Raw genomic sequence first — 121896 nt, 5'->3', positions numbered from 1 at the left:
CCCAGGACTTCCTACCCTATAAACACTGGTTTATTCAAGACAGTTACCCTTGGGGACAGGGGGAGGGCAACATCACCTGCAATAAGTTTGGGTATGCTTGGTTGGTTCAGTAAACAAACCACCTTTTGGGATTGCTACTCCACATAGTTCCTACTATGTACATTACTTGGCAGCACCCCTGCCAGGAACCAAAACAGCTTCACAGGGGGAAAGGGGGAAAGCTACACACGCACCTATGGGATTGCTGCTCTTAAGTTAAGAATAAAGTGAAGGTTAATGTAACTTAGATCTCCGTGGGCTTGCTTGAATTATTTCTTTTCCGGGGTCTTCGTAAAAATCTACATTTCTATCTTCTGTCTCCTTTACTTTTCTCTACTGGTTTTCTTTGAACCTCAAGGGTATGTTGTCAAGTACCAGCTCTGACTGTGGTGGTGGTGGTGAGTTTAATCCAGTACTTAATAACTGCTGTGACCTCACTGCTGACTTCATAATGCTGGGCTTTGAGAGGATGGGATTATGTCACAAGAGAGTTAGGGTGCCAGTATTTAACACTCCTGCTGCAAAACACATTAAGGCTAGCAACACAATAAACCATGTCCCTGTTCAGTACTTCAGATCAGACCACCCGATCTAGACAAATGCCTCAAAACATCAAAAGGCCTCATTCTGCCATGCACAATCCGATTACAGCAGGGTGACTTCTTAAAACTAAAGAGAAATCCAGAGGTTTTAATTCAGTGCCATCTAGTGGAGATGCTGGAGAAGTGCATTATATCTATTCAGCCATTTAAATTCTTTGGTGACAACTATGGAAGGATGAACAGAACTGATAATGTGTTGGGTGTGTGTGCATAGCTCTGCTAGAGTGCTCTCATAATTTCCAGTAAGCCTCTCCATGTAGATACAATTTAAATCTTTTTAAAATGGAGGTTTATACCAAGAAAGAAAACCATCCCTGGTTCTCTCCAGATGTTTTGGACTTCCAACTACCAGCCTTCCTGACCATTGGCCATGCTGGCTGGGGCTGATGGGAGTTGATGTCCAAAACATATGGAGGGCTTCAGGTTGGGCAAGGCCCATCATAGGTGATAGGAGTGTTCACCACCAAGAATTTTTCTCTCATCACTTGTGATATATGAATCCATTCCTCTCCTTCTGTAATTATATTGTGGAGGAAAGTTTATTTCCCAGAGCAGAAGAGAAGGCAGTTGAATCAATAAGCTACTTTGCCACAAAGGGCACCAATGGAAAAGTACACATTCACAGCACTTGTTTTTAGTTCTTTTACATCCCATTCTTCTCCACAAGCTGCCAAACATTGTTTTAATCTAAAAATAAAATTAAAATTTTCACTCGATCAGTGAAAATCCATTGAATTCAGGAGTTTAGAATTCAGTTTGAGGGATTAGTTGGGGTGGAAAAGAAAGATGTTGCTAGGGGAATGCTGTGTATTCACAATCCAATATTAAAGTAAAACTATGCCTTTTCACTTCCCATTAAGGTCGGGCAGGAGTTAAATTTTCTCATAGCACAGAATTAGTGATGGGTGAATGGATCCCGTTACATAATTTCTTAACTTGAGTGCTGAATTACAAATCCAACATTCTAAACCTGACCAAAGTCTCCAATACTACTCAAGCTTTTGAAGTATCCTTGAATTTTTGCACGTGCATGTCACCGAAGTGCATCTTGGGAATGTAGTGTGTGTAATTTGGAGTTCCTTTCTTACCCAGTGGATCGGAACACCATTAATCATGACACATCTTTCTCCAGTTGGCTGTTATCACATGTGATCTGTTTACAAAAATAGATTGCTAGACAAATTCAGCAAATGACTGTACACACAGAAAAAAATGCTTTCCCCATATCCTTCCCAATGGCATCCAGCATCCAACACAAATCTTTTACTTACCGATGTCTGCTAATACTCATGAAAAACATTGGCCAAGAAATGAAAGTCCAGCCATGAGTGAGAAGGAATTCTTTTAAAAGGGATGGATCCAAAGACTGTTTCCCCCCCATAACTGATTAATATAAATTAACCAACCTCAGGTTGAATAACAAATGTATTAAAATTCATTGGATCTAAGACAGAACTTACTATACAGTTGACAATTACAAACATACTAGATCAGATTTACAGATTGACTAAGTGAGAGTTTTGATTGCATCCCTCCAGAGAATGGGGGCAAAGAGTCCTCCGGTTCTCTTAATTTTTCAGCTGTTGCTCTTACCTACCGAAGATGTGGGCACTTGCCCTGCAATATCCCACATTGCTCTGTCTCTCAGTTTGGTTCTTTCTTCCCCACTTTTGGGAAGCTATTTGCGGTCTTCTTGCAGTAATTATAGCTGAAGTTACTCAACTCCAGCATAGTTTTTTTATTATTATTTCCAACAGGTATTTTTATATGAACATCTGGCTTCCATTAAAAGATTATTGTCTAAAGTAGTTAGCAGCACCAGACTTTAGGCACCAGGAATACATAAAGTATTTATGCCTTGAGAAAGGATTAGGATTAACTGGGGCCTGAGGCAAGATACTGTCAGCATCATGTATGTTTCTTCCGGGTAAGAACACAGTATAGAATAACCAAAATCAGAAAAGCCTCAGGACATGCAACAAACAGAACAATCCCTGAGTTGGACTGTTTTAGTGTCTAATACATCACAACCAGACACATAAATGTGCCTCTCTGTTCCAACTGTGGAAGCCTAATAGCATTGTTTTAGTGCTTTGTCCAGGATATCTGCTGAGCCCAACACAGGCAGTTTTTTCAGTCAGCTCATGCCAACTTTCAGCAGCATTGGTCTTCGGTAAGGTAGTGATATCCATCCTGATTCATACCCACGATTTTGCCTGTACTAACAGTGAGTCAGTTGGAAATGGAATAGTCACCTCCACCCTTAATGGATCTTGTATTAGATTTCTCTCTTCATAGAAAGGGGATACACCTACTGCCATCTTTTGGCTCTTCCCCCCACCCCCATGTTTCTCGCCTGCCCAAGGATCTCCACTTCCCTTACTCGGCTTCGTCCTTTTTCTTCTGCTGCCCCTTACGCCTGGAACGCTCTTCCAGAACACTTGAGAACTACTAACTCAATCACAGCTTTTAAAACTCAGCTAAAAACTTTTCTTTTCCCTATAGCTTTTAAATATTGAGTTTGTTCTGACTCTATACTGTTAGCTTCACCCCACCCGGTGCCTGTTTACACTTCCCTGTGCCTGTCTGCATTCTCTTTCCCTCCTTATTGTTTACTACAACTTTATTAGATTGTAAGCCTATGCGGCAGGGTCTTGCTATTTACTGTGTAATCTGTACAGCACCATGTACATTGATGGTGCTATATAAATAAATAAATAATAATAATAATAAAATGTCTCTCTGTGCCCATAAACATCTATGTTTGTGAGACCATACATATGCTAGGTTTTAGCCCATGGAAAAATATTCCATAATACATGTGTACAAGAGGAACTTTTCATTGGTTGTAGCCAACATGACAAAGCTACCCTCTGGAATGTGTCACTTGGAAATGTCACTTTTTAAGCAGCCACTGTTGTAGGACAAAAAACCAATCTGAGAGCCAGCTCCTGTGTGCACAAGCACATTCATGCTTACCTTAACACAGATGGATGGGGCTGTAAAACAGCACAGGCTGGCTGACAAAACTGGCTGCTTGGACTAAGAAGCCAAGCCAGCTCCAAGTTTGAGGGGGGCTCTCAGCAAAGCATCTTCTGTTGGGCCTCCTCCTATGTCAGTGGTTCCCTGGCAGTGGCAGAGAGCCATATAAATTTCCCCACAATGCCCTGGAATCATGCTGTCAGGGTCATTGTTAAAAATGGCTGCCTATGTTTGCCACCTCCAGGTAATCCCGTAGAGCAAGTGTCAGGAGTGTTGGACTCCCACAAGGTTCTGAGGCCCTGGCATCTACTGAAGCTGGACCTGTGAGAATACAAGTCAGCCAGCCAAACGACAAATATTTGGAACTCCGGTGTGAGAACCAAGTAAGTAGGCAGGTTTTCAAGAGAGCGTGAAGCAAAAGCAGTGACAACCCCGAAAGACAACATTGTCGTGGCTCATTGATGCCTGATCTCAAGAGACAGTGTCTCAAGACTTCCACTTGATTTGCAGTCTCTGGCTTATTTCACTTGGTGTCCCCAACCTGCAGAGGAAGATGATTGGGGCTCCAAGACCATGGGACAGTATGGGTGCATGGAGGCTAAGTTGTAAGCTAGTACAACGTCTGAGATTCTCAAAAGTGCTAACTTCTACACTACGTAAACATTAAGGAAAGGCGATGTTTCATGAATGTTGAAAATGATGCCAGCAACTCCAGTACATTGTGGGAATTGTTGGAAACTCTACTCAGGGAGAATGACTTACCTGCCGAAGATAATCTATCAACAGGAATTACCACATGAAAACATAAGTCATCCACTGAATGGCTGGGTGAGAAAAAGAGGTCCTTTATCTTAGGACTTCAGATATGTAAACTTGCACAGTTTGGTCATAGTTGGGTTATGGCGAAGGCAAATGTATCTGTGGGGGGGGGGGGAAGCTGTTTAGTTCAGCAACAACCACACTGTTGGTGCTAAACAAATGGTAATATAAAAATGCTAATATCAAAACAATAGAATTACATTAAGAGATACAATGGGAGTTGATGGGAAGTGCAGCTCTTCCTCTCTACCAAATAGTGTCACTCTTTAGCTATTGTTGGATGTCCATCAGCAGAGAATTAAAACAGCTCCAAGGGGTTGCAGTTCGCTTCAAGAATTAATAGTTTATTACCAACACATTTCAATACAGATGTTCTCAAATGAAACAATATATATGTTAAGAAGTGTTTGTTTGGTTCAGAGCCCAAAAGCTGTTGATTGGGATGCTTTAAATTCTAAGAAGCAGGATTCTGGTATCAAATTCCATTATATCAAAGCCATGTTTTCTGTACAAATACAAGTCAAGTCAGCACTGCTGACCTAAAGCCATATGCAACAGTTACACAGAGTTTTGGACACACATGCAGGGAGTCACTGTGGTACTGTTATTAGATTATTTACACCATAGTGGTTACCCAAAAAAGAAAACCTTTTAGAAAAAGAAGATTTTAGAAACCCTTACTTAAGTGCTCTCCATGAAAAAACCATCACTTTACCTCAACAAACAAAAGTTGGTTGGTTTTATTTAGCTTAGAGAATAGTTACTTGAAAAAGGGCAAGTGAAACTTCCTTGCCTTAAAAGTGTGTGTGGGGGTGGGGGTCCTTGAAACACTGTATGAGGTAAATATTGCACCTTTTTGAAGTTACAGCACCTCTTGATAGCAGCTAAGGCCAGACTGGCAAAGAAAGACAGACGCCCAAACCCTCAACCTAAATCATTATCAAGTATGATTTGATTTCTTGGCTAAGAGATGGAACAGGCATGTGTGTGCACAAAAACAGACAGATGAATATGTGCGACATAAAAGATATGAAGTGTCAACCCTTTACAACATAAATGTAGAATAGAAACTGCCTGTTAACATTTGGAAAAAAGTCTGGCTTTTCTTTGAATTCTGGGAACACAGCAATTTGCAGGCTTTGTTCCAGTTTCTCTTTCTCACACACATTATCTCAACACACAGAGATTTAAAATAGTACAGTAAGGGATTAAAGGGGCTTTCTGAATGCACATTTTCTAGACTTAAAAATCTCTAGAATCCAGAGTCCCTTAAAGAGACACTTTGGTAAGGCAGGATTCTGGTTCTGATACTTCTAATGCATTCTTGCACCTCACTCAATACTACACTGAGGCTGTAGCCTGCCAGCAGCCACGTATTTGCTGCACCTCCATTTTCTTTCCAGTAACTTAAACGTGAGCACAGAATTCATATCATCAGAAAGGGAACACAAAAGCACAGAGGGCAAAGAGCAATTGCTGGAAAGGTCCCGAGTTGTATACCAAAAGGAACATTGGGCCACGTTACCGCTGTAATGCATAGTGCCTTGAAAATGGCATTTGTGAACTGTTTGGTACGTCATTCAGCTATAGATACAAGTTAAGCATTTGCCACAAATGGCTGGCTGCCAAGATGGAAGGTTGTGTGAATTGTGCAAAGCAACAAAACAATAATACATATTTAATTGATGGGAAAATGCAAACGGCATTTTGATACATATATCAAAACAGGGCAGAAAAATCACACCTCTTTGGTTAAAAAACAGTCTTTGCAAGACTTAAGGACTGTGAAATGCTGAACAGCTTCAATATCTGAAAGACATAATATTCTGTTCTGCTACATGCGGCTCCTTTTATGTGGACCCTTCTGGCTTGTTGTGGAGCAATGGCAAAGACAAACAAAATGAATAAAAATATCGCAAAGCAGTTCTCAGGCGGCTGCTACTTCATGTAAAAATCATGTCTTCAAACCACAGCACACCCAGTAAGTTTAGCGGTAGTCAAAGAAATCCCAAAGCAGGCACTTTCTGTTATGTGAAAGTCACACACACACACACACACACACATAGCATAAGAAGGTGCTGAACAAAGTGCCTTCCACCTTACTTAGGCCAGCTGCTATCTTGCTGCCTCAGACATTTGCGCTTTTCTTGCTATTTGATTTATTGGAAGAGAAATCATTAGCTCTTGCCATAACCTGAGCAAAGGATTTTCCCCTACACCAATAATATTGGGGAATGAAATAAAGCTAGGAGAGAGAAAACTCTGTTTACCATCACAGGAAAAAGAAACCCATCTCATTACAGCTGAAGGGGAGAGCAATAAGCATCAAAATTTGTTGTGAAGAGCACAGAAAGAACTATCTGCCCCTTTCTAGATGGTAATGCCATGTCCCCAGCAGAAGACCAGGAGAGCTGGTCTTGGAAATTCTATACAACAGGCAAGATTGGGAAGCCATCACTTAACTGGCTGTCTCTTTGCTTTCCCCATCTCTTTAGGGTCTAAAATGAGTGGATTTTTGCTTATCCATTTAAAATTACTTGTTTGGAGAAAGGGTGCTAATCGAAAACCTCCCTAAATTGGTCAGCAATTTCCGCAGCCCAGAAGTACATGCAGGTTTCACAGTGGAGGAAATCCCCTCTCAAAGCCTCTGACACACTTATTTGTCAGCCCTGTACATGGGGCTGGTTTTGACTGAAACACTTCATTTCTATGTTTCAGGCTTTGGTGCCTCTATCCCACATTTGAAAAAGGACAGAAGCTGTCATGTCACCAGGAGGAGCTGGGTCCCTTCAAAACAAGCTAAGGAGCAGGTGCATTTCAAAGGGGAGGCCTAGAAGGAGGAGTCCTTTGTTTAATTGACGGAGATGGGGGCCACAAGAGCGGCAGGCATTTTTTTCATTGACTTCTGTAAAGCTGTCGTAACTGAACGTCTTGTGCTTGGTGGTGGCCAAGTGTCCAGCCATTATGGCAAAGGACATAATGTGACGTGAAACCACTGACTGATTACATTGGGCCTAACAGGACAGCTAGTTAGGAAAATTAAACAGGCAAGTGTAACAGCAGCACTTAAAAGCCACTGAACATCTCTTAGGTCCCTAACATTTATCCCTTCAGTAGGCAGTAAAAGAGAAAGCAAACGGAGTGGCTGGGCAATGGGTTCAGCAAGAAGCATGAATTTTACACATGGCCTCATTCGGTCTTCTTCTTGAAGCTCACTCACGGCTCCCTTGGTGCAACTGGTCAGTGCCCGCCAGGGCCACCTCAGTGTGAAATTGTCTCAACACCAATGGAGCAGATCTCAGGCCTCATTGGTTGCTTCGCACATGACTGAAGAGGAAACACTGACCAGAGTTGGCAAAGAAAGAAAGGGAGCCCTGGCAGTCCTTTGTGACTTTCCTCCAGTATTACTAGCACCTTGTCTGCTGATCCAAGGACTATGAAGCCTCCGCGGAGCTGAACGGGACAAATTTGGCAGGCTTGTTTGGTGATGCTGGAGACTGGCCGTCGGCTTCCTCACTGAGCTTGAAGAATATCTCCTGCTCTCGTTTCTTCTGATTCAGGTCGTCTTCCAATGCCTGAAGCACAAAGAGAGAAGAAGAGCAGCTCATTTAAAGGTAATGCTTCAAGCTGTAAAAAAATGGCTTCTCTTAGCCACCTGGATCTCAGCCAGCTTACATGCGGGGTGAGTGGGGGGAAAGCCAACCCAAATACTTAATTCAAACCTTAACTCAAACCCACTTGCAAAAACTCAGATACAGGTTTTCATAATTCAATCCCCTCTCCCCATTTCAAATTATGGATACTTTTGAAATTAGCCACTTATTAAAAAACACACAAGGTGTGGTACCATTCTTAATTTAGCAGATTGATCTGAAGTTCAAAATTAAATCTTGACACTTTGTCATATTTCAAAAGTGTGTGAAGTTTTATTTCAGCATTACTTGTCACCTTTTTTCGTGGCCTCAGTCTATCTCGCCAGTCCTTCAGGTTCAGATTGTGGTTTTCATCCAAGGCCTTCAGTTTCTGGGTCTCATGTTCAACCAAGAGATGACACTTTTCATTCTATATTGATTTAAAACAGCATGAGAGAGGGGGGGAGAGGGAGAGGGAGAGGGAGAGGGAGAGGGAGTGGTATGAGAAAGCTTTAGTAGGGAAAAAGGTCAATACCAAACCTACCATCCCAGCACGACTTTTCAGGACCAGGAAGGAACAAGATAGAGACTCATCTTTCAATCACAACAAAGCCCTTCTCTGTCTGCTTAATTCAGAGTTATTGAGTGCAGTGATTAGAATGTTGGACATGGACTAGGTGGATCAAGGTTCAAATCTTTGGTCAGCCATGCAGCTCACTGGCTGGCTTTGGGAAAGTCACTTCCCAAAGTGACTTTGGGAAAGTCACTTGGACTAACATGTCCCACAGGCTGGTTGGGGGTTATTCCATTTAATCTTCACATGCACACCATCTTTTGCTCCTTGGAGGAAGGATGAGTTACAAATATTATAAAAGATTATTTTCCATTTCTGTTCTAGGCTTTACTGTTGGACTATGTAACCCAGCTTTTCAGAATGGACAAAAAACCTCTATATAGGTCAAGCTAGGGGCATGCCATACTCTTCCCTCAGACTAAGAGACACAACTATAAAGTTACCTGTAATTGTTGGAGTTCATTCATGTTGCTCTCGCACTGGGCACACATATCCTTTGCCTGCATCTCATGTTTCTGCTGCTGTTGCAGCCGCTCAGCTTTCTGCCTCTTATCTTCCTGCTGTGCAAACTGTGATGAAAGGGAGCACCCGTCATTATCAGACTATGTTCTGAGGCGTTTAAAAATGGCTTCCTACAGGATATGTGTATTCGGTATTTATTTATGGTACTTCTTAATACGATTAAATAAAGATTTATTTATTTTTTAAAAACGGCTTCCTACCATTTTTATATACCAGAACATAGAGTACTGCATAGCAACACATGGAGGCACTGGTGTGGGGAATAATTTCTTTTCAATGGAAGCTGCCCTAAGGCAGCTTCTGCACTAACAGTCGGGCACTCAGGCCCATGGACTCCTTTGATATTTGTTTGTATGAACACCACTGACCTATCAATGTGGGCTGATTTCACTATACCTTGTTGCATTAGTTGCACTACAGGTGCCAGAGTGATGGAGAACCAGTGCTATGGTCTTCCCCACCCTTTCAGAAAAACATAAAAGATGTTATAGAAAGGTTGCTTGGGCCTCCCATGGTTGGAAAATCCCTGCTGGTACTAAATTGCACTTTATTTAGCACTGGAGCTTAAATGTCAGGGATATGAAACGGAGCTAAATAAATATATTTCAACAGCCTGGATTTAGTGGCTTCTGGCAGTGCAAGCTGTCAAGTTAAGGGACCATCTGAGTACATTTTATAGTTCTCCTTTCCATCAACTGTCACTCTCTTACTTTTATTTTATTTATTTATTACATTTTTATACTGCCCAATAGCCGAAGCTCTCTGGGCGGTTCACAAAAATTAAAACCACAGGGATCCTAGTCAATGCAATACAAGCTTTGCAGTCGAATCTCTTCAGCGAGATACGCTCCCTGCTCCCTTCAGAAAGCTTCACCTGTTTGATCTTCTCCCTTTGTTCCGAGGCACTTCCACTGGAGTTGATATGGAGACTCTTCTTATACATGGCCATGCGTGTTTTCCCTTCACTCCTCTGGATTTTGGGGAGACGGGCTCTCTCTTGCTGCTGCCGAATTTTCAGCTGCTCCATCATTCGCTGGTTGTACCGTTGCATTTGCTCGCGCTCCTGGAATGGCAATGGCCACAGGGAAAAAGATTTGTCAATAACAAGAGATGCTGTGTTACACTCAAAAGAGGATTCTGGTCGTTTGCCCAAGATATTATTCAACAGGCCACAAAAGTGGGGATGGAGAAATAGGTCAGAAGAACAGGAAAGGTAGAGAAAACTAGCATAGGCTTGTTTGAAGGAAACAAAGCCAATACAACCAATTATATGAAGGCTCCCCATATAATCACAGACAAAGCAATGACAACTAAGAGCAAATTCAAGCACAGGGGCCACTGTGGGAAATAACAGTTCCACAAGGTGGCAGCTCCACATGGAGGGAGGGGGTCATAATCTTCAAGCTACTTATTGACACAGATATTGACTCAATCATGTAGCGAGGCTCTACATCTATGTCAGTGGTGATTAGGAATGTGCAGTGATGGCTTCAAAACTGTGCACATAGGCCTGATAGTAATTTACACCAGGGAAAATCCCGCAACTTTACCACAGCTTTCTGCTTCCATTTCGTCCCACAATCATGATGTGCTCTCTTGTCCACACTCCCCTTCCCCACTCCCCTTTTCCCCCTTTAATCAGGAATTCTATATGTTTCATTTAAACAGCCAGAAAATGGCACTGTAGCCTGTCAGTTCTTATATTGTGATTTCCTCTATACATGCTGAAACATGTATAGAGGAAATGTATAAGGTTTTTTTCTGTTTCAAATTAAGCCTGGGAAATCCTTCCAAAATACAAGGGAGGCACTGGAGGTTTACAACGTCATATAGTTGACCCAGAAACTACCGAGAGCGGCCAGACAAAAGCATGCTATAATAAGCTCATTTAGAAAAGCCCAAAGATTGTCCTTTAGCAAACTTGGTCACTATTGCCTTCCTGGTGTTTCGGTCACTGTTGCCTTCCTGGTGTTTTGAGTTATTAAAGAAAAAGGTCTTACACACAATGTAGCTTCCCTCCAAAAATACTATGCTGGTTATTTTCTGGAAGAGACTAACTGTTCTAATTGCCTTAAGTACACATTATGCTTCCTATTAATGCAAAGCATACACACAGTACTGAGAAGGACCCTAAACGACAGCAGCAAAGCAACCTAATAATCCTTCATGGTATCCAAGATACAGATTTGAATGAGACCAACTATTTAAATCAGACTTTTCTTGCCTTGTGGCTTACTTGCAGCAAATCCATCCCTTTGTCTTTTAACAAATTCCATTTTGTCTCTAAGCATCTGTTTAGAATGCCACTAATGAAACCATTTTATTTTGGGGGCTCCTCACTTCAACAAATGTCAGTTTTGCCTCGTGCATTCTCAAATAATGGAATGGTACCCTTCCAAACCTTGTATCTTGTTACAAGATCATGGCCTGCTTCTCTTCTTTCTGCCCTCATATAGACCCTTTTCAGATGACATACTAAGCCATGGTGGTTAAGCACTTTGAGCTAAACATTATGGCTTAGTGTGTCATATTAACCATGACTTAGCATATGAACCTTTCCTAATCAGGGTGGTTATATAACCACAGTTTAAACACACTCACTAACCATTTGCTGCAGAAGGGTTAACAGCCTAACCAAGGTTGAGCATGTTGTCTGAACAGGCCCAAAAAGTTTGCATGCTGACCCTTGTTGCCTTTTTGTTTCCATGCACTGCTTCAGCCTAGAGCAGCCTTCTCCAATCTGGAGCCCTCCATATATTTTGGATTACAATTCACAGCATTCCTGATCATTAGGCTGGGTAGCTAGGACTGATGGGAAGTGGAGTTCAAAACAACTGGAGGGCACCAGCTTAGCCTAGAGAATTAATCTATTTCCCCCCCCCAAAAAAAATCGATACTAAGTCAATTACTATGTTTGTCTGCACAATATTTACCAAAGTATTTGGTCATTTGGGCTCTGAGGAACTACTCATTAGAATTTCAAGTCTTCACCATGTCCCAGTACCACATCAAACTAACATACATGAATACAAACAGACTACTTTGCATAGATCTGCTAACGTCAGTTATTTTGCAGCAATTCTGCACCCTCTGATCACTAGGAAGAATTATGATTCAGAAAAACTTAAGATCTGCTACCTTCTCATGTTTTCGGAGCAGCTCATGCCTCTGGAGAAAATACTGATCTTTTAGCTGCTGTTTAATAAGCTGGTGTTTCTCCTGTAGATGGTGCTCTTCTAGCTCCCAGATAGTGGCTTCCCGGTCTGTGGAAGACAAGACAGAAATGATACATGGTTATTAAACACCTCCAAAAAAGGCAGGTGGGGAAATAGGCAAAATGTTTTAATCTCAATATGCCAGGAGGAGAAAGATAAGAAGGCACAGAATAAATAGTGCTTGCCCTAAGGCTTACTTTCCTCTCTATGTCTCTTCTCTTGGTATCAGCTTGGGACTTCGATATTTGAGGGAGCGCCTGCATGAGATTGGAGATCTGTTGGAAGAGCCCTTCTCTGCGTTCCACCAATGCAAGACATACATTATGGTGGGATGTGGGAGAGGGCTTTCTCTGTTGTGGCACCCTGGTTGTGGAATGCCCTCCTCTTGGTTTTGTTTTAATTATTTTTATTGCTTGTGAGTTTTCCACTGGTTTTAGTTTGTTAATAGTTTAGTACGTTCTTAGCTGTGTACATTATTTATTGTTTTGTATGGTCTGAATTGATTTTACCTGTACGCTGCCCTGAGATCCCAAGGATATAGGGCAGGATACAAATGTTTTAATAAATAAATAATAAATAAAACTTTTGCAGTCATGACATTGTTAGTGTGTACTTAAGAGGTGAAATGATGAGAAGGGCAGGTGCTTTTTCTTGGGCAGGAGCTGTAGGAGGCAAGAAAGGAGAGCTAAGGGGCATCTAAGAAAGCAGATGGAAGAATCCTTTGCAGCTGGGGTGTCTTCTCTTCTCCAACTCAGAACAGCACCTGCCAGCATAGCCAACAGTCAGAGGTGGTTGTAGTTGTAGTTCAGCCATGGCTGGGGCACCACAGGTTCCCCACCCCTGAGTTACAGACCAGCTCTGAACCCGTTTTTGGTTTCAAGGCTGTATTGTGGGCCGCAAGCTGCTGGAAAATTTTAACTAAGGACTGCTTGGTTGCTATCCTGAAATCACTATCAAAATTAAAACATTGATCATTAATATTAGTAATACTGAACACTTGGACAAAACATGACACACTTTTCATCCCCATTAGGCATCTCATAATCTATTCACCTATAAGCATGCCAGTGCTCTCTTGGAGGGAAATTCGGGTTTTCAATGAAAGCAGGTTCTTCCATGTTGGCTTTCTCTCTGTCCACTTACTGCTAAATGAAAACAACCCCGCAACCTCTCACCTCTCATAAGCTGCTGTTTTTTGTTGAGGCACTCTCGTTCCTTGTCACAGATCTCCTTTCGATTTTGGGCTGTAATATTGTTTATGGCCTGTTCCATATCATCCGTCTGTTTGGCTAAAAACTCTTGCTCCTGGAAGGAGACAGTCGCAAAGTGAGTGCTCTTCTTGGTATATCATGCCCCGTGCCTCCTTTTGAGAGGAAGGGAATTGAAATGGTAAAATGAGTCTTTGCCATGCCATAGACTAATTATCTCTAGAGCTCACCATGACTTGCTTCTTTTGTGCAAACTCCTCCATCTTCACTTTCATGGTCCCCTTGCGCTGTTGTCGCGGGAGCTTTTCAGTGTCATTCTTTAGCTTAAAAAGAGTAATAGACAGAAGACTTTACTTTTCAGAAATTCAGTATGGTTTAATTTCTTGAAATGACTTGGCAAAAGAGACGTCTCACGTTGACTTCATCACCTAGTGGTTTGAAGGGCTATTCTAAGACTTAGAATACATTCACCATAAAATTGGAGAATACAGTCACTCCCTTCATTCTTTTCTGAGATCAATAACTGTTTATTGTTTTATTTCTTACTTATTCTTATTCTTTTATTTCTTGTTTGCCATTTTTTAAACTGTTATTAGCCACAACACCCTTCTCTTACAATGGGATCCTATACATGTTCACTCCATGCCCATCAAGGAGTGTTTTGGTGGCTTAGGCAAGATGGCATTTTGGAACCATGGTGGACATGCCATCACTCACTCTCTTCTCTCCTCACACACTCCCTAGGCATGCCCCTCTCTTCTCTCCTGCCACCTTCCTGGCCACCGCCACCACCTTCCTCCCTCTTGCTCCAACTTCCTCTCCTTCTCCAGTCACTGTCCTCCTCCTCCTCCTCCCCACCACCACTTGCCTCCCCTTCTATGCCATCCATTGAGGGTTACTTCCTCAAAGTTAGGCATTCTGAATGTGGTAGCCCTGGACACCATCTGGGCCATGGCAGCACAGGCAATCTTCATCGACATCTCACCCAGAATCCCTCACTTCAAAGTGCAATATTTGTGCCTAGTCAGCTTCTCAGAGTGCCCACCAGTTTGTTCTTGCTCAGAGTGAAAGATGTGGGGGAGCATGTGGACTCTTTGGGCAGCATGGATGGGTGGGTGTCCAGCATGGGCAAGTAGCTGAAGTGCTGCCACCCCCTTCAAGATTTGGCCCGCAGAATTTGCCCCTCCCCATAATTTGGTGCTCAGGTCAGTCACCCTGTTCACCTCCCCCACCCACCCCAGAAATGGCTGTGGTTCTTTCAGAAATAAATCCCACTGAGTTCCGTGGGGTCTACTCCCAGGTTGAGTGGGTATACGATTGTAGCCTTAATTTCCCTGTTTTTCTTATTTGTATTCCCTCTTTTCTATTCCTTATTCATCCTTACTGCTTCCTCCAGTCCTTCCGTATTATGCCCCTTTCCTCTTCCATATAGTCCTTCCCTTCTAATTTAACAACTGAATATTTGTGCCCGGAACAGAAAGTGACAACAGAAGGATAATTTTCAAATTGGCTGACTGTTTCATATATTTCCAAGTAGGTAGTGTGTCAACAAATGATCTCGGACTGCTTCTTGGTAACATGCGAAATGATTGTGGAATAGCAGAAGCTGTGCACTGGCCTGCCATTTTATGTTAACTTTTATTTTGCTTCTATGACATGAGCACTAAAGTAATTGCCTTTAAGTCACTATGGCTCAACAACAACTCAAACCCTCCATGGTCTGAAGTGCAGTGGCTGGAACCACAGGGGAGGGCTCTTTTCGGCTGTGGTGCCTAAACTGTGAAATGTCCTCTCCAGAGGGCCCCAGCTGGCTACTTCTGCCCTTGCTTTCAGCAACAAAGACATGGCTTTACAAGCAGTGCATTGGATTGAGGTAGCTGGCTGATCCCTCCTCACCTTCTTCTTGTTCCATGTTTGGCTGTATTTTGAATAATTTTATTATAATTATTTGTATTTTGGACAACCAGGCTGCCTTGTGGACCTCTGGATAAAAAGGCAGGATAGAAATGTTTTAATAAAAAAGAAATCATAAGTCACTAAGATATCGTTGAGATACTAAAGGCCTGAAGCTAGTATTGCAGAGCCGCATGTGACAAGGGAAGCAGAGGATGAGCAGATGCTCTAGAGATGGCAACTTTCATGCTGCGGCAAATGCCACAGTGAGAAAGTGGCTGCTGGGGCTTCCCAGAGCACCCACTGGAGATGGCAGGGGAATGGCGCAATTCACCGCTCCATCACCTGATGCAGGCGCCACATCCTGCTTCATGGGTGAGCTGGTCGTGGCTGCTACACTACACAAGCTCTTCTTACGTTTTCTTCTTGTCTTCCCTTCCCTTGATTTCTGTGCCCCTGCTAACACTTTTTCCTGTACTTCCTAACATTTCTGTTCCCAGTGGCTTTTCCTCCTTAAGCCCTCTTTCTCCTTTACCACAAGCTTCTGTTTCACTGTTCACTGTATGCTCTCTGCTCCTTTCTTCAGCAACCCTAAATCTGGACTCCCTTTCCTTAATGTGTTTATGACATAGCACGATCTCAGACAACAGAAGGTTTGATGGGATTTGTGATGGAATCGCTCCGTTTGACTCAGCGATTCCCCGGCCGGAGAAGGGGGGTCTGACTCAGCCAGCCCAGACTCACGCCCCTTCGCTGCCGCTTGTTAACCCTTTGTAGTCTAGATTCTCAAGGAAACAATGCCACACTCCAGAAATAGGGACCAAACACTTTTATTCTTTACACCACACACTCCCATAAGGGTCCACACATAAAGGTAAACACGTAAGAGGTTTTGGGGGAAAACACGGACAAAGGAATGACACACTTAGGACAGCAGGGACTAATACCTCCCCCTCCCTCTTTACACACTCAGGCCAATAGAATTCGCACACACTCCCCACTTTAATAACCCACCAGCCGTAACTCCAGCAAGGTCCCTTGCCCAATTGTACCCAAGCCTGGGCTTAAAACAAAACAAACACATAACTCTGTGACTCAATCTCTTGTTGCTCACTCCGACTTGACTTTACATCACTCGAATTAAGACTCTTTCCCTCGGTGGCCGCGGGGAGTCTCCTCCATCCAGCTGGCCTGGCCTGGATGCTCTGACTCACCACACACACGCTGGACTCCTAACACCCACAGGAAAGAGACCGGACCCTTAGGTGCCTAAGCCATTTATCCCTTTCTGGGACCCCTTGTCACCAGACCCACCCTTACCAATAGAAACCCCATAGCAACCCACACCTCTCCCAAAGGAAGGGGGAATGCTCCCAGACACTACACAGCTGCAACTTGTTACTCTCCCCCCCCCCCCCAGTACCAGCCCAGGGAAGCGTTATCAGATTCTCGCCCAGCGCAGCCTTGGCATTACACTTGCTACTCCCTTTTCAGACACAAAGAAACCTCTCTCCCTCTCCCTGGGATGAAAAAAAGATGTTCTCTTAAAGGAACCATGGGCTCAGCCCATGACAGGATTCAAATGTCAGAGCTCTAAATTAATCCCAGAATTTCACTGTGCAAGCATTTGGCCCACCCTCAGCCTTTACCTCCTTCTTCTTTTGCTTCAACTGCTCTTGAAATTTTACAAGATCTCGCTCTTGTTCAGCACGGATCCGCTTCGTCTCGTCACGCCGGCGCAGAGCGTGATCTTGCTCCATCTTTTCAATTTGCTGCTTCTGCTGACGTTCTAGATTTTCTATTTCTGTGTCATAGAATTTCTTCTTTGCCTATGAGCCAAAATGAACATTCAGACTTATTACACTAAGCTGAGAGCCTTAAATAAATTACAATTTATCATTCAGAAAAAAAGGAAGTTTGAAGAAACAATTTTAGGCACAACAAATTGGTTTGGCCATAAATCTTTCGTATATATCCAGACCTTAATCTGAAGTGCCCCTCTTATTCCATCTCTGAGCCATATTACCAGGGCCTGCTCTAGGTTAGGAGTACTTCTCATATGGACCCTCCTATCTATTACAGTAATCAGGTGGGATCCTACTTAGGAGCCCTAAAAAATATGAGGTAAGACTGGTGGGGATATATGACAGAGCTGTCTTAGTAGTGGCCTCTACCTTTGGAACTCACTGCCTCAGGAAACCTGCCTAGCTTCTTTGGAAGCAGTACTTTCCAAGCATTATGTAAAACTGGAAGAACGTCAGAGATGTTTTAAGAAATTATATTGTGATTTTTATTAAGCTTATACACTGAAATTTGTGTGAATGTTCTTATCTTTGCAAAATATTAATTTATGAAGAATTAATTGTATTTCTAATCAACATTGTTTATTTAGATAACACGCTTTTTGATGTATTTTATTCCATGTAAGCTGCTTCTGACAACCAGGTGGTAAAGTGGCTTAGAAATGGAAAAGATCAAAAAACAAGCTGGAATGGCCTTCTAGTTTCCCATACACAGGGCAGAAAGAAAGTAGATTGGGAAGTTTATGTGTGTCAGTAATTGCTTCCTGCTACACACCTGGTTTTCCAAACCAGCATTGCCTTCTTTCAGACACTTAACTACAGAGATGCCTGGAGGCTTTAGCTGGGATGATGCAAGCAGATGAGGTGGCTGCATCTGCTTTACATGTTAGGGCTAAAGGAACAGAATGGGATAAACTCTTGTGCTCTGGTCATGGCAGTGTACAATTTTTCTGCTGGCAGCACTGGAACCAGTATACAGAATTTGGGCAGAACTTTATTAGCACATTTGGTGGGGCTAAACCGATTCAGTGAACCACTGGCTGAAGGAACACCCAGTAATGGAACACTCTGCCTTTTAATAAATACTTCTACTGAAGTTATGTATTACTACTGGTTAAAAGAAATATTTTTCCTCTTCATACTACAGTGTCTATGTAGCTCTTTACACTTCCTACAGAACCATTCACACCTTCAGACAGCCTTCTTGCAAAGAGGGAAGAGCTAAACATGGAAAGATTTTTGAAACACCTTAAGTGCAATAGGGGTCAGTTAGCAGAATGAAAATGCATTGTATAGGTTGTGCACTGAATAGCAGCAGTTACTCACATACTGAACTCCACTCCAATAGCATGTTGGCTAGTGTCTGAAGTTCCCTTAAATAGAGTGCAATATGCAATGTTGTTAGGCATGCTTTTGAGTTGTGTCTGGGGTTTGGCAGGCACAGGCAATGCCAGGTTTATGAGATGTTGGCTGAAGTTAGGGATGTAAAATTTCCAGAAATTTTGAACCGCGGGGGGAGGGGGGGGAGGGGAGGTTTTTCCCCAGAAAAAAATGGAAAAATAAGCAATACTTTTTTTTACTGATCTTTACAGATCTAAACGAAATTTGTTGCTTTTAAACAGCCTTCCCCAATCTGGAACAGATATTTTGGACTTCAGCACCTATCAGCCTCAGGCAGCATGGCCAATGGTCAGGAATGCTGAACGCTGTAGTCCAAAACATCCAGAGGGCACCAGGTTGGGGAGGGCTGCTTTAGGAACATAAGCCTTTCTGTTCCTAAGTTATAACTTAGCTTGCTCATAAAATGATCATTATATTTTAAAACTTTTAGAAGTCAACTCACTACATTTGTAATTATTGTCTGAACAGATTAGAACCATATTAAATAACAGCTACACCAGAAACACAAGACAAAACAAAACAAAACCCAAACTTCAAAATGGTGACTCTACTCACATATTGGAAAACTGAACATAAATGTCTATCAGGAAAATATACTTTAGAGCAATAATTTTAATAAGGAAATAATTAACTATGCTGAGAATCTTACAGAGAGGATTAAAAAACATTTTTCTCCATGGCTTCATTATTTACAGACATTTTACATATCCAGTCTGTCTATAAAAGCGTTCTTATTACATCATTTTTAGAAATCAGTTCGGGAGGATTAAAGGCTAGGTAACAACATATACTTTGTCTTAAATTCTAAAAGAAAACATTTCATAATCCAAAGCTCTTCAATTTTTCAAATTTTTCAGAAAAGAAAAAAAAGGTCCTCAGAAAAAAATGGGGAAAATGGTTCCCCCCCTTAATTCAGGGTGAGTGGGTCTGCGCCTTCACATCTCTAGATGAGGTGCCTTATGTGTGGGGTGTGTGTGTCTGCTCACCTGGCCACCCCATTTTGTTTTTAGATTCTGCTGGGTGGCAGGCATGCTCTTCTCACTCACTCCTTTCCTGGTCACACGGATTTCCCAACACCCATGCCCCACCACAAAGAAGAGGCAGCCATTCTCTCAATATTCCTTCAGTGACACAAAGACAGATTCAGTTCTAGCTGTTAGTATTTTGCCAAGCCAGCTTTCCTCTTCCCACAGCCTCTGGCCATGTCCCTTTGAATTAAAGGGAGGGAAACTAGCTCAGCTCCTTTTCCCACCTACATTCATTTCCTGCTCAAAGCGCTTCAGCATTTGCTCCAGCTGCAGCTCATGCTTGGTGGTCAGCTGGGTCTGGTTCCGGTGCTCCTCTTTCTGCAGCAGGCGCAGCTCACGCAGCTCTTGGCGCCTATAGGGTTAAAGCAAAGCATAAGTTCAGGAATGCAGGACCAGCTTTCCTTCTGCAGCCCGGTCAAGCGACATCTAAAAGCAAAAAGCAGGAACAGGTGAAGCATAATCCAATGCTAAAGTAACGTTTGATTGATCAAATGTGGCTGCCTCTCATGTTCCAAGTGTCAGAATTCCAGTTCATATACATGTTTCATGAAATTTCTAGGGCCAGGGGCCCCAATCTAGAACAAGATTCTAGCCTGGAGGTTAGGGGGCTTTAACCCTTCCCCCCTCACTATGGCCCAGTGTTGATTGGGAGGGGCATACACCTGCAAATCTATCCCAAAATATTGATTCGTAAAGCAAATGGATTAGAAATTGCATTAGAAATTGCAGGCATTCTCCCATCTTGGGAAGGAATGGGTTAAAGTCCATCTGCCCCAAACTAGGTTCCCAATCTGGACTGAGCTCCCCGCACCTACTTTAGAATGAAAATGAAAAAAAGGCTTAGCTGCTAGCTACATTGTCTGTTGACCCTGATTCCTTATTTATAATTATATTTCTTCCTTTCAGTTTCCCACTGAATTTCTAATTTTCAGCTTCATGTTTGCCAGATCAGAGTTTCGTGCATAGCCTTGTCAATATGTAATCAAATTTAATTAACAAATTATCATTCTATGGGGATGGCATTGTTCCCCAGTTGGGTTCTTGTAATGTGGAATGGTAGCTTCAGTTTCAAAGACTACATGTATCTAATCCAGAAAACAGACCAATCTGGTGTTTGGGCCCAATACTCTGCCACTGACAGCCATCTATCCCCAAGGTAGTGGTGAAGTTAGAACTAGCCACAACATAGGATAATATACCATATCCATATTGCCTAATATGGATATGGTATATTATCTGTAATTATAGCTGTAATTTCCCAGCATTTTGGAGTTTGAGTGAACATGGAAAACCCTTAACACAGGTTAAACCACAAGGGTTTTTGTTAATTGAATGCCTTTCAGGCAGGATATTGGGAAGAGGCCATTTCCCTACCCTTTCTGGCCTGCGTATGTGCCTCTGGCCTTGAATTATTCGCCTTCCGTACACAGACACTTTCAATAAATAGAAGTCTAAAATGACCCCACAGTCAACTGCATGCGAGTGTGAACTAAAGCCTATCAGGCTCAGACAAATACAACAATCATTTCTCAGGCTTGTTTAAGCTGAATACCTGACAATAAGGTACCATTCTGAAGGGTATGCTTTTTGTATTTGTGGGAAGAAAAATACTTGAATTCAATGCCAGGCACTTTGGAGAACATGATCTACTCCTAGGGTGATATCCCCTTAAAAACCCTAATTGAGGAAGGGTAGATGTTTCCAGTCCATTCTAGATCCTGACATATATTTCCTCCTGCTATCCGAATGCATTCCTGCTCTTTCTAACTCTAACAGATATAGGATTTAATGTTGAAACATAGGCTACACGATTTGGAGAATCAGAGAATGTGATGTCTAAAGAGTGTTAACGTACTACAGTTTCCCTGGCCTTCAGCTGCTGAAGTCTTTGCTCCTGCAGCATGAAAGGAAAAACAAGGCACCTTTGCACATGACCCCTTGAGATAAGTTTTGATCTCTGATGAACAGAAAGGTCATGTATAGTCCTCTGTCCTCCCCATCCAAACAAAAGCTGAAGTTTTACCCTGCACCTTTTTACTTAGCTACCTCTTTTCATGTAATCTCCCACACCACACACACTTTCCAAAAAGAACAACAGTTGTCAAGTTTCCTCCCTTCTTTTGCTCATTCTTATGTGAGCTGGATGGAGGAGGTCAGGAAATAAGACATAGAAGAGTTAGGCCCTGTGAAAAGCCACCTCCATTGTCCTTTCAGAGGCACTATCTGGCCACCATTTGGTATAAGAAGATTGTCAACTCTGTCTAGGTGTACTGCAATGAAACTATTCTCATTTGGAGTAAGAGCTGTTTCATGTGCTATGTGAAAGTCCTGGTACACTGGTGTTTGGTGAGGTAAACTTATGAAATCTGAAAGGGAGACACATATCCTCAAAATTCTAGTGATATGTGTGGTAAAATGGAGGAGTGTTGGGTTTTATTAAGGATATATACTCATATACGTGTACACATTTGGAGAATTATAAAGTTACATGTTGGTAATTATGCAGGAAGAAGAGAAACAAATATACTGTTTGGATTGGCTTTGATGATGATAGAACTTCACTGCGATTGGGCTTTTTTCATGAGATGGGATCGGACAGTGGGGATGCACAGGCAGTTGACAGTTGAAGGGATTGAGCAGTTAGGGCGGTTAGAAACTAGGGCTTCAGGGGGTGGGGGGAAGGAGATGCCTGTCTATTCTGGTTAGAATATTTACTTGGCTTTGTGAGAATGATGAAAGTTGTTGTTGTTATGCAAAAGAAAATCAACACATTGTTACATATTCAGTGTGGCTTGCATTCAGTTCCCACATGATTAGAGTTGGCAGCTTTCACAGCAGCAACGAAATCCCCTTGGTATACTTGAGGTACAAGGGTAACAGAAGTTCTCAAGTGGAGGCAGAGGCTGGTAATACCAGCAAAAGTTGTTTAGCTCTGAGTCACCTCAGCACCTTGCCACATATCCACTTTACCCATTTACTGTGGTGAACCTTGGTGAAACACCAGTGGACTTGAAATGTTGCATAAACTGTGGAACAGCTGCAGCCCAAGCTAGAGCTACGGAGATCCCTCCATATCAGAAGAATGGGTTCAAATTATTTTTTTATGAATCCTTTACTTCACGAGCAATGATGGCTCAGAATGGTGTCATTCCTGTGAAGGGTCCTATATGCATAAAGGCTATAAAACTGTACGGTGGGTCATAAAGCTTTGAGCATGTCTCAGCACAATGAATGCAAATGTGGGACTCAAATTTTTACAATCCCACTATACAGAATTTGGTTGTTGTCATCAAAACTAACTGAGGAAATATATAAACAAAAGTGTTAGTTTGCAATAATGGAACTTAAAGATGTCAGAGCAACAAAAAGCTTATGGGAAAGAACACACATAGCAAGGACAGGGAGTGTCCCTCGTCCCCCGATGAATGCAAAATTCAGTCATGATTTTAGTTATCCATAACATGGTGATTCAGGCTCATATTGAGTGCACTCACCTTGGCCTCTACTGAATTCACAAGTACTACTGCCCACCAAGGCTATGGAGTGGCACAGTAATTATCATAACAGCAAGAAAAGACTAACAATGTCATACACCCATGAAAGCTTATGCCACAAGACTTTAGAAGTTCCACAAGAGTCTTTGTTATTTTTGCTGTAACTGACTAACACAGCTTCCCCTCTGGAAGTAACTGTCATGTTAGCCCTATACATGAGGGGTAGGTATCTGGAAGCTGGACAGCCAAATCCAGCCCACTGACAAGTATTTGTTGACCCAACTTATTCCTCTCTATTGTGGCTAAGAGACTCCTTTTGGCCTCACAAAGCACAAATTAACTTCTTCAGGGAGGGAGGGAGAATCTTTACCTGAATGAGATAGCGTTTTTACACATTTGTTTGGTGCATCCATACTTTACTTTTTTTAGGGGTATGTATGAAACAGAATGTGTGAAGAGGCCCTGGGTTAAACATAATTTCTTACATCTATTTGAAAACAGTTTTCTCTTGCAAAAAGGACCACAAAATTAATCTAGTCCAACTCCCTGCCAATGCAGGAAATCCATTACTACAGCATCACTAATAGGTGACTTTCCAGCCTCAGTTTGAAACCTCTAATGAACTTCTGAGGCAGTCTGGTCCATTGACAGCTAGCTCATGTAGAGGTTCTTCCTAATATTTAGTCCCTTTCACTAATCTTCTGAGAAAGCCAGGCACATTCCGATTCTCCCCACAAAACCAGATTTTCAGCTTGCCTGAGGAATCTCATCTCTTCATCTTTCTTCTCATCCTCACTGATGATTTTTGAGGTGGTGACACTCACTTCCACACCATCCACTACAAATCTCCTGGTCCGTTTCAGTGTCATCTTTTGCATTTTCGCATCCTATATTCATTAAAAGAAACCGGGATAAAAAGGAAGAGTTCTGGAGATGAAATCATCACATAATGTACACTGAACTATCGTAGGCTTGCTTTATAAAAAACATCAGCAGGGAGAGGCAGATACCACAGGAGAAAAGAAGAGGAAAGGAACTTCTCCATGAAAGAGACCCAGATTCCAAAATCTAACCAGAAAATACAAATTGTACTTTCCACAACTATGCTTCCCTTGCATAATTAGCTATATTTCTAAAATTTGAATTGTTGCAAATTTGATGTAGTTTTAGGAACAGTGGGGGTGGGTCAATCTGGTTTCTGTGATATATGATTCCTGGTATTTGAACCCAAATTCTTACCTTTAGAGAGTGGGACCCACTGCCTCTGTTGAGGGACAGGTCAGCAGATAAGGAGATGCTGAGGTCCATGCTCTCTGAGGCAGAGGTGCTACCAGAATCAGAGTCTCTCTTTGAGCTGCCATTCTCAAACGGAGAGGAAGAACTCAAACTGCCGTTGGGGAGTTTTTCTTCTGTAGGCGTTTCAAGGAGGTTGCTAACTGGCCGGCTCCCTACATTTGAATCATCTTTGCTCGCTGGTTCAGTGTCTTTATTGTGGAGGATGAGGCCCCTGTTCTCTGTTGGTTTAATGTTGTTGTTGAGTCGCAGCAGCTGGGGGCTGTTGCCTGATTTTTCTTGGGTACTGGACAGATCTGAATAATCCTCTATCCCAGACAGGTTTGAACTACTGGCAGTTTTTGTAATTTGCTCATCACCAATCCCTTCATCCAAAAGCTCGTTGCTCTGCCCATTTGTGGCTTCTTTGACCTTCTCCAAAGGCAACTTGGGTCCATTGGCCACAAGCGACAAGCGATTTCCTGGAGACTTCTCTCCTTCCAAACTTAGTTGGCTTGCGACAGAAGAGTCCCTCTTGTGAACATCATGAGGCTGAGTAAAGAGAAAGGGGGAAAAGAGGAAGGTCATGAAATTTTTGTCAAGAGGACAAAATCATAATCAAGAAGTGGAGAACTTATACACAAGAAGAGATCCACTTAAACTGTAACAGGGTCCAATTCCCCTCCACACACAGCATAATATTTACACAGTGAAACTTAAAGGACAAGGCAGGTCATTTGTCATGGGAGTGTTCCCCGAAGGGGGCTCTTTCCCACTTAATTCTTTGGCAACATTTAAAAACACCGTGAAGATATTTCTCCCCTTACATTTTAGGGGTGGGGGACGAAGTGAAGGACAGCTGTAAAATTATTGAAAGTTCAAAGGAGTAATTAACTGAGAAAAACTTTGCCTAAGGTACATGTCTGGGTGCTTTTCATTCTTGTGCCTGCCTTGTCTATTATGCTTTCCCTGCCCCCTTTTTTAGCAAACAGCTAGGAATTGTGCTTGGTTATAGCTGGTGCTTTCAAAAGCAGACTATTCTCTGCGGTAGAAGTCAAGAGTCCTGTTTTAGGTCAACGGAGTCCTGACAGCTCCCTGGCAAACCACTTCCAGAAGGTCACGCTCTGGCTTGTTTTCAAGAGACCTGGTAAACTGTCACTTGAGGCAGCTCTCACAGCCTCTGCCACAACCCAGTGGCTCACTCTTTCCCATACTCTCATTCCTGGCTTTAAGCTTCTTAGATTCCTATAGTCCACTCCTCCTCTCCATGTGCCTCATTGTCAGGGCTCCATATCTTCTACACTTTTAAAAAAGTATGAAAAATTTGTATACCACTAAATGCTAAATTCTCTCAATTATGGAGATGTGCATAATCTGCTTGATTTATCTTGGGTTTGCTAGTCCAAGAGGGATAATGAGCTAAAATGTATTTATTTATTACATTATTATCCTGCCCTTCCTCCAAGGAGTTCAGGCTAGCATATGGGATGCTTCTGCCATCCACCCATTTTATCCTCACAACAATCCTGGGAAGTAGGCTGGGCTGAAAGATAGAGACTGGCCCATGGTTACTCAGCAAGCTTTGTGGCTGAGTGGGCTTTGAACCTGGGTTTCCCCACTCCTTGTCTGACACTCTAAACCAGTGGTTCCCAAAGTGGGCGGTACCGCCCCCTTGGGGGCGGTGGGATTGCATAGGGGGGCGTTAAGAGGCAAGGGGGACACTCGAGGTGGTCTTTTCCGTACCAGGAGTTTCAGTTACAGAAGGAAATTTCCCAGACTTTTGGAAACTGGTATCACTTCATCAAGCCCATCCATCACATTAAGAATTTACAGAATAGTGAGATACTCTACCCTAGTTACTAAATGTGATATCTAATATTCTTGCTAAATGACTATCAGACTTTGAAAAGATGGTATCACTGGATCAAGTTCATCAATTTATTCAATTAAACATAAATCTATTTATGTTTAAAATGTATAAATCTATTTATTCAACTAAAAAAAATGTAATTAGATTTTGAATAAATATTCAATTAATTGTTACTGTTTTGAATTTTATTGTTATCATCTTCCCTAGTGGGTCGTTGAAAATCGCTATTCTGAATAATGATTTTTATAGTGTAGGGTAGGGGTCACTGGGCATGAGTTTGTGGAACCAAGGGGGCGGTTATCTGAAAATGTTTGGGAACCACTGCTCTAAACCAAGGGTGCAAAAAACAGCAGCAGCACTCAAAAGAAAAAAAAGAAGAGGGAAAGGGGGGAACATTCTAGGAAAAGGTTCTATGGCTCCTGCCACTGAACTCTCATCCCTAGAGTGTCCCAGAACTTCCTAGGGAGCAGTGTTTCAAGGCTTCTGCCTGCTTCCTAGAACATTCTAGGAATGGTGTTTCTATGCCAGGAGCCATAGAGCCTGTCCTTAGAGACTTTCCTCCTGCTAGGAAACCGGCAGCGCTTTCCACTTGAAGTAAAGCAGGCAATCAGGTCCAGAAGGCTAGGGTGCAGAGCAGGCTGCAGCCTCCTCCCTCCCACAGCAACCTCCATACAGCAACTCCAGTGTGCAAGTGTGTGAGAGAGTGTTTGTCTGCGTGAGAGAAATAAGTGTGAGTAGTGTGTATGTGTGAGTTGTATATGGATGTATGTGCCTGTATGTTTGTGTGTGTGCGCACGTCTGCAGACAATGACGTGCTAACCCGCAACCACTAGAGTCCTTAGTGGCAAACTAAACATTAAAGATGTACATCTTTTCCCTTTACTCAAATGTAAGCACAGGATGTGATTGTTAGGAGAAGCGGAGGTTTTCTGGAACCTGAATTCTACACCCAGTACCACATTCTGCTTATCTGCAAAAATGCACCACACACACAGAGTTTTGCACATTAGTCACCACTTTACTGGCTTGTGTTCAGAGTTCCTTCAGTACTCTTAAGAATGCCCCCAGGACTATAGAAGAGCAAAGCAGGGCCAGAATAGGAACCGCTGCAACTATGAAAGCAATTGCCTTGTTCCCTACTACAAGTGAGGAAAAACCCCGCTCTGTGGACCAGGGGTTTTTCCTACAAGTGAAACTAAGTCAGCAGTACACTGCAATTTTCTAGGCTTCATTGTAGGGCATTGGGTGGCAGTGTTCAGACCCACCTTGCTATCCAATGGTTTATTCCTGTATGGTGTGCCCTGGTAGAACAGAGGCCAAAAGCGGACGAGATGGAACTCACTGCACTTCATGACCCCCCATTGCAATAGGACAAAAATCTGCCCACCAACCTGACACCAGGTTGCTAAGGCAGCATAGATGCCCCCTGCCCCTCAGAGACAGCCTGATGGTCTTCCTCTTTCTGAAGGCAGCTCAAGAATAATGTGGGGGTGGGGAGGGAAGGAAATAGGGAGGTGGTGGGCTCTACCACACTAGAGGCATTCAAGAGGCAGCTGGACAACCATCTGTCAGGGATGCTTTAGGGTGGATTCCTGCATTGAGCAGGGGGTTGGACTCGATGGCTATTCTATGATTCTCTGTTTTACATGCACTGTCACCCCTCCTCAACCTGCCTTCTCCCAGAAACTGGTTTTCAGTTTCCAAATGCAGCTTCTGTATGAAGAGGGAGGGGATCAACTGGTTCAGTGGAACAGTGGACCAGGATGCAGGTGTAGAAAACACAGCAGACACCCTTGCTTTGCCCCTATGAGAATAACCTCAATAACAGAGCTGAGCTAAAACAGTCTTTTTTCTTTTGTTTTCATTTTTGTTATTGCTGAAAAGTACCTTTCTCTAGGCTTTCAATTGCCCCCTTGAAATTCTTTTTCATCCGAGTTCTGGACAATAGAAGGAAGTAGGTAAAAGCCCCTAGGGTCTGGTTTGCTAAGTTCAGCTAGCCCACACGTGACCATCTACATGCGGTTTTCATTCCTTTCTCCACAGAAACCAAATTCCATGTACGGTAGGGAACATGCAGAGACCCGCCCTCCCCCGAGTCCCTGCCTCAGTCTGAACAGACATCTTTTAGACTGTATCCCTGGCACTGGCTATTGACTGCAGATTTAATCTTGCCTGTTGATTCAGCGCTGCTTCCATGAAATAAATATATATATATATATATATATATATATATATATATATATATTCATTCTATCTGTCAGCCTATGCTTTTCTCTGCCTCAGCCAAGCCTGTCGCTAGCCAGAAAAATCCAGAGAGAAACGTCTGCTTTTAAGTCCAAGATGGCCCTGGGGGCACTTTCTGCAAAGGAGCCAGCAGTTAAAACCTTCAATTGGGGTCCTTTTGGCCTTATAGCGAGTGCTACATACTGACAGCCACGTACTGCATTTACTCGGGCGACTATCTTGCAAAAGGAAAGAGAAGGCTGGCTTGCTGCCCAACACATTGTTTTCATGGTTCTTGGCTGCTGAGTGAAGAGCAGCCTCTCCCCTCTCAAGGAGCCATTGTTCCTGTCCACCTGCAGAAAAGAAAGAAAATAGGTCCCCTCCCCTAGTAGGTACATGGGTCAAAGGTGCTCATCAGTTTGCTTTTAAAAATCTAGCAAGCTTTATTTGTGGAAGTGCTTTTATAAAGTATCCTTGGTATGCAGATGTATGTGTGTGTTCGCCTTAGTTCTTTTAATAAATATTTCCTTAATGCAACTAGAAGAATAAAACTTACAGATGCAGATTCTGATGAGTCATCCTCTTCAACTTCCTCTCTATTGTCTTCAATTTCCTCCATCACTTCGGCCTTTGCCTCTGCCACTAGCTCACGAAGGGCTCTGTTCGTAGTGACCTTGCTGACAAAGGGATGCTAAAAACCAAGAGAGCATTACCATAAAAATGAGGAATCCAGTGAATCAGAAGCACCATGGCTCAAGGTGGATTTGGGGATTAGAAATCTGGGAAGTTTCCTTGTGCGTCAGACTATTGGTCTATTGTTGACACTGATTGGTGGTAGCCTTACCTGGAGATGCTGGGCACTGAACCTGGGAGCTTTTGCATACAAAGCATATACGCTATCACTGAGCTTACAGGCCATTTTCAACTGTTTCCCCTTTCCCTCCATAGGAAACGCCAACTCAAGAGCAGGGGGTTGGACTCGATGGCCTTATAGGCCCCTTCCAACTCTACTATTCTACAATTCTATGATTTTATGAAGATCTTCACTAAGAGATGAGAATCTTCCCTATGGCTGACAATACTGCATATTTCCTCTCTGTTAATAGTATCAATATGCTTTGTCTCTCAGGACTCTTCTGCCAAGCCATATTACAGACAGAACCCCTCTCCCCTCTACTAGCTAGATCCCTTTTCTTTCATTTATAAAAAGCTTATCAAAGGCTCAGGGTAAAACAACAACAACAACACCCACCACTGGCAACAAGGACAGGAACTAAAACACACACACACACACGAACGCCATGCAAAACTTAAGGTAGTCCAGAATCTTCAGAAATAGTGAGGTGTCTAGGAATAGCAGCTGCAACCTTGGTATCTCTAGAAAATTACCTCCCCACTCTTTTTCTCACTGTAGTCCAGGAGGAGGAGGAGGTAGGGGAGGAGGAAATGGTGAAAGCAATAGGAAGTAGGAGAAATGGAAACTTGCAGTGTTTCAAGTCACCTCAGGAGCAACAGGGCCATCTGCGTTGGGTATGTCTGCCCCAGAAAGCAGATAGCCAAATTAGCCTGGTTATTTCTCTTACTGAGGGAGGAGCTCCTGTCCAGTTAGGAATTACACCTTCAGCATTGTAGCCCTCTATACAGTAAGCACTCAAAATTTGCACTGTGTTGCAACAGTCCTACAAGCAGTTGCCCATGTGCGTTTCCATATCCTCAGGGAGTGTTATGCATTTATTAACTGAGGGTTGCTCTCGAGAAGCTGCACTTACCTCAAGTAATTGTGCAGCACTTGGCCGTGTCTCAGGGTTCTTGTCAAGTGCTGTCTTCAGGAAGTCTTTGAATTCTGGAGACCTTTATAAATTGAAAACCAGCACAAAAGCCATTAGCCAGAACTTCAGGAGAAGGAAATTGGTTACATCTGCCCCATAGACCCCACATCACTTACATTCCCAATATTAATCACAAATTATGGTCAGTGCCTATGGTTCAAAAGGAAGTACTATCAAGGCAGAGCAGCACAGATATTATTCCTATCTATCTATTTAAAAATCTGAGTACACAGAAAATACTGCCTGGTTAATTACAGACTTAGCACTTCCTTTCAAGCCCCTGAGCAACAGCTGCTCAGAAGCAAGTTACATGCTGTCGTTCTATTCCCAATTCATGCCAAAGCCCAAAAGTTAGCAAGCTCACATGAGGACAATTGTAAAGCTTGAGCTTGTGCTAATACAAAGCCTTCTGTCAGGCAAGTGATTAAACCGCCCCCCCCGCCCCGCCCCACACCTCTTTTTCAATGCTGGCTTCCATATAAGGGTACATCAAAGCATTTGCTGGCAGTTTCTAGACACAATCACAAAAAAATGTATCACAAGCACATTTACCCATGGATGCTACTGTCCGGTGATTTTTCAGTGACAAACAGCATGTAAGTCTATTTGCATGCAATAGATTTGGGACGGGGGAAATAGTGGAAATTATCTTACTGCTGTTCTCTCCTCTCTTAACAAGGAGAAGAAGGAGAAGTCTGGCTAGACATTTACTCCAAAGCAGGGTTCGTATACTGGGGCAGCACATAGAAAATACTCTAAAAGGCGAAAACAAAAAGCTGCATAGACTGGAGGTGTGCTGGGATTGCGCTTCTCATTACTAACAACATCCAAAAGGAACACATTTTGGATGCCTATAGGAACACAGGAAGCTGCCTTACACAAGTCAGGCTAGTTGTCCAGCTGAACTTATTATTTCCTACTCTGACTGGCAGGGGTCTCAGGAGGCAGAGAGTATTTTCCATCACCAGTTCCTGGATCCTTTTGACTGGAGATGTGAGGAACAGAGAGTAGCGTTTTCTCATTGTAATACATATGCTCTGCCACTGAGCTGTCGTTCTTCCCATGTGAGGCTCGGGCAACCACACTCCACAAAGATACTGCATAGATAATGAAGGCGCTATCATATCCCCCCCCCCCCCCAGTACAAAGTATTGTTCTATGAGAGCTTGGAAAATGCAATATTCCTGCAAACTAGAGGATGTGATGAATATGAGTAAGAAGTGGAAAGCAATGGTGCATTTCTTTGCCCTCAAACTTGGTTATGCTATGAGAAAGAGGGGACCTCTATCAGGGCAGCCACATAGGCTTCAGTTGAGTTCTTTATCATGAAGGACCTCAGAAGTTTTTCCTTTCTTTGGTCCCACGAAGAAGAACGTAAAGAATTAAGACCCATGATGAAGCAAAATACACAGGGAAACAAGCGGATTCATCACTCCTAGTTTGTAGAGCTCAAGATAAACCCAGAGTGTTCTAGTGCCATTGATGTGAAACACTGGTGGATTGTGAGCTGTCTGGATAGGTGCCATATTGGACTGGTGCTTTGAACATGGCCTGGTTCATTGTTGATGCTTCGCATTATTTGTCAAGTTTCTAATTCACCCTTCCACAAAAGAAGGGTTGGGGAACTTGTGGCCGTCCAAATATTGATGAACTACTTCGATTATCCCTTGCCATTGTAGAGGCTGGCTGGGGGTGATGGTAATTGGAATACAATAACATTCTGGAAGACCACAGGTGCCCCACTCTAAGGAGTTCAGGGTGGTGTACACAAGCTGCTTGCGAAGGTAGGCTAAGCTAAGAAAGTGTCTTCTCAAGGTTACTCAGTGAGCTTCATCGATAGGTGGGGATTTTTATAGAATAAAGAAGAGTTTAATAATAAGAGTCACTGCTATAAACTTGATCTAGACCAGGCAGATGTTGCTGGACTAAAAAACCCATCCACCTCTGTCAGCATGGCCAATGATCAAGGATGATGGGAGCTGTAATCCAAAAGCATCTGACTAGCACCACATTGAGAAAGCTGATCTAACTGAAGTGATCCACAGAGCCATTATTCTACAGGACAAACTTATTCTTAGGGGACGGGAGTTAGGAGTCCAAACTGATCGAGAGGTCCGCAGGTTCCCCACCCTCAGGTTTTACAACTTCTCACAATCTTCTGTAAGAATTTTATCCCTTTTCATTCCAGATCTGTTTTGACAACTGTGGAAGGCTGGTTGAATAATTTAGTAAGAACCCTACTCTGGGCAACCAAAGAGAGACCCACAAGCGCACATACACACAAACATGTCTTCTTACCACTTTGAGGGATAGTTAAGAGTGGGAGGGTCAGATTTGGCTATTTTCAGCAGGACCCTCATGGGATTGAGTTCATGATGAGGTGGTTCTATCTCGGCCATTTCTATCAATGTTATGCCCAAGGACCAGATGTCAGCCTTGTAGTCATAGGGAGTGTCTTTCATGGTCTCACACATCACCACTTCAGGAGCCATCCTAAAACAACAACAACAAAGAAGAGTGAGTTCTGCTACAAACACATCACTAGTGTTCAGTGGTTCCAAAGAGGATTCCTTCCCCCCTTCCAACTTATCTATATATTCGACTGGTCACAAGTCTGAGCTGATTATAAGCCTAGAAAACATGATTTTACAGCTAGGTTCTGAATGAAGTGGGGAGACGCCTTTTCCTCTACCCTTGGTATGATACAGCCAAGTTGAGCATTTTTTAAGGGCTACCGTTTTTTGGAGAGGTGAACACATGCATACTTCTCCCACTGAAATTAATGGGAAATGAAAATGTTTAACTGTCTTTGGTTAGAAGATAGTACCCAGTTCACACAAAGAGAGACGTTAATCTCTCTCCTATCAAATGGCTGCGACAACAGAAAACCAGCAGGCCAATGACATCTGGCCTGGATGCTGCTTTAGACAGCAAGTTAATGCTCACTGATCACATCCCTTTAGCAATGTGGCTGATTTAGAGATTAAATTCCTAGAGTGAATTGCTGCTTTTATACACTTGGAGCTGCTTCAAAAGGACATTCCACCAAACAGTAGGGGGTGGGAGAGCGAGAGAATGGCCCAGATTTCATCAACATCCCATTCCAGCTATGGGACTTGTTGCTTTAGCATTGCCCTAAAAGAGGCAGTGGTTGAATGTGACACAAAGAACATGACTACATCTGGAAGTCTCTATTCCATCCACACTTTTCCCTCAACATCTTCGTCACGCAAGGATAGTCCTCCAAACTCCAAGACTTTTGATAAGTCACTGAAGAAGAATTAAAAGTAACACTGCCTCCTAGAATAGCTCTTCATATATTCTTTTAATTCATTTAAATATATGCAAATAAGCCATCACAGAACACGTAGAGTAAATTTTTGAGCATGTGCATGCACAAACACCCACTGTTCCATTCGTAGGGATAGCCAAGTGGTAGGTAATACCTTCACACATGAGCATCTACCCATATTTAGCGGTGGCCTCGTCACAGGGGCAATTCCTTAATAAGGGCAGCAGGGTGAGGGGCAGTGTCCTGCTACCAGAGCCCATTATCTCTCCCTTAGCACAGAGAGAAGTCTTACTGGGCACTACTGGTCTCCTTCCATCCCAATCTGCATTCTTATTGGCAGTGGCTGAGCTGGGACGGAACTGGATGGTGCTTCCTGCCTGCTCTTTGTCTCCCCCTTCCTTCTGCAGCTGAGAGTCTCTCTCTCTCTCTCTCTCTCTCTCTCTCTCTCTCTCTCTCTCTCTCTCTCTCGTTCTCATGGATTTCCAAAGGAGCAGGCAGAGCTTCCAAAAGAACCACTCTACTGTACTTCCAAATTTGGTACTGATGAGTTCTTAAGACCCAATCAGGACCCAGGTCTTTGTTTGTGAATAGGGCAGCTATGGAGGGCACCCACAGCCAATGGGTGCCTTTAAAAATCTTTTAATTCTTCCCTCATGTATGCAGTGAGCCCTTGAGAGGGACCTGAAGGAAGCAGCAGCAACGAGTGGGAACATTGCTTTGTGTGTGTGTGAGAGAGAGAGACATATGTGTACGTACTGGAATTGGTATGTGCGTGCAGGGTGGGGGTGGTCTGGGAGCCCCTTGCTATTTTTATTACGTTTTTAAGAACTGGAGGCCTGAGGGCATGTAAGTGATCATGGAGTGGGATCCCCACAACCCCCCAAACCCTTGCTATCTTTCCTTCTATTTTTTCTGATTTATTCCCAATTTTTCTTTTTCTATAGTTCAGTCTGGTTTGAGCTCATGATCTTGAAATTACTTGTCTTATTTGTGTTATGGGTTGCTGTCTGTTCAAAGGAGGACTAGTGTGGTGTGTGGGTTGGACCCTCCCCCTCCCCAATACTCTTTGCTTTAGACTCATGATTTGGAAGTTACTTGCCTCCTGAAGTTACATTGCCTATCGTGACCCCTTGGCTACAGATACACCTAGAATTCATTCACTCACCAGTATGGTGTGCCAATGAAGGAATCCCGCCTTTGCAAAGTCTTCATGTTTTTGGCAGATACTCCAAAGTCAGCTGAAAAGAGTTAAAATTATATTAAATCCTTTAATAAAGTTCTACGGTGTTTACATTTAAGGAACTAACAACAAAATCTACTCTCAACCCCATTATCACTTTAAGATGCCCCCTCAAAACACGCAAAAAGATCCACAGGACCAGTATAATGCTCAGCTGGAGTAGGCAACCTATGATCCTCCAGATGTTGTTGGACTACAACTGCCATCATCCCTGACTATTAGCCATGCTGGCTGATGACTGATGGGAGTTGCAGTCTAACAACATCTGAGGACCACGTGTTCCCTACCCTGGCCTATATCTGAAACACTGTAAGACTGTATATGAAAATATATATGACACATTAATAACCTGGAGATGGAAGTCAGAATATGATTCTGTCAAATTGAGAGCTCTAAGCAACCCCAACATATTCATAATTATTTGAAGCAAGATCCATCTCACACTTCAGATATGACAAGACTGAGAATACATTTTTAACCAGGCTTCTGCTTAACTGTGCCCCTATCAAGCCAAAGGAATTATCTTTTTGACCCTGCCACAGAAATAGGGGACAGCTTCCATTTCCCATCAGGTTAATGTAGCGTAATTTGCTTAATTATAACAGTGAGTCAATTGGATAGCACAAATCTCAACAAAACTCTGACACACTATCAATGGCTTTGCTTTTTACTCGGCTTTCTGCTGTTGTCTGCAGTTTCATTTTATGTAAGGGGCTTCCCCACACTTCTGAGAAATTTCCTCAGAAAGGGTGATGCAAAGCAGGAAATGTCAACCTCCCTGCCCCTCAACGCCAACAAACTACACTCTCTCCAGCTCCCACAGAAAATATGTCAGTCCTTGCCAGGGCCCCAAAAGAATGGCATGCATTGATTTATACACAATTTCATACAGAGCAACAATAACACTGTTGCATTCATCAGTCTCTTCCAGCATCTCTTTCCATTCCTACACCTACCATCTGCACTTCTGCCAATCTCCTTTTTGGACCTGAATTTCTTTATTATCTGTATGCAATGGGCAGGCGTCTTCCTAAAATGGTACCATTTTGTTTTGGACCCTATGTAACCTACTGCCGTTCCAGAGAACTTTCATTCTGGTGGATGCTATTGTCAGAAGAGGTAGAACTGGCTTCTTATATAAGACTACAGTAGTGTAAGGCTTATTACTTGAGATCTACTAGACTGATTTTGCTCATTTTTCTTTAAAATGAAGCTTGAGCAGTGTAGACATGAGGAAAATTTTGGAAGTTCAAAGCTCGTAATTTAACAGCAATTAATTTCCTCCATGCCGAACAGGCAGGGCAGCCCCTCCGTCACCAGGATAACAGACAGTCCTCCTTGGCCAATCAGTGTGCGCAAAGGCAGGCCCCAGGCACAGACACACATTTAGGCTGTTGCCACCAGCAGAGAGGGGGAAGGAGATGGAGATGGCCAATTGGAGCATGCAAGGGAGGGGCTGCACCAGATGTAAATTTCGGAGGGGGGGTTCACTATGCATGAGACACATTTGCATTATTCATGAGCCTTCCCATAGTGGCGGGACTGAGGGGCAAAGAAGCAGGAAAGGAGTAGGACTATGGGCTTTATACTAGTAGTTTTAGAAGGCCGAAGGCTAATCATTGTAACCATTGAGAAAGTAGTTCAACAAACATCAGCAACAGAAGAAGGGTCACTTTTGGAGAAAGAGGTACTGTAAAAATAATGGAGGCATCTGTGTACATTTGGACACTAAGCAATAAGAGCAGAAAATTCTTTGGGTGGTTGTGCTTTTATCACTGTAGCCAGTGACACATTCTTCAGAGTTCATCAAATGACCTAACTGAGCTGACCTCAAGCACGCACACATATAAATCTCCAGAATGTATGGAGGGAGGAAAAAACAGCAGCAGGAAGCACTGAAGATGTGCAAGTTGAGACCAGCTGCACAGGACTCCTTGATACGATGGACCCTAGGAAGAGACAGTGGCTCTCTTTCCCCATTCCCCTCCTCTCAAAAAGCTTCATTTATCTTACAGTCTGAGCTCCAGGAATACAAAGCCTAGATAATATACACCAGTTCCGGGAGTCTAGACTCCACGGCACTCACTCTGCAGTAGCGTGACCTTGCAGAGATGTTCATACTCGGAAATGTTTGCTTTATAAATTTTCTTTTACTTGTCATTTTTATCAATTTGTAAGACTGAGTAGTTTTTGTCGTTTTTAATCTAAGCAGTGCTACACCTACCAGCTTTCTCTCTCAGCTCAATATGTTTTCCCCACCCTATGTCAGATAAGAACACAAGAAGAGCCATGTTGAATCAGTCTAAAGGTACATCTATTCCATCCTTTTGTTCACATAGTGGCCAACCAGCTTCCTGTGGAAAACCAGGTTTTTTAAAAACTTTTGTAAACCGCCCAGAGAGCTTTGGCTATGGGGTGGTGTAGAAATGTAATAAATAATAATAATAATAATAATAATAATAATAATAATAATAATAATAATAGTAATAATAATACAGAAATGCAACAGAACTCTCCTGCCCATGTTCCCCAGCAACTGGTGTATATAGGTATACTGCCTCTGATATTGGAGGTAGCATATAGCCATCAAGGCATATAGCTATCTTGTGGAAGTGAATTCCATAGTTTAACAATGCACTGTGTGAAGAAGTACTTCCTTTTATCTGTCCTCAATTTCCCACCAATCAGCTTCATGGGATGACCCCAGGTTCTAGTATTATGGAAGAGAGGAGAAAAACGTCCCCTTAGCCACTTTCTCTGCAAAAGCATTATTTGACACACTTCTAGCATGTCTCCCTTACTTATTTTTTCTAAGTTAAAATGCTTTAAACATTGGCTGGGTTCTTGGCTGAATGGCGGCATAAAAATACTTAAATAAATAAATAAATAAATATAAACTACAATAGGCTATCATGTTGTCTGAATGCAGCCTATTTTTATAAGTGGTTAATGTGTTGTTTGAACGCAGCACGTTTTCTGCAGGGTGGCTTGTTAACCATGCAGTGTGGCTTATTTTTTCTCAACCAAGCCACCTTGAGAACCAATAGTTTGTTGTTGGGTTGTTCAGGACAGGCAACAAGCTATACTGCATGGTTAAGAGCAACCCTGGGAAAATGTGTGCGTCCACAGTTCAACAACAACCCACAGTGGGTGGGTTAGAGTGTTACGTGAACCCAGCTACTGCAATAATTCCTCATAGAAGAACTGCTTTTTCTGCACTTTCTAAACATGTGCAATATTCTTTTTGAAGTGTGATAGCCAGAACTGCACACAGCATTCTAAGTGTGGCCACACCATAGATTTGTGCAAGAACAGTATGACATTGGCAGTTTTATGTTTAATTCCTTTCCTGATGACTCCCAACATGGCATGTGCCCTTTTCACAACAGCTGCCCAGTGGGTTAATGTTCTCATCGACCTATTCATCACAACCCCAAGATCCCTTTCCTGGTCAGTGACCGCCTTCTCAGATCCCACCAGGCTGTATGTGATGTGAGAATGTTTTACCCCAATGTGTAACACTTTACTTATACTGAACCACACTTGCCTTTTAATGCCCATTCCCCCAGCTTGGAGTGATCCTTTGGGAGCTCTTCACTATCCCTTTTGTTTCAATCACCTATATAATTGGGTGTCACTAGCAAATTTGGCCACTTTACTTCTCACCCCTAATTTCCTCTCTTTTGGGGACCCCACTAGTTTCTCCCCTCCATTGTGAGAACTGTCCATTTATTCCTCCTCTCTGCTTTCTGGTCTTTAGCCAGTTACTGATACATAAGAAGACCTCTCCTCTTATCCCATGACTGCTATGTTTGCTCAGGAGTCTTTGGTGAATAACTTACCAAAAGCTTTTACAAAGTCCAAGTAAATAATGCCTACCAGATCAAATCTATCGGCATGCTTGTTAATATTCTCAAATAAATCTAAAAGATGAGTGAGATGGGACTTATGTATTCAGAAGGCATTTTGATTCTTTTTGAGCAAGGCTTATCCTTTTATATGCTTGGTGATGTTGTCTTTAATAATATTTTCCATTAATTTACCTGGAAGAGGTGTTAAGCTATCCAGGCTGCAATTTCCTGGATATCCCTAGAAACCTTTTAAAAAGTTGGCATTTCATTGGCTAGTCTCCAGTTCTCTGGTACAGAAAGCAATCTTAGGGATATGTTACATAGTTTTGTTGGGTAAGCAGTTTTACATCTAAGTTCATTAAGAACTCTTGAATGGATACCATCTGGATCTGGTACTTCGTTTTCAATTTGCAGGTAAGGTCTAGCATCATCTCTTGTCACCACTGCATGAAATGGATTAAGTTTGCCAAAGTCAAACTGATTTTTTGGTGAGACAGGTAGCCTAAGCAATAGAACAGAGGGAGCATTTTGCCCCGCTCTTGAGAGCAGGCTTAAATCCGTGCTCAGCCATGGAGCTGGCTGGCTGGTTTTCAGCTAGTTCCTTTCTCTCAGTCCAATTGACCCTGCAGGGGTGTTGCAAGGAACAATGTGACTCCAAGTTGCTCAGAGGAAAAGGGTGGAGGGAGACACATCTAACAAATGATTATTACACAACAGCCAAGCATGCATAATTATCTCAGACATTTTTTTAAAATACCAGCTATGTGGCTACAGAATAGCCCTTACAGTTTTAAAAACATGCTGCATCCACTATTTCCAGACACCCACCCTCTATTTCCAGACACCCACCCAAAGCAATTTTCCACCCATCTACTATTTCTTACGCAAGTCCAAACTGGTTTGTCTCACCAAGCTTGATGTCTCCATCTAGGGTCAGCAATACATTGCCTGCCTTTAGGTCTCGATGGATAATCTTCTTGCTGTGGAGGTAGTTCAGGGCTTCTAGCATCTGGCGGCAGACCACTTGGATCTGAGGTTCGGTCAAGCCTCGATCCAGCTCTGGAAGACAGAGGCAAAGGCTCCTAAGTTTAACATTATACTGTTCTGAGCTTGAATTAGCAATTGTATATACATTACAGAAGGACTGACAGTGCTTAAAGAAATTTTAGGGTGAATCCTAGACAGAAAAAAGTCCATACTGGCTAGGGAATGCTGGAAGTTATAGGACTTTGTTGTGTGAAAACATGCAGAAGATTCAAGGAAGGCCATCTTTAATTCCAGATTTCCCCTATTATAGTATTCACAGAAAAAACAGCTTTAAAATGTGCAAATTCATGTCCCATCAGTATTGTGAAAGACCCAGGTTTATAAGAGGTATTGACATTGACTTCAACTGTGCATTGCTTGTTTCAGTTGTCAAAAAAGCAAATCATTGCGCAGTCTTCCCCAGCATAGTGCCCTCCAGATGGTATGGACTACAAATTCCATCAATGGGAGTCAGAGTCAAAACTATCTGGAGGCCACCATGTTTAGCCTGGAGAAGAGAAGATTGAGGGGAGACATGATAGCACTCTTCAAATACTTAAAAGGTTGTCACACAGAGGAGGGCCAGGATCTCTTCTCGATCCTTCCAGAGTGCAGGACACGGAATAACGGGCTCAAGTTAAAGGAAGCCAGATTCCGGCTGGACATCAGGAAAAACTTCCTGACTGTTAGAGCAGTGCGACGGTGGAATCAATTACCTAGGGAGGTTGTGGGCTCTCCCACACTAGAGGCATTCAAGAGGCAGCTGGACAACCATCTGTCAGGGATGCTTTAGGGTGGATTCCTGCATTGAGCAGGGGGTTGGACTCGATGGCCTTGTAGGCCCCTTCCAACTCTGCTATTCTATGATTCTATGTTAGGGGTAGCTACCATACTGGATTACCTTGAAATGCAACATATTGGCTAGCTTTCACTACAAAATGCTAAGGCAAGCAATAGTTAAGTTTAACCTGCAGTTAAAAATGTCATTGGGATGGATCTGGAATCTGCCCCACAGAGACAGAAAGGCTCCTTCTGTTGGTGAAAGACTCGTGATCCACTGGCAGAACAAAGGAACACAACCTTGCCCTTGATTTCCTCCCCCCTCCCCTCACTAAATCTTCTCTGGAGGATTGGCAGACCATCCGGAACGCTGGTGGAGGCTCACTGGGAGCTGCAGAGAGAGGAGGGAATGAACTAAGATTACCACCTCCCTTTCTACCAGTGGGAATGTTCTGAGCAGAACTCTGCTTAGGGACTGCTCCTGCCAGCAGAAAAGACCGATCCAATGATTAATCTACTAATGTAATAGATCAAATATCAGAGCCCTAATACATCAAACCTAATATGCAAGTAAAATGGGACTCTCACTTACACACACCGTACCCTCATTCTACTAGAACACTTTGATTGGGTTTGGATGATCACAGGGGGTAAAAGAAGCCATCGTGGCTTCTCCCCCCATCCCTGCACGTGTGGTTGGATCTGCATAATTATCCAGGATGCAGCATGGGTTTCTATGTTGTCTGAACCTGGCACAATGCATGGCAGAAGTGGCTTCTTACACATGTCACAACTCATGGCTTGCACAACTCCCACTGCGCAACTCATCCGGTTCAGACATCATGGCAACCCATGCTGCATCATGGGTAAGTATGCAAATTCTGGTTGCACCATGCAGCACATATAGGAGTGGGGGGGGGGGGAGCTGTAATGACTTCTTTCATCTCTGTGATTATCCAAACACGTCCACTGAATTTGGATAAAGAGGGGTTTCAGAGAACTGGTTCTGATCATGGGAAATTTGCTGAGCAACAAATGGTTTTTTTTTGGTGAATTGAGAAAGCTTTATTTGTTATTCTACAAATCGTTGACTATAAAATAAGAAATTAAGTACCTCTGTTCTTTACCTATACTTTCTGATATAAAGTATTTTTGTCCTATGGTTTTGATTCACAAAGAAGAGAGATGACCCCAAGAACAGGTCATGGGTTTGGGGCAACAACAAGGTCCTAGTATGAGCAACAAGGCTGGCCAATCCAAGAGGGAGTGGTTAAGGCGGGCAGCCGTTCATCCAGGAGCAAAAGATCGTAATCGAAGGGTCAGTGAAAGCTCTCTTTTCAGCTTCTGGTTTCTCTCTCACCTACTTCCATTAGAGAAGCTAAGATGGATTGATGTTTTTTAAATGATGGCAAGCAGGCCCTGAGAGAGAAAGAAGAGAAGGCTGCCATTCCCTCGACGCTATACTTCTTCAAAATGTTTCCCAAAGGTAACAAAAGAGAGGACTTCCGTGTCCTGAATGCCAACACACAACAGCCGCCTGCAAAGTTAGCAGTGACTGGGAGACACACTCATCATGAGTACAAAGCGCATAATTGGAATTCATTCACCATGATGAGACTCAGTGTTTTCCCAATGACTAATCATGTGCTTTACGTCTCTCTTTCTTGGAAGCCACAGGCTGGGTGTTTAGTCCTGTGGTGCCCTGCCTCCCCTAACAGGGCGTAGCTTCATCACCTGCTGCCTTGAGCAGAGTACCAAAATATTTAGGACTTTGAACTATAGCTTGGTTGCTTTCCAACACCCCCCCCCCCCCCAATTTCCTCTAAAAGCAAATTCTCAGTCCTGGAAGGTATCTATGAAACAGGAGATGTTGCGCCTGATCAAACTGGAGACTAAAATCCTGAGACACTGAAAGCTCCCTTTCTCTTCCATCGGGAAGACCAACAAACCTATGCAACCCTGCCACAGCTGCTGTTCACCTCACAACCTCAGCCACAGCAAATCCAAACCACATTCCATTGCTACAAGACAGTCTTTGTATGGACTTGTTCTTCAAAAGCAGGATCTGCTGTAACTCCTTCTTCCCCATACCCCTGGCCCCTTCATTCCACAACATGAGGCCATCATTCCCAGCAGGGCCTTGGAGATAAAGAACTGCACCCACATATTTGTCAGCTATTTTGTGTTTTAAATGAAGCTATGAAAAATAACACCCTTCTTTAATGGCAGATGTCTCCCATCTACTTAACCCCTCAACCCCTCATTTATTCAGAGGACCACCTTCGGGCACAAATCTGCACTCCGACTTCCTACAAGGGTGGGATGCAGATGCAACCTACAATAGGCAGAAGTCAGTGCCGAGGCAGTTCCAGTATCCTAGGCAGTAAGCCTGTTTGCACCAGTTGCTGGGGAACATGGGTGGGAGGGTGCTGTTGCACAATGTCTTGCTTTGTTGGTCTTGTGAATAGAGTGCTGGACTAGATGGACCTCGGCCTGATCCAGCATGGCACTTATGTATCTGCTGGCAGACCTCAAAAGGGTTCCATTATTAGGATGTGTTAAGGGACTTACCCAGCATAGTAGCATCCACTGCTCCGCCAGGGCAAAACTCAATCATGATCTAGCAAAAGAGAGAGAGAGAGAGAGAGATGTTTAAATGGGCAGATAGAATTTATATTTCAGGATACAGCTCATGAGTCAGTGGAAGGAACAAATGGATGGAATTGATTTCTTCTTCCCAAAAATAAAATTGCACCCTTACTAGCTTTTTCAACAACTGAGCTGTTTACTAGCCAACTTCTAAAACATTACCAAGAAGGTATCCATCATGGGATCAGTGGCTGCATCAAAGAACAAGGAGATTACTCTCCACCATCACTCACTCGTGTGTGTGTGTGTGTGTGTACACACAGAGAGATGGATCACACACATATAGGTAGGTAGATAATTACATTCATACATGCATACACACAGAGAGACTTTAAGAGATCTCTCACAAAATCAAGACAGCCCAACTTACAACTCTCCCCATCAGAAATAATATGATTACTGCTTTCCTATTAATAAAGTGATTTGGGTCTTCAAAGCTCTTTAAATTTCACAGAGTTTTTACAACAACCCTGAAAGCCAGGGGAGGGCAACTTTGCGAGGTCCAATGTATGGAAGATCAGTAGTATTAGTCCCTATTGGGGTGAAGGGCAAGGTTAAGAGGGGATGATGGCCGGCCTAAGGCTACCAAGTGAATCCATGTCAGGCAGTGCTGTGATGTGAACAAGGGCAGTTCTGGTTTGCAGATGATCCTCTTCAGTATTATGTTACCCTAGCTGGCATTTGTGTATCTTGAAGAGCATGTCCCTTAAGACCTCCCACTGAGAAAATGCAAGACAGCACAGTCTTGGCTTCAGTGCACAGGAAACTTCCTTTCAGATCATTTACCCTCAGACACAAAATCCAAACGAGCCCACCCTCCATGTACCTGGAGGCCCATCCGAAGCAGCCTAAAGGCTCACACTCCACTTATTATATTTGTTTACGGAGTTTGATTGCAGCTTGCACTGAGGGGCTGTTCCAGAGCCTTGAACTTGCCAGCAGGAAGATAGCTGTCATAGTTGAGAGATGACGTGGAGACAACAGCTCAGAAACATCGTAAAACTCCAAATCCCCCCCCCACTCTTTTTCTGTTCTAAGTTAACTGGTTAATTAGTGATTCTCTGTGGTCTTTGCCCTTCAAAATGGGGGGGGGGAACCTACCCAGCATTTGAAGATAAAGCCATAGTCAACTCTCAAGTTTGTGGTTGCTGTTTTAATTGTGCTTTCCCCTCCACTAAAAGACGATGCTTGCCCATCACCATCACAACATCCTTTGCATCAAGTCCTTAAGCCACCCCTTGATGTCAGAACCAGACAGCTTTGCATTTTAAGAATTTGGCTTGATCACAACTAACATGTAAAACACTAGCTTCTGCATGCAGGAGCAGCTACTTTGGAGCCTGAATTCAAGGAACAACATGAATATTTCCACCACATTTTTTATATTTTATATATTACCCCACACCCCACACAAGCAGATATCTGTTCCTGGATGCAGCTGGAAGCACCCCCTGCCCCAAACCCAAGGGGGGACTCTAAACCTCCAGACCATGACATTCTATGTTCAGTCTGGCTGGCTCTGTGCTGAAAAGCAAGCCTCTACGATACGATAAACATCATGCTCCAAGTTTTGACTATTAGCTACCAAAGTGTCCTGTGATGAGACATATCTGGTAATCTTTTGGGAGGATGCCTTTTGAGTCATGAGGGAGAGCTGCACAAATGTCCCATGCAGCCATGGTATCTTGGGACGACCTGCGTATCAAAGTTCAGCACTCCAGGTAATCAGGAAAATTATTGCTGTGAGCAAGTCTGAATCAGTGAGGCCAAGCATCATATGCAGCAGGGTCTGCTGGCACCAAATGAGGGTGCAAGCTAATGGCAAATTTGGGTTTAGAATTTTAAATTGGTTAGTAGGCACAAATAACAAGGGTCATTTGCAGGGCAGAGGTAATGAATAATTGCAGATGCACCAGAGAGCCTTGGGTGCAAACTGAAGTCACAAGGCGGGTGGGGACAGGGTTTGGGGAAATGTTTGTTTGTTTGTTTGTTTATTATAGTACTTTTATCCCGCCCTTTAGTCAAAAAGGCTCTCAAGGCGGCTTACAAAAATATTTCTTAAGACAGTCCCTGCCCACAGGCTTGCAATCTAGAAATACATGACACAAAAGGAAAGGGGACTGGGAGGGAGAAAGGGAGGGGAGCGCAAATTCAAGCACTAGATTTTTAGTTGCCTAACAGTCACGTGGAGCCAAAGAAGCTTCCTTTCAGCCTGGGTTTCTAGCGTATGAAAAGATCAGCATGTTTTGTACGTTCTACAGCAGAAGTGGTTTGATTATGTCAGAAACCTGGTGTAATCTGCGCTTCACTTTCTGGATCCAGCCTGCTTAATTCAGCCACTTCTGCTAATAACAGCCACCTTGCTAGAGGTAAGCAGCTCTGGTTAGTACCTGGATGAAAGTCCACCTGGGAAACCCATGGACATTGCCTTGAGCTCCACAATGGAAGAAAGGTGTGAGATAAATGTAGTAACATATACTTAGAAAGTGAAATACATACATGCAAACAGCCAGTAGAAATAGTTCCAGTGGCATTCCTTACGTATCAGATTTGGAGAGCTTTTTGTTGTTGTTGTTTCTGCATGCTTCCAGTAGTAACTAGGCCTCTGGAATTAAACTAGCATCTGTATATGCATGCATCTAGCAGCACTCATAGCAACCTATTTGCAGACAGCAATCTCAGGTTTAAAAGCCTGATTCTACCACCACTTAGCCATGGCTAACCTTTTGGCAATAGCTGGAACCCAGTAGTATGATCCATCACTCATTGTCAAATGTTTCAGTTGTGGCAAATATGTTTTCTGATTCATGCATGAATAATTTTTTCTTGTATTGCTCACTGCTGTTCATTTATCTAAATAGTATGTTGTGGCACAAGCCAGATTGTGGCTAGAAGTAGCCTCTTGCTACAACATCAAGGGTATTGAGTTGTTAGCGCTAGGTGACTGACAATACAATACCAATGTTACCATTATCAGTGTTCCCAAGACAAGTCGTTTTACTGGTGTCCAAGAACTAGAAACTCAAAATAAAAATCACGCAGTTATTTACCATAGTGAATATGTTTGCTACAATGGGGGTACTTCTACCATTATGTCATTTCAAATATGGGCCTGCAGTTCACAGTTTTCAAAGAGTTGATACCTGTAAAGGGGTACATCAGATTCTTGCTTTTGAAATTTAAGTAAGGAGGGAATTCGGAAGTAGCTACCACCTCATCTATAGTTCATGACGAAGAGCCCTATGGCACTGTAAAGACCAACAAGATTTATTTAAGCATAAAACTTTCATGGATCAGAGTCCACTTCATCAGATACAGAAATCCAGAATCTGTATATTAATTTTTGTGAACCGCCCAGAGAGCTTCAGCTATTGGGCGGTATAAAAATGTAATAAATAAATAAATAAATAAATAAATAAATAAATAAATAAAATCTCTGTGTGAAGAGTTTGTTTCTGTGGGGTGCAGCCATTTGCTCAAAACAAGGGAAAACCAGTACTTGAGAAAAGATTGTGACTTAAAACAGGAGCAAACAGAATACAGTCTCTTTAGGTCTTGAAAGAAACAAAGAAGGAAAGAGAAATGTCAACAGTACATTCCTTGCATTTCTGCTTGTTTGTTTGTTTGAAAAGCAAATAGTGCTACTACCTGCTGTTCTCTGGCCAAGTCATCCCAACCTCCTCCCATGTTCTCTTTGGCCTCTAAACTTTTGCTGTTGTTGTTGTTACCTATAGATCAATCTGAATAATAATTGCTCTCCTGGATTGCAAAACCTCTTGAGTGTTCTCCACCATATCTGTCTGCAAAGTCTGCCCAACTCATGCACAAAACTTTTCCTCTGCCTTTTTTTCAGTTCTGTTGTCTTTATCTTACACTAGTCCAAATATCTCATTCATATGGACTACTATATATAGTAGACAAATATTTGCCAACTAGGTTTGGCAAACTTCCCTTGCTGACAGAAGCCTCTGTGCCTTTAACAAATGCATGACAGAAATTCAACATTCTTCCTGGTCTGGAAGCTCAGAGAAACAACCAAGGTGACAGCTGGCCATGAAGAAGACCTCCACAAGCACATCTAGCTTCTGACTTTGGGCCACTGGATCTGGTCTTGGCAGGCGTGGCCAGAACAATTGCCAGATTCCAGGAACCATTGGAGCAGCTGGCTCATCAGGGAAGCCAAGGGAATATTGTTATTACTGTCCCCACCTCCTGGGCTTTCCATGTGCTGCTATGGTGAAGACCAGCAGTTTCCACCTGTAAACTACTGTGAAGACCTCCTAGACACCTGTAATTGCATTTTCATGTGTTTTATAATCTTGTAAGCTGCTTTATGTGAGAGCAGTGTATCCTGAAAGGCAGGTTTAGTTTCATAACAACAACAGCAAAAGTAGTATTAATTAATAAATAATAACAGATGTTGTTCATAGACACAACCTCTTTTTTTTAGACTCAGAACTTTCAAGTTTCACTTTGAAACTTGTGGAATGGACAATGCTTAAACTTATTTTACTGATTGATTAAGTCATGCACTACCTGTATAATGCTAGCAGGTTTGAATACATGAAATGACTGCTGTGTTTGGAAGTCCCCATGGTTGTATCCATACTTTGAGTGTTCCTGGTGAAGGAGGACACAACCCAGCACCTTAGATGCTTGGATTGCATTCCAAGGACAATTACAGCATAAACCTATTCATGCTTACTCAGAGGAAAATCCCACTGTATTCAGTGGCATTTACTCCCATGTAAGTGTGCATAGGATTGTGCACTGTTAGAGACAGAGCTGTATTCTGTATGCTCACACAAGTAGGGAATGTTGTCATCTGGTGAGCAAATCAACATCCTGAGGATCACAAATTTGGAGACCTGGTGGCTGTGAAGAAGGGTCTGAAGGAATATAGACAGTGGGTCCTAGGCAGAGTTACCAGGGCTTCAGCGACCTGCAACATAGCTCTTATGCTTTGGTGCTCTACTGCTGCGTATTCACCTAACTTCAAATCCTCTGCTCCTTCCATTGAGTGGCAGCAACAACATCAACATATATAAAGGTTTCTTCCTCCTCCATATTTTGCTCATTCTGCACAGCTTCAAGCACATTTTTGATTAGGCAAATCAACCTGACTTCAGAATTTGGCCTTTTTTGGTGCGGGACACAGCCATGCCTAGAACCCATTTTCTACTCAATACTTCTAAGAGAACCTTACTCTTACCTACCAACACACTTAACTCCAACATCGACCGTAAAGTATGCCCTGAAACATGCATGACAGTTACGTCATTGAAATATTTAGAACAAGCTAGTGGATTGATCCAGAACTGAGAAGTGGTCTCCCTTCACAATGACAACTTACAGCCTCTCTGCTTTCATCATTAAAATATTTGGCTTGCTTTAGGTTTCTTCTCACCCCCACCAGCACTGAAATGAGATGCTGAAGATCAGGGGTGGGCAATTTGTAGCCCTCCAGATGTTTTAGCCTAGAACTCCAACCACGCCTCACCATTGGCTATGCTGGCTTGGGCTGATGGGATTTGTAGGCTAAAACTTCTAGAGGGCCAGGTTGTCCACTCTGGCAAGATTATCACAACCGTTTGGAGTAAGTCAACTCACGTAGCTCTGAATCCCTCAAACCTTCTGGCATGAGGTGGCAAAACACTGTATTCTCAACCTTGAGGCTCAAGTTGCACACTTGTGTCTGCATCTTCATGTTGGGAGTTTGTATTTAAGTATTAATTTCTACTTGCAATGCACACTATCTCCATCATTCTTTTTACTATGATTTGCCATTTTCCACTGCAATCCCACCCCCCACCCCACCCCAACACATACACATTAATTCCAGTTGCCATCACTCAATATTAAGTAGTGATAGGAATCTGTCCAGGACACAGTTTGGGACTGATTTGTAAAGGGGTCTACAGGATTAGCCCTGGTTTTGCTTGGATCTGTTTTAGCTGCCTCAAGATATTTGCATTGCCCTGTTTTAGTTTATGGCGCAGAGGGCCTGAGAAGGGACAGAGATAAAGGAGAGATATAATAAATGTAGTATAACAAAATACAACAGAACAGCTAGAAAAGCCATTGTGCAGAAGATGCTGGGGGCGGGAGAACCTGGGAGATTACAACACAATGCATTTGCAGCTAAGAACTGAAATGTCCCAGAATAAATAAAGTGGGGGGGAGGGAACAGGTTCTTTTAAGCTGCTAGAATGCACATGGCCTCTCACAGCTTGGAAATCCAGTTTAAGTTGCAGTACAACCTCAAATAGTCTAGATTTATAAAACCCAACAATAATGATATCAAGCAGCATTATATTTTATTTTGTTTTTCTTAAGGGCTAGCCTATCAGCAAAAACTATGCAGGCTCAAATTCAACTGGAGAAAAGAAGCAAGGTCTAGTCAGTCTGCAGAAAATAGGAGATGATCTAAAGTTAAAAGCGGGCGAAGGATACACCATTTCCCACTCAAAGACCAGTAAGTTCTGGTGGTCTTGCTTAAATGAAGAGCCAGGAAGAAAGATCTGTATGTTATATGCACAATCATTACTCGACTCATGTAAACTTTTGGAGCACATTAATCCCATGACCTCGTTCAACTGCACTTTGCAATTCTGATCTTGTGGCTTGCCAAGTCACCAAACCAGTCCCTGTGTGTACTTGAGTCCTTTCTAAAGCATACCAGAGAGCTTCTGTTTAAGTTTTAGAACAGTGAACCCTGTTTGCAAAGAACATAACAACAACCTAACCGGATTATACCATTTCCCAACTGGTCCAGCGCTCTTTTTCTGATAGTGATCAACTAATGCCTCTGGCTCTCACAAGGTACACTGCTTCGGAACATGGCTGGTCCCTTCAGTGATCATGGCCAAAGGAAGGTAAGTGGGGAGGAAGCAGGCCTCCACACCCCGGTAACCATCAGCATATTCTTTCTATAGCCTTTGGGGCATCCAATAGAACAAGGAAGATGTGTCAGCCACTTTTCACTGACTCGTTAAGTGCATCTCTACATGTTCCTATCCCTCCTGCTTGGAAAAAAGAGAATTCAGAAAGTGTTCTTTCTACATCCTGCTACTGTTTACACAGCCATCATCATGGAAAACAGAGAAAAATATACACCACTGGCCATGGAAATCAAAAAACTATGGCAACAGGAAAAGGTCACAATTATTCTGTTAAGTCATATCAGTCACTGGCATCAAATCAAAAAAACTACACAGAAAACCTTCAGAAACTGGGCCTACCAAAATACATCCACACCAACATCCAGAAAGCAGCCATAATTAAAACATGCTCAATTGTCAGGAAATTCCTGAATCTGTAAAAGACAGCATGACTTGGCAAAGCCCATTATGTCCATCTAGAAAAACTGCCACAAGGGAGAAATAGATATTGATATCATCATCATCATCATCATCATCATCATCACCACAACAAACCTGGCAGATGTGCAGTAGTGGTGACAGTAGGCATAAGGTAAAACAGGTCACAAAAGCAGGTCTCAATGCACATCTTTGCAACAGTGTCACTTTACAAATCACCTCAGGCTGGAAAACAGTTTTTACATAGATTTTGAATAAGTGCAGAGATTTTTCCAGTCAGAGGGCAACAATCAACACCTTCCAGGTGAAGAGTACCTGCCAACAGTCTGAAAAGAGGAAGTGACAACCTTTATTAATTATTTGATTTGTATCCACCTTGCCACCAAGAAAGAGATGCTCAAGGCAACGAACAGCAATAGGAACCAAACTTTTAAAATTAAAACTTGTTTAAAACAATCATAAAACAAAGATATTAACATCACAGCACCTAACCGAATAGGCTGGCTTATATACCAAAGGCCTGCTCAAAAAACAAGGTCTTTGTCTGCTGGCAGAAGGACAGTAGAAAGGGAGCAAGCCTAGCCTCCTTCAGCAGGGACTTCCACAGCTTGGGAGCCAGGGTCTTGGTGTCTTAAGCCAAAATACACAAGAGAAGTTCTCTTAGTTGAGTTTGAATTGCCTGCACTAGCAGGGGTCCCACAAACATGTTTGTCAGGCTGCCAGCGGTGACCATATGTTTTATTTTGGTGATCAAGCCTCCAAGTGTACTGTAGCCTAGCAATACCAAATCCAGTGAAAAGTGATAGATTCTATATGTTAGGCAAACAGTTGTGTCATAATTATCAGCCGGCTAGTCACTTACATGATAAGTAACAAAGCAAAGAAAGACTGCCCTAGTAATCTTACTTTTGCGTCAGCCATATTGATAATTTAGAGTAGACTCCAACTAAAGTTCTACTTAGATCAGACCCATTGAAGGGAAGGGAATTTAAGTTAGTCATGACTAACTTAAGTCCCATTCATTACAATGGGTCTAAGTAGGATTTTAGTTGGATTCCACCCTTCGGGTACATTTACATGGTATCGCTCAAACAGATTGGGTATGTATAAGTGTACATGTATGTGAGTACAAAAACCGTAGTATGCATGGTAACATACACAAATTGGTACTAGAACCATGAGCAAAATGCAACTGATGTACTTATCTAAGCACAGTTAATACAAATGTCATAATATTTGGAGTTATTATTAAGACTGCATATAGATAATCATTGTTGTTAAATTGCAAGCAGTCTTGCACAGACATCATTGCCCATGGTGATTGTGACCATTTGTTATGTCCCATAGTCTCTGGTCAAGCTGGATTTAAGTAACACTTCAGCTGTACCAAGTCCCTGTTGTAACAGATGTGTACATTTATGACTCACACTGAATCTCCCCTGCCTTTGCCCCACTCCCTTCCCTCTCTCTTATCAGTTCCTGGCGCTGTTTTCGAACTGTGTTTAGGGATACAAAAGGATGAATGTATAACCATCATGTAGCCTTTTTAAAGAGGGAAAGCAGTTTTCTGTTGGAAAAAATTACTAGACCAGAAGCTGCTTTGTGAGCTGCTCTAGTCAATTTCACCACCTCCTATTGATTTAAACAGGATTTCGGGAAATTAGGAAAACGGAGCCAGCAGTCTCTCCTGCCCTCATCACACTTGGAACAGTTTTCAAAAAGTTACCCACGCTGGCTCCTGGCTAGAATCATAGTAATAGTCATAGTAGGGCAGGGTGTGTGTGTCTCTCTCATTGCTCCAATGAAATAAAGATCTGTATAGTCTAAAAAGCATCCTACCATCCCGAATATCAGCTTTCATTCACAGGTAGGGGAGTGCTGTTGTTTTTGTTTTTAATTATGTAATGAAATTCAAACAACATGATCTCAGCAATCAGTAGAATACTTTGTAAATGATGTCTGAATTAGCATCTTTTCAGACAGCTTTGCAACTTCTAACCACCAGAGAGATAACACCCGTCTTTTCAGACCTTTTCACAGAACCCCCAGGCCTTTCAACGAAGGGGATTTAAACTCTTTGGCATGGCAATTTAACTGCTGAGAAAGCAAAGATTAATGTTGCAAACTTGGCACCACCCTTCCCATGTGAAGAATTCGTGACCTTTGGTCGCTCCTCTTACAAACTGGCAACTCACTCAACAATTAACCCTGCAGGGGGGAAACAGTAAAAAGTAGGGTGGGTGGGTGTGCCAGAGAGAGAGAGAGAGAGAGTTGCATATTGCTGGGCGTGTTCTTCCTATTACTCTAAAACTGTCCCAGAATGTGCAACTCAATTGTGTACACTACCCTGACTTTCTGAAAATACTGTCCTGCAAACTATTAATCTCCATGTAAGAAAAATGAACAAAGTAAATGACCCAATACAAAAATTTTGTGCAAAACTGAATATATGTTCTAGCCATGATTTTACAGAACCAGGAAAGTGGATCGCTGATATCCTACCTCCTTTTGTGAGAAATGTAAACAAACAAAACAGATTGTGCTGAACAGCAGCTATCAGCCCAGAGGCTAAACCCTGGGTGAGACCAGCCACAAACCAGATAGGAGAGTTACCTCCTTTTCCGGTCTCTGGAATGTTTTATGAACAGTGATGTAGGACTGAAAATTTTCCAGTGCTTTTATTTTTATAGGGAAAACTTTCTGTTTCAGAAGTTCATCAGTAAAAGTGATGTATGCCAATTGCACATTCAAAATTAGCCAAGCTTGGCAGTTTCAAAGCTGTAATTAATGTTTTTCAGGTCACGATCCCTAGGAAGTATGTTAAAGAATACATGTATCATTGAAATACATATATGTCTCAGAGTGAAATGGAACTAATAAATAGTGACAGCTAAACTGATGGTGCTCCAACAACCTTACTGGATGAGTGTTAAACTCTCTTGAAAGAGATGAGTAGCTTATAATAAACAAGCTAAAGTAGATCTCTCTAGGATGGGGTGGATAACTTGTGGTCCTCCAGATGTTTGGGTTTAAAAGTTCCATCAGTTCTAGCCACCATTGCCAATGATGAGTGATGGTGGCAGTTGAGCCCTCCAGATGCTTTGGCCTACAAATTGCCCACCCCTGCTCTAGGGCATCAGAATATTTTCTGAAATTCCTGAAACTGAAAATGTTCCTATGCAAATGACCCTATGCAAATGAAACTAATTTGCTATGGACATTTTTTTTCTGATACAAACTGAAAAAATTCCTATGCAACTTCATCTAATTTGCACTGGAAAAGCTACATCACTGTTTATGAAGCATAGCAAATACAAATTCCCAGTGGAGACCTTCCAAAATCCTGAACTCTGAATTCAGCCTTTCCCTGTTGCAAGTAGATGAACAGCTAGTTTCCACTGTGACATAAGCTTGACACTTGCATCTCTCCCGCCTCAAAATAGAATGGAGTCAAAATGGGGACACTGAGAAACAAGAGGGAAATACCAGCATGGGGGGGGGGGGGGGAAACCTGAGATTTGCAATAGACACAAAAAAAACTTAAAGGAGCAACCCTCCCAAAGAAACAGCCCAATGATGTCAGAGCCTGCTCAGTGGCCACAAAGCCCCATAGAATGCTGACTGTTGGTTGCAAAGTACAAACAGATAAATCAAAATTGGAGTGGGGTGGGTGGGGAAGTGAATTGGCTTGTTCGTGCTCCTTACAGCTTACTATAGTATTCCAGAAGAAGGCATGGCTGGCTGCCACCCTGAACAAGAACCAACTTTTGCAGAATACATTCAAGTTCAGACCCTCAGGCAAAAGATTATCATGGGGATGAGACCACTGAGACTATCTACCTCCACAACTCCTTGTTCTTTAAACTAGATACACAACACTAGAAGAACGCTCTTGAATCATTCTTGGGGAATTGTGATGAGACACAGAAAAAGGAATGGCCCCTCAAGTATACCATGCCCATAACCCTTTTGCATCTTTTAATGCAGTGGTCTTCAACTAGTGGGTCACGACCTAAAAGTGGGTCATGAGATCATCCAGATGGGTCGTGGCAAAGCTGTTGCTGCCATGTTGGGCCTGGAGAAAATTGTGAAAGTGGGTCCCATGTTACAGGTTGAGAGTCCAAGGTGGGTCTCGGGTCTGGACCAGTTGAAGACCACTGTTTTAATGGATTAAAACTAGGACCTCAAATTGTGCCTGGAAGGAGGTCAGACCCTGGAACACTGATGCAGGTGCTTTTGATCCTCTGTACCATGATCAACTACAAGCCATGTAAAGTACATAGGCCATTCTTTGGAGACCACAGCCTTCAGCAGTGCATTTGGCAGTGACCCAAGAAAGGGACTTCTTGGTGGTGACTCCTAGGCTGTGGAACTCCCTGCTGAGGGAGGCTAGGTTTGCTCCCTGTTTGCTGTCCTTCTGCTGGCAAGGAAAGACCACTTTATTCAAGAAGTCCTTTGGCCTGTTGGTTTTTTATTTTTTATTCTGTAATTCTTGTTATTGTAATTTGATGTACTTTATTGGTTTAATCAATTTTAAATTATGCCTGTAAGTTGCCTTGAGTGCCATTTTATGGTAGACGGTGGGGTACAAATCAAATAAATTAATCAATCATAGAAGGGAGAGAGGAAGTGGGGAGACTTTATGTCTTTCCCTCTTACTCACTAGGTTCAATGCTCTTTTCCAGGCTGAGATGTTGATGATGATGATATTTCTTACCCGCCTCTCTGATTGGATTGAGGCGGGGAACAACAGCAAGCATAAAATACTGATTAAAAACATAGTATACACTGTTAAAAAACATCCTAAAACATCCTAAAAGCATACTAAAAGCATCCTAAAATTCCACTGGATAGGCCTTCCAGAAGAGATTAGTCTTGATAGCTTTCTTGAGTGCTAAAAGACTGTCAAACTGACAACTCTCCTCCAGCAGGCTATTCCACAGTCTGGGAGCAGCAGAAGAAGAGGTCCTCTGGGTAATGGTTGTCAGCCTAGTCTTTGCTGACTGAAGTAGATTCTTCCCAGAGGACCTGGGTGTGCAGGGCGGATTGTACGGGAGATAAGCAGCACAGCAGAAGGTGAACAGGATGGAACATAGCCTGTAATTTTTTTTTGGGGGGGGGATAAAGGCAGAAAGTGGTAAGCTTAATTTGGGGAGGGGGAATGAAGTGAAGGGGAATAGCACAGTCTGTCAGCATTTTTTCTTTGTCTCTCTGTTCCCCCACACTCCCATGAGTGTGTGTGTTTTATCTCCCCGTCTTCATTCTCTTTGTGTGTGTTTTTCTACAGAGAGAGAGAGAGAGAGAGAGAGAGAGGGGTGGTTTCTCTCCCTTTCCATCCCTTTACCTCCAGATATTTTAACTACCTAACATCAACCCAGTTCTCTGGCTCCTATAAAAAACCCTCACAGCCCAAACTTGCTTGCTGCTCTAAGTAGTAAAGTGACATGACCTGCTCTTGCTCACTAGAGAAGGCCTGAACACCAGCCCGTGCTCCCTGAACAAAAGCTGGGCCTGACAATATGTGTGTGTGCACGTGAGTGTACAGCCTGAAAGAGAAATATCAAGTCTGAAAGCTTTTCACCCATACTTCCTTGGAACTCATGTGACCTCACAAAGCCATGGCAGATTTCTGGTGACTTCACAGAATACAAAACAATACTTATTGGGAATGGGAGGGGAGGGGGGGTAAATCAAATGTCAACAGCTTGTCTCGCATGCAAGTATTCAGTAGGTGGAATTTAAATAACTAACTCTCTGTAAAACAGATTGCTTCTATTTTACAATTATTCCCTTACCACACAAGAGCACTATTCACGAGGGAGCTCAGGCATAATGCCTTATTTTTCCTAAACAAAATAGCCTACTAAGAAAAATATTTGGGAAAGTCACCCATTGACCCCAGATGCATGTTACAAGAAGGGGAGGAAGAGAGGAGACACATCAGGTAAACAAACAAACAAATACATTTTGGTGTAGAGTTATGAATCTTATGTTACAGACTGAAGCTGAAAAGGAAAAACTTCCTGACTGTTAGAGAAGTACGACAATGGAACCAGTTACCTAGGGAGGTTGTGGGCTCTCCCACACTAGGCAGCTGGACAACCATCTGTCAGGGATGCTTTAAGGTGGATTCCTGCATTGAGCAGCAGGTTGGACTCGATGGCCTTATAGGCCCCTTCCAACTCTACTATTCTATGATTCTAATTCAAAAATGTCATATAAATGATCATCACAGATCACGTTATTACTATACATCTTTCCTCCTCTTATATGGTCTTCATTCTGGATTACTGACCCATTTCCACATTCCCTTGGTCCACCCAGTGACTGGGTCTTTCTAGGCCATTTGCTGGGTTCAAGTTGAGAACAATCCCCGTTTTACATAAAGAGAGGCAGAGAATTTTTATTTATTTATTTATTATTGCATTTATATCCCATCTTTTTTCCTGCAAGGAACCCAAGGCGGCATACATAATCCTCCTCCTCTCCACTTTATTGTCACAACAGCCCTTTGAGGTGGGTTGGGCTGAGGGTCTGTGACTGGCCCAAAGTCACCCAGTGGTTTCCATGGCCGACTGGGGACTAGAACCCAGATCTCCCGACTCCCAGTCCAACACTCTAGCCACTACACCACACTGAATCAGAGATCATGGATCTCCTAGAGACATCCAATGGAGCCCTGAGAGAAGAGAATTTGAATCCATCTCTCCCAGGTTCACCATGCATCACCTCTTGAGTTGATTGAAGGCAAGGATCCAGAGGCCACAAGGGTCACCGTAGAAATGGTACTTCAAGTCTGTTCAGCTCATGTTGGCAAGGTCTGCAGGCCATTTAGTGGCCTCAAGAATTATCTCTATGATTCATTTCATATTCTTCTTTCTCCACTCTTTTTTTAGCTACGTCCCCAGAGAATGATAAGCAGAATTGTTAGAAACGAGCAGTGCACACACAGCCTGATCACTCTTGCTTGGCTTCTCCCACTAGTGGGAGCAACTAAACTAAATAGAAACTCACAGGAAATAAAAGTGTAGCATTGCTTCCAAACTGGAACTCTTGGCTTGTCACTCCCAAATAAGCTAGGACTAGGACACCACCAACAAACTTTCAGATCAGAGTCCACCTTGTTAGGGGAGCGACAAACCAGCAGTGTTGGTTCAGATGTAATAATAAGCTCTTTCCTGGTGGGTTACCAATTAGCTTAGCCACTCCCACTGGTGGGAGGAGTTAAGTAGGAGTGAACAAGAAGCCAGAGTTCTCTGCAATTCTGGCTTAACATTATGTGTGAACAGGACCAATCTCTCTTCCCCCTCACACCAACACCATTCAGTTATTACCTTCCCTTGTTGCTTTGAGTTTCTTATTACTCTTGGGGGAAATTGTAGATTAGGACAGATGAGATGAGGTGTTTTTTGTACAGTATAAATTTGAAAAAATTAAGATCAGCAAATAAAAATGCACACTTAGCTATTAAAACCTGAACCTCAGAAGGGGATTGGCCTGACTAGATGCAATTTGCTTATTCCTTGACAGTACCAACCTATACTCACTTACCTTAAAGCAAACCCTATTGAATTCAATGGGACTTACTTCTGAGTAGACATGCCTAGGATTGCACTGTCAGTGTGCTAAATTAATTGTTCTGTTTTTAATTAATCAATTAATCAAATTAATTTATCAAGTTGGCTGCTGTGCAAGTGTACTGAAAACTTAACTGATGTTATCTGTGTCACATGCATGTGTATGGTTTATTATGTTTTAGTATTAAGTAAGTAAAGTCTATTTGATTGAGTGAGATCTATTCAAAATGGATGACTAGTTATAATCCAGCTAAGTAACATTTTCATAAGGATATCAAGCCTGTATCAGAAACTGAGTCACGAATTCAATCAACTTCCTTTAAAACACTATTCTGTATAAATAAAACAAGGCATAGGGGCTTTGTTGATTCATGAGCACCTACGTGTTGGTGCTTGTACTGCAGACCTGATGTTCCATTTTGACCTTAAAGTATTTTTGGCAGGATTGACAGCTTACAAAGAACTGCAAAGTGCCTTCTTTCTTAGGACATGCCCACACTGGATTTTCTAGTATTTGCAATTTCACCTATACAGCCCAACGTGAACATGTAACCTACATGAGCTAGAATATAAGTTGAAGGTTTCTGTCCCATTAACAACAGCATTCACACATGCAGAGAAATACAAGAGAGGCTGACCTGGTTTGCACGATTAGTTTAAGCTGTTGTGTGTGCCGGGCACAATTTGGATAATCACTACCCAGGGATGGCTGTGTGTCATCCAAGTCTGGGTGGGCATGACTTGTTGGAGGGTTAAACAAATCTTGCATAGCCCATGGACTGTTCCTGGGTAATCTGAGGATTGCTTAACCCTCCTGTTTTTTAACGACATGACAAGCCGCCCCTGGGGAGCGATTATTCAAATCGCCCCCCAGCACATGTCATGGCTCATAGCAAGCCACTGTAGCTTGTTTAAGCCACAGTGATGGTGTAAACTGGCCCACTCTGTGAAAAAGCCCCTATGCAAGGCAGCTAAAATGCCTGAAGAAGAACTAGGCGAGCTGAAGAGCACAACAGCTTGTGAGTGGGAGGAAGACACAGGCATTCTCGGTTTCAAAACTGTTGAAAACCACCCAGTTATGCACATAACTGTTCCTGTGTCAGGAGTGAAATAACACCAAAATGAATGAAAAGAGAGTGGGCAAGATGTTACCTGTTCCTCCCTCTACATCCTCTTTTGAGTCATTTTTGGGTAACTCCTAAGAACTGCTTAGCTCAGAAAGTCAGTCACTTAAATAAAAAAGAAAGAAAGGTCTAATCCTTATGGCTTTCAAGAAACACTGAACAACAGTAGCAGATCTTGAAACAAATGGAGCTTCCTTCCAAGAAAATGTGCTTAAAATTAAGGGTGTTGGCAGCTTGGTGTGTGTGTGTGTGAGAGAGAGAGAGACAGAGAATGTAGCGAGGGATGTTTTGACAAGCGCTTTTCTCCAGGTCCTATAGTCAGTATTTAAAGTGCCAGAAGCAACCATCTTCATGCTTTAAAATAACACACACACACACACTTTAAAGAAAAACTCTTAAGACTCCCTGCTGTCTTTGCAGGAGACACACACACACACACTTCCTTTTCATTTTGGTCCTATGAAATGGACACATAGCCTGGAGACAGGTAGCTGTTTATTTTAGGCTGTTGAATGTGGAATAGCCTGCCATGTATACTCTGATCCCACTATCACCCCTCGTAAACAATGCCTTAAAATATTATTTGGCTAATACTAATATGAAAAGAAGCAGCCTTCTGGAGGCAGTTGGTTACAGAAATTAAAAGAATATCATATAAATCCATAACAATGCTGACTCCTTCTTGAAGTTAGCAGTGGGTCCCAAGTGAATTAAAAAGTTTGGTCTTACTGGTTGAGAAAAACAAGGCCTTTGAGTTTAAAAAGCCAGGATGGTATTCCATTCATTTGTCTAACTTGAAACATGATGAACACTGAGATATTGGACATTGAGATGAATATTGGGATATTAAATGTTGAGATATTAGGGGTCAAATTTGGTACACATGCTCAGGACATAATTCTAGTTCAAATACCAACTTGACCCCCAAACCCACTTTTTTAAAAAAACGGAGAGGAAAACGTAAAATAAAATCATAACACAAAATTTGCTGTAAAGACTCAGATGTCAGAATGAAAGGTGATGTGTTCATTTAGAAACCCATTCTAACTTTTCTGTTCAAATGCCACACCTGCTTTCTCTTCGAACTCCACACCTGGGGGTCAAGAAAGTCTGTAAGGTGATGTTTCTCTTGAGCATTGAGATACCGGAATGAAAGCTGGGATATATTTTAATGGCCTAAATTCTCCATTGCAGCTGACAAACCTAGTCAACAAGGGGCGGGGAGAGGAGTTGCAAAATAGATTGCAGCACAATATCTGAAATGCAGCCTCTCAAATACTGTGCTTAACTTTAATTCAAAACATAAGAGGACACTTGACTGTTCCAAGCCTGTGTTTCCCAAGGCTAGTCCAAAGTACTCTCCAAAAAGCTGGCATACCATTTGCCAGAGCGACACATCACGAAATGTGTCCTGACTTGACCTGGACTCAAAAGGATCTGTACCTGAAAGTCAAATTTCCTCTTGCATTGCACATAAGGTATTGTTGAGTCCCACATGCAACATTTTCCCTAGAGAAGTTCATGAAAAAAATCCAAAAAAACCCAATGTGAAATAAATGCCGCAGCTTGCAGTGCCTTTCAATAGTTATTTGCTATTTGCATAGATGCTTTAATCTACCCATGCAGGGAGAATGGCATGTATGAAGTGGTTCATGTCCACAGCAGTGGCCTACTAGCCACTTTTAAAAAAGTTATTCAGAAGGTTCAATTCCATCTTCTATTTCTATTGTTCAGGCTGTTCAGTATGCAAGGAGCTCCATCCCACCCAAACCCCAACAACATAAAGCTGGAAGTCTTGCCTTTCTATTCTACCCTTCCAGTTTGGTTGATATTCTGATCCTGACCATATATTGAATATGGATTTATTTATTACATTTATATTCCACCTTTTTTCCTCCAAGGAACCCAAGGTGGCATACATAATCCTCATCTCCATTTTATCCTCACAACAACAACCCTGTGAGGTAGGCTGGGCTGAGTCTGTGACTGGCCCAAAGTCACCCAGTAAGCTTCCATGGCTGAGTGGGGACTAAGAACCCAGATCTCCTGACTCTTAGTCCAACACTTCAGCCACTACACCAGACCACAAATAGCGTGAGCCTCACCATGTTTATTCAGAAGTCAATGCTACTAATTTCAGTGGACTTTATTCCCAATAGTATCGTAGCCAATGTCCAGCAGATTGAGTATTACCATGTAAAGATTTGCATTTTTACTTTAAAAATATTCATTGTTGTTTTTATTAATTATATTTATTACTATAAGTTGTTATAATTAATAAATGGGTGAGGAACTGAATGCCGATCAGAAAGAAGAAAAATTTCACTTCCTAGAGCCTTGGCAATCTGTGTGGAGGTCCTCTAGGATGATAAAAGCATTTTCATGTTCAAGCTTTAATATCTCAAGAGATGCAACTAAAAATTAATACAGGGATAGTAATCAAGATCCTCCTGGCAAGAGCAGAGAATAACTGAGTAACTATTGGCCTTTTTCAGATGCAAACCACACCGGTTTTGTTTTATATATCAGAAGCACCTGATTCCCATTTTAAATTAACTTATGTTTGAGTTGGGGAAACTCAGATTAGTTTAAATCAGTCCCTCCAGATATTTTGGCCTACAACTCCCATCAGCCCCAACCAGTATGGTCAATGGCCAGGGATGATGGGAGTTGAAGACCAAAACATCTGAAGAGAGGCCCAGGTTGGGAAAGGCTGGTTTAAACTATGGCTTGTCTAAACAAGCCAAGATCAATCTGGGTCTCCTAGCAAACCATAGTTTAAACTAGCCAGACTTTCTCCAGTTTGGATGTAAAAATGAACTCCAGCTAGTTTAAAACAGGAAGAGGGTGCTTCCAACCTCCTCACAGCAGTGCCTGAGGAACATAGGGTAGGGAGACCACAGCTGCATGTAGTGCTAAACTATGGTTTAGTATTGCATCCAAAATGGGTGAGTGACCAGGGCCAGGTTTACACCAAGTAGGATATAACACTATGAAAGTGGTTTGACAACAGTATATGGAATGTGTCATGGGCTCCAACAGTTGTCAGTGCACTTCAATACCATTATAAAGCAATAATGTAGATCCTGCCTAAGCAACAAAAACTGTCAATTAATTTTACCGAAGGCTTTCAAAACAAACACCACAAGACGTTAGAAAAGTACTAGCAACTAAGGAATGCAAAATCTTGCATCACCTTAGTTTATTAATTTGACACAAAAGCATCTTGTTAATATGGAAATTGCTTTACAACACAATGAGCACAGCAGAAGGGAGGACATGTAGAAGTTTTGTTTTTTAAAAAACAGGGAAGAAGGTGAAGAGATCTTATCAGTCTAGACAAGGAAGGGGCCTCTGGAACAGAAATGGGGGGGAAGCAGATTGTTTATAAAAATCACAGTCTTTTAACACAAATTAAAGATTAGTGGTAGACAAAGAGGTGACAAGCTAATGTGAACTTCACATACAACTATTCAATCAATCAATAAACTTTATTGCATATTAGCTGCATGGACTATTCGCAAACAGATGAGACAATAACATACCCGCCGCGAGCTTGCCACTAGCCAGCAAAAGTGCTACAAAAAAGAGAGTTAATAGGATAACAATCATCCGGGTTATAATTACAATGTTAACCAACATATAATATTGGGTTATTAGAGTTTAATGGTTTGATTCAATCAATAGTTTCCGGACCTCCATCGCCCGGTGTACAAACTTGGCAGTCCTAAATGATGTATAATAGTCTGTACCAACCAAAAGTGTTTAAACTACACCTTTAGATGACATGTAGTTAAACCTGGGAATTAAAGGCTCAAGGTAATGTTTCCTCAACTCCACATACCTTGGGCACTCAACTAGGAGATGAATCATATCCTCAGCTTTAGGGCAGCCTGCTGGGCAATCTACATTGGCGCTAGGGTGGTTTTTATAGCGCGCCTTCACCTCCATCAGCTGGAGTGAATTTAACCTGCACCGAGTAAATAGCCATCTCAGCTTTTGTGGCATTCCAGAAGTTAAATATAGGGGAGCCTTTCCCGGAGCAGTAATGATACTTTTATAGAGCCCATTTGAGCGGCTCACTTCGATCGCTGCCATAGATGTCTGAATATCACAGACATACAGCCTTCTAGAAGTCTCATCCTTGGCCCCGTCAAACCCCCTTGTAAGGAGGAATGCTTGCGAGAAGCCCAGTTTGGAGACAGAGTGTCTCATTTTGTCTGCCCATGAATCCTTCCCCATATTGTCATATGTGGACAGCACCAACGGTGAGGCCAACTGAAACACTATCTTTAACCAGAAGGATATTGCTGCTTTTAGAGTCAATGTATGGATTGAATGGCATGCAGTTTCCAGTCGGACAATATCCTTAGATGTAGATCTGGGAACTCCGAGGGCCCTAGATAGAAATTTATGCTGTACTACCGCTAATGGTGTGATATCTGCATGGGCCCAAACGGGCGCTCCATACAGAATCTGAGGGAATAATTTGCTTTTAAACAGTTCTAATAGTGGTGCTACCCTCTGTCCTCCTGCTCCAGCTGCGAAGCAGAAAATAGCGTTAGCTGTTACATTGGCCGCTGAGGCTGCTGCACCCAAATGCTCAGACCAGGATCCGGAAGATACAACTATTACTGTATTTATGGAGAAAATCTCAAAAGCAATAAGCAGCTCTAAGATATCCAGTAAGTAGCTTCAACAGGACTTCAAGACAAAAGCTACTTGCAACCAACCACTGCCCACCTGCTGACAATGTCTTAATCTCAAATTCCCAAGTTCACAGCATCCTTGAGAGGCCATTTCGGCCTCAAAGAGAAGACAGCTGCATTCAAGTCACCTTACCCATAGTCTGCTGTCATGATAAAACGCTCCCAGCAGCTTCACAATGTAAGCATGGTCACAAGTCGCAAGGATCTCAATCTCCACCATGTAGTCCTCCAACTCATCTTCACTCTTGGTCTCAATGACTTTGGCAGCGGCCAATGCACCCGTCTCCTTGTTTTTGGCCTGTAACATAAAAGCAAAGGGAGCTCGATAATCGAAGACCATCATTGAAAACCAAAACAGCCAGACAGCATCTTAGTCATGATGGGTGCACAGTTGTGTAAAATGCTATTTCCTTACACATGGTAGAACAAATTGTGTTATTAGGAGTTACAGTTATACATCAACTCAGCAACCGTGCCAGGAAGAAATGGTCACCACCACCATGGTGTACTAACAGCATTATAAAAATGTCAACATACAGTTGTGAGTATGGATGCTACTCAGGGTAAGATTAAGAATTAAAACGATAACTGATTTCTAACCCATCCCCAACACAAATGCACAAAGCAGCAGACAAGGAAAGGAGATGGCTCAAACCCAGGCCTTTTAAAACTAATTTCCAGTGCCGTACTTCCTGCACCATCAGTACTCTGGTTCTTCAGCAAATCAGGCAGACTAAATGTAACTGGGATGACCATGCATAAACCACAGCTTCAGAATAGTGAGTTTTAGAAACCTGTTTATGGAGATACTGATGTCTGAGCCCTCAGTTCATTGTATGTTGGGGTCTGTTCTCTTTGTCCATCTGCCAGCTCTTCCGACACAATGCAGAGACAACCACAGACAAGAGAATGACCATAAGCAGGCTCTGAAAATGCATCTGGTAAAGCTGTTCATCCAGTCAGAAAAAAAGACCTGGAATATCTAGCAGAAAAATTCAAAATACAAACCAATGTGTATTGTATTTCTCTCTCTCTCTCTCTCTCTCTCTCTCTCTCTCTCTCACACACACACACACACACACACACAAAGTATGAAAGGCCTTATTAGGTGGCCTTGACCTATCTGCACAAATACAACGCAATACCATAAATTTCAGATCATTATCTAGTATTCTGTGCATCATAAACTCTCTGGATGTAGCACATAACTTTGTTCATCAAGACATGCAGTAATACTTTCCAAGCACAACCTTACACAATGCTCTCATCAGCTGACAAGCGGGGGTCGGCAGTTCTGGAAGAAATTTGGACGGCCTGTTTTCATTGACCTTATTGCTTTCTCTTTTTAGGTCTCTGTTTAGAAAATCTGTGCAGAGAGTTTATAACGAGATTACTTCTCAACATAAACACTCAAGGTGTGCTTGAATCAAGCACATGCTCTTACTGCGCACACATACACACAGCTGCCATTATGATTTTGGAGACAAGGTTGAGTCAGTGCATTTGCACCATCCTGTTCCTTTTCAGGAGAAAGAGACAGACAACACCGTCCACCCACCCCAATCTTCCTCCTCTCGTAATTTTCTTATAATGTTCTTTACTGGAGTGTGGCGTGCATCAGCAAAGAGCAGGATGAGAAGTACTTTGAAGTACTCCAGCCTGCAGTGTGGAACTAGAAACAGGAGAGCACCGGCTAGCCACCTGATATATCCTCAGGAAGAACGGCAGCTTTTGTTCAATTTTCTGGGGTACGGAGCTACCAGCTTGGAAGGGCTCCAGCCTGCAGATTACCAGCTTCTCCTTGCCCCAGCAGATCTATTCATCATTAAACTTCCAGTGTGAAGCCCTTCCTAGCCACATGATCTACTCTGGAGGAAGCAAGCCAAGGTCCTCATCATGCCTGGTTAGGCATCATGGAGAACAACTTGAGGAAATGGGTCCCTCTTTCATGAAAGTCTCACTTTCCAGAAACACCACAAAGGAGTACTAAATCATTGACTACTGCCAGGATAGATGGATCGCAAAGTGGACCAGATTTTTCTGGGTCATGTCCTGGGTCAAAGCCTCCCTAAGGGCGAGAACTTCATATACTACCTGCAGCTTGTGTGTCCAAGCTACTGCTTCTACTGCAACGTATCAAGAGGGAGAGGGTCACAACTGTTAGTGAAGCAGCAGCAAAGAGGAGTGTTTAAGCCTTCCTCTACCCACTGCCTTTCTCTGAAACTTCTACCCAGCTGCTTCCCTGCACCTCCCTCATGCACTGCCAGGCTCATGTTTGCAACAGATGTCAGGCTCAAACTTCAGCCATAGCCTGTTCTTTTGGGAAGTCACCACAGAGGGAGAATGGAGACTGAAATCAAATGTGCTAGCCGCCTGTGCTTACCGGCCTGTTAAAATAAGTTTTTTAAAAAAGCTATGGTGTTTTTATACCGCTTTTCAATTATCTAACTTACAAAGCAGTAAACGTAACTACTGAGGAGTGGGGGAGATACTCTAGAACCGCTGCGCAGTCAGGGAATAAAGGAGTAGAAAAGGAAACATGAAGTAAATCTGTAGCAGGAACTGCCTGCCACCTGATGAATGTTTCAGCCATTCTGAATTTAAGAGGAACTAAAAGAGCATTTCCATTGCAATATCTTATGTTTTCTGAAACAAAGTGGGAGAAAATAGAATGCAGACTCCCGAATATTTAGAAAAGGTCAACAGAAGTCAACAAAAGACTAACCAACATCAGAAGTCTTGTCTCAGGACTGGTCCTAGATTATTATCATTTCAACGTCAGTTGTGAGAGGTTTTACAAAAGGCATCAATTTATTATCTATGTTTCCCTTCCAACTATCTGCGAAGTATCAGAATTTCAGTATTTGTCAGCAATGAAAATGTGGAGAAGAAGCAGAATGGACAATCTCAGTCCTGAATTTCAGCTGGTAAGTGTGCAATGTTGGGACTTAAAACACACACACCGGTATCTAGATTGGAGAGCGAGGGAGCATGTGTGTGGGTGTGCACTGTGTACAACACCATATTTCAACTTTCTATTCATTGTGGAAGTACACTAACAAACAGTACGGGGGAGGAAGGCGTAAGCGTCTTTATGTGAATGGTATCTCAATACCCAACATTCAGTTTCATATGAGGCTCTGCTTCCTTTGTGCTGGCTTCTATTGTGAAATAAGCTTCCTCTCTTCAATTTCAAAGGGAGTTAAAACATCCTATGTTCAAGTTTTACTAGAAAACAAAGCAATTTAGACTACTTGATAACCCCATCAGTGAATGAGGCTCAAGCATACAAAACAGTCCAGTGGCATTTTTATTTCAACAAATGAGACTTGCAACAAAATGTTGCAGTGGCCTTAGCTAGATGGGGCTTTATCCCGGGGTGATCCCGGGATCAGGGAGGGATGATCCCTCCCTTGCCCCGGGATCTCACCCTCCACTTTAGGCCCAGTTTTTCCACAGTCTTGGACTGAGCCAGGCATCCACGGTACGTGTGGCTGGGTGTTGTGGTTTGTCCCGGCTCCTCGGGGTGGCAGGGAATTATTATTATTTTTTTAAAAATCCCTACCTTTGAGTGAACAAGCACTCCTGTGGCTTTAAAAAACAAAAAACAAAATGGCGGGCATGATGCCTCTCCCTCTGAGGCCGTCGCACGCAGCGTGTGAACAGAGGGGGAGATCTCACTGTTAAAATATTGCGGGAACATCACCCCTCCGTCGCGCTAGACTGCTAGGTCTAGCTAAGACCAGAGTGGAGTGTTCAGGTTCAGGATGCCAGTCAACCAGCCAGGCCATATTCCAAGGCACTCCGTTCCATTTCACATCCCTCCCTATCGCTATGGCTACTGGGCATATTCTGTCCTCATTTGACTGGATTTTGGGGGGCAGGGAAGGGGGTTTCTTTCCCTCAAGATTTTTTTTGCTTATCTGCAGTTCCAGAGCTTCTTCAAGCCTGCTTATACCTCCCCGTTCTGTGTCTACATATTATATTCTTTGTCTTCATAAGGATCCACACCCTGAACATGAGCTTGCTGTTAGTATATAGGATAAAAATAATGATCTGGCAGTGCACAGTGAGCCGATGGGGCGTTAAAGCCGCTTGTTGAGGGTGGGGTATTTTACCACAAATTGCTTAAGGGAAATGCAGCTGCTCCCCAGGCAACACCCCTTTGGTACCTCTGCTGAAATTCTGCAGTTATTTTACAGAGTTTCACTTGTGAGGAACTGTGAAACCCTTGCAAGAGCCCTGCCTTTCCTTCCGTGGTTTACAGGGCTTGTTTTTAGAAGAGTGCCACTAGAAAAGGCTTCCTTTTTAATGAAACTTGCTGGAAGTCATCCACAGCAAATCCCTTCAGTGACAGAGTCACTCTCAAAAGGTGGGAAAGGAAGACTGGTGTGTGCTTAAGCTCCTTTAGGAGTGGGAGTGCTTTGTGCTGCCCATGGAAAGGCATGCAACCTTAGACTGAAGCAATCTTCAGAACTCCCCACAAGCTTGCAATGGTCAGATCAAGCTGACACACCTGGGCAAGTAGCACTTGCACTGGTCAAATCCTGCCCCCCCTGCCCCAAATAGTCACTTTAATTCCCACGTCTGTTTACTTCTAATGATATTTCTGCAGCTGAATTTACATATGCACGTTGACCATGGGAGGCCTGCAACATCAACAGCTTGCATGTGTGAAATAGTCGCCACATACAAGAATTCCTTTTTAACCTAACCTTAATGCACAGTGGAAGATGTTCATATATTGCTTTGTGAGATACCCAAGAAATGTAGACATGTCTGGTGGTGGCAGCACCCAGCAAGGTTGGGAACAATGAGCCAGTGTTCCTCAACCAGATGTGATGGACTAAAACTCCCAGCATCCCTCAACCTGCTGCACATCTGGAGGGCATCAGGTTGGGGAAGGCCGTAAAAAGTCCTGTCACACCCTTGAGAATTGTGTGTGCACAAGGGGAGACTACAAGGCATGCACCTCAATAGATACTGATGGGTAGGGGACTGTGTATCCACTGGTCGTCTTGGAAAAAAAGTGATTCTCCTCTCCACCCAGATACGTGCATGACTGTGTGTGTTGCCCACCTCTCTCTCTCTTCTCTATAGATGCCAAAATCGGAATCATTTCCCTAGAAGTACGCACAAATATCAATCAGCCCCCAGGCTTTTGGTGTGTCAATTTTTGGGATGCTCTGTTTTCTTGAGGCTCTAGGACAGGAAAAAAGCTGCTAGAATCACAGGCACACATCCGGCTTTAGTCAACAGCACTGAGGCAACTACAGTTTTGGATTCTTTTCTTTTCCGCATTATTTTAAGTGCTCTTGGCAGGTGTTCAGAGAGAACAACGATCCAAATACCACAAGCAATGTGAGGGGAGGGGGAGAAAACAAGCCTCTGCAATCTCTTCAGCCCCACCTTGGCAAAGAAATACTGCAGCAGAGATGAGGATACACTGGAGGAAGTTACAAAAGCACAGTTCACCGGAAGCTAGTATGGAGCCAGCCAGCACTTCTGAGCCAGTTGCCTGGACGGCCTTGTTGTTCTGTTTTCAGGGGAAGTGAAACAATGTCTTGGGAAAACAAACCTGTATTTAGAACGCAGTACTCAGCCTTGAAGAATGACAGAAATGCTACTTCTGTGACCATCCAGCACCTGCACAGCCTCAAAAAAATGCCCTCCAGCAAGGAAGGTTGGTATATAGCTTGGAGAAAAGGCAGGGCAGCAGTTACGGAGCTCATTTGAAAACAAGGGAGTTAACACTGAACGCCTGGGATGTGTCACATGTGTGACCTTTGGAAAAATGACTCTAGATCTCCTTATCTCAGGTGTAAGGCTGGGGCAGCCGTAACTTCCTACTGCAACTAGGATAAACAAACAAAGCATCCGAGACACCTACATACAGTACTATGTTAATGGCAGTCACACACTCACACACCCACATTGCTCAGCATCCACATTTGTAAAAGAGAGGGCCTTTCCAAGCAGCTTTTGCCCCAGTGCTAAACTCTTGTGAATCCTAATCCGGGGCCAGTAGCAATATTCATCTTTCATAAGGAGGCAAGGGTAGTATTGCTAGAGGGAGAGAGCCATGTGTTTTAGAGATTTGGGAAGACATGTGCTTCAGCACCGAATGGCGGGAATACACAGCTTTCATAGATAGGAAAAAGCAACAGCACTTCATAAAGTGATGAGGAATTGCCATGGGGGCTGGGGGTGGGATGGACAGCCTAAAAAAATGTCTAAGATGAACATTCACACACTCTAGTGGCACAGCATTTTCATTTTTTAATTTGTTTAAATACTTATAGGACATCTTTAAAGGTTAAAAAAAATCTCAAAAACATCAGTAACACAAAATTAAAACCAGAGCCAAAAGTAAAATTAAAGCCAGCCCCAAAACATTAAGATCAATAACAAACTAAAACAAATCCCATTCAGCAGCTCAATAAAGCCCTTAAGAGAAAGCCACTGAGAATAAATTCATATTTAGAGCCCTTTAAAAGGACAGTACAGACAGGGCCGGATGCACCCCAGTTGGCATAGGGCCATTGCCAAAAGAAGCCCTGTCTCTTGTACCTGACAATTTAGTTGTTCTCAAAAGTGAGCCAATGGCCTCAAAGTGTCCCTCTCCCACCTAATGATACAGGCAAGGTGAGAGGGGCTGGGTCACTTATCCCTAATGTCATCACCAGCCTAAATTTCATACAGAGATGTTGAACCTCTTTCAGCCTGAGGGCAAAATTCCATTTTGGAGCTCTCGGGTGCTGCATTCCAGTAGTGGGCGGAGTTTAAGGCAAAAGGGGTGGGGCTGAAGGCAAAAAAAGGGGCAGGTCAAAACATCAAAAATAGCAGCGTATTTTGGTTTAAAGCTCTTACTACCAGTAACTATGTCTTAGGAGAGGCAGTTCAACCACTGAGAATGGGGGAAAGAAACAATGCAAAAGATGGGAAATCACCAATTTGTGGTCAGTGGAAAGGGGGGTGGTCATCTGCTGAATCCTGAAAGGCCAGATAGGAGCCCTGAATGGCCAAATTTGGCCTCCAGGTCTGAGGTTTACCTCATTGATCTAATACGTGCCCATGATGCTGTAAGACACAAAATAAAACCCACCACATTACAAACAGCACTCACAATCATGGAAATGCTGGGAGAACAAGACCACCAATTATTTCCAGAAACAAAATATTGCAGCTTGAGAAATGGGGGGAGGCAGCGGGGGAAGGTCCTCTGCAATAGAGGACCTTATAGACAACTTCTGGATGCCCTGCAGCCAATGAATAGTAACTGCACTGCCCACAAGTGCTCTAGTGCACACACAGGGCTGGATCCACTCCACACTACGTTAGTGTCACCTAGCTCCCAGGGAAATCAATGCGACCTTCAGTACCATGGAATGTTCCACACATCCATTCCTCAAAACTTTAGTGAATGATGTAACTTCTGCTTGAGAGGGGCTCATTAGAACCCCTCAGAGTTTTAAGCATGGCTGGCACCAAGGGTGGGTATGGTTGGACACCATCCAGGGGCCCACACCCCACCAGGGCCCCCATGAAAATGCTCCTCTTCATCATTGCAACATGTTTGCTCAGCTGTCTTTCACTGTCCCAAATAATGGTGGTTGTGGTAAAGAGAAGCAGTAGTCAGGTACAAGAGATAGGGCTTTTTTGGCAATGGCCCCATGCCTGTAGAAATGATTGCCAACTGGGGTGCATCTGGCCCTATCTGTACTGTCATTTCAAAGGGCTCTAATTATTTGCTCACTGTCTTGTTGCTTGCCAAGCAAGCAAGTGTTGCAATGAGGAAAAAGAGGATGAGAAGCAATAGCAGTGGAGACAAAGGTGGTGAGAAGATAGATTCAGTGAGGGAGGGGGACCATGGAGGATGTTTACCCTACAATTCTAAAAGAAATCTGGAGCCGACACTGGTTTTATATCAGAGTTAGTGTACAAAAACAAACCAGTGGTTGGCCATTGTGAGAACAGAATGCCGGACTAGATGGACCCTTGGTCTGATCCAGCATGGCTCTTCTTATATATTCTTAAATCTGGTGGGGGATTACTTATTGTATTTCTCCTTTGCCAGATGTCCCAATGAGTTATAACTAAGTTTGCAAAAGGCTTGCTTAGTATGGGTAGCTTAATGCATGTTGTGCGTTGCGATTATTTCCAAAAGGGGAAGAGAAAGGAAACCAATGCAAGTCTGTAGGCACAGATCTCCTAATAAACTCTAACCTCAAGAGACTGTTATCACATATAATCTGATACTTTCACAAACAAACAAACAATCAAACCAGAATTTCCTACTAAACTGCTTTTCTATTCTTAAATTCAAGGCACTTTTAAAACGCTGCAATCCAAGCCATATTCTCTACCACATCTTCACCGCTTTTGAAAGTTTAAATGCCATCTAACTAAAATTTAATGTAAAGATAGGGTTAGCACAGTTTCCCCCAACCAGATGCCCTCCAGATGTTTTGAACTGCAACTCCCAGCATTCCTGACCATTGGCCATGCTGATGGGAACTGAAGTTCAAAACAACTGGAGGGCATCTGGTTGGGGAAAGTTGGGACAAGGAGCCCTAACGAGGAACACTATTGGTATGAGACTGGACTGGTATAAATGCAAACTTAGCACCGGATCCTGTGTACGGTTATACACAAGTTCCATTGTAATGATCAAGACCTTGGAACATCCAACTGCTTAGGAATTCTATATAAACAAAAGCAGAAGAAATTATTTAGTGAAATCAAAAGCATTAACTGTGGGCAACGCAATAGTGGAACTGATGAACACCGAGCCAACCAAGCAAGACAGAGATACAGTTGGCTATGTTGCAGGGATATGGAATTGGTTTACAGCCTTTCCGCAGCTTAGAATCAATTCACATGGAACGTTTCCAGCTGGTAATCAATCTGCCCGCTCAGTTAAAATGCTTCTGGGAAGCTACGATTCACCGCTCTGCAATCACAGATCTAAGTATAGACACACCAATATCCACTTAATACCCAGTAAAGTGGGAAATACTGCAAGTCACTAAGCTCAGGGTGAGCAACTTGCAGAAGCATTATAAAAGACAAGATAGCGTGAGCCGACTCTTGAATTACCTGCTTTCTGAAATCCTACTGCTGAAGATATGCTTGACCCCAAATATCCCACCATAGGTATATTAACTAATTAATTATTGAAATGGAAAAGGATCCCTGTAAGTCTGTAAGAAACATATCAGAGATGCAGCTTCAATACAGTTGATTGAATTTTGCATAGTGATTTCAACATGGCAACAAGAGTTGTACAAGAAGGTTATCAGTCTGCAAGTGACAGATGGTGCAGCACATGATGCAACATGGGAGGTGCATTTTTGTGACTGATGATGCAGCTGACAGGTCCCCAGTCAACCTCAACTCTTCTAGGGTGATCATCTACATCGATCAAAGTCAGTTCACAACGTTCTGCCAACACTCCCAACAATACTGCACACTGGGGATGGGTAACCTGTGATCTTCCAGATGTTTTGTTCTGCAACTCCCACCACCCCTCACCATTGGCTATGCTGGCTAGAAAAAAATGGGAGTTGCAGACCAAAACATCTGTAGGGCCACAGGTTGCCCAACCCCTGACCAGGCACTACCCAAAATGGCAGTAGACTAGATACTAATTGCTGGTGTCATCAGAGACAGTGAACAGGTTTAGTGTCCCCAAACAGACCCATTTACTTGTTTTTATATAAAGAGTGAGTGGCTGCTATTAATTCCTACTGGGAAACTGTAAATCATTGTAGATGGAAACATGACTGTGGCAAAGGCATGTCCTCTAGTCCTGACACCGGGTGACCTGGCCTCCCAAGTGATGAGATCCAGTAGTTTGCATATGTGAGTAAATGCAGAGATACACTGGACCTGCGATATACAAGCCCTGCCCCACTTGTCATGACAATGGACATTTTGTTTGTGCAAGATATAAAGGTAGGGGTCCAATGAGGTAGAGTAGTTTCATACGCCATTTTATCAGACCAACTCATGGCAGGTTTTGTGACATGCAATAAGGCTGTTTCTTCCAAGACATGTTCAAGCTTTTGTTAGCCAAATACCTGGTTACCATCTTACCCCCATCATTATCATTTATGGATGTCAGAAGGAACAATGCATTGTATTTTTTTAAATTTAATTTTTTAATTTTTGTATATTTCTTTTCCTAGGTTTACAATGTATATGTTTAAATTTTGTAAGGCCGCCTTGAGGCTCAGTATTGGGCAAAAGGCAGGATACAAATAAATATAATAATAATAATAATAATAATAATGATAATAATATGTTGGGATGGATTCATATTATTTTTATTATTATGTTGAAATTTGAATCAACAAATTTCTCAACATATGAAAGTACACCAGGCTGATTTCCCTGCCCTCCATAACTATAAGTAAGCAAACAAAATTTCACCTGACATCCAACCAGGGGCAAAAACCGAAGCAATAAATACACGTAAGAAATGTTGGCCATATTAAGTTGCTAACAAAAAGCCTGAGGAACAAGTGAAATAATTAGACACATATTCAGGATTGTATCTTGTAAATAGAAACAAGGTATCAGCTTGCTCAGAGGTTTTATAGGGGCACCCTTGCAGTTTTCCATTGGTCTTGTGCTGGCAGCCTTACACAGCAAAGCACATTTGACCACTAAGTACAGCGGTAAAGAAGAAACAACGGAACTGAAGTCCGTCTCAGGTATGGAAATGGCTTGTTCCAGCACTGCAGAAATTCTTTTTAATTCACTCTTTCGGGTGTGTGGCAATTTATCTACAACTTGCGTTGAAAGCGTTTACTGCATACGCGCTTTCTAGAATCTTCTAGAATGGGGACAACGTTTGCCTGAAGGGTTTTGAATGGGCAGAGAAAGAAAAGAGTAGCCATTGAGATTAAAACATTACCAGTGACATTTCGGATAACTTGAGATTCCTCTTACTAATTTTTTAAAGGATAGTTTTGTCTGACTTTTTTTTTTAAAGCCTGGTCAGTGTTCCCCCACTGTTAAAAATAAAGGAGCGCTTTATTCAGAAACCCATTCTTTGTTTCATGGCTATTGTGAATAGCCAGCCAGGAAAAAATGCTGACATTCAGACTGGAAGATTAAGCAGCCTCCCTTTCTCTCGCATTCCCCTTTTCCCTTTAAGCCAGCAAACCACCTTTAATGGTTTAGCACCAATTCTTGAAAAGTGTGTATTTGTGTGTGTGTGTGTTTTACTGCAGTTCAAAGACCTACAGTCACATTGAGAACTCAGCAGGTGAGTGCCCAGGTACCAAAAATATAAACTGCCCAACGCTAGTTGGATTATAAATCACAGCAGTTTTGGTTTAAAAAATGTTGGCACAGCCTAACATATGTTCAGCCCTCATGTCAAGCAATATTTAAATCTGGACTGCTCTTTTTAAAACAGAGATGGGAGGGACTACAGCACATGATTGTAAAAGCAAGGACTGCATCATTTCTACAATCTGAGCAGCACTGGACATACTGAAGAAGCACTTATCTAGACATTGAAGGTTTGTCCCCATCTCATCATGCTACAAGAGAATATTGATAGCTTTACCTTTAGCCCTTTAAAAAAGGAAAAGCCAAGATGTGTGTGTTTCCCTTCTGGAGAAAAATCACATAGAGCCTTCAAAGGTTTAAAGTAAAAAATCCAAAAGTAAGGGCAACATTTTTAGGAATGCCCAGCCTTGCAATCACGGCAGGGTGCACGTATAGCTATACTTGTGATCCCCACTTAAGTAAACGGATATTCCTGCCCTGCTAAAGCCAGGGAGCACTCCACATTTAAGCAGAAATAAAACCTAAAGTCACAGACTGACATAGGCTAATGCCACTGCTATCACTAACATTGGCAATCACGAGAGTCACTCATCACAGAGTATTTGGGAGAAAAATCTTTAGGCTGTGTTCAGACATCATGATAGCCCACAATGGGTTAATAAGCTACTCATGGTAGCCTATTTTTTTAATAGTCCACAATCACCTGCCACATGAGGGGGCTAATAAGCTACTCTGTGTAATTTGATTCACACACACCTCACCCACCGTCCTACTACAGTCCTCCCACCCAAGCAATAGTGCCATTTCACCTCTGAAGCTCTAGAAATTTGCAGAATTGGGACAAAACTTCATACACAGCCTCCCCCAGTCAGGAGGCACCCAATCCACCACCAGACCCCTGTGGGATCACTAACTAAAAAGGGAAAATCCCGAGTGCACCAAAAAGAGAGAAGTGGCTAGAAAACCCCAAGGAGTTGCAGGATTGGGACCAAACTCCACACACAGTCTTTCCTAATCCGAAGGAACCTGATCCACCATCAAATCCCTGTGCAGTGGATGTTTGAGGTCAGGGGTGGGCAGACGGTAGATTGGGATCTACTGGTAAATGTCTTGGTACTTTGCAGTAGATCCACAAAGGCCTCATACTTTTAATGGTTTAACCACAAAGACTACAAATAATAGTTTTTCCTCCTAAATTAGCCTGCTGAAATCAAGAAAGCTTGTGGGAGAGGAATAGGAGTACTTTTGTGTGTAAAAGGATGTCTGCGCAAGCTCCAGTTCTGGTATTGAACACAAGGTCCTGGGCTGAGGAAATGCTCAGAGGCAATTTATTCTGCAATTCCATGTCCACCTCCTGGAGCCACTATTTTGCACCTGACTCTGGTTGGTAGACCTTAGGGTTCTAGTGAAAAGCAAAGTAGATCCCATAAATCTAAAGTCTGCCCACCCCTGTTTTAGGTCACCTATAGCAGCATGCCTTGATTGGTGCAGTGACACAAATGTCAATTGTTCAATCATTATAATTTATTATTTTGTTGTTCATGAGCCAATGGTATGGGTTTGGTTTAGTTTTGATCAATGTTCAGATTTTTATATTTATTAGAGGTCACATTTATATGCATGCCTTTGTGGTATACCTGACTCTTTCAAACTTGGAAATCACCAGCCAGATAAATGGCACCCAGACCTGCTACAGTTAAATGTACTCAAAGAAAAGCTAGAGCAGCAGAATGTGGTTAAGAGATGACATCCTGATGTCACAGCTCAGCATAGTGGTGATAAGGAATAGAAACTGTCTATTAGTGGGGGGAGGGAGAAGGGGTGGGGAGAGAAGGAACTGCAATCCACCAGTGAGTCGCCACCTCCAAATTGCCCAAGGTGAAAGGCTTGTCTAGATTCCAGTAAAGCAAGAACAGATTTCAAAGAATGCAGAAGTACTAGTAACTAGATTGCACAAGGCTCTGGGTGCAAGGTCAACAGATGATAGGAGGTACAAAATTATGCATAGTGTGGAGAAAGTGGATAGCAAGACATTTTTCTCCCGGTCCCATAAGTGTAGAACCTAGGGTCATCCCATGAAGCTGATTGGTGGGAGATTCAGGACAGATAAAAGGAAGTACGTCTTCACACAGTGCATAGTTAAACTATGGAATTCATTGCACAGGATGCAGTGATGGTCATCAACTTGGATGGCTTTAAAAGGGCATTAGACAAATTCGTGGCTGAGAAAGCTATCAATGGCTACTAGTCCTGCTACCTCCATTATCAGAGGCAGTAACCCTATGTACACCAGTTGCTGGGGATCATGGGCAGGAGTGTGCTGTTGCACTCATGTCCTGCTTGTGGGTTTCCTGTGGGGAGCTCATTGGTCACTCTGTGAACAGAATATTTATTTATTTATTGCATTTTTATACCACCCAATAGCCGAAGCTCCCTAGGCAGTTCACAAAAACTAAAACCATTCAAAGTATAAAACAAACAGTATAAAAACATGGACAATACTGGACAAGATGGACACTTGGTCTGATCCAGCATGGCTCTTCTTACGTTCTTAGATTTCTCCTCCTCCCACTCCAATTCTGAATCACCACATGATTTATTGTGAGATACAGAGGAAGGAGGGTCCATTCAAAGTTACCATTTCTAAGTTGCAAAATAATTTCCTCCCCCAACCACAACCAAAAGCAAGTTAAATTTCAGGTTTAAAAAATTGAAAAGGACTTTCAGGCAAGACAGCTACAGAGGCCTTCCATGAGCTTTCACCACTGCACACAACCTAAGTGAAAAGGACCAGAGCAGACATTGCGAAGCGGAACAGCCCCAAAGCCAGAGACTGCTCAACTCACGTTTGGTTGTATTGCACCAGTTTTCTCTTTAAATGATATTTAAATCATTTAAAATGCAATTTGGTTCTAATATAAACAAGCCCCGCCCCCGCCCCCAAAATATGCAAGGGAAGAATACGAAACCTAACCTGCTTCTCCCTTTATGGGTCATTTTCTGCAAACGAGAGGAGAGGAGTAAAGTAGAACATTATCGTTTCCTTGCACAGCAATTGTCAAAATGCCTTTGTGATAATTAGCTAGATCAGGTTTATTTCTTTCTCAGTAATTGCACAGAAATACAATCCGCACAATTCCCCTTATATCTCTGCAAATAAAAGTCCTAGTTGAGTTGTGTTTTTTTTAAGTGAAAGATTAAAATCAAGGGAGGGGGACTGGAATGTCTCAGAGGAGCCTAGCCCAGGCAGGCCCTCAGGACTATCCTTGTGCCTGCTCAGCTAACCCACAGAAATAAGTCTTCCATCTAACCACATTGGAATAGTGGGTTGTTGCCAATGTTAGTCCTACTTAGAGTAGACCCATTGAAATGAATGGGACTCAAAGTAGACTAACATTAGATACAACCCAATGCAAATCTGCCTTACTTGTTGATCCTCTTATTCCCCCATAACCTTTCCACATGAACACATGAACTTTGAAATGCCCAAAAACTGCACTGATGAGCATCTGACCATATAGTTTATGTTTGTTCAGAATTAGAATAAAAACAGGAGCATGATTGTCCCTTCTTACACATCAGTGTTGTTAAATTGGAAAGAACAAGCTTTTGCATGCTACATTCTCTCCATTAAATACATCAAGAATTGTAATTGCTCAAATTGCTCATTCTGATTATCTCCAAAATGACACTGGGATGGTTAATTGCTTTCTAATTAACTCAGTGTGACCTGTCTGCACCAATAATGTTCGATGCAGAAACTAGGGTTGAAGCTGCCATTATAGCAAGAACACAGACAGCCTGAATTTAGTTCCATGGCTGATTATCCCTACATAGCCAACACAGGTGCCATTTTTATCATCTGGTATGTCATCGTAAGGAGAGTAACCAGAGTAATTGAGAAGCCTCAGCATTTCAGAGGACTCACATTGGGAAAAGGTAAGTTAAATTAGGAAGGAAACGCCACGTTACACATTAGAAACCACACACTATCACATTTCAAGTAACACTTACACATACATAAGCCATTTCATTGTAAATGAAGTAGGAAGACATGATGGACCACAACTCCCCAGCATATATACAACTGTACATGCACACAGGGTAAAACTGATGTGTTCAATGGTGTACAACTCTAAAGCAAAATGTGTGAAGCAGGCATTAGAGAAGCAGTTTGGGGAAAAGGCAATAGCATTTCAATTCAGTATAGAAATACTGCCCAAAGTTTCCCTGGTTGAGAGCAGAGCATGGTATTTCCATAGATCATCCAGAGAGCAGAAGCTGAACTGGAATCAGCGGCAAGTTCACACATCATGTGAAGCCATTCTTAAAAGTTATGGTGGGTGGGTGGTGGCTTGTTCCTTACTCCCAAGGCTCGTTTCTTCCTCAATCCCTCAGGCTGCTGCTGACACGTATCCCCTTGTGGCATAAATCCTCATTTTCTTGTTCCCAGTGTCAGCACCCCTTTCGGAAACTGGTCCGCTAGAGTTCCTGGCTGATAAGGGAAACTCTAATGCCTGCTTCACACATTATGCTTTAGAGTTGTACACCATTGTATTTGAACACATCAATTTTACCATGTGTGTATGTGTTGTTGCATACCTGTATCCTCTCTTGTCAACGCCCTCCACTTCAGCGCTTCCCTTGCTACTGAACACCATTTTGTTTTAAATGCTGCTTCTCATTACACAGAAGTAATAACTCCCCACCCCTAAAGCTCCAGCCACTTTTGGCTCCCCACACACTTCTCTCCACTGGTCTCCCTTGCTAGCTGACAGATGTATATGAAGGTTACAAAGCAGCGAGCTGGATTGCAAAAAGTATGCAAATTTCAAGGCACAGCAGTATAACAGAGGGGGAAATTTCATGGCAGAACAATAGAACAGAGGAGGAAATTGTGCAAATTTCATGGCAGAGCAGTAAAACAGCAGAGAAAATTACACAACATTCCTAGCAACAGATATTCACTGCTGTGCACTTGCACAGGACTGGGGCGGGGACACCTTGTGAACACATTCAGACACTCACCAGTGTTCTTTCTTCAAGATTCCTCCAATCAATCAATCAATCAATCAATGAAAATCCATCCAAAGAGAGAAAAAATCCCATGAGAAGGGATAAGGGAGAATGGCTGCTACACTAGAGCTCCATCAGATGAGCGTTTTATTACACTCGCATTATTGGGCACTCACAGATTTTCGTGGGTCCCTCTCATGACATTGTCTGCCTCCTTTGTGCCTCCCAACCATTCTAGCCTTCTTTGTGTGACAAAGTAAGTCTGACTTATTTTTAAAGACAGAAGTTGCCGCTATCTCCGGCTGTGTGCAGGAGAAGCAGTGGGATGAAAATGGCCCACTGAATGGTCCACATGCAAGTTGTTTATTTCCTCTTTCAAAAGGGGAAGTAATGAGGGACAAACGCATTGGCCGAAAAGCGACGGTAAGCAAACACGATTTTCGCCTGTGTGATGAGCCTCCTAGTGAGATCAAAAGGACCAACAGGGCTTTTGCCAGACTTGTCCGGTGTCTCTCTCTCTCGCTTCCTGATAACCAACGGAAAAATTTCCCTGCTGGGTTTGGACTTTACACTAAGCCATCCTGAAAACAAGCCATCTTAAACTTACTAAAACCTATGTGTTTTCAGGGCAGTTTGTTTGGACAAAACTATCCACAATGGGGAAAGTGCAGGTTCAGATGGCACACTAAGCCATTCTGTGGCCACGATAACAATCCATTGTGCCTTGACATGAAATGTGAACAGTCACAAGCTGAGTTTGGACGATCACAGGGAAAAGCCACTGTGGCTTCTTTTCCCCACCTGTGCTGCTCACGTGACCACCATTTCCCAAATTACATGTGGCACAGGTTAACATGTCATCCGAACCCGGCTAGGTACTCAACAGGGGTGGCTTCTAAACCACTGCAGAATCCCTACAACAAACCACGGTTGCTTCCCCCTTCCCCCCTGTGATCATCTGAACCCAGCCATTGGGTCACAAAAAAAACACCAATTCACAAGAATCTCCTCTCCCATAAAATGAAGAATAAAAGTACCACCTCTCAGACCACTTCTTCTATCATGTGCATCACACTTCATTCAAACTGTAAAAACTATGCTTTAAAAAACAAAAAAAGATAACTGATTTTTTAAAATGTTAATTGAATCTTTTAATCCCCCAAAATAAATAAATAAATACTAAGTTTCTCTTAAATAATAACTAGGCTAATATTAAATAATCTGGATATAAGCATGTTAGCCCTACAGTTAATCTCCAGACTTGATCAAAATCTCCACCAGAAACATTAAAACACCAGAGATAAAGAAGGATTTCCTTTGTAAATAAAGGATCAATGTGATCATTCAAATATGTTTACTCTACTTACAAACATAGACATTTAACTTTGGTTTGAGGGGAAAAAACACCTCCAGTCTGCCAGGTAACTATCAGACGTTACTTCTATCTATCCATCATGGGTATTTCATTTTTGCTTGCTATCTTAATTTGGGCGGAGGGGAGGGGGCAAGGGCCAAGACAGAGTGAAGCAGAAAGAAGAAAAGACAAAATTGTCTAGTGCACAGGTTCCTATATTTCCATATTTAACCTCACAAACTGCCGTGGCTGCTTCCCATTAGAAAGACACAGAATGGGAATATTTTAAAGACATTGCTTCTATAGGTAAAAAAGAAAGAAAAGAAAGCATGTCAAATGTACACATGTGAAAAAGAGATGCAAGGCCTTGGATGTAAGAATGAAGCAGTGCAAATAATCCTGTAGACATAAATTAACTTAGTTTCATTGTCAGATTTGCACCATTGTTTAGGGAAATATATTAAGCAGTAGCAATAGTAAACTTGACTGAAAATCAATTATTGTTTTAAATCAATGATTTAAAGCAGCCTTTTTTTCTTGCTGATTTAAATCCCCTTGCTAGTTTAAATCACCTTGTTTAGAAGAGCTGAACTTTTCAGGGCATATAATTTGTATAAATCTAATCATGGTTGTCATATCTTCAAAAAATGTTAAGAATAGTTACTGTATCATATAATAAATTCAACTGCTGGCAGCTTTGAACTGAATCATACTTTCTCATGAGCCAGAGAATGCAAAGAATTTTCAGAGCCTGGAAGGGAGCTCAAAACCATAGGCAGTAATTTACCTGGTGCCAAGAAAGGCCGTGAAAAAGAACCTGCGAAAGCATTCCAGAATCAATCTGCACCTTTGGAAATATCATATGGTATAGCCATTCTGTGATGTCCACTTCAGAATGCAGGGGAGCATTATTATAGGGGTTACAAATTCCCCAATTGCAGAAAGGTAGCATGTCAGGGATAAGAAGCCCAGTTCATTTCAATGTGGCATCTGCAGGGAGCTTTTGGGAGGAGGAACATTCAATTATGTTAACGCTCTATGAACAGTCTGAAGTGGAACAATCCCAGGAGCGGAGGGCTGTATCACAATGCTTCTGAACATGTAAATATGTTAGAGCACAGCACAGCCATGTAAAGCTTCCCCCCACCCCAAGCACATTTTGCACTCATTCATTCAGCATATATGATCCTGCATGCTTCACCTCCCCCCCTCCCAAGTGATGTCTGAGTTAAACGGCCACCCATCAGAACAGCTGCAGGGGATTCTAGTGGAGTTACACAAAGACCACCAAAATATACAGCCTACATCCACAAGTTAGAGCAACAGAATTCAGTTTTTTATCTTGTGTGCTACAACACACACACACCCATAAAGTGCCATTGCAACAACAGGCATGCTTATTGTCTTTAATATAATCCCATTCCAGAATGGAGTAAGGGAAAGAAAAAGTCCATAAATGTGCAAGCCAAGATGCAAATTCCAGCTTGTTTCAACAAGATGCTTAGTCTAAAGAGGGTATGTCAGGAAGCCTCCTAGACCAGCCTTCCCCAACCTGGTGCCCTCCAGCTGTTTTGAATGACAATTCCCAGAATTCCTGACCATTGGCCATGCTGCTGAGGTTGATGGGATTTACAGTCCAAAACATCTGGAGGTCACAAGATCGGGGAAGGCTGGGCTACTCCAATTAGCAGTGACACTCCAGGCTACCTGGCCCTTGAACTGAAGATGCCAGATACTGAACCTAGGACCTTTGGGAGGCAAAGCATGTGACCTACCACCAAGCTATGGGCCCTTCTTGGCAAGAAATCTGGACTGTAGCTGGGTTTGGGGAGGGGGGATCTAGTGAAAATTTTTGGTGTTGAAGAGGGAAACCACATGCACTCGTTTGATGTGTCCTAGTGACATTGCAATGCATTTCATAGAGAGGAAGTGGATTGAATAGCCAGTATGAGTCAGCTCAAGGGAATGGGGTTTAGACGGCCAACGCTACAGCAGATTTGTTTTGTTTTGTTTACTCTTTGTCTAACATGCCAGAAATGTGTCAGATTAAGTAGGCCCTTGTAGTAAGATTAGCTCTCCCATGTCTCCCTTTCCTATTATAAAGCTTTGCCCCCACGGCCAGCAACTTTCAGCTGTGAACCGGTAGTGCCCAACAAAAGTAGTGGTGCAGTTGGGTCATTTTAGACTTTGGAAGTAATGGTCTCATAGTACCCTCCCATCTTTACATGTCCATGTGTATTATTTCACTGTATGTCGAAAGAAACCAACCATGATGCGTTTGGGAGCCTGTTCATTCTGCCAAGTGGGGACCTGGAGTTCTCCCCCAAAGTCCTTCCCTGACTGCACTAAACTGGCCTTTTTCAATGGCTCCTGCAGCAGGGAGAGTGGCAGTGGGCAGGGTCCTGTTTACAAATAAAATTCCAAATAAAATATAATCAACAATGCATGAGTTCAGATTTCCATAGCTGCACTTCCAGCCATTAACCGGACCCTCTTTGGTCAACAACTACTGACTAAGCATTTCCCTACTATTGCAGAACTGTATTTTCTGTTCTGAAAGTTACGTTCCAAACTCAGAGGGAGATCTGTTTGCCGATATTGGTAGTTCATTGGCCACCGAGGTGATGTGATGGGTACAGGTTACTGGCTGAAAGTGCACTTTAAGACCCAGCTGAATATGGGAGAAGAAACTGTTGCAATCATTATATAAGAGCAGTCAATGTTTTACTATCTAGAACAGAGGGAGGAAGATACTGGTAAGCTTTTTGCTCTGTAATCATATAGTTTCTAAACCTGATGGGGTCAAGGTCGCCCAGGTAGGAAGACAGCAGGAGACGGAAATTAGCAAGAGTAGGTGACAAATGAAATGGAGAGATGAATGTTCTCTCGGCTTTCGCAGATGATGTCCATTTCAGTAAATGCATGAAATGTTAACCACAAATTTTCCTATTTATATTCACATGCTAGGTGTGGCCGGGGGCAGTGGTGGTGGTGAGATGTAAACTGTATTTTCAGAAGGAATTGATAAGCAAAAAGTACAGGCAGTGATGATTATCTGAACAGTTGCCACTCACAAAACACAGGGAGAGAATACAGGCAACATTGCTATGGTGAGTTGGTTTAACATATATAGTTCGATTAAAAAAAAACAAAAAACTCCTGAGACAAACTACAGGAAATAGAGTTGAAACTTTTGATGAATTGTACTTCAGCAGTGTCATCTTAGTATCCGTCTTTGAAACTCCTTTGTTCAAGAATGGCCCCTTAAAATTATTCACAAAAATTCCTGCTGAGAAAGAACTTACTTTCATGTGTGTGGCTACTAGAATGATAATAGCATCTTCATGGGAAAAAGAACAATCAGCAACTCTTACTATATAAAGAAATAAGCTCTGGCCTGTGTCATTGATGGAAAAGCTAACAAAACAGGCCAAGCAATATAGATCTGAGTCATATATCGATAATTTCTATGAAACCTGGGAATTATTTATTAATTATGCTAATAGCAGTATCGACATTACTGAACCTCCATCAACTCATGGAACATGCTGGAAAGATCTGCAAGGATACGGGGGGGGGGGGACGACACATTTTAGTACCGTATTTCTTTGATTGTAAGATGCCATCGATTGTAAGACTCACACTAATTTCAGTACCACCAACAGAAAAAAACCCCCTAAGACACACCCGCGATTCTAAGACGCACCCCGTTTTTAGAGATGTTTATATGGGGGAAAAGTGCATCTTAGAATTGAAGAAATACGGTATATTTCCCTCCAGCTTGGAATACATACAATTACAATCAGTCCACTGTGTCACCTGATTAATTTGGATCAATATTGATTGCGGGTATCAAGTGTATCCTGTGTTTGATTATTATGTTATGTTTGATGTGATTGGATGTTACATCCTTTTGTTATAAATGTAAAATTCAAATATATCCCCAGTGGTTTCTGAACTTTACCACTACGGAAGTCAGATTTGTGTCATAGAATAGCAGAGTTGGAAGGGGCCTACAAGGCCATCGAGTCCAACCCCCTGCTCAATGCAGGAATCCACCCTAAAGCATCCCTGACAGATGGTTGTCCAGCTGCCTCTTGAATGCCTCTAGTGTGGGAGAGCCCACAACCTCCCTAGGTAGCTGATTCCACCGTCGCACTGCTCTAACAGTCAGGAAGTTTTTCCTGATGTCCAGCCGGAATCTGGCTTCCTTTAACTTGAGCCCGTTATTCCGTGTCCTGCACTCTGGGTGTCCATTTATTCTTTTGCGTGGAAACTGGTCTGTTTGTCTTCTGTAAAAGAGGTAACTGTTAAATGAAGAACAGATGATGTTATCTAGATCAGGGTAGACAACCCAGTGCCCTCCAGATGGTTTGAATTACAATTTTATTTATTTATTTATTTATTTATTTATTTATTTATTTCTGCCCATAATACCTGATGATTGGCTATGTTGGGTGGGGCTTATAAGAGTCCCAAACATCTTGGGGGGGGGAACACCAGGTAGCCTTCCTGTAACCTAGGTGGAGAGGGAGACAAAGGTAAAGAGGTCCTAGTATGGAATAGTGTGTGTGTGTGTGTGTGTGTGTGTGTGTGTGTGTGTAGTGGGGGGAACCTACTGTGTGATGGAAGGAAAACTGAACTAGTGACAAACTTGAAATAAACAATTGAAGGAATCATAGAATAGTAGAGCTGGAAGGGGCCCATAAGGCCATCTAGTCCAATCCCCTGCTCAATGCAGGAATCCACCTTAAAACTTCCCTGACAGATGGATGTCCAGCTGCCTCTTGAAGGCCTCTAGGGTGGGAGAGCCCACAACCTCCCTGGGTAACTGGTTCCATTGTAGTATTGCTCTAACAGTCAGAAAGTTTTTCCTGATGTCCAGCCGGATTCTGGCTACCTGTAACTTGAGCCCATTATTCTGTGTCCTGCACTCTGGGATGACTGAGAAGAGATCCTGGCCCTCCTCTGTGTGACAACCTTTCAAGCATTTGAAGAGTGCTATCATGTCTCCCCTCAATCTTCTCTTCTCCAGACAAAACATGCCAAGCTCTTTCAGTGTCTCCTCATAGGGCTTTGTTAAGAGCAATCTCAAGAATGAACTGCACCATGAAAAAGCAATCATCAAAGGGAGAGCTTAAGAGGATGGAACAGTCAACAATATTCAAAGCTGCAGATAACGCAAGGTGAAAGGACCTACAGTTTTAGGTAGGAAACGAAGTGCAATTTTGGTAGAATAGATAGGACAAAAACCAGATTGAAGAGGGCAAAAAAGGGAACTGCCAGATTAATGTAGTATAGACTCCCCACTTTTTTTGAAACAGGTATATATTCCCCCCTAAAAAAATGGTTTTGAGGAGGATGGCATTTCAACCAAGAGACATTTAGAAGGAAGCCTGAAGTGCGCTAGAAAGCATGAGTAAGCGAATATGGAATAGTGGGTTATTACAAACATGATACTACAAAAACACCGCAAAATAGGGGCAGGCTCTGCACTGTGGCATTATTATGTCTCCAGCTAGCTTAGTTCGGGATGCAGAAGGTAGAAGTACGAACCATGAAACAAAGCATCGGTTATACAACACCCTTTTCTGTAAGAGATTACTAAGATTGTTTTCAAGTTAATGGGGACAAGGGAATGTTTTCAAGTTAATGGGGACAAGCGAAAACACAAGAGATGCAAATAACTTATCACCTTCTGGAAAGCAGCCCTTGAATTCAAGAGAAGAATGGCATTCATATTAGCCACAAACAGGGCTCTAGGAGCCCCCTGGGATCCTAAAACTTATTGTAAAGGCAAGAGGCCTAAATTGGCCAGGGAAATGGGAATGAAGTTCAAGACCCAGAGCCAAGCCGGGCAAGAAGGACCTGGATTGATTCAGTCAGTTAAGCAAACATTGCCATTTAAGAGTTTCAGACCTCACATAACACCTACTTTAAACTCTAGAAGATTTGAAGCACCTTTTGGTATCAGTGCTATGGGGGCATTTTCCCCTAAGAGATGTTTGCTGAAACTTTACTGGAAAAGTCAAAAAATTCAACTTGAGCTTGTTTTCCAACGTGGGCTGTTGCGCGCACACACTGAAAGCCTAGCAGTTAGAGCACAGACCTGGCAGTTGCTGGGATTGAACCTGGGTCCTTCTGCATGCCAAGCAGGGGCCCTACCACTGAGCTATGGCCTCCCCCACATTCATTGCCCCTGCCTAACCGTGAGCAAGCCTCTCTCAATTTCCCCATTGCCTCTTGCTCTTCCTTTATTGTTCTGAATCAGATAATACCTAGAACAATCATTACAGGACACACTGTGGAGCAAAAGTGCTCTCTTTTGCCAATACTCTAAAATACCCCAATACTCGAAAAGCAAGATACTCAGAATTAGCCCCTGCTATGTTTAGTGGAAGGCAGGATGTAATTGGTTAGCAGTATTTACCACAAGAATTTAAATGTTGTTTGTTTGTTTTAATTTTCAGTGGGATGAAGGCTGAGGGGCAAGACCCTTAAACCCATTAGTGAATGACTGTAATAGCACCACAGTAAAAAAATGAAAAATGGTTCACGATCACAACCACTTCCCTAGGTTTAAGTCTTAATTAGCCACATTTACATCCTCCTTGGCCATTTCTACACCTGCCTTTTTCCCCAGGATTGTCCCGGGATCATCCCTGTGCATCCAAATGACACACAGGGGATCCCAGGAGCAGGCAGGGACGATCCCTCCATTTGTCTGGGGTAGTCCTTAGGTGTAGAAAAGGCCCTTGTTTCCTTGTTATACAATTTTAAGCAACTCCATTAACAAACTCCTTGAATATTCATTTTTAGTCACTTCTCATGCTTCTGGTGATTCCAATCCATCCATTGCTCTGATGTGTTCATTCGCATCATCTACAGACATTGACTTCTTCCACAACATAAGATTCTATTCATTGATGGAAAAGAACTGTTAACTGCAGGTTTTATGTTTGGAAGTAGCCAGAGATGAATTCCTACGTTGTTCAGTCCAGGAAACATAGCACCAAGATCCAATTGAAACAATTTTCCCTCCTGCAACTTGATAACACCACCTCTGATATATTGTTCTTGGGCCCTGGGGAAGCGTTCAGATAATTTGGGGGCTGTGCATTCTCCTTAAAGTGGGTGCAGGGAATTCCCCAGACTGGTAGCATTATTAAATACTTTAATCATTATTTCAGGCATTTGAATTTCAAGGACATTCTGCATGAAATGGAGGAGGAAGGTAAAAGGACAGTCATTACAATTACAATATAGGCAGACTGCTATGTGAAATGGAAGGTAGAAAATTGCTACAGTTTGGAGGAGATGCATTATTAATAGAACAGGTCTTTATCAAAAACAAAAACAAAAAAACCAGCAGGAAGTTACTTCAATATATATTGTTTTCTGCAGAAACTGGCAGAGTCACAGAGCACACTAGCGACACCATATCCTGTCCCCATCCTGCCACAGTCAAGTTATCAGGGGCGTAGGTGTCCTCATCAGTAGCCTCTGGAGCACAGCGATAGCATTTCACAAGAGGCACGCAGATGCAGCACAATGAAGTCTGCACTCTCTCTCTCAAGGCCTGATGGTGTGCAATCTGGCTAATTTAGCCCTTTATAAACTTTCCTGCTCCACTATTTTGCAAGCGCATTACATTTTAGCAGGTTATTGTGCCTGCAAGCCATTTTGTTTGATTGTGTTGCTTTCACATCTATGGCTGCAAAAGAATTCTGCATCTTGGACAAGCTGACCAAGCATTCTGATTGTCAATTGGCCCAATAAAAGCATCACTAAATTGCTTTGCATTTCACATAGTCAGCTTACACAACTTTCTCTTGCCTGTTTTACTGCTTATAAAGTCCCACTCACACAAAACTGAGAGTCACACTCTACCTTCTTCAGGGCATCTATTTATTGGAGGAAGAGAAAATAAAATGTTGGCAGCAGCAAACAGAGTTAACTCCCTTGCTGCTGTCTGAGGACTAAACTGCACATTACCAAGAGCATGGGTTCTCTTCCCACCACTGCCAAGCATTGATGGTGCTATATAAATAAATAAATAAATAAATAAATAAATAATAATAATAATGCTCATGCAATTCAATTTACTCTGACCTCTTGATGAGCACTTCTGTTATCCCTACCTGTGGCTGCGACAGATGCGGAATTGGGACAGAGAAATGTAGAACATAATGCAGCCATGACAGGACTTTAAGTCAGATGCTAAGAAGGAATTTGACTGTAGGTTGCTATTTTTAGTAAGCCTAATATGACAGAACAGTTTCCAGCCTAACGCAAGTCCACAGGCAAAAAAGGATTGAAGATAGTTGGCTTAAACCAGTGAGAGATCAACAGAACCATGTACCCAGGTTCTACAGAACTTAGGCAAATGGACAGCAAAGAGTGCAAATAACCTATGATAAATTTAAGAAGAGATCCTAGTTCTAACATTCCTGCCATGCTGGCAGAGGCTTCTGGGAACTGAAGTCCAAAACATCTGGTTATCTCCCTTCTACCCACCCCTTCTCTAAATTACAATGGATTACTGAAGCATAGCTACAATGTAGAGATGTATAGAAATGCATTATCTAAATTCCTTCACAAATAGTAATTGCTTTAAGTGGATTTTGGACCAGATCAATCTAAATGCATTGTTACTTAAGCTGACTGTTTCAGTAAGTAGGAGTCCTACTCTTGCCAAGAAGTGCTGCTCCTGTCAGTTACACACTATAAAATATCTGGAAATATATCAACCTGAAAAAAACCAACACTTCCTTTGATTCTTGTGTATATTCGCAAGCTAACCAGGAAGTCTGCCTTATTCCATATTGCAAACAAGTATTCATGGTCTAGAGATAAAACTCAATTTTAAGGAGTGTTGTTATACGGGCATCATGTTGATATAACTCAAGATCAGGTCTGGTGTTCTTAACTGAACTAGGCTGAGAAAAGGAGACACCCATTAAAATGGGTTCTGCATTGCAATGGTGCTTCGACAATCAAACCATTTCATCACGGACTCCCACTTCCTTCTCTTTGCCCTTTGAAAAACACCATTTCTTTTGTACCCAGTTTCCAGGATTTGTTCCCGAAATGGGAGATGTGCTCTCTTATTGAGTTTTCCCTACACACACACACACACACACACACACACACGTGTGAGGGAGATAATCAAGTGAAAGATTGTCATTCTAACCTAGACATTTAGCTTTATCACACCAGCGTTATACTGTGCAATCACTGCAAATTGCATGCAAAGGACTCTGGAAGTTTTCCAGTTTATAATCTGCTTTTATTGTGAAGTACTCTCATGCATCCTGCTATAATTGTGCTATAAAAGCAAAAGACTCGCCGTATTTTGATACTAGTTTTCGAGCGTATATCCGAGCAGCCACTGGGGCGCAGGCGCAGGTTTTGAAGAAAAATTAAACAAATGCTTACATCTGCGTAAGCTTTAACGATAAAGACATCAAAATTGGCACAGTAATAGATCTTAAGGAGAGCTTTAAGCATACCAAATTTGAATCAGATTGGGTAATCTGTTGATTTTTTATGATTTTTTTTACATTTCCCCCCTTAAACTCATTTCCTGGTATACAAAGGATCTTGCAGCCTGGTAGCAACAACAACAACAACGCTGACAGCTTAGAGCTGTAGGGATAATTTGAGGGAAACAGGTACTCATAGGCTGCTCAAGTCCCATCGACACTATACATTAGGTCATTCTTAGGCTATGTAAACCAGGTCATTTTCTGGATCCAAGCCTCTCTCTGTTGGGATAATTTATGCATCTCCTCCACCCCTGGCAAGGTCAATTATTGGAGAGAACAGAATGTGTGAGAAAGTTGAGGTCTGGGGTAAAGATTCAAAATTGATCAGCTGACAATACAGCTACGACCCTCACTGTGCCATTCAGAGGGCAGGGAGGGAGGCTGTCACCTGTCTTGAGTGACTACAGGGTTAAAGTTCTCTAGGCTGTGGTTCACTATCAATGACATCAGTAAGCACACACTAGAGCCTAGAGGCCTCCCACACCCTTCTCAATGAGTTATCCAAGGGGAGGAGTAGGGAGGTTCTGGTCTACAATGGAAGAAGTGTAGAGGGCATAGAAGCCTCAAAGTCCCAGGGCATGCAGGCCCAGTTGCAGTGTTGGGCATGCAGTGGAGTCTTGGAGGTCTCAGGAACACCTGAGTCTTTGGGGACCTTTCAGCTCCATGTTGGACAGCCAATGATTTCAACCAATGTAGTGTAGTGGGTGGATTGGGAGTAGGAAAATCTGGGTTCTAGTCCCCACTTGGTCATAGAAGCTCTGGGCCAGTCACAGACTCGTAGCCCAACTGACCTCACAGGGTTGTTGTCGTGAGGATAAAAATGGAAGGATAAAATGGAAGAGGATTATGTATGCCACCCTGGGTTCCTTAGGGAGGAAAAAAGTCGGTATATAAATGTAATTCATTAATTAATTAAACCGTGTCCAAAATGCCACTGAAATCCTGATCACCCCCAGTCACTTACTTTCTCTCCTCTCTTCACACACACAGTATAGCTGGACTTTGCTGGCAACTCAAAAAAAGTTAGTTTGCTCTGTGCATAGAGAGTACAACTTTACAGTTTTAAAGTTCTCATTTAGAAATATCCCTCTGCTTATAGCCAACAAGAAATATTAACAATCAATATCAGTCGTGGAAGTTATGGTCCCAGGGCTTACAGTGTGAACAGGGGCTCACCCACATCTATATGAAAGTTATGTTTTCCTGAGCTTTTGAAAAGGCTGGAAACAGAAGAGTGGAGCTGAAGTCAAACCAGATCAATCATGCTCTGAAGTGCAGCCCTATTTGTCATTTCAACTATCATACAAGGCATTTTCATGACCAAGCACCTCACGGATTATTAACAATGGCAACAACTGCATTGAATAGAAGACTTCTTTCATGACCATAAGGTGCTCCTAAACCCTAGGGGTAATTGCAATAATAGGATTGGTGCTGGGCATTTACATCACCTGGAAGACAGCTACAACAATGCTCATTTTTTTTTAATTGCTGTTGCAATAGTTCTTCTGGTTTGGTTTCCGTAACTGAGTGCTTTTAAAACAACAACAACAACTCCTTGACTCTAAAAACCACAAAAAAGGACATAATAAAGTCCCTAAAAATGCAAAGTGTGGATGGTGGTATCACTGCCTGCTCCATGATTTGGATAGTCTCCACCTGGAAGATACAACTCCACAGCAACTGCCCAATTATGCAACCCTCTGCAGCCAGCCCCGGGCACCACAAAAACAAACACCTCCATTTTCGTAAAGTAGTATTGCTTACAGCCCAATCCTATGCACATTTACTCAGAAATAAGTCCCACTGGGTTCATTAGGACTTACTTCCAAGCAAGTCTGTACAGGATTACAGTCTTAATGTGTTTATTACTCATTTTAGATAGTTACAACTAAATTAGTTTTCAACCTAATGTCTTAACAAGGACGGCCTGCCTGCTCAGCCTTCAGTACTGCCCACGCAAGTACTACTGAAGCCTGAGCAAAGCAAGGGGCACAATCCAGCCAAGCTCAGAACACTTAAATCTCATTGCTGTAGTGGAGAAATGAACTGAAGGCTTAAGGTTGCAGGTCTATGCATTGTTAACTGGGAGTAAAACCCATTGAACAAAGCGAGACTTACTATTTAGTGAAGGACCATTGGACTGCACTGTAAATCTCACCCATTGAAACCCTCAGAAGTACCTAACTTTGGGTGGATTTTAAAAACAAAAAAGGAACAGGACAGGAGGGATAGTAAAGAGGGAAAGAAAGGAGGTTGAGGAAATGGAAAAGTTTGATTGTATACAATGAAAACAGCGGAGGCTGGGTTCGTTCTGTTTGAACAATGATACCCTCGTTTGAAGAGGAATTGTGTATAAAAGACTACAAAGAGAAACGAAAGGATAAGAACTTTAAAAGGAGAACACTGAAAGGACTGAGAAGGAGAGGACAATGGAAAATTCCAATGGAACAGCCATTTTCACTGATTTTGCTGTAACAGGTTAAGGCTGCAATCCTATACTCACTTGCTTGAGATTAAGTCCCACTGAACTCAATCGGATTTACCTCTGAGTAGGCATACCTAGCATTGTGCTGGAAGAACCTGTAGCATCCTAAAGGCTAAGAAATGTATTGTGGCATAAGATTTCATGAGCTGGAGGCCACCTTGCCAGATGCATACAATTATCTGGAAAATGGATAGCCCCGAGAGCAAAGATAAATGGGAGATCAAAATGGGAGTGAGAAAGGACAGTGAAAAGGATAACCCAAGCAGGAAATAAATCAGAACATGGTCCTTAAGGCACACTTTAAAGCAAGTGCTATAGAAAGAGATGTAACTTTCCAAATTGTGGAATTGTTTAGCTTAGGAAAGCTTCTGAGATAGTTTAGTGTACAAAATTATGCATTGTGTGGAAAGAGTGGACAGGCAGACAGTTTCCCCCCTCTCATAATACTAGAACCTGCAATCGTTCCATGAAGTGGATTGATGGGAGATTCGGAACAGATAAAAGGATGTACTACTTCAAACATCCCATAGTAAATTATTGAACACTTCCACAAAATGTAGTGATGGCCACCAATTTGGATGGCTTTAAAAGGGGATTAGACAAATTAATGGAGAATAAGGCCAACAATGGCTACTAGTCCTGATGGCAATATGCCACCTTGTATACCAGTTGCTGGGGAATATGGTCAGGTGGGTGCTGTTGCGCTCATGTCCTGCTTGTGGGTTTCCCGTGGGCAGCTGGTCGGCCCCTGTGTGAACAGAATGCTGGACTAGATGGACACTTAGTCTGATGCAGCATGGCTTTTCTCATGTACAATACATGTGTAAAATATAAGAACGTAAGAGCCATCCTGGATCAGAACAAGAGTCCATCTAGTCCAGAACTCTGTTCATGCAGTGGACAACCAGCTGTCGATCAGGGACCCACAAGCCATACACAGTGCAACAGCACCCTCCCAACCCTGTTCCCCAACAACTACTGTATACTGGCTTACTGCCTCTGATACTGGAAGTTGCACAGCCATCAGGACTAGCAACCATTGATATCAGCTCTCAAAGTGATGCTTTGTTCCAGCTAGTATCAGACAGGAAGTTGGGTACCTTTTGACTTTTTGCTATCTCATTTTTTTCTTTTATTGCTGGGTGCACTACTTTCACAGAACAGGAGCAACAAGCTATGCCAAAGCACATATAAGAATCCAAGGAATTTGGAATGAGGGAAGCATTTTTCTCCCATGGTTGCCATGTGTGTGGTTACTCACTAGCAGGAGTAACTTCTCAATACGTCCTTCTCTAACCTGGAAGGCTGTATCTAGATACAAACCTTTAGACTCAACTCCCATCATTCCCAAGCAGCAGGGCTGACCATGTTTGATGGGGTTGATTGGAGCCCTAGCCCAACATATCTGGAGGGTGCAGATTGGGGAAGGATCCATCTAGAAAGAGACTTCTGTCCATATCCACCACCTTTGATGAATACCAGAATGTACTGACAGCATGGCAAAGATAAACAATCCCCAGTTCGTTGCAACAACTTCTGAGTCCTACAATGGCATCCTCTATGTTGCCTCCACTAACTATGCAAGTTCAGTGCTTTCCTTTGGCAGCAGTCATCCATTTATCAAACTCCTCATCTGCATTGTGCTGGGAAATACTGCTCATTACTGGAGCTAATGAGATTCCTCAACTCATCCTTCCCTAGCTGGAGCGGCCGTACAAATTCTTGTCTTCTAAAGTAGTTGGAACGTGCATTAATCCTTTGGCTCCAAATAATATACATCCCAAGTATACTTAACATTGTATTGGGTCTAGCCAACATCATTACTGATGAACACTGCCAGGATAACCACATCTGCCCTCTGCAAGACTGGAACCCCACCCCACCCCACACATAATTTAAACTAAACTCCGCTAACCAGGCACATTCCAGTTGTGTTGGACTACAGCTCCCACAACCTCCAGCCAGCATGACCAGTGAGAGTTGTAGCACATCTGGAAGGCACCAGGTTGGGGAAGGTTGATCCAAGGTGTTGCCAAAGCATATCCATAGCTTCAGTCATCCAGTGCCACAATTCAGCTTTAGGCTCCTGCAAACATTGTTTGTCAAACGCCTTTCCTCAGCCTAGCAGGCTCCTCCCTTGTGCAGTGAGCCTAGCTGGCCTCTCATTAGTTTCTAGTCACAATTGCTAATGAGTTCTGCAGAGCCAACTCAGGCTCCTCTCAACATTTTGCCTGGCAAACGACAAAGGCAGCACTAGCTTTAACAACTGAAGCCATTCAAACTCTGAACTTGAAGACAAAATGAAGTTAGTAAATAGCACTGAAAAAAGTTTACTTTTCTACAAAGTGCCAACATGTGGGTTAGACAGCAGCTTATCTGCAGCGTGTCTTCCTGATTAACGTTATCATGAATTGGACTCAATGAGTCAGTTCAGTTGAGCAAGTCCATGTAGTAGAGATGATTGTCAATGCTAACATCTAGAGATATCTGTAAAAGGGAAGCAAAGCTTGAAGCGGCTTGTGAAAATATACTGGGGTCCTAGCCCAGATTTAAGGAAGCCCTTTATTTTCAATCTCTCATACCTCCCCACCCTCCAGATCAGTCTTCTGTACTATACAAATGGGAAAGTTGACTGACCTGGAGGTGGGGAGGATATGAGACACTGGGCCTCTTCAGACGACATGCTAACCCATCATGGATCACTCAAAAACACAATCCACGGTGGGTTAGAATCTCATGTGCTGGGAGACTTCTCTCCCCATGGTGGGTCAAGTATCCACGCCCGTTACCCACCTTCTGCAAGTTGGTTAGTGGACATCCATGGTGGCTCCCGTGTCATTTGGTGGGAACCCCAGGAATTTTTGGCCCCGAAATCTTGAGAAATAAGAAAATGGTGGCAACCATAGAGTCCACCATCAAGAGTGACTGCCACTTCTAGGTGACACTCTTACTGCCATGGACATTTTATATGGTCATGAGGCCCTTTCAAGGGCTGGGGAGCCTGCTGCTGCAGGAGGCTGTGAATTTATCCATGGAGTGGGGAGGGATAAGCAAACCATATGGGGTGTGTGTGTGTGTAATCATTTCCCTACCCCTCCTTGCTCTGTGGATAATTGACTCTGCCTTCCCATGTGATTATGTGAATGGGGGCCTCTGAAAATGAAGAGCTTCCTTAAATCTGCACGACCCCTTTAACCCAAGATTATGCCACACCTTTCTTCAAGGATCACACAGCCTCTATATGATTGACTGAGTCCCAGCATGGCCATCCAGAAAGAGGATACTCGATCACCAACCCCATAGTTACTTACTGCGGTAAGCATCATTCATACTAGAAACAAGGTCGCATTCATAAGCCATACGTACATAGCAGAGGATTTCCTTTCATCCCTCACTGGTAACCAAATGGTAACCAAACAGAAGGAAGATTCCCCCTTCAACTCCACCCTCTATCCAGGTATTCCAGGGTACATAAATCCAAATGCTGCCACTTGATTTTGATAGTCACTATCAAAGGCTACTTGTCTTGATGGCTATATGCTACCCTGAGAAGTAGAAGCAGCATGCCTTTAGTTACCAGTTGCAAGGGAACAACAGTAGAAGAGGGCTGTTCCCCTCATATCCTGCTTGTGGGCTTTCTGGGGGCATCTCGTTGGCCACAGTGAGAAACAGGATACTGGATCAGAGAGGTCTTTAGTCTGATCCAGCAGGACTTTCCTTGTCTCCACTTTCAGTCTCGCAATGTGTTTTCAGCCATATACTACATACGCATTGGTAAGTGTAACAATTCTGTATGCAGTACAGGTGGGCAACTTGTGGTCCTCCAGATGTTTTGAACCACAGCTCCCATCAGCCAGAGCCAGCATAGACAATGGTGAGAGATAATGGGAATTGTAGGCCAAAACACCTGGAGAGCCACCTGTTGCCCACCCACCCACCCCTCCTTGCATTGCTGTACCACATCCATAGGCAGTAAAGTTTGAATTGGATATACATACACCTGCATGCACAGCATAGCCTAATTTGCAGGTGTCCAGTCCACACTCCACAGCTATACCTCACGTTCACATTTTTTGAATGGGTAAACAGACCCTCACAGAGTAGCTAGAAGTGAGGAAGGGATAGAAGGAAGGCTCCTTTTTAAAGAGGAGCAGTCGCAGCTGCTCTTGAGTATGAAGTATTGCCAGAATAGGAAGGCGCTGCTTCCCACCCACCCCGGACCCTTCCGTCCACCGTAGGGAAACTAAACCGGGAAGAGTCCCCACATTATTTCAGTGAATGGGACCGTCCGTTCCCGTTAGGAAAATAAAGAAAATAAAGAAAAGGAATTGTTGCGAGCTAGATAAACGGCGTGGAACTAAGATACACACAGCATCTTTTAACAAACCCACTCAGAAATACTGTTCCCCGTGCAGTCAATGCGGCCCCGAGGGTAGAACCCAATGTTAGCCCTGCGCAGAATAGACCCATTGAAATGAATGGGGCTTCAGTTAGCCATTGGATGTTCCCGCGAGGCTTGTCCTCTCCTCAGTTTGGCAGCGTCCCATGAAGCTCGCACACACCAACTACAACATGCGGGGGGGGGGGGGGGGCAAAGCGTGCCGGCTTGCCTCGGACTCGCCCCCCACGCACCCACCCCGCCGCGCCGCCTCTTCTTGCTCACCTTGTACACCTTGCCGAAGGCGCCGTCGCCCAACTCCCCGACGATCTCCCACACTTCATTGGGGTCCAAGTCCCGGCGCACGTGCTCGTACTCCTTGGATCGCCGCTTCTCAAAGGTAGAGAGGCGCAAGATGCGGCGGAAATTGGCGAAGGCCATAGCTCTGTCCCGGGCTGGGCTTCGAGTCTCCCACCATAAAACCCGTCGGGAGAGGGAGGGCAGCGTGGAAACGGGAGCGGTGCGTCCCTCCCAAACGGAGGGGAATCAAGAGGTCGCGGCAGTGGGCAGCCACCAAGAGGCTAGTCCGCTGGAGCCTGGAGAAGGGAAACGGGAGTGGGCGAAGGAGAACTCTCCAACCCAGGGGCAGCGTGGAAGAGCCCCGGCCCCGCCTGGTAGGTGCAGCTTTGGGGCTTTTCAGCTGTGAAAACGAAAGGATCGGCTAGCGAGCTCGGCTGCCTCTCTCGGCTTCCACTGCCCAAAGCAAGACACCTCTGCCTCCTCGCCGAGCAGCGGGAAGCGCCTGTAAGTAGAACTGGCGGCGTTGCGAAGCGCCTGCCCCGGGACCGCTATATGGCAGGCAGGCAGGCGGAAGAGATGGGAGTCGGCGCCGGAGCCGAGCACATGGACCCAGCAGCTTCACCTGCTACCTCGGACTTGGGCCAGCAGCTTCCCCTGCCTACATGGGCCGCCCCGTCCCTATCAGTCACTTTGTGGCTCCGCCCCCACCCGGGAGAGAGAGAGAGACGCGCAGCTGAAACCGCGGCTCCCGCCCGCCGGAGCCCGCCCTGTGCTCGCCTAAGCAGCCCGCGTCTCCACGACCCCTTTCAGTTTTACAAACACCCCTCGCAAGGAGACAAGGGAATTGTAGTTTCCGTTTCCGAAGTCTTTAGCCATTGGACTGTTTCGGATCGGGAAGAAGAGGAGTCAGTTCCAGGAAGGGGGAATCCCTCTCCTGCCCGCCCCCCCCCCCGCCACAAGCGATCAACTACTTCAGCGGTCAAGAGGCCGCATTTATAATGGAGTTCCAAACATTTTCCAGTGAGGCTTCTTCACCCATGGGCCAGCGACCTTTCGGACGAGACGGGGAGGGGAAAGTTGAGTTAGGTTACAATCAAAGGGTAAAATCCAAGTAGACTCGTTGAGATGAATGGGGCTTAAGTTAGTCATGTCTAATTTAAGTCCCATTTATTTCAATGGCTCAACTCGAAGTAGGGTTTATGTTGGATTTTAACCGTATACGCACTTATCTGGGAGTAAGCCCCATTGAACTCAATGGGGCTTCTGAGTAGACATGCATTAGACTGCACTGTTTATCACTCCTTTGGATAGCTTTTTTTATTTGAATTGTCAGAGGAAGTTGGGAAAGAGTGGCTTGGAAGTGCGACAATCAGCAGAACGATGCAAAGAGGAATTCCAAAATCCATATTACTGCAATATCTTTATTAGACTAACATAAAAATATCCCTGCAAGCTTTTAAAATCTCCAGAGCATCGGGAAGAAGCAGACTGGCTGAATGGGAGAGGAACAGGGAGGCTGCTGATGTAGTCAGGGTGACTGTATGGTCAGAGCCTTCGGATAATGGAGGACGGATTACAGGCATTCAAACTGGGCTGTGCCTGGTAATGTGATAGTTTCAGGTTTATCGCCCTTAGGACCACCGGAAAAAGGGAGCCTGAAACGATTGTAGATCTTTGTTTATTTCTGTTCTCGGTACAGACTTGTTCCTTTGAATAACACAGTGTAAATTCTAGATAGGGATTGATTAGCGTAGCTCTAGGGTTTAAATATACCTTACTACATCTCTGCAGGGTTGAGGAAATGGGTTAACACTATTATCATTTCACACTATCTGTGCCTTGGCAGCAGCAACCTACACCAAACTAGTTCATAATAATTTAATAATATACTGTCATCTTCATCCTGTGGGGAAGAAGAAGGAGCTGTTGATCTGCCCCTCCATTGGGAGATGAGAGGATGGAGCAGGGCCTTCCCACCAGCCTGAACAGCCTCCTTAATTTCTTTTTATGTTCTCCCTCTTCCCTCCCCATCCCCTTTTCCTTGTGTGTCATGTCTTTTTTAGAATGTAAGCCTGAGGGCAGGGACTGTCTTCTTTACTGATCAATTGTAAGCTGCTCCGAGAGCCTTTTTGGCTGAGGTGTGGGATAAAAATACTCTAAATAAATAAATAAAATACATATAGAATAGCTTATCATTAGCGGGCTTTCAACAAGGTGAAGTGCAGCCCATTTTAAGTCATTCAAGCTTACTTTGCAAAATTATTAAAAGATAAACAAGAGAGGGAGGACACTGATGGTTTATACTGGTCCTGTTCAGAAGACACCTTAAACCATGGTGGTGAAGACTTTTTTCTTTTTTCTTTTGGTTCTTTAACCACTGTGGTTTAAGGTGTCTTCTGAACAGAGCCACTAAGGGTTAAACACACAAGTGTCTAAGAGCCAATCACAGCTGTAATAAATAATGACTGTTGCAGAACTTCCCTTCTAAGGCCTTCTAAAATCCTCCTTGGCTTCCTAAGTCTGTGCACCAACCTCTCCTATCACATCCCACCCTGTCACCATTATCCACTGGTGCCATTGTATGGGCTCTCTGACGAGTCGTATTGGCCACTCTGACCAACTCTTCAGAAGCCGGCCATGGCCAGGTGCAAATATCTAGCTCAGAGGGAGTCCTTTCCCAGAGACAGGCATTGTGGGGAGGGGTGTCCCAGAAGATCACCTGTACCGTGGCAGAGGCATCTCCTGGGAGATCCCTCTCTACAGTGCTTGGCTCTGAGGAAGGACTCCCTCTGAGCCAGGCATTTGCACCCAGCTGGCTCTCTGAAGAGGTGTGCTGACTGCTTTTGGTGCCTCTGTAGTTTTACAGAGAGTCTGCTGGCCATCTGGTGTGCTCTGAGTTTCTCAAAGTAAGCCAGAGGGTGTGTGGCTGCTCTGGTGAGTCCTGCTGGCAGTTCCCCCATCTCAGCATTCGCTGCAGTGGGAGAGCAGGGCCGGTGGGGCTCTCCAGAGCTACCATTCACCTGGCAGCACCACAGTAGGTGGTCCTGGTGGCTGGCAGCTGGCAGCTTAGGAGAGTTCTGCTGGCCCCATGCTTCCACTGTGGCAAATACCCCAGCAGGAGGGCAGCTGGTAGGGATCTCTGAAGCACCTGGTAGATGGTGGAACTGCCACCTGAAGCAGAGGATTCACCTCACGAGAGGGTCGGCCTTGCTTTGCCTTGCATCTTTTGATGTGATTGCCTTGTTTACTTAGATAGCAGAGTGAATCTTTGTTATTCTGGCATGCAATAGTGTAGTGCTATATTTTGAAGTGCACGCATGGATCGTGACAGCCCCCACAAACTGGACCAAGGTGGGGATTATGTCCAAAACTGAAGGCAGCAGTGCTGATCCATACTAACAAATAGGGATGTGCTCCGCTTAGAATCGAATAATCAGAAGCGAATTGGCCTGCTCTGCCTTGCCCAGAGGTGGAGTAGAAGCGAACCGGGGATCCTTAGAAGCATGGCGAAGAGAAGCGGTCATAGGAGAAGCGCTTCTCTTTTTGCGGAGCAATCCGCTCGGCATTTTGGATAATTTTGCCCATAGGATTGCATTGTGGAAAAGATTAAGGTATAACTGTGTTGTTTTTAAAGCTATCTTTCTGAAATTTCTTGTGCTTAGAGAGTTGTGGCTTGGGGTCATTTTGAGCCTACTCTCAGCACTCTGCGTGGTGTGGTTCGCGTGCTATAATTTTTTTTAAAAATCGGGTAAAAAAAGCGGGAGAGGTACCTTTTAGAAGTGCTGAGAGGCAGATTCAACTCCCAGTCATGATCACATGATCCCAAAGTTGGAGGAGGGGATAGGCAAAACGTGATACTTAGTAACTTGGGATACTGGGAAACTTCTCTTTCTTAGTCTGAACGGACTTTTCCCAGTGTTTTTTAAAACAGTAGCCCCACCAAATGCACAAACACAACCTGAAATAATATACTAAGCAAATAAATAACAGATAGGAAACACAGCACTGCTACCCACCCTAACCTTGGTGAACAACTGAATAGATGTGGTGCAAGGGGCTGAGGTCCCCTAGGGCATGTGGACGTGCCCAGTGCACACACTCTCCCACCCTGGAGGGTCATCAGAGTCCTCCAAAGAGTAACCCAGTGGAGAGACTGAAGCTAATGCCTGTCATGAGTTGAAGTGATAGGTAGCTTCTTAAGACTGGTACTTACTTAGGGCCAGTCAAAAATTGGCATATCCCCCTCCCCCTGGGCATGTCCACTTTCCTCTTACTGGTAAAAGACAGACATAGCCTTTTTTAAAAAAAAATCTTGTTTTTTCAGCCACACTGCTGCTTTTAATTCCACCCCTCCTTTGTTTATTTATTTATTTATTCCATTTTATATTTACACCCCATAGCCCAAGCTCTCCTGGCTTTTCCTCTTCAGTGAAGTCAGGCAGGCTTTCATTGTGGTTCAACTCCTTGTTGTTGTTATTATTATTGCTATTAATATTAATTAGTACTGCTATTATTAACATTACTATTGTTGTTGTTGTTGTTTAATAATGGCTGTGATCACAGTGCAGTCAATCAACTCTGAAGCAAGGATCACAAAGCTTTACTCTTATCCTCCTAGCCTCCTAGTTATGGAATGCAAAAGAAAAGGCATCTCTCTGTGCTGCTCCCGCCTCACAGGGATGGTTTGCATTACTGGCTTTGAAACTATCCTTGGCTCACTTCCTTGTGCCCCCAGAAATGTCTGCTGCCTGCCTGCCTTCCCCCCGGGGTGCTGCTGTGGTGGGGCATCTGCCGGGACTGACTCCCCCATACTAGATCTATGGCATATCTCTGCCTGGCTCTTTGCCCGCCTGTCCTCCTCCTCTGTGACCACCTCACAGGGATGGTTTGCAATGTGTTACTGCTGGCTTAGAAAGAAACAAGCCATCCTTTGCTCATGCCTTGCGCCCGCCTCGCAGGGTTGGTTTGCAATGCGTTACTGCTGGCTTAGAAAAACAAGCCACCCTTTGCGCCCGCCTCGCAGGGTTGGTTTGCAATGCATTACTGCTGGCTTAGAAAGAAACAAGCCATCCTTGCCGCACTTCCTTGTGCCCCCAGAAATGTCTGCTGCCTGCCTGCCTTCCCTCCCTCCTCCCCTGCGCGCCTCACAGGGATGGTTTGTGTGTGTCTTGCTTTGACTCAGGGGATAAGTCCTTCCTGTGCTCACTTAGACTTTTTGAAGTTCCAAATAATTTTTTCAAGTGTGGAAGAAGATTCATATTTAGGGTTATCTACTCCCCAATTCATGGCATGTTGGGATTTCCTTTGAAATGGCCCCATTGAGCTGTCTGCAGCTTTAAATCCCTGAGATACTGGGGTGTCCGATTTTCAAAAATTCCCCAAAAATCAGGGGAGGCTTGGATTGGCTTTAGTCTTGGCATGCATGTGTATACGTGCATGAGGTGTCATGGTGCCTAACTTGAGGTTTCTAACGTGAAAATTGATGGAGATATAGAAAGGGGTGTTGGAATTGGGGTTAGGGGTGCTGTGTTGGAGGTTAACCCCCCCCCCAAATCAGGGGATGATGGAATCTGCTTGAAACTTGCCATGAATGCGGATGTGCCTGCTTCCAAGTTTTTATCTGTCAAAATGTCGGAGAACAGTCCATGTCTGAAAATGGGGTGTCCGATTTTCAAAAATTCCCCCAAAATCAGGGGAGGCTTGGATTGGCTTGAGTCTTGGTATGCGTGTGTATACGTGCATGAGGTGTCATGGTGCCTAACTTGAGCTGGAGCGTGCTCAGAGGAGGGCAACCAGGATGATCAGGGGTCTGGAAACAAAGCCCTATGAAGAGAGACTGAAAGAACTGGGCATGTTTAGCCTGGAGAAGAGAAGATTGAGGGGAGACATGATAGCACTCTTCAAATACTTAAAAGGTTGCCACACAGAGGAGGGCCAGGATCTCTTCTTGATCCTCACAGAGTGCAGGACACGGAATAACGGGCTCAAGTTAAAGGAAGCCAGATTCCAGCTGAACATCAGGAAAAACTTCATGACTGTTAGAGCAGTGCGACAATGGAATCAGTTACCTAGGGAGGTTGTGGGCTCTCTCACACTAGAGGCCTTCAAGAGGCAGCTGGACAAGAAGTTGCAGATCTGGAAGAGAAGCGGATCGGGGGGTCCGTGCACACCCCTACTAACAAACCAGTTCTAGCAGTTTTCATCTCTCAGTCGCAAGCCTTTTGTAAAGCTCAGGGGTCTTAGTTACCCATTCAAGACAAGCACCCACAACAGGCATAGCTCACAAGGGTATATTGTTGCTGGGAAAATCCACCCCTCCCCACTATTGTGAGGATTGCTGCCTACCTCAAAAGGAATATGGAAGCCGGAAGGGGGTGGCAACTGATGTCATTACCCCAGCTAATCAAAAAGACTTGGCATTTTAACGCTGTGAGGGCTGGCTGCACTGGACCACTGCTGGCATGTCAGTTACAAACTGCTCTATGACCTCAAGAGCTGATACAGGCCTGAAATATCACAGGTCTTTGACTGCCATTGGCTCAGCAGTGCTGATGTCACAATAGGGCTTGCAAACCCACACTCAGGCAGTTTATTGTGTGCTGGTAATTAGAGAAACCTGGTCTGCATAGCAGGGTTTGCAATGTGGGTACAGTGCTCTCCAGATGTTTTGAACTACAATTCCCATAAATCCCAGTCAGCATGGCCAATAGTCAGGGGTTATGGGCATTATAGTTCAAAATGTAGAGAGGGGGCAGCAGGTTGTCTACTCCTTCCAGAACCAACTTAGCAAAGTCTTTCTCAACCAGGTACACTCCAGATGTGTAGAGGATTCTGGGAGCTGTAGTCCAACCTAGCTGGAGGGTACCTGTTATTCAATTAACGCTTTTGGCAGATTGCAATTTAGCTATAAATGTAAGCTAATAGGTCAATAGGGACATCTAGAGGAATTATTTGAAATTACAGGGTTTATTTACATTGCAACTCATTCGTTTTGCCAATGCAAGCTTGGGGTTGTGGGGATTGCGTGACATTCCTGATCATTCCCTATAAAAGGACAGAGTTGGTAACAGTGAATGTAGAATCCAATTATATTCTTCCATTTTAAAACTCCAATTCCTCTCCATTTTGCAATGGGTGCGTTAATGTGAAATGTCAGGATTTAAGAGATCATTAAATCTGCAATCAGAAGAGTCACAACTGAGTTTTGAAAACAAACCCACTACTCTTAAAAATTAAGCTTGGACACTTCACAGGTGGGGACAGGAAACTTTGAAAATTGGACTGAATGTTTGAATAATGAAAGGTAATAAGAAAAGGAAGGAAGGAAGAATCCAAGTCACTATTTAGGGGAATTAAAGTGTATAGATCAATGTTTACCCATATTGATTTCAATATGATGTCATAAATGACTTCAGGTGGTCTGCATCAATTGTATACCAGGTAGGAATACTTACCTTTTATCCATTTCAGTAGTGTATTAACTCCTGGTTCCTTCATGGCAGAAAGCACCAGTTTTGAACGCATTCAGTGAAAGCCCAGGACATAGTCTTGCTCTGATTCCAAGATGGAACTCTTTGACTGTGATGCAGGCATCACTTTGATGAACACCAACATTCCACAGGCCAACAGAATTCATTAACGGCAAGATGAAACTGAGGCCCCAGTGTTTCCTGCATTTTCTGTGCTTAGATAAAATGTACTGTTTATTATCGGTCAGAAATGCTAGGGTGCTGGCATACTACTTTAATTTACTCGATGTTCATAAAAAGAAAGCTTTGAATGGTAAGTGTAGTAGGAGCAGCTAAATGCAGGCCACGAGAATGTGAACTAAAGCCTGTGCTTAACCACCTGCAGCATTCACCCAGATCAGCTGGTCAGATCAGCAAGACTGCGTTGTTTTTCAGCCTCAGTGACTTGAAGCAGGGGGATGGGATGGGAGTTGAAGACACCAAGTTTGAAGAATGTCTTCGCCTTTAAATAGGGTGACCATATGAAAAGGAGGACAGGGCTCCTGTATCTTTAACAGTTGTATTGAAAAGGGAATTTCAGCAGGTGCTATTTGTATATATGGGGAACCTGGTGAAATTCCCTCATCACAACATTTAAAGCTGCAGGTGCCCTGCCCTCTTTTAAATCTGGTCACTCTAGTATAGCTCCTGCAGCTTTAAACGTTGTGATGAAGAGGGAATTTCATCAGGTTCTCCATATATACAAATGACATCTGCTGAAATTCCCTTTTCTATGCAACTGTTAAAGATACAGGCGACCTGTCCTCCTTTTGGTCACCCTACCTTTAAAGCACGCAATGCAGGTTCTGCTACTATCGCAACTAGTTGAACCCTGAATTTGTGTGCACATCTATCCTGGATCAAATATAGAAGATGTGTTTGTTTCATGCATATTTCCCAAATCTTTCCATGCATCTCCTTATATATATTTATATATTATTTGGATACTGCTGGGATACATCAGGCAAAGGAAAAAGCAGGTAGATCTCTTTCCAAGTAATGCAATCCAAATCTTTGTGTTTAAATTAATCCAGAAGGGGGAAGCAGATTTTCATGCACATTTATTTCCAGGAGAGAGAGAGAGAGTTTAAGAGTGTGGTTTGGGGCAACATAACCTTTTAGCTCTTCTGCCCCCATAACTTATTTTATGCTACCTTGATGGAAAACATACCATCACTGATACTTTCAAAGCATTATTCAGATAGACATGTGTTCCGAAACAGAGAAGCGGCTTTCAGACAAAATTTGGGGAAATACCTGTTTTAAGGGATAATTTTGTTTCACAGACATTTGAGAACCATTTGGCTTGTCTGTTAATCGGTGTTTTTTCTTCCTTTCTGTACTACAGATTAGAATATATTTAGTACACCCAGCCTGAATAGCCTTGCACAGCGAATTCTGTTAACTAGGTATTTTTAATGGACTTGGCCTGACACCACATTCTTTTTCAGATCTGCAGTTTTACCACTTTCTTCGCTACATGACTGACCTGACCAGTGCGCAGATCATGCTGGTGTTTGATTTGCTGGATTGGGACGGCAAAGGGGAGGTTGGCTTCGATGAGTTCTACATGTTGGTGTGCATCATAATGTCTCATGAGGCAAGTTGCTCTGATTTGCTGCTGCATGGAAATGGGTTTTCCATCTCTTTTGAGAGGAACTTCCATCCAGTTCTGAGAATTGCTAAATCCACAAAACCTTCCCCATGTCCTTGCATGGAGTAAGGTCAGTTCCACTCATGTGTGGTATTTGTGCATGGGCAACAAAAATAAGGAAGCCATCTCGCTCATACATAGTAAGCTGGCACCAAGGCAAAGATGGAGGCAATTGTGGGAGCCAGGGCAACATCCCCCCTGTCCCTGCACTCTGAAGAGCACCTCTGGGGAATACAATCCTATCTATCCTTTGAGTTGTATTTAGCTGATTTGGTAGCCAATTTGATATGGAACACAAAAAGGAATATGGAAGGATTTGCCTGCAGCTAGAGAGAATACAAATGCCTACTTGCATTGAGGAGCAAAACCAACCACCCCCAGTTCATCATAAAGGGCTGATTCAGATGTAATGTCCCCAGCTTAATAAACCATGGTTTAAAAGCCAGGAATGAGCATCAGGCCCATGTGTTCCTCCCTTAAGATCCTAATTAGGAAACTGACACTAAACCAAAGTATTGTTTCCTATACTAGTCCTACTTAGAGTAGATCCATTGAAATGTATGGGATTTAAATTGATTATACTAAAGCCAGCACACAAGTGGAGGACCAGGATCCCAATCGCAAAACATGTGGAAAGGGGAGGGTGCAGTGCACTGGCCAGATGCTCATTCCCAGCCTCATAAACCATGATTTCTGAAGCCAGAAATGTTATGTCCCAAATTGCCCATTAACTTCAGGTGCATTGTTGGCTGCAGGATACCAATATAACAAGAACCTGAACCTGAACATACTTTGATAGGTTGTATCTGATTTTGTGCAGTAGTGATCCATATAACTGTTTTTACTAAGATCTCTCTACATTGCAAAGTGCTTTAATTTATTGCTAGCAAGAGATCAATCTTCTTCAAAGCAAAAAATGGGAGTGAAAATGAAAGTGTGTACAGATGATATGGGCTTGGTGTTTTATAAGTTTGCTAGTCAGGAACCTGCTGTCCTGGAGGAGTCTTTACCTGGGGTCTTGCTAGTTCAGACTAAAACTCCTACTCTGGTCTTTAATTCTAAGTTCCTCCACTGCCTCCAGTCCCTGTATACTATTTCAGTGCCAAGATCAGAACCTGCTTTGGAGAGGTTGCATAGGAGGGTATACTCAAAGCTCAGGGTCCATTACTCCTCAGTCTCAGGCTACAGGGTCTTTCCCAATCACACCCACAGCTTTTCATGCCTGGAATGTTACAGGTCATCTAGGCCAGCCTTCTTCCCCAACCTGGTGCCCATCAGATTATTTAAACTACAACTGTCAGTATTCTTGACAATTGGCTATGCTACTTGTGGCTGATGGGAGTTGAAGTCCTAAAACATCTGGAGGCCACCAGATTGGAGAAGACTGATCAAGGTACAGAGATGTGTTATTGATCTTACAAAATTGAATACATTTAAAAGCATTTAAGCCACTGAACCTTTCACTGGTAAATACAGAGGGAGAAAGGCATCAACACATACAGGCAATTTAGAAAAGAAACCAGATGAGAAAACAAAGATACTAACTGCTTGTTTGCTTTGGCTCTGCTTTGTTGGATGTTTCTCCCTCTAGCTTATGTATCGTAAAGTTACTAATCTAGAAAACCAGGACGTATACATCTTATTATGAAATGTGACTGACTGAAATCATTTCACCCTGGCTGGAACCAAAGAAAACAGGGTCCATTTAAATGATCTCATGGGAGCTTGTATTCCAAGGTTGGAAAGGGCTGAGGAACTATGCCTGACACAATCATGACCCTTTCCAAGCCCTCTAAGGGTTATATCAATTTATCTTTTCCCTTGACTGTGTACTAATTAGATAAGAAAGTATAACTAGTTTGTTGTGATGGTTTCTCAGTATTTCAGATCACTATGCAAAATCAAGGCAGCTACAATAGCCTAGCATTCAGTTTAACTTGAGCGTAGTAGAAAGGAGTTTAATTCTGGCATTGACTTTTCCCTACACAGAGGCAGCTTGCTCATTCAAACTTAAGAGTGTCTGAAAATGGACAAATGTCTGGCAGTTATTTTTCATTACGTAGAGATGTTAGGTTCATTAGATTTTTTTCTTTCACCTGTTTGTTGTTCTCCCCCAACAGTAAGAGTTTGCACAAAATGGTAGAACTAGCGGTGTGTGTGTGTGGGGGGGGGGATGGAGGTGTGGGAGGACCAATCCCATCATAATTTGCAATATTCTTTAAGCATTACTAACTCAAAGATTTGGGTGGTGGTGGTGGTGGTGGTGGTAATGCACCTTCAATTAAACCTTTTATTAAACTAGTCTTCTCCAACATTGTGCCTTCTAGGTGTTTTGGATTTCAGCTCCAATCAGCCTTAGCCAGTATGGCCAATTGCCAGGAATGCTGGGAGGTGTACTCCAACACACCTGGAGGACACCAGTTTGGGGAAGGCAGCATTAAACCAATCAGGACAAGTCTAGGTAGCACTTCGGCTCCAAGAGAGCGAAGCCAGAGCTCTGTTCCTGAGACTATGGCTCCTGTTCTCATCAGTGAAGTTTACCCTCGTACAGCACTTTGATAAAGTGGTCCCATTACTCTGAATGGCAATTCAAATGAAACAGAACAGAGACAGGGATGTGCATAACAGGGCCCATTAAATGTAGCACTGTCCCCCAGACAGCAGAGTAACATGCATGCCAATACTTTGTTGCTTTAACCTTGAAAGCAAGTCTTGATATCAGCAGAAAACATCATTAATTTCTGGTTTTTACCTTTCTTTCTCGAATCAGAATCACCTTGAAAAGCAGTTCATGTATCGTCATTCTCACCCTGTTTTTGAGTTGCTGGACATTGACGGAGGGCATACAGTTGGTCCAGCGGAGTTCCATGCCACTCGCTTCCTCTTCAATATTAGGAAGAGCGAGCTGAGTCTGATATTCAAGGACTTTGACATCTCTGGTGATGAGGTAACGAAAGAAAAAGACAAGTGCTTGGGTTCCTATGTCCATCTCCTTCCCCTATCATGTTTACTCATTTTAATGGGTGGATTCGCATGTCACACTAAGCCACCCTGCAAATAAGCCATAGTGAATTGGTTGTCTGCAGAACAACCTCTGGGATGCCCAACACACACTCAGGGTTGCCGTGGCTTATTCTCAATCCTCCAGCTGACTCCGTGACATATCCCAGGGGACTTTGGTGCAAAACTGTTTTGTCTCCTCCTCCCAGCATCAATTGTTTCCCCTTTCTTTTTCTTTTCTTTTGGTTCCTCAAAAAAGGCACAATTGGGGGTCGTTGTTGATGTGATGATGATGTCAGACTTTCACAAGTGCACACTGAAGCTACCTGATAAGTGTAATCTTGCCTTTTCAATTTCCTTGTATGCTTCAGCTATCAAAGGTAGCAGAGAAGTGGAGAAAGTGACATACCGTATTTCTTCAATTGTAAGATGCCATCGATTCTAAGATGCACCCCATTTTTAGAGATGTTTATATGGGGGAAAAAGAAGAAATAGGGTACAAGGAAATTCATTGATTCATTTCATTCATTTATTATATTTCTATTCCACCCCATAGCTGAAGCTCTCTGGGCAGTTGACAAAAATTAAAAACCATTAAAATACATTATATCAAATATAAAACCATTCACAGAAGAAGAAAAGTTAGCATACACAACTTATATCTGAAACAATTTAAAACCACCAGCCAGAGACAATTCAGGACCCAATTAAATGACTCATTATTTGCTGCCAAATGCCTGAGAGAAGAGGGCAGTTTTAACATGGTGCCCAAAAGATGACAATGTTGATGCCAGGTGGGCCTTGTCAGTGAGATCATTCCATAAATGGAGGGCCACACCGAGAAGGGTCCTGTCTCTTGTTGTTGCCCTGAAGGTCTCCCTCAAAGGAGGCTTCCAAAGGACGACCTTTGATGCAGAGCATAATGTACAGGTTTGTTCATGCTGGGAGAGGCATTCCATCAGGTATTGTGGTTGCGAGCAATTTAAGGCTTTATAAGTCAAAAACAGCACCTTGAATTGGGCTTGGAAACGTATAGGCAGCCAATGCAAGAGGGCCAGAATTGGTGTTATATGATCAGACTGTCTTGTCCCTGTTATCAGTCTGACTGCTGCATTTTGCACAAGCTGCAGTTTCTGAACCATTTTCAAAGGCAACCCCATGTAGAGCACATTGCAGTAATCTAACTTGGAGATTACCAGAGTGCAGACAACTGAAGCCAGGTTATTGCTGTCCAGATAGAGGCATAGGTGGGCCATCAACCAGAGTTGCTAGAAGACACCCCATGCCACTGAGGCTAATTGAGCCTCAAGTGAGGAGGATCCCCAACCTAAGAACCTGCTCCTTCAGGGGAAATGCTAAGACAAGGTTGCATATAGGCTAATTTCTCCACAGTTGCAAATGGCCAGGGGAGAAATACTAGTGAGAGAAAGGAGGAATCCAATAGTTCAATTTAGAAGCACTGAAAATGAGAGAAAAAGCCAACAGAGTAAGGGAACCCAAAAGGTGAGGGCATAATACCTCTCCCTTGGTGATGTGATCTACTTCTCAGTGTCCTCCCCGTTTTCCACACTTCCCTGACTCTCCAGCTACTCCAGAAAGGGGAGATATTAACTCTCTCCAGCTCCTTTTTGGAGCAGTTACTACTGCAGTTATAGCTTTTCCCTGAGCCCATTTGTCCTGTCCTGTTCTACCACCCTCTCTATGTGTTTTTTAAGGAACTGTCAGGAATATGTCTCTGGCTTGCATTAGCCTCAAGAAACCCCATCTAAGATTGGGATTGCTTTTCCTCAAGGAAAACAGTGGTGTGCAATCCTTTTCTGCTTCTATCCTGCTCATCCTCATCGTGGAATGCACATTATAACCCCATTCAGAAGCACCCAGAGTGATTTGTTTATGTTCATCCACTTGGCAGCATCCCCGTAAATTGCAAATTCCTCTCCCCATGCAGCAACCAGACCACACACATGCAAGGTGTGTTGGCCTTGAACTCACTCCCCATCCACAATTCAGGGTTAATTACAGCAGGTGCTGTAGAAACATGGCAGAGAAAGTCCACGTGCATTTGATAGAGCAATTCATAATGTCTATGAAAATTCAAGACAGTATAAATGCATTAGCCTATCAGGCACTCCATCAACTTTTATCTTTTGGAATATGATTTTATGGTTGTCCACTCTCCCCACTCCCAATATACCAGACTAGTCCCACCCATTAGGGTTAGGTGGGATAGCTTCTAAGTGACTGGTTTGAGGACCATGGCCAGTGGTTGCTTCAGTGCATTTACAAACAGAGAGGGGAGGGATGGGGATAGAATACTTTGGAGAGGAAAACCGGGAGTGCGGGGAATGCCAGAGCAGGTCAGCAGAACTTGGAAGAATTTTCTAGTATGGAAAAAAAAAAATATCAATACCCTTCTAAGATTTCATCAATGCCCTTTGCCAATGTTTGGAGATCACTATACAAAATATAAGACACTCATTTAAAAACCAACCCACCCACCCCTCAAATACCAAAATTGTTCCAGGGTTGGAAGGGCACAATTTTCTTCTGAAAGTAATCTGATAGTTACAGCCATTGATGATGGAATACTGATGCATCTCATTCCCCTGCTGCCAAGAGGCATTTAGGTAGAGGTTATTTATTTTATTTATTTATTACATTTATATACCGCCCCACAGCCAAAGCTCTCTGGGCGGTTATGGCCATTGGCCAATGTATTCTTTATAAAAACATAGGGAATGCCTGCCTCTTTAATTACAAGGGACAGTATCCAATGCTGCCCAAGCATCTGCAGGATCCACTGCTTGTGCAATGGAGATACCAACTGGAAATGAGCAGAAATGTAAGTTTCTGGAATCGTGCAGGTGAGTGGACTTTGCATAATGACGCTCCGCGAACATGTCCCAATCTGGAAGCGTGAGTTTCCTGACATTTCAGGGGTTGTTTTATGTAGCACTAAATCCCCCTTGTGCATATCAAACCCGTTTAATATTGTGAACCGCTGAGAGGTTTTATTATATTTGGTGACATACAAACGCCATAAATAAAAAAAAGTAGCATTTCCCACTTACGCATCATAATCGACAGGAGTGCAAAAGTCTCACTGGACACCACTCAAGGTGTTATTATTTGTATGCTGGCAATTCTGATCTGGAGTTCCGGAGTTTAGTTTCAAGAGCATTAAAGTTAGTAGGCAGACTGAAAGCAGGGTGGTGTTTGAGGGGTAGAAGCCAGGTGCTTTCCATAGGTAATGCTTTATAAACCAGCCATCACTATTTTACTAAAACACTATTACACTTCCCTCCTATTACCAGCTACTAAACTACAAGGAGTTCAAGATGTTTACAATCTTCTGCATTGACAGACAACAGAGGAAGGCAAAAGGGAAACTGAGAAAACAGTTGGCTAAGGCTGCAGAAGAAGAAGAAGAAGAAGAGGAGGAGGAAGAAGAAATTATTGATTTCACTAAGATTTAAGTACATATGGAAGAAAAGAGTACTGTGTCCCCTGCCACCAGAAAATTAAAACTCAAAAAGAGACGGCATAATAAAAAAGGGCTCTGATGAGAAAAAAAAAGCAAGCTGTTCAAAGTTATTACAAGAGACCAATGAGTAATAATAAAATGTGTGCTAGGCTATATAAATATTATTTTTATTTACTGTATGTTTATCTGCCTCCCAAAGTGGTTCACATAAATTTAAAAAAGAGATACAGGTCCTGCCATCTGACAAACTAAAACAACAAGATACACCATGGAAGGGGAGTGGAGGGGAAAGGATGATCAGCTTTTCAAGGCCAGAAACAGGTGGCGAGCTCACCTTGAGGGCATTTAAATGCACTTCCAGCCAGGCTGATCCTCCCTTGCAGGCGTTCTTGTTTGAAGAAGGCTCTTGTTCCTTTGGCCGATGGATGGGGCCAGGGCGCCCTTTCCCCTTCCTCCTGCAGGCCCAGGGGCAACTGCCCTTTGAAGCTGAGTGCTCTTTCTGGCAGGCAGGGGGAAGTGAGCGCCCTGCAACTGCTCCTTCTAGGGCCGAGGGATGGGCCTGGTTGGTCTCCCCCTTGGCTTGATGCCGTCCCTTGGAAGCAGGGGGTGCAGCCTCCCAGTGGCTCGAGATTCCCTGGCTGACAGGAGAAGCTTGTGTGTGCTTCCCTTCGGCTCTCCAGTCCCAGGGCAACTGTCAGTTGGAGACAAGCATGCTAGAACCCCCCTTTTTAAAGGGTAGTTAATTTCTAAAAAGGTAAAAGAAGATCTATGCAAAATGTTCTACCCTTTCTGTTTGAAAAAGGCAAAAGACTAGTGCAGACTCTTCACCACTCAATTTACCTGTATATAGCATATAGTAAGTGTCACTGAACCTCCTGTACACTCCTGGAGTTTTACCTTTCACCTCTATAATGTCTTCCAGGTTGCACTGTTACCACATGTCCTTGTTTATACATGATCGAAACATACTTACACATATACCTGAACAACAGGTGTTCACTTCTTTAACCAAAAACCATTGTGTGCCTTGGCAAGAACCAGGGCACCCAGATGGAAAAAGAGCACAGAGAAAATTGGCCAGACATCAAGATACTCAGATATGCAGTTGATTACAAAAATAAGCAGAATAATAGCATGAATAGCAATCAGAAATGGTGATTATTTGATTTAAATGTATAGAGGAGATAAGAGACAGGAAAAGGTCTGGGTGACATAAAGCTGTGGAGGTTGTACAAAGGGATGGAGGAGGCTAAAAAGGTGTTAGACGCTGGAGGGAGTACAGGCATTCACTTTGGGCAAACAGAATTAGGGAGAAAACAGAGGTTGAAGCACTGATATTAACTAGTAAATGTACCCCAAATGAATGTTATTTCTTGAGAAAGTAGCACATTCATCTGTGTAATCTTGGCAAGAGTTCATTCAAGAACTCATTCTATGTATTGCATGCACAATATCAAATTCCATCTTGGGAGCTGTAGTTTGGAATTGCATCATGACATCATGTACCTCTTCCAGATTGGTTGTTTCCAGGTGGTGCTAAGTAAGGTTTAAAATATTTAATAATGATTTCTTCAATAAAAAATAATATGTAAATTCAAATAAGACAGATTGACGCGTACACTAGCTCAACGTTTCGGGCCCTTAGGTCCTTCATCAGGAGCTGCAAACAAATCATACAATCTCTCAGAAAACATCTCTTTAAAAATAGACAAACTTTTTACATATTATCTTCAATATACAATACAAACAAAGAACAACACTCATACAAGCAAACGCCTTTCAGCGATCAGTTTTTAATCGACCTATCTTTCTCAAAGGATTCCACTGCCATGAACTCAGGGAGCCTATACTTTAACTCCAATATTTTTAATGTGCTGTGTAAGCTTACGTATAACCATAACTCCCCGGCCCATAGGTTATCTACTTGCCAAACGAAAAAAGCTTCCCTTAATAGTTTTTTGTTGCCAGTTTCTCCTAGTTCTCTGCTCTCCCACAGACACAAACATAACAAAGACTGACCTGTATCGTCGTCAAAATTCGTTTATCCAAAAAATGTAGAATCTCTTTTGCTGTATTATCCTCAGAAGGGCAGCATAGAAATAAATGATGTCACTTTAACCCTTTAGGGGGCAGATGGCATTTGAACTCTTGCACAAACTAATCATGTTAAAAGAAACAACTATGTAGGTTATATACTCCATGTACTGATCCATCTCTCTCCACTCCATATATCAATCAGCAATGGTGAGTAAACGTTTTTGTAGAAAGGCTAACTAAGTACAAAATTTGGTGGTATCACTAATATTAACCTCTTCCAAAACAGAGCGGGGTAGATCTGCTGTGACCCAGGAGTTCATCTTTAGGATTGGAGCCCTAGGGTCACATGGGCTACTCCTTATGAGTTATTGATGGGAGGAATTACCCTGGATTACAGACAAGATGATGCAGCATGTTATCTACAAACGAACAGGAAAAAGGCTGTGATCGAAGACTGAGGGCAAGGAGAGTCCTTGAAGGTTCCCTCGGGCCCCATATGGCATGTAGTTTAAAACAAACAAAAACAAAAAGGGGTCTGTTGGAAAGGTACAAAAAACAGAGTGCAGTGGCAAAATAGGTGACACTCACTTCCTGAGGTGTAAAAACATTCTTGTAGAAGCAGGTGCACAGACGAACCTCCAGGCCAGAATCTCTGTGAACTATACAAAATTCCTTTTCAAGATCTGGAGTTTTGGAGGACTTTCCCCATCAGTACAAAAGTAAAAGGTAGACAATATGGCCAGGGTTTGATTTTCTTGCCATGGATATTTAGTGCAAAAAAGATGCAGGGAGGAGGGGGTCATATGCATCATTTGGGTGTGGGTTCCTAACTTTAATGGGCGTTAATGGAATGCTGAGTGTTCTTGATATTGCCAAGATCAATATACTCTGAGCCTTGATTGCATTAGGAACAGATTACGGAATAGGACACTTACACATCCTGGAGGCCCCATGACTCTGAAGAGGAGCCACTCTTCCTGTCCGTGTTATCAGAGGAAAACAAGTGTACACTGCAACCTAGTTTGCTCTGTGTGGTTATGCCTCAGCTTACCTTACCTTTTCAGGCAAAATGGGAGATTTTAAAAGCCAAGGTTTTAGAGAAATGCAATGTCAATGGGGTTCAGCCTTTTCGTAGCAGCATATGTAGATCTGTCATGGCTCCTCTGGCTACTATTACCTTACCTATGCTGATTTGCTAGAGGGAGGTTTCCCCGCCACGGCTTAAGGCAGCTTAGTGCTTATGGAGACCTCAAAAATCTAAATTTTGAGCAACCTACATAAAATAAAACCACTTCATCTCTGCCAGCAGCCCGTAGGCTCCTGTATTATTGTTTTTGTTTGTTTACCCTGCCATTTTAATAATTTATTTATTTATTTATTTATTTATTACATTTTTATACCGCCCAATAGCCGAAGCTCTCTGGGCGGTTCACATAAAAAGTAAGAAGATGATTTACATTAATTCAGCGTAACACAAAAGATAAAAATGCAACCTAAAAACAAGCAAGCACAACTGATAGCTATTCAAACAGTTTAGAATAGCAGAATAGACCACGAGAACAAGAGTAAAAGCAAGCAATGAGGGGACCAAGAGTACCTCTCTCTCAGGAGGTTGTTCCGCATCCTGGGCATCATAAACACGGTCCTTTCCTGGATACCCACACATCTCATCTGACAGTGGGCCCCAAAGGAGACCTCCCAAAGTGGAAGATTATGTACGCCACCTTGAGTTCCTTGGAGGAAAAAAGGCGGGATATAAATGTAATAAATAAAATAAAAATAAAATAAAATAGGATCCTAAGCAGGCTCATATGTTGGCTGGGGGCAGAGATGCAGTTGAGATATTCTGGTGCTAGCAAGTGGCTTGGTGGTGGGGCAGGCTATTATCCTCCGTGATATTGGCAGCCATGGTTACGATGCCTTTAAGAAAGTTTGGCTGGAGCCAAGGCGGGAAACTATGACTCCTTTGGATAACTCCTAGAGAACAGGTAAAGTGCCGGAAGACTGGAGATGGGCAAATGTTGTCCCCATCTCCAAGAAGAGGAAAAGACAGGTTGCTTACCTGTAACCATAGTTCTCTGAGTGGTCATCTGTGCATTCACACACATATGGGCCCTGCGCCTGCACTGAGCCAACCGTCGGAACTTCTAAAGCTGAGAACGTTGATTTTGGCGGGAACCCCTCCCCCACCACCGAGTGCGCATGCACCGCGGCTTCCCGCCTACCTCCTCAGTTTCCGAGACCGACTTGCTGGTCCCAGATACTAGGAGATAGTATCTCTATCGATGCCGAAGCAGTCGACACCGAAGAGGGGATGGTGGTGGGGGTTGTGTGAATGCACAGATGACCACTCAGAGAACTACGGTTACAGGTAAGCAACCTGTCTTTCTCTTTCGTGGTCTCTGTGCATCACACACATATGGGAGATTAGCAAGCTGACTTACCGGAGGTGGGTTGGTGTCGGCTGTAGTCATTGAAGGATCGTGGATAGTACAGCTCTGTACTATCCAGAAGCTAGCGTCACTTCTGGATCTGGTATCCAATCTGTAGTGTGTGACGAACGTGGCTGGTTTCGACCACGTCGCTGCCCTGCAGATCTCTGGAATAGAGACTCCCCTCGTAAAGGCTGTCGATGTCGACATTCCCCTCGTAGAGTGGGCCCTCACTGGCTGTGAGAGCTGGAGGTGTTGGGATTCGTACGCCAGTTTTATAGTTTGTACGATCCAGGAGGCGAATCTTTGAGTGGATACTGGTACTTTTGTATCCTACTACTTTGAGTGGATACTGGATACTTTTTTAGGACCGCTGTAGCAAACAAAAAGCTGTTTAGTTTTTCGGTATGAAGCCGTTCTTTCTTTATAGAAAGCTAGGGCTCGTTGGACGTCGAGAGTGTGTAATGTCCTTTCTAACGGTGAAGAAGGAGATGGAAAAAAAGTTGGTAAAATTATCTCTTGGTTAATGTGAAAATCAGAGATTATTTTGGGACAAAACGCTGGGTCTGTCCGGAGCACTACTTTGTCGTTGTGAAATATGAGAAAGGGTGGATCTATGCGGAGAGCTGTAAGCTCACTGGCCCTTCGTGCGGTTGTGATTGCGACTAAGAAGGCTACTTTTAAAGTGAGCAGTCTTAGATCTACTGTCGCTAACGGTTCAAAGGGAGCGTCCAGAAGAGCTTTTAGGACTACTGATAGGCTCCACTGCGGGGTGAAGTCCTTTAGTGGTGGGACTAGGTTGTTAACTCCTCTGAGGAACTGTCATACCAATGGGTGTGAGAAGACAGAGTATCCGTCGACTGTGGATCGGTTGGCAGAAATTGCGGCTAGGTAGACCTTTAGCGATGTCAATCATAGGCCTTTTTGGAATAGCATATTTAAGAAGGTGAGTATTCCATGGATAGAGCCATGATGTGGGTCGATATGGTTTTCGGTAGCGAATCAGAGGAAGCTGTTCCATTTGGCTGTATAGGCCTTTCGGGTAGATGGTTTTCTAGCTGCTTCTAGGATTGATCTAACCTCGTGTGGCAGCTGTTGGTCCCTCATTGGATATTCCATGCTGTCAGTCCCAGGGACTGGAGGTCTGGGTGCCGGGTTTTTCCTTGATGACGAGTTAGAAGTGGCATTGATGTCGGTAGGTGGAGGAACCGGTTGTTTGATAAGTTGAGGAGGGAGGCAAACCAGGCTTGCCTGGGCCATCATGGTGTGATCAGTATTCCCTTGGCTTTGTCTGTTATTATCTTGTGTAGAGTGCGGGTTATCAATGGAATTGGGGGAAACGCATAGAAGGGGATCTTGTTCCATTTGATTTGGAATGCGTCTCCTTTTGAGTTTTTTCCTATGCCTCCTCTGGAGCAATAGGTCTCTAGGACTGTGTTGTGTTGAGTAGCGAATAAGTCTATCTCTGGTTGTCCCCATCGACGAAAAAGTTGAATTAACGTGGAATGGTCCATTTCCCATTCGTGGGATGTTGTTATCTGTCTGCTTAGTGTGTCGGCTAGAATATTGTCTTGTCCTGGTATATGTATCGCTGTTATCGAGATTTTTCGTAGGATGCACCAATTGAGAATCTGTATTGTCTTTCGAATTAGGGATGAGGAATGTGTTCCGCCTTCCTTGTTCAGATGCCACAGGACTGACATGTTGTCGGTAAGGAGCTGTATGTGGTGACCTGTGAGAAGGTCCTGAAAGGTGAGGAGGGCTTTTTGGACTGCAATAATTTCTAGTAGGTTTATATGCATCTTGCGCTCTGCTAGGGTCCACTTCCCTTGTGTCTGTAGATGTGCACAGTGCGCACCCCAGCCGAGTGTCGACGCGTCGGTTGTCAGCATGTATGTCGGTGGGATCTGTGCAAAGGGCATTCCTTGGGTGAGATTGTCCTTGTTTTTCCACCATGAGAGGGACGTTCTGATTTTTGGCGGAACGGTGACATGGAGATTCCTGGCGTCCATGATGTTTGGGAAAGACTTGATGAACCAGTGTTGAAGGGTTCTCATATGCAACCTTGCCCATCGTACCACCGATTCCATTGCGGCCATATGTCCCAGGAGGCGCTGGATGTGGAAGGTCGTCGTTGGGGAGGGTTTGGATAGTCGATGTGCTAGGGCTATTATTTTGTTCGTCCTGTCGATGGGTAGGTAGGCTTTGGCCGTCTTGGAATCGATGACTGCTCCGATGAATTGTATATTTTGAGTTGGGTTGAGTTTTGACTTTTCGAGGTTGATGTAAAGTCCGAGGGTTGTCACCGTTTGAATTACCTCTCTTAGCGCTGTTTGGAGTGCGGGGCGTGTATGAGCCGTTATTAACCAGTCGTGTAAGTACGGGTAGATCTCTATGCCCTTCTTTCTGAGGGAAGCGCAGACGACGGCGACACATTTTGTGAAGACTCTCGGAGCCGTTGCCAATCCGAAAGGGAGAACTTGAAATTGGTACATCTGGGTTCCTACTAGGAATCTTAGGAAGCGCCGATGTGTTGGATGGATCGCTATATGGAAATATGCATCCTTGAGGTCTATTGATGCAAACCACATGTGGTGTTGTAGGAGAGGAAGGATCGTGGGAAGAGTGGTCATACGGAATTTCCTGATTTTTATGGAGCGGTTGAGGTTTCTCAAATCTAGAATGAGGCGAAGACCTCCGTCTGTCTTTGGTACCGTGAAATACCTTGAGAGGAAGCTGTTTCTTACGTCTGGACAGACTTTTGTAATTGCACCCTTTTTCAGGAGGGTAGCAATTTCCTTTGCAAGGGGTTGAGATGGTCTGGTAGTTCTTATGGTACCGACAGGGGGAAGTGTTTCGAATTCTATTTTGTATCCTTCCCGGATGATCTTGAGGACCCAGGCATCTGATGTTATGTTTTCCCATTCGGTGGCAAAAGGTCGAAGTCGGTGGTTGAAGTCGTATGAGGAGCTGGTTAGGGCGGAAGGATATCTCGAGTCAAAGCCTCCACTTTGACGCAGCATCTGGTTTCCCGCGAGATTGCTTGAAACGAGGGTACTGCTGCTTCCTTTGGCGATGCTGTTGGGTTGTGCGTTGGAATCGGTCAGAGTATTGTTTATTTTGTGGAAAAGGTTTGTTCCAGTATCTTGTTCTGAAAGTTTGGGGTTGGTACTGTGTCATGCCCATTTTCTTCGCAGTTTGTCTGGCTTTTTGTATCGAGTCCATTGTCTCGTCGGTGTTAGCATTAAATAACCCTTCTCCGTCGAATGGTAGGTCTTCGATATGAGACCTAGCCTCAGGTGTTATTGAAGCTGACCGTAACCATGCGTGTCGGCGTAAGGCGATCGCTGCGACCATAGATTTTGCGTTGCAGTCAACCTGGTGCCTGGTGGTATTTATTTGTAGTTTTGCTAAGCGAGTA

General features: G+C 43.2%; 2 protein-coding genes across 2 annotated transcripts; one reads left to right on the top strand and one right to left on the bottom strand.

Annotated features, from left to right (window-relative positions):
• Window positions 1-4819: 4819 nt before the first annotated feature.
• On the bottom strand, window positions 4820-98901 carry STK10 (serine/threonine kinase 10). The gene is made up of 19 exons (XM_063120604.1): window positions 98346-98901; window positions 64106-64270; window positions 43166-43214; window positions 39698-39847; window positions 34863-34935; window positions 32704-32898; window positions 30346-30427; window positions 29133-29267; window positions 24451-25035; window positions 23968-24098; window positions 19946-20069; window positions 17136-17315; window positions 13824-13916; window positions 13561-13690; window positions 12309-12433; window positions 10045-10233; window positions 9092-9217; window positions 8391-8504; window positions 4820-8017 (listed from the first exon to the last, which is right to left on the bottom strand). Exons 1-19 carry the CDS (start codon window positions 98499-98501, stop codon window positions 7877-7879), a joined length of 2943 nt encoding a protein of 980 aa, XP_062976674.1. The 5' UTR covers window positions 98502-98901; the 3' UTR covers window positions 4820-7876.
• Window positions 98902-106006: 7105 nt separating this feature from the next.
• On the top strand, window positions 106007-114059 carry EFCAB9 (EF-hand calcium binding domain 9). Its single transcript, XM_063120605.1, has 4 exons — window positions 106007-106142; window positions 107320-107468; window positions 110293-110469; window positions 113837-114059. Exons 1-4 carry the CDS (start codon window positions 106007-106009, stop codon window positions 113996-113998), a joined length of 624 nt encoding a protein of 207 aa, XP_062976675.1. The 3' UTR covers window positions 113999-114059.
• The last annotated feature ends 7837 nt before the right edge of the window (window positions 114060-121896 follow it).

The sequence above is a fragment of the Elgaria multicarinata genome, chromosome 3, assembly GCF_023053635.1.
Source record: "Elgaria multicarinata webbii isolate HBS135686 ecotype San Diego chromosome 3, rElgMul1.1.pri, whole genome shotgun sequence".
NCBI lineage: Eukaryota > Metazoa > Chordata > Lepidosauria > Squamata > Anguidae > Elgaria > Elgaria multicarinata.
Note: the sequence above shows the minus strand (reverse complement) of the source record. Positions and strands in the feature narration are given on the sequence as shown.

Coding starts and splice junctions, on each gene's coding strand:
- STK10 (XM_063120604.1), bottom strand. CDS start 98,501: ATGGCCTTCGCCAATTTCCGCCGCATCTTGCGCCTCTCTACCTTTGAG. Junction 10,234..12,308: donor TGCTCCGAAAACATGAGAAG/GTAGCAGATCTT, acceptor TTGCCATTCCAG/GAGCGCGAGCAAATGCAACG. Junction 9,218..10,044: donor AAAGGGAGAAGATCAAACAG/GTGAAGCTTTCT, acceptor CTTTCATCACAG/TTTGCACAGCAGGAAGATAA.
- EFCAB9 (XM_063120605.1), top strand. CDS start 106,007: ATGAAACTGAGGCCCCAGTGTTTCCTGCATTTTCTGTGCTTAGATAAA. Junction 106,143..107,319: donor TAAAAAGAAAGCTTTGAATG/GTAAGTGTAGTA, acceptor ATTCTTTTTCAG/ATCTGCAGTTTTACCACTTT. Junction 110,470..113,836: donor TTGACATCTCTGGTGATGAG/GTAACGAAAGAA, acceptor TCCTATTACCAG/CTACTAAACTACAAGGAGTT.